Source organism: Nipponia nippon, unplaced genomic scaffold, assembly GCF_047370975.1.
Source record: "Nipponia nippon isolate SJK-2023a ecotype South Korea unplaced genomic scaffold, ASM4737097v1 scaffold_8, whole genome shotgun sequence".
Classification (NCBI taxonomy): Eukaryota; Metazoa; Chordata; class Aves; order Pelecaniformes; family Threskiornithidae; genus Nipponia; species Nipponia nippon.
The window spans coordinates 27,585,993-27,730,171 of NW_028262402.1; the positions used below are offsets into that span (position 1 = coordinate 27,585,993).

A 144,179-nucleotide genomic window follows, 5' to 3' on the forward strand; every position below is an offset into this window, starting at 1 on the left:
TTCCAGTTGCTCCATTTTTTTTTGTGATTAAGATATATGTTTAAATAATAATCTGCATGTCAATATACTTTCCCTCTGTAGCTAAATGTGCTTTCCATGTACGACTTTGACTTTAAAGCTGTGTTGTTAGAACTAAACCACAGTGAAGAAAACAGGGAACAAGCAAATATGGAAAACTTTGCTTTCATCCAAGAGTCCTGATTCATACTTGAATGTCAGTGCAATGGGAGAAACTGAATATACAGTATTACAAAATGCACTGTAGTATTAAATTACCAAAATAAAACACACTTAAATGAGTAACATGCAGTTTTAACCATTCATAGAGAGACACAGTTCAAAGAACAGAATGACCCACAATAGCAGGCATCCTTATGTCTCGTTGCCAAAAATTTAAAATTTTATTTAAAAAAAAATTTACTCTGTAGACTGCAAAAAACCTTCAAGAGCTTTAACTTTGTTATGTTACAATGATAGCTATATTATCACTCTTCACAACCATTCTGTTTTCAAAAAACACTAAAGAGGTCATTGGAAATAAAACTTTTTATCTAGGTGTAAACATGCCTTAGCAATGTAGGTGTGGGAAACTGCAGAAAAAGTGAATAGAAATCAAATTTTGTTTTCACTTCTTATGCTAAGAAAGTAAAATCAAACAGTGACGGTGTAAAAGAAAATTGTACTTCTAAAGTTCTTTCAGCTTTAACCATGATTGTGGGTGTTTGTACAACAGATACGAGGCTATTGGGCGTGATTCCATACAGTGACCTCTGCTCAGGAAAGTGTTTGCTAGTCCTTGAGTCTGGGAACCATTGCAAATGACAGCTGTACAGGGACAACACGCCTGCCTTCAGCTTCAAGGCAACATTATGATACTGTAGTGAATCTACTTCTGCTTTTAATGTCTTTTTACCTTATCTTGTGTCTTTTAGAATACTGCTGTCTCTCTGTTTCTATGGACATAATTGGGTATGATCTTTCAAAATTCGTTCTCATAAAATAAAATGTTCTTCGACTGTGGACAAAATTTCTAGGACAGGCATTCTTTATTCCTTTCTGCTGGAAAAGTCTTCAGCATACTGCGGGCACTACTGGAACAGGCTGTTAATCACAAGCTATAGTCCTGTTTAAACAGTAAAACATAATAAATGCAAGGCAATGGTCTGCCTGTTCCTCCCCGCCCCCCCCCCCCCCCCCCCATTTGCCCTTCATGGTGCTCTACAAGAACAAATAGGACATTATTTTTAGACTTTCATTTCTCCAGAAGGAAGGCAGTGGAGAAGCTGCTGAGCAACCGCACGAGGGAGAGGAATGCAGTAGCTAGTTTTCCCAAACAACAACCAAAATGGCTACATCTGAGCCTCTGCTCAGAAGCAGTACAGCTTTATCCCTCTGATTAAGTAACATTGAGTTTTGAAAACTGGGGGAGGGGAGGACCTAAAGGCATGTTTTCAATTCTCAAGGCCTCATTCTCTGAAGTAAATAAATGTGAAGAAGAAAACTTCACAGCTTTAGGAGCCTCATTACTGTTCTGGATTAACTGCAGCTATAGCAACCCTTCCCAAGTCCTGTGTAAGGAGTCAAGTGAACTTCTTTATTTATATCTAATATATACATATACTCTGGCCCAACCAAATGTTATGGTAGTGACACATGGATGGGTGAAGTTCTACCATCCTTTTGAAACAAGTCATAGTGGTCTTGTAACATGTGAATTTGCAACTAAAGATGGCAACCATTGTCTACCTCCACCCTTACTGCTTATATCCTTCGACTCGCTTCATGCTGGTGGGCCTGTTAGTATGCATGGAGGACAAGCAGACACCACCGTGGTGTTGCTTACACACCTAAACCCAGCTCTGAATACCAAGTCGTATTAATTTGATCCTTACTTTTGCAAAGCAACAGTAATTCCGAGTGCCCAAAAAGAGGAGGGCAGGTGAAGAGTGAGAGGGGAAACCAATGCAAGCAGCCTTTTATCCCAGCACACATAACCAGGGGCTACCTGGTTCATGTTATTGCCCGTACTTGCTTTTGTCAGCGCTGAGGCCACCACGGGGCCTGGGCACGGCTGTGACACCTGAAAAGAAGGAAGAGCAGGCGAGTTCACGTGCATTCCTTCTGGTACCAGCTCACGCAGCACAACAAAGCCTGAGCACGTTGCCTTTAAGATGGGATCTAGGGAAGTTCACCAGAAATAAACGTGCTGCATACCCTCCACCACTATCAAGGACTCTCAAGAAAACTAACCAGCCGTTTTTAACGGTGAGGAACTCTTCCGCGCCCCACTGTATTTCAAGCTGCGTGTGAAACCTCTCGGGTCTCTTCTGGCTAGCGGGTCTTTCCTCACCACCGGCACCAGCCAGAGCTGCCCCAGCCGCCCCCTCCCCGCGGCCCAGCCTGCAGCTGGCGACGTCCCAACGGCTGCCGGGCGGCCGTCGACCGCGCGAACGGCGCGCGGTGTCCTCGCGCCTCAGCGGCACCGGCGGCGGCGGCGGCGGCAGCAGCGGCGGCGGGCGGGGGGGAGGGGCGCGCTGGCGGCGGCCCGTGCGTGCCGCCGCCGGTCACGTGGGCGGCGGGCCCGGGGCCGGCGGTCGCGAGAGGCTGAGGCGGCGCTGGCGGCGCAGGCAGCAGCATGGCGGCGGCGCTGGGCGGCCTGGGCCTCCTGCAAGGCCGCGTCAGGCTGGCAGCCGCAGCCGCCGCGACCTCCTCCCTCGGCCGCCCCGGCCGCCGGGCGCCGTTGCGGGGAGGCGCCGCCGCCGCTGCTGCTCTCCCCTCGGCCGGGAGGAGCTACGGTTCCGAGGCGAAGGAAGAGGAGGAGCTGCGGGTCCGGTACCTGGATGACGAGCACAAAGGTAACGAGGGGAAGGCGGCGGCGGGGCGGCCCTCCCCCCGCTGCCCCGGCTCCGGCAGCGCCCGGGCCGCCGGGCCGGGGCGAGCCCTGTGGGGCGGCTGCCACGGCGGGGCAGGGAGGGGGAGGTCGCGGGACGAGCTGCCCGGCGGCGAGGGGCGGGAGGAGAGCGGCGGCTCCTCCTCCTCGGCACCTCGGCCGGAGGCTTCGTCGCAGGGTGCTGGGAACTGCCGGCATGGCAGCTGCAGAACTGCGTCAGCCTGGTCTCTCTTGGCTTTTCTCTTTCAGAGCGCTGCACTGGATGTACTGTGTGTGCGGGGTGCACCTTTCTGAGTTGGCATCTGTTGGCCACTTTAATGGGAGAAAATGAAGTTTAGCAGCAAACTGCTACAATCGTGCTGCTTCCCACACCTGTTGTGGGCTTGTGTGCAGGGGCAGACAAGGACACAGAAGTTGTATCGACGTTTTCTGTTCTGGAAAATGTGGCGTCAGCACTCTTGCTCATCTCATGCTGCTTTCCTAGTAACCATCTCGCCCTCCTCCTTGCTTTTAGTGCTGTCAACTGCTGCTGACCTTGTTCTACTCAACTATACCAAGAGCCTTGTTTTAACCCACCTGGTTAAACTATGAAAGAAAATCCGTGCTCCAGAGTGATCTGGAGTCAGTGCATCACAACATGGACACTCTGTACTTCCTCTTCTGGTTTGATGCTCACCAGATTTTGGAGGCGCTCTTCCTTTGGAGGTGTTTCACCTCCTTTGGTGTTTCTCACTTCCTTCCCATTTGGGTGCATCAGGGCTAGGAATGGTGGAGAACCAGTAAGTGCAAGCTCCATTCCTCAGGATTTATTTTTAGAGCCATGATGTTATACCTACTTTTACAGAGAGGGCTGTACTGTGAAGCTCTATTCATCTGCAGCACATGAATCTCTTTGTGTGGATAGTATGTCTTGGAATAACCATATGTTGAGACGGACAATTCAGTTTATGTCTTTCAGCATGTTAACTCGGTTGTTTCAGACTTGCTGCAGATTCAGGCAAACGTTTGAGTTGAGCGTGCATATCCATAGATTTGTATGCATATATGGAGGGGTAACTTTAAAACTTCAAATTTTAGTATGAGGCTTAGAAGATGATTCTTTTTCAAAGGAAAACTGAAGTTCTGCTTTCTCCTGAGGGCAGGTTTTTCTGTCACTGTTAAGGGTCAGTAAAGCTTATGATGTAATCTCATCCTGAAATCCACTTCTGTCTTAGTGATTGTTCTGTACCCAACTCTTTCCAGTTCCTTTAAGGCATACTTCTTTGGTCCTGTTATCTCAACCAACTGTGGAACTCGGAATTAGTTTTAAACATCTATTTTGTTTTTTTTTTAAGGTTATTTTAAATTGAGGAAGAGGCAAGACAGGAGCAAAGAAGAGTTTGCAAAATGTTGGAGGAGTGTTTTTGCTTGTTTGGTTTGTGCTTTTCCAACAAGTGGTAGAAAACACTTGAGTACTACTGAAGATGATGATTTTCATTTCTGCTATTACACAGCAAGCAATAGAATTAGGTACTGTGTTCCAGCTGTTGGATCAGCTAGGAATCATTGCTTTCATCATGTTATGAAGGTGTTTCATACTGTGTATCTATCCTAAGTTCATTGCTGAGTGTTTTTGATGCAGATACTGTAAGTTTGATTGTGCAGAAAATTGAAGGAGGTTTTTGAGTAAAAGGTGCAGAGATAGCTAAAGTTTTGCATGTCAGTAGCCCACCTGTTTTTTTTCTGTTGAAAAAATTTTTTTGAAGTTGATTTTTCTTTCCTTCTCAGAACATACATCTTTGTTAAATGTGGCAAAACATGGAGATAGCATTTGGAGTGTTAAATCGACTGTGGCTATCATAAAGAAGGATTCAATCGATGTATTTTTAATTCATGAATTCTCTTCAGGAGAAGGGATTTTCTTTGCCTTTCAGAAGGACATAGAAACAAATACTGTTTGTTAATGAAGGATAAGATCAAGGGTCTGGAAGTAAGCCAGAAGGAGACAAGCTTCATATGCCTCCTTCAGCAGCACAAAAAGCAGACCACATTTCTGCGAAAGAAACATGTCTCTGCTTCCTCCCTGCACTGCTACTGTACACCCTCCCCCTCACCTTGTGTGTCAAGTTCCACTGTCTTTATCTGCTTACACCACGTAATGCCACTGCTGCATTAGGACGCTAACTCCATATAAGCTCCTGTGGTCTTTCTTGCTCTTGTCTAACCCTCTGTTCCTTTTTTGACCAGTTCATGTTCTAGACCTTCCGAAGTGGGACCCTGGTGCTGTTACCTCATCATGTTCTTCCATTACGTACTTGGCTACACATGGGGACAGACCCTGTCCCTCTGGCTACCTTTTACAGCACACACATGCTCATTTATGCAGTGATCATGCTCTTGTCCATGCCTAGTCTTCCCATGCTACTTGGAGAAGGATGTATTGTCCAGGGGCTTTTACAGTTGAGGATGCTGGGGAAGCAAGAAAACTGACAGTAACTGCCTCATGTAGAGGCATATATCTTGTAGCTCTAGACAAATCTTTCCCTGCAGGCAAAGTAGCAAACTGTCGTGCTTCATAACACTTTCACCTGATTTGTATACCACAGTTTTTGGGAAGTTGTTAAACACAAACTGAAATGAGACTATATTTGGAAGGGCTCGTTATTGAAATTTTAATTCAAGACTGTAAGATGTAATTCAAGATTGTAAGATGCCTGTGTATTCTGAACAACATGTTGCAACTTGTGAAGCTTCTAGTATCAGTTTTCTATGAGTATAGGTGAATGTCAGTGCATTAGTATTTTTTTAATTAAATACATATCTTTTACTGTATTTAAGATTCTATTTGATTATCACTAGGGCTGAAATATATTGGCAGCTATTGACATTTGAGAACTTGTAGCCAAGTTGCATTAGTGATCTCGTTACAAATTTTAATGAACTTAGGGCTTTTGCTCTTTAAGTTATAGATGGAATTAGGAGAAATATCTCTGTAGTCTTGACTCAAGTGTTACAATGTCACTTGCTGGAATGTGATAGAAGTATTTGTAAAATTTAGATTTTACACTAGAACGACTCTTTGTGCTTATATTTTCCAGCTGGTTTTAGTTCAGTTAGAGTATATGAGACAGCTTTTTCTCCTCATCAGTTAGAATTTTGACATACATAGAATGGGCAGAACAAATATGGTCTCAGTTGAAGTTGTTTGTTCAGGGGCTGGAAACTGATAGCTACCTGATAAATTGGAAAAGCTTTCCCTTCTTTTGTTTTCTTTAAATAAAGCAGGGTTGAGCAGAGGAGATCTACTAGTTTAAGAAGTGCAGGAAGGATTTTTAAGTGGTGTTTAGAGATAAAAAAGGTGCAGATATAGGATTTTGAAAAGTGTATTTTTTTTTAAATACTGCCCAGTACACATCTGTATGATTTTGCACTTAAATGGCTCTTGATAAGGCACTCAATGGAAACCACCAGAATTGTGCATGATGTACTCACGATAGGTTCTTGTTCTGCTTAAGAAACTATTCTAGAATAATAAACATCTTAGTCAGCTTGTCTGCCTTGGTTTATCTGAGTAGTTAAGTGAGACAAGCTTAAAAATAACTTAGCTCTCTTTGATCCTCCCTCCATTTTCAGTGCATAATTCAGATTATAATTTTTTATTTAGTTATGAAAAAGTACGTTTGGATAGATCATTTGTGTGAGTGTGTATACTTAATACAAATAAATGTATTTCCGTAAGTGCTTTTTATACAGACGTAGTGAATCTTTCTAATTCAGACAAAATTAATGATATGAGTGTAAAGACAGGATTTATTTGTACGTAACTGTTTAAATGTGTTTCTACCAAACATTGAGGATGAATATTTTTTGAAAACTAAAAAGTACAAGATAAAAATCATTATTTAAAGTAAGATTTCCTGTGTGCTGATAAAAACTGTAAACCGTGATCTAATCACTTCACTTAAATTGGTCCACCCCGTTTCGTACAGTATAGAAAGAAATAGAATATTCTCTCTCAGCAGTTTTAAGTAATGATAGCATCATATATTTTTGCTATCACTCTTAAAATAAAAGAACCTTTCAATATGAACTACTTATATGCAAATCCCAAATTTAGCGTACACTATGAAATGGGGATGTTTCTGGGAATTTACAAATATTTTGAAGCTATCTTTTGTATATGTATGTTATCTTTATCTCACTAAAAGATGTTTTTTATTTTTGTTATATATGACTTTCATACAGGTTTCTCTTAAATATTAAGAATTATATCACAGGCATCTTTCTCTTTTGACAAAGGTGACTTATAAGCAGGGAACATATTGTATGACAGGGAACATATTGTATGACAGCATTGGGAGTCATCCTAGTCCCTCGGAGAGCCTAGCTAATAGGATGAAAGTTAGGTTTTAATATGTGGATGTAATTTTTAATAGATGCACATTATTTGCTGAAGAGTGTTCTGAAATGATGTGGAGGTGACTCCCAGGAAAAACTGTGAAATTAATATAGAGTTTAGCATTACGTGAATGCTTATTCCTTCTTAGTATATCTGCCACTTCTTTGACACCATACAGATACTGGAATTTTGTTATTATTTCTATGATATTTGTTGATGAATGTGACGATGACTTTGACATTTTTTTTCTTTCACAAATAGATTTTTCAAACAATATTTTTTTTTTAAAGATTTTGGAAAGCACACCTATATGTGGGTGCTTTAGGAAGAATGAACCATGATTAAATGCTTCAAATGACGATGTAACAGGTATTTTAAAATACATAAAAATAATCAGGTTTTCTGTATGACTAACTATATTTGTCAGGATGGTAACCTGTATGGCAGTATTGTCTGAACATTTTACGCTTCTTTTTGTCTTTTTCTTTTCTTTATAATTGGGTTAGTGGGGCTCTGCAGTATTATATGAAGCCTGGTTATTCCTTTTTGCCCTGGCTAGGGAAATATATCATATCTAAAATTGATACACTCATGTGACCAGGGGTTTAAATCTTGTTGAATATGCAAAACAGGGAAGACTTACTTTAAACAGTTTTTGCCAGAAGATTCTTGGGGTGGGTTGGGGAGGCGAGAAGGATTAAATTCTCCGCAGGAAATCAGAAAGTCTATTTTTCAGTTTCTGTTTTGTGACTTTGAGCAGGTAGTTTCATCTGTCTGTAGTTTGGTCTCTCATTAATACACTGGGAAAACTTCCCAAATCTTACTGCAGTATTAAAAAAACCTAAGAATTTGTTTTAGGGATGCCCAGGTACTATAGTAATGGCGTATTAGAACAAAACTGACTCAAACGAGAATTCAAGGAATGTCTTTTTGTATACATCACTGCAGTATGTGGTTTTCTCTTGTAAACCTTTTATGCTTTTCCTGTTGCAGTGCTTGCTTCATCTTTTTTCCTATTTAAAAAACAGAACAGCTGTGTGGGTGTCATCTGTATTTACCTCTTATTTTTCTGGAGAGGGAGGCAGAAGTGGTAGATTTATGACTTGATATGACACTGCTAAGAAGTATCAACTTGTATGATTTGTCTTCAAGGATCATCCCTTCGTAGGAAAAAATATTAAATATGCTTTAATGTTAATTGGAACTTCCTTCTGAGAAAACCATTATTGGTGATATACCAGTCTTTGGGCTCTGATGGGAAGAAGAAAACTACAAGTGTAATTAAAAACATCACTGCCATTGAAAAAAACATGCTTCTAGAAAGGACTTTATTTCCTAACTGTAGAACAGTTTGGGATGATAGCATCTGTAGTTTGTTGAAACATTGCTTTTGCAGTGTGCCTTAGAGTTTAAAATCAAAGCCAGGTCAATTGTCTTTTTTTTTTACTTTAATGTGTGGTGCTGCTTTTGCCTAATTGAACATGTGGAGTATTTGAATTTGGAGTAGTCCTCCTGAAGAATAAGTTGTGACTGTAGAAAAAAACCTCTACAGTCAGAAGCACTGCTTGAACGTTGTCCCATTTGCTTAACAGAACATAAACAGATTCCTATGTAAGTGCTGAATGAGGACCCTTGCAGGAGGTCCTAGATGAATATCTCCAACCATGGGGAGGAACGGGTGGGAATTTAGGCTTACAAAGCAAGGGAGTGAAGGTCATTTGGGTCAGGCAGGCTCCTCTTCCCCCTTTAGGAGGTATCTGTACATAGCAATGGATTGTTCCTTGGGAGCAAGCAAGAGGCATGTGTGCTCTCCTGCTTGTGTTTAACCATTTTTATTTGAATCTTGAGAGTGGTAGCTGGCGAATGGAGGACTTTGGTTTCAAATTGGTAGCTGCAGAAGGAGCAGGAGCGCTCTTTAATCTCATCTTGTGTGCATGCATGTGCACATAGATGCAGGAGAGAGAAGAGGGAGGGGAGTGGGCTCCAGCACTAATAGGTCAGTCTTTTGGGTAGATGGGTTTCCCTGGAATAAAAGAAGTGATATGTGCTGAGATGACAAGACAAGTGCCCTGTGGATGCTATGAGAGCCAGATTACATATAGATTATATGTGCAAAGCTGAGTGGTGAAGTAGTAAATACCCAGGCGAATACCGAGTGTCTGGAATTTCTTTTTTCATCTTGCAGACTGATGGCAATATTGTGGGCATTTTTGTTTGAGATCGAGAGCTCCCTTTATGTTTTTCATTCCTGGTCCCTGTCATAGATTTTTGTCTTTCTCCCTTTACCCCTGCATTCTCCAAGTAAAAAAGAAAAAGTCCTGATTGATAAGACCTTACCAGACCTGGATCAACTTAATAGGACTGTGTGCTGGTGTTTAGAATTCAGGGAATTCTAGTGTGTTCAGGAAGTAATTGTCTAAAAGATTGCTAAAGGCTTGGTAAACTTAGACATTACCAAGATAAACTTTTCAGAATTTTCCTGTTTGATAATCACGCCTGTTAAGCTGAGGGGTGTGAAATGAGGACAAACAAACGATGTTTCTGCTGCACCATTCAAACCAATGCACATGTAATCAGTCAGTGAGACAACTGGTCTCTAACTGGACTAAGGAAGCTGTGAATGTGTGATTGGAGCTGTGTACCAAGCACTGAGCACAGTTTTTGTGTCTTAGGGGAGAATTTTTATATGATTTCTTTCTTTTAAAAAAAATCAGATTTCCCTTTGATAGCATTCTTTCTGTGTTTGTGACTTTTACCTATTTCAGAGTTGCTAGTCTTAGCAGTGGTAGCACTTCTTGTTTTAAGAAGTCTCTGAAGGCAGGCTGTCTAAATGTGGAAACATATGCTTTACTGTTAAGTATCTTCCCTGATTGCATGTCAGCACTTCACACACAAACAAAAAATTCGTGCATGCAATTGTGTAATTATACATTCAGCCTTTGTAAGCACTATTTCCATGTGAAGGTGTTAGGGCCATATTTTTGTTCTTAAAATAAATGTAATTTCTGTTGAACATTTGAAATGTTTAACATTGGAAAATGTCAGTCAATTTATTTTCTTTCAAAACCTCAGTAGTTAAGTGCTTACACTAACATTTTTGCTGCAGTCCTCAATGCTTTTTCTATAATTTCAAAATAGTAATTTGCATAGATAATATTTTTACTACATTGTAACAATGATACATTTTTTTCTTCCCCTCCAGGAATTGTGGTGCTTGGATTAAACAGATCTCATGCCAAGAATGCACTTAACAAAAATCTTTTAAAAATGGTAAGTGAAAATAATAGTTTTTAGTATAAAGGTGAAGTATTGGAATTAAGTACTTTAAAAAGTGTTTGGTTATTCCCCTTCCTCCTTTTCTCTGTAGATGTCAAAAGCTGTGGATGCTTTGAAATCTGATAAGAAAGTACGAACTGTTATATTCCGGAGTGAAGTCCCAGGGATATTCTGTGCTGGTATGCAAACTTAATTTTCCTGAGAAGCTGGAAATCTGTATCTAATATTGCACAAAGAGCCCAGATTCCAAGGAAACATGTCTTTTGTTTGTATGTATCTCAGTAGCAAAGAAAACATTTTTGTATTTTTTTTCTCAATTGCTAACAAGAACAGAATATTGGTTTTATTCTTTCTGTGTCATAAAGTATTTCAAAATATGTAACAGATTATTCATGGTGGTGGAAAATTATTTAATTGAGCTCACAGAATGTCTTGCATGCAGTTCAGAATGAGGATCAAATAATGCTAGAGGCTATGTACAAAGCTGTATCAAAACCATATTTTAAACACATTAAAATTAACTTTTAGCTAAAGAAACATACTTAGAATTAAAATTCATTATGAACGTGACTGTTGCTGCAGACTGAATGGATTCTCAAATTAAAAAAAAAAAAAACAAAATGCACACACCCCAACACACATATCAAGCAGTACATGTGTCCTGCCAAAGTGCTCAGGAAAACAAAAGCTCTCAACTACCAAACACTGGGAAACAGAATTTGTCAACATGTCAAAATCAATTGAAGCAACCGTGTCTTTTGTGATATCAAGTGAATAGTCTCCTTATTTTCAGATGTCACATCCAGTTCTTACTTTGTTCCAGTTTAATTTAAATCTGTTTGAAACTGAAAACAGAAGTAAGTCAGTTTCTTCTTTCTAATATACGAATAGAACTGTCAGGAAAGAGGAGATCAGTTCCAAAATCTTTCTTTTCTGATCATTTATGCAGTCATTAAGCTTGCTAGCCACACATAACATTATTAATTCAGTTTTAAATGCAAAATAGTTTTTCCAATTTTTACATATATAACATACCTAAGTACTTTTAGTTGAGTTTAAAATTCTTTTTTGTCGCTTTTAATAAGTCTGTTTTCAACCAGTTTGTCACTTAATACTTGTGAAAAAATTGACTTGAAAAAAGGGAGTAATCAATCCAGCATTTACTAATACATGTCAATAGGTTAAATATGCATGTATTAATCAGAATATTTAATTTAAAAGTTGTATCTTGTTTTCAAACAACAAGTTTTAAAGATCAGTAACTAATAATATTCTTCAGGGAAAAAAAAGTTCAAAAGCTGTGGTTTTGAAACTGATGAAGAATGCAGCATCAGAGCAACACATGCAAATGGAGTTTCAAGTTAGATCTTATGTACTTCATATAAAAAGGTGGCCATTAGTTGAGATTTTTTTATTGACTTTTTTTTTTTTTACTAATTTTTTTTTACTACTAATTTTTTTTAATAACATTCATTAATTTTATGGTAGTGTTATATAGGAAGTATGAGAGCAGAAATATGGATTTTGGGGGAGGGGATCTCAGGTATGCTATTAGTATTGTATTTATGAGCTCCAGGTACTACTCCAGTATTCTTTGTTGGCTGATTTTGCAGAGTTGTTTTCATATTAAGATTTAAAGTAGGCATTGTTGCCTGTTTGGCTAAAAAAAAAAGCAACTTAGAGTATGTATACACAGCTGGCTGTAGACAAGATGTGAGGATGTTTATGTGTGGACATTAGGAAGGGAAATTAGCCCTGAAAAGAGGAGTGTGAAAGACGAGGGCTGGATAGCTATATCCAGATCTTAAACCAGGGAGTAGACCACATGTCTGTAATTTTTAAAAATGTGACAGGTAAAAGGAGGGCCCTAAGAAGGGAAGCTCTTGCAGCTGAACCAGTGAAATAAAGGATGTTCCAACAGTGGTAACTGAAATTCAGGGTGAACCAGAAGACTTGAGGCAGAGTTTGTCAATGAAGATAGGTGGAAAGAGCCCAGTGACTGCATGGATTGCTTCTATAGGTGACTTTAAGGGGTGTCTGTAAAGAGAACGAAACTAGGGAGAGCATAGCAGGACATGGAGAACACAGGTAGAGGCTTAAGGAAGTAGGATGAAGGGAGGAACATATTGGATGTAACAAGGCATTTTCTGGAGAGGGCAGGAAATTCAGTAGTAGAACAGGAGAAAGTGTTTTCAAACTTAAATGTTAAAGGACAGTGTGTTGTTTCAAGAACACTTAATTTCCTTAAAAAAATTCAAGGATTATCTTGTGAAATGTTGCCACATTTTCGTATGTGCTATAGTGGAATTCAATTAGGCTAAACTTTGAATTTTGGTTTTATTTTTTGTATTTCCTTAGTTATGTTTCTTGCTTGCATGTATGTGAATGTATGTTTTTAAAAATACATTTTTTATGATGATTTTTTTGACATCTGATGTTTTACAGATTGAGAAACTTTGTCCTAGAATGTAATTCCCTTTTATGTGTGGAATTAAATCCAAGATCCTTAAATCTTGCCATTCCTCAGCTATCAACAAAAATCTGTGAAAGCCACAAGTCAGGTGCCTTGTTTTCTTTCTAAGGGCTAGTCCACAAAACATGACATCCAACTGTTTTTCACAAAATGACAGTGTGAGTGGTTGAAAGATTTAAACTCTGTTGGCGACTGATGTGGATCTGAGTGTGATTCCAAATTATGGAATTTTCACATGGTGGAATGAGGGGCAGGGCGGGGCGGGGGGGGGAAGGAATTGTATGAAGAGATGTGCTAGCAATCGTACCCTTTCATTTCTGCATAAAGATTCGCTTTGAATCTTTTACTACTGTTTTCTTTGTATCTTCCTTCTTACACTGTATACATCCATGGGTGCAGAAAGTTCCTCATGAATGCTCTAGTGCTGATCAAAAGGGCACCTAGCAGTCAAAGAAGAGCTTGGCTGGGGTTAAGGACGCATTATGTCTGTGAGGCCTTCTTGTGCTTCCATCAGAAGTGCTCTGGCTCTGAGTTGCTTCTTGGCCCCTTTCTTTTTCTGTCTAAAACCAAATAAATAAAATATTGGCCTTTCTGGAGTGAACATGTATGACCAGTCCTCAGCTACGTAAGCCTACACTGTGTGCCTGCCCAGTTCTGCAGTCAAGGCAGGTGAGTCTGTGCAGGAGTCTTTTTATTTCCCGGCAGTGTTCTGTCGTCGAGGAAGGCGCAGTCTGTGCGTGGGATAAGGCAGGTGTCCCATGGGTAAAAAGTCTGTGATCAAGTAATTAAGAGCTATGCTTTGTTCACACAAGGGGCTGAATTCATAGACTCATTAGGGTTGGAAAAGACCCTTAAGATCATCGAGTCCAACCATTGAATTACATTTACATAGCCAGTTTGAATAGCTTCATTTTTCATTATTAATGTAATTTTAACGTGTATATTAGTGATATTGCTCAGGTAGTTTTGTGAGCAGATTTTCAGGATTTTCCATCTTCAAAAAATCTCTGCAAGTGTGTGTGCATAGTACTGTTGGGAGATATAGTACCATGAGGAAGGGAGGAAGGACTGTCTGCAAGTTGTTGCAAAACCTTATTTTGGAGTGGCAGTGTATTCTGTGAGACAATCTTACAGCTTCTTCTGATCTTAGCTATGTGAGGTCTGAAAAAAGTTAAAATAAAATCCATTCTCCAAGAGCTATTTTTTTGGTTTTCAGATAGCATTCAATAATGTTTGTGGTCCAAAGAGCTGAACAACCTAATATTGCACCTTAAAGCTTTTGTTATTCAGGTTCCTAAGCCTTTGAATAAGAGGCAAAATCATATTTATAGAACTTCAAATTATTATAGAATTTTGCTTTTGGAAGTGTTGTTTCGGCAAGCTGAAGTGTGCTGCATGATTCCAAGTCTTCTCCTTTCCTTCCCCCCTGCCCCCCGTCTGTGTGTTTCGTGACATGAAATGGCGATTATGTTATATTTTGCAGTGACAAACTATGGATATTTCAGATCAGGTAATAGTCTTTTCTTTTTGAACAGTTTTATTTGTTGATGGTTACAGTAATTAAAGAAACAGACTCCTTTTATATTATTTTCTTTCCCCCTTTCCACCTGCTGTTTCTTGTACTGTAGTTTCCCTTAGGGCTGTCGTGTTCCTCCAGCCCTCTTTTCATGTCCTGTCAAGAAGGCACTTGTAAGTGTTTTAAAAAAAATTATTCCTCGTGTGTTTGTCTCAGGCAGTAACTTACTGGCCCATAGTCCGTTGGTTCAGTTTACAGCTCATACTAATAAATAAAACCCCATGCTACTGTTTTACAGTTCAGAGTAGTTACTGTTTTATTTTTCTTCCTCTTGTGCCTGGCCAACCAGGTTAGTTGCTTAACTCTGACTGTCCCAGTCCAATCAGAGATTGTTTCTTTCTTAAAAGTCCACATGTGAGTTGTCGTCAGTTTCCCTGCATCTATCCACCCTCTGATACACAGAAAAATTCTGCCATCTCACATAGGAGGAGAATGAAATGCTGTGATTCCCTAGAGGAACAGACCACTTCTGGATTTTTTTTTTTTTTTTTTTTTTTGCATGGGAGAGTTAGAAGGAGAGCTTCCAGGGGCAGGAACCTCTAACTTCTTGAGATTTTTTTGGTGACTGTGTTTAGAGTATAATTGTTAAGAACAGGCTCTTCAGTATTGCTTCTCCAAAGTGAACTGCACTAATTGAAATAGAGGTTGTGAGATTGATGAGTTTTGTTTTGTGTATGTGTGCACACAAAGGGAGCTTTGAGGCAATTTTTAGTTTACATATTTGAAAAAATGTTGTTCTTTGGAGACCTTATCTCAGAAGTCTTTGAGACATATCAGAATATGGATAGTTAACTTATTTTTTTTGTTGTAACCAGCTTTCAAGACAGTTTGAAAAATTTGGGTATTGGAGCTCTTTCAAACCGCTTTGACCTAAAAGTCACTGCAGCTTGGCCAATAAAGCCCCCTCTTCGAAAAGCAGAAGTAATCCTTCTGCCAGCAAAAATTCATCATTTGGGTCTGCGGTGTGAGTAAAGCCAACACAAATGCTTTTCGTATTGGCATGACTTGTCTACATCAGAATTTTGTTTCCAGCACAGCTGAACTGGCTGTAAAGTGTGTGGTTCCCGGCTGCCATTTCCAGCTGGTGTAGTTTTTCTGGCAAAAGTTGATGAAGCAGACAAACCCGGTAGAGCGGATCCTTGAAGACTTCTTTGTTTATGAGGTTTTGGTGTAGATTCAATTGCAAAAAGGAGGAAAGGAGTTGCATAATAGCTCTCAAATTCTTGACCTACTCTTATTTTTGTAGAACTAGCAAGAGTGGTAGGGAAGTATTACTGTGGATGTAGTCTCCTTTTTTCCTCTGTCTCTCTTAAGCAGGCAAGGAGAGAGAGTGTATTTTCCTAGAGCATATTTTGGTCCTCCAGATTCCAGCTCCTGCACAGGAACTGAGAAGAGAGTTCATGTATGACTCCATTGTTACCTTCTGAGGATTCAGGTCATACATGAAAATATTTTAGTGTCTTCTGAATATTTTTGTTGCTGTACATACATTTCATTGCCCGAAGTAAATGCCTTCAGAGATAAACTATAGCTAGGTTCTTTCCTCTTTTTTTTATTCCGTACTTTCACTAAGGTTCAGATTCAAACTTATGCCAGCTGCTTGTAGACTACTAGGCTCAATGGCAGTTGCATTTCCCCTAGAGCAACATGGGTTTTGTGAAAACTGGCAGGGTGGTCAGCCGTGTGACAGCTATGTCTTTTGAGTGTGTGTGTAGTAATCTGTTGAGTTTGGACTCTACAGCTTGCATTTGTCCAGCATCGGTTATTTTACTTCTTAGTTTTGTCTCTGAAAGAACTAATAGCTGTCATGATTTTCTGGAGCACATGCTGAACAACTGAGCCAATAAAAAGTGCAGGTAGGATTGTGGTTTGAACCCCTAGTCTATACAGAAAAAAATCCCAATAAGAAAAACTGGTTTAAATGTCTTTTTTTGGAAGTACCTCAGTCGGATAACTCCAAATGCTCCTCTACCTTCTGCCCTGAGGAGGCTTAATGAATTTCAGAAGAAATGGGAGTGACTGTGAGAGCTATCTCACTATCTTTCTCACTCTCCAACTCTGGTTTTAATTGGCAATAAATTAAATTTATCTTTCCTAAGTCGAGTCTCTTTTGCCCATGATGGTAACTAGTGAGCGATCTCCCTGTCCTTATCTTGACCTGTGAGCTTTTCATTTTATTTTCACTCCCATCCTACTGAGGAGGTGAAGTGAGAGAGCGGCTTGGTGGGCACCTGACAGACAGCCAAAGTTAACCCACCACATCAGTTATTATGCATTTTCCAAAATAAGACTGAGGCAAGACCTTTATTCTTGAGGAGTTATGAAATTGAGGATGTACTTGTTATGTAATGTCTCAGAGGAACATGGGTAAAAATTGCACCAAATAAAAGTAGTCAGGAAACTTTCTCTCCAGTTGAGTGAGTAGTGACCAGTACTGTGTAATTAGTACTGTACAGAAGCTAAAGTGGATTCACTTCAACAGAAGAGACTAAATCTGTAGCTGCTTGGTTCTTGCTTCCATCCCTTACTTAAGATGTAAGATTCTTTTCATCAGGCTTGTGCAGGACATCTGTTTTGATGTCTCTCCCTACATTGTGTGCTCTAAACACTTGTCTATGGAATATTGTGTGTCCCTCTCCTCTAGTTTTTAAGCTTTCTAACAACAACTTTATTTTAGTTACTCCTTTAGTGCCAAGAACAATTTATAAAAACATGATATTTCTGTCTAAGAGAGACTCCATTCTTCCACTGATTGAAGACTGTTTGAATTGAAAGTACTTTCGACCACAGTGTACTTTTCTTGTGTATCGAAGTTTTTCATAGGCTCTAGTGGAAGTAGAGACAACTTTATTCATAGCTAATATTGCCACAGCATAAGACTTAAAAAAAAGTTTCTGGTAATTGGTTGTATTCAGCTGGGATGCTAGTTGTGGATATTTCCATGCAATTGTTCTTCCTTTTTTGGTCTTGAATGAGCTGTAGACCGTAGCTCACTGTGATTTGTGAGCATGAAGCTGGTGAATAACAAATTTAAGATCAGGCCATTAGTGAAAGATAAATTATGAAAGCCAGCTAGAGAGCCATCTTTTTAGCAGTATTTTTCCTTAATTGATGTAATTTTGACATTTGCCTTTTAAAGCTGATGAAACAGAACATCTGACCATTCCTTCTCTTGGGTGGCTTGTGACATCTGATTCAAAAATGGAAATGTACAAGGTTCATTTATCCCAATAATATAAGCATTCTTCTTTATCCTTCCCGATTAGAATTGAAGCCATCTTGGACTTGAGATTCATGCTATTTTTAGCTAGATTTACCTAAAAAAAAAAAAAAAAAAGTCTGTCTGAATTGGTCCTCGTCCTCTAGTTATGTGGTGATTCTTGCCAAGCAGGATAAACTTGGCCTTTTTGAGTTCCCTTCTTACATCTAGTTTACCCTAAGTTGAGAGAAAATTTTGGAAAATAGAGGGTTTGAGCCTAACTTCAGACCTATGACTTTTATAACCAAATCACTGAATGTCTTTTCATTAATGAGAATAAATATAACCATATAGCTTGCGAATAAGCAAATTTAACAGGATCCTGAACAGTTGGAGAAGTTGTGCGGTTTTGTGAGATGTTTGAAACTGACGCAATGCTCAAGAACTTTTGGATGGTTACAGAAATGATACAGAAGTCTCCTGAGCAGAAATTTGTAGTGACTTGGTGTGCAAACCTGACACAAGCAGGAGCTGTGGAAAATCATCTTCAAGTGTGTCCCAGAATTTAAATGAAAGTAACATCTTGTCAAGATGGTTATGAAGCAGTGAAAGGCACCTCACTTGAATACCTAGAACAGTGAAATGTGCATGCAGACCTTACTTAAAGTTCTATAATGAATTTTCAAATAGTGAAGTCTGTTCTGGAGTGGATTTTACCAGAATAGACCAAATTAAAATGGAAAAGATGGCAGATGGATGCAAAACATTTTATATTGGGAAAACTCTGTTCTGCAGTGAATATCCTTAGGTAGTTGGACAATTTGTTTTCCCAGTTCCTTTTATAAAGAGACTCTGCTTTCTGGATATAAAATATATCCAAATTTTTATTTCAATATTTAGAGAATAATCAGAAATAGTTTTGCTTTGTATTTGTCATCTTTTTTTAATATGCTTCTCTAAGGTTTGATCCACAGATGTCTTTGGTGATGTAACTGGCTTATTGGAGCTTGTATTCATTGGAAGTGCATCTTCAATAGCTATATTATGCATCTACTGCAACTGCAATGCATTTAATTTTGGTTTTAAAAAAGGGTTCTGTAGTATTTCTATCAGGTTTATACAAACCCACTTTTGCTAGGTTACCTGTGTAGATGACTTCCTGCATTTCATATGCTTGTTACAGTTGGATTTGACTTTTGGAATATAGTCCTTGTGGCACTGCTCAGGATTGCTTAGAAGTTGTGTTGAACTTTGTGTACAGCTGCTCGCTTAAATGCATCACCCCCCACCCCCCTTTTCTATCCTGTATCATTGAAACTTGTAATTAGATGACTATCGGAGTACATGACAGCATGTAAGAAATTTTTATAATTACCTGTGTGTGTAATGCAGAGATGTGCAGATGAACTTGACTATGGTAAAAAAGACTTAACTGGAAACTTGCATAACCATCATGAGACCAGTTCTGGTGTGTGTGTATTGAAGTCTGAGGACTGCAAGATTCAGCGCTGCTGAAGTCTTTGATTTGGTAGGGTAGACTAGTGGAGAGGATGCTGTATCTGAACAGTCTTTTTTTCCGTGGAAGGGACCAGAATCATCTTGGTATGCTTGAGATTCTCCTGTTCAGGAAAATCCTTCGTGTGGCATAATTTGCCATCTTTAAGCAAGCTATAGGCTCTGTAGGTTCCTCCAGGTGTATTAGACCTAGATAACTGTTGATTTAATATCTAAAGCTACAGGAATATCTCTGCAGTCTTCACTGGCTCTTTGAAGTCACAGGGCAGTTCAGGTGGGTATTTTGAAGTATTTGGATTGTTTCAGCTGTGGTTGACCTATGTGCTAACAAATGCTTTGAGTACTAGCGGTCTTACCTTAAAAACTTGTACTGGGCATGGCTGGGGTGGAGTTAATTTTCTTTATAGCAGCCCTTATGGTGCTGTGTTTTAAATTGGTGACCAAAACAGTGTTGGTAAGACACCAGTGTTTTAGCTGTCACTGAACAGTGCTTGCAAAGCATCAAGGCACGCTCTGCTTCTCACTCTGCCAGTGAGTTAGCAGAGGGTGGGCAAGATGCTGGGAGGGGACACAGCTGGCACAGCTGACTTGAATTGAATAAGGGAATACTCCATAGCATATGACGCTGTGCTCAGCAGTAAAACTGGGGAGAAGTTTTTCCGAAGTAGACCTTGCTCGGCACTGGCATCAGTCTGCTGGTGGTGGATGATTGCTTTTGCATCGTTTGTTCTCTCCCCCCCCTCCCCCCCCCCATACTTATTAAAACCCACAAGGTTCCCCCCCCCCCCGCCCCCCCCTTGCTTTTGCCATTCTATTTCTCTTCTCTATCCTGCTGGTGGGGAATGAGCAAGCAACTGGGTCAGGGCTTACCTGCCAGTTGGAGTCAAACCCAGTACAAAACTATAGTTTTTGTATGACAACAGCAATGAAATCTTGAGTCATTAGCTGGGGTAGCTCCAAAAATGTCCTGTATGGTAATGAATATCAACATCACTATAATATTACCATACTCCTTTTTGACTTTACTCGTGGGATGCTTGAAGTTACTTTAAGCCTGTTCCAACAGGTGTTGCAGCCCTGGAGGGGTATTCTTTTTTCCAGTTCTATTTTCAGAGTGCAGTGGTGAACTCTAACTAAGAACTCAGTGCTTAGGGAGGTGCTCTTAGATATTTTTAGTCCAAAAGTATCTTCAGCACTATTCAGGTAGAAGCACAGGTTTTGGAAAAAGATTCTTTCTGTACTTCTAGCCCTTCATGGCTGGCAGTTTGTGCAAACTTTGAGAGATGCCTTATGGGGTGGTTATTCTCACTGCTTTACCTGTGGACAGTTGCCATTTTCTACTGGAGTCTGGAACTGCAGCGCCTCAGAGTATTAGGTATCAGATTACCAGTTTGAGATATATTCTTAAATTACAAAATGTTGTTTGGCTGTCTTTCTTTATAGGCCTGCATCAGTGGTGTACTTTTGCTTTAAGTCTTTCATTTCAGATCTTAGGATGGAGAAAAAGTTCTCTGTATGTAAGAGTGAAGATATTTATTTTTTTCAAATCTCTTAAAAGCCAGGTTGGTATCCTAACCTGCATTAAGACAATTCAATAACTTTTTCTGTCTTTCCAAGCTGCTTGTACATCTCTGTAATAAATACATTTTAGGTTCCCAAGACAGCCTTGCATATTTTGAAATGGAATTTTATTTTTTGCACAGAAAACACAGAGGACTTTATTGGAGAGAATTCTGTCTTTTAGTAATATCAAGTTGTTCATAGTTTGGTGATGATAACAGGTCAGTAGAGGTGCTGAGCAATTTGGTTGACTCTGACATGATACCAGACCCATTTTAACAGGATTATGAAAGAGGGTGGCTATTTTAGTTCATGTAATTCTCACTCTTTTCATCATCTTCAAATCCTGGTTAAAAGAAAGCAATCAAATCTTTATTATGTGTAAATTCCATGTCTGTCATAGACTCTCCTACATCTTCTTAAAAACTGCAGGCTTAGTTTCAGATGTTGGCTAGAGCTTTTGCTACAGTTTCAGGGCATGCATATGGATCAGTTTTTTGTCAGAAGTTACAGTCACTTGTCTAAGCTCCATATAACATGGTTAAAAACTGTATGGTTTTAAAGTGGCTAAAACCAGGTGAAGGCCACCTTAACGGAAAGGTACAGATTATCGATTAGGCCTGTTAATATCAAATTGATAAGAATAACTTTCAGCTAGGCCTCTGCTACCCAGGACACCAGTGGTAAATGCATTTGTGCTTAGATGAGGAGCTTAATTGTTTTCAACTTGTATTACGTACTTGTGAACTTTTGACTTTCCACTGTGGTGTCTTAAGGTCCAGATCTCTTTTGTAAGTATTAAGTCAAATTGAGTAGTCACCTCCATTTGAAATACTCGTGTCATGTGTGTGGGTATTTGACATCTTGATTTGTGAAGAAAGGCTGCTGGTTTTCTTCACAGTTCTCTGAGGTAGGTTGTCACAGTGCACTGTATGAGCTAACTAATCCTTTACTCTGGTGTACTAAGTGCCTATGGCACCTGGTTTCTTTATTGGTGAGGGAACTGAGCCTGCTTTGCCATTTATATTCTTAGCTGAGAAAACCTGTTGGCAAAAATAATCTGATCTCATGTGCCTGGTGGTAATGTGTGCTGGAAATAGAATACATGTGCGCAACACATGGCAAAAATAGTTATTGCATGGTAAAGAATTATTTTCCACTTGCTTTTGAAAAGAGTAAAATGATCATGTAGCAGAGGTTTTTATATTTATCTGAATCTATGGCATTTTCATCTTAAGACAGTTTACAACAGCTAGTTTCATATCTGCTTCCTTCTATAAATGGCATAGAATAACATGCAATGCAATTATGTGTATGTGTGCTAATTGCCACAAATATGAAGAAAAACTTCCAATAATTACAAATTTTTTCTTTCTATTCTCTTGTCTTTGCCTGCCGCTTACACTGGTTTCCTTTAAGGACACCTTTGTTGTAGGTTTACTGCAGTAAAAGGTACTTTTTGCCGCATCTAGATTGAATGTGCAGCTCTTGAAAGCTAGAGGAGAATAAATAACCGAATCCACATAAATGTAGCATAGAGTTGCTTAAATATTCACAGTTATAAGATGTTCGTGCAGTGACCTAAGAAAAAGTGGACACCTGACCATAATGAAAATGGTATGAATCTTGTATGTAGTTTAGTTTTTCTATATGCAGTCAATGGACATTTGTTTTGTACCTTTCAAAATGTTTTCCTTTGTAAAAGTAATATAGGTAATATGAAAATGAAGAAATTTTGAAATTTCTCTGTAGATCATTCTGTCCTTGTAAAATTTTTACTTTTTTTGCTATTTAAGTGCTGATCCCGTATGTATGTTTTAACAAATAGCAATATATGTGTGCTTCCATTTTTACAGATCAGGCAACTCTTTAATTGTCTTTCACCAAAAAAAATTTAAAAGATAAGTAAGAGAAATGCTGTGACTCTTAGTCAGATCCTGCCTGTTTTATACAAAATACAGTCCCCCAAAAGCTACTTAATGATAAAAAGGTGCAGATATGTAGTTGTCTACAATGTCCGTCAGTATTTTCCACCTTAATGTCAGTAGTTTATGTTGATAGTGAAGCAGCAGGGATTTGTAGGTTATAAGAAATATAGGTCTAAAATAGTCTCTTGTTGATATTTTAACATTTCTTTCTGGAGTTCCTGTCACCAGCTGGAACTTACTGACTGCATGTGGATGGACATGGTTTTTAAGTGATTGAGCTCTGGGCTCAAATACCACCAATCTGTATAATTTGTTAAGCCCCTCCAGATGGCAGGTAATATTCCAGTGTTGGATCTCCTTTCCTTTACTTTCTTTCTCTGAAGCAATTTGCTGACAAGTCTATTGGATGGTCTTTTAAAAATAGAAGAGATCAAATATCTTTGAAGTATTTTAAAATAAGAAGTCCTTAGAAAATAGAATTGAGCTTGCAACATTGGTGCTGGAAAGATCTTCAACGGATGGGAAATTTTGCTGTTTGCAAGCATTTTCATTTATTTTTCTGAGCCTGCCTTTGGGGACACTGGGAGTAAGGGGAAGTACTGCTTGTGAGCTGCTTAACTTGGTGCTTATGAGAAGTAGAATTGCAGCTGCTGTTTCCCTGTCTGACTTTTGTGTGAACAAAGCATAATTAAGAGATGTTCCTGCTCATGGCTCAAATGCTTACTAGTCCTTGCTTTTCACACAGTGCTGTGTGGAATGGCAAGACTTTGGCCTTGAGTGCTGGCCCAGTATTAATATGAGCCAGAGATGTTTGTGCAGGAATGCCAGCCATTTTAATGCTTTTTTTTTTTTTTTGGAGTTCAAGATTTAAGCTTTCTGAATAGACTTAAAGTGGCCAAAGCTGAGCTCCATATATTTAACCTTGATGGCTTTTCTTCTCCTATTTGAGTTTTCCCACAGAAGTCCTTGTTCTCAGCTGCTATAGCTTGAAAAGGTTCCCAGTCAAACTCAGTAGTCACCTCATCTAATCTTTTTAAGGCTATTACTTCAAACCTTTCCTCAAGTTTGTTTGTGGTCTGCTGTATGCAGGCAATGATCATCTTGTAATTGGGAGGCACTAAGTTATGATTATTGCTACAGATACTCTTCCCAAGGTGTGTTTGTTTTCATAGAGTACACGTGTTATTTACCTGCTTCTTTAACTGTTCCACTGAAAGTATCACTTTCTGCATAGCTGCACAAAATCCACTGTCATTGAATCTTGACCTGTTAAAAGTTTCCAGCTAATACGCCAATATGACTAATACTGATCATTGGGGGGGGGGGGGGGGGGAAGTGGCTAAAGAGATACTGGGTGATGCCTTTCAAATCAAGGGATGGGATGGAGGGTAATGAAAAAGAAGAAAAAGGCTTTCACCCATGCCTTCATCTACGTTCAGGTGACGCAACAGTTCAAGTTGTGGTTTTTCTCAGGAAGAACTCCTCCTTTCTTTAATAGGATTTATGGCTGAATACTGACTTCAGGACTTCTTTAGAAGAGATTCTGACTTTCTCTTTTTTACCACATAACACACTTCCTCCTTTTCTATTTACGGCTCATAAAACTGGGTGTGCTCTTAGTTAACTATTTTTGTAATTATTACTAATCAAAATAGATAAACCCAGCAGTATCAATTCCTTTTAACATTAAAAAAAATATGTACAGTGGTCACATATATGGTATATGCAAAAGATTTGAGTCAGTCATCTGTAATAGTGCAATGAAGGATGTCTATTTTTTTCTGACAATTTACTAGAAATCAAAGTGGAACGAACAGCAGGTTGCTCAAAATTTTGGGTGTGTTCATATTTATTTTGAGTTGAAAGGCTTAGTACTATTTACTGAGAATGTTCAGTCTGAATGTCACTATTCATTTAAGGTTAAAGAAGAAAGATGAAGAATCTTACCACTAGCAAGTTTTAGGAATGCCTGCTTCTTAGTCAGCAGATAGAAAACTGTGTGTCACTTGTCATTATACTATTAGCAGACTCATGGCAAAGCTATTGCAATTGGTACAGATGAGATGTGGTGCTACATTAATGCTATTTTTTTCAGTAGTAGTGCTGTTAAAATATCCATACATTCTTATTCTATTCGGTAAATTACTTTTAGTTCTTTATTTAAAAACCAAGAACTCTGGTGCTAATCTCTTCAGAGGATTTTCTTATGGGAAGTGTAGAATAAATAAAAATCACAATTAATGATTGAACCATTAGTTTGGAGCTAAATAGTAGGGTAAAAAAATGCAACTTTTATGGTTGTGTAATTTGAACTATGTTATTCTGAATAAGAATTCAGTTATGGTTCATTACCAAGAAAGTAAGTGCACATCATGTTATAGGCATGATGTAGAAGTTCTCTTAGTGAAGGTTGAATTTGAAAATGAAAAGTGGTTTAACGAAGTTGGGTGTTCAGACTACCAGAATGACAGGATTAAAGAAGTACTTCTGTAATGCTTATTGTGGAAATAACATAGAAATAAAAGTGGTGTAGGAAGTAGCTTTGAATTACTTTTTTTTGTTGTTGTTTTCAAAAAAGCTCTGTATTGAATAATAATTGCAACATACATTGCTTTTTATTAAATGCTGATATTTATTATTACCATGATGTGAGGTGTAAACTCATGGTCTTGCCATGTTTTAAGTAGCTGGGCTGTTGTATGAGGGATTATTTGAAGATTGGGACAAACAGATTTGTCATGATTTGGTTGCTTTAGAGGTCTGTATTTGTGGTTCCTAGCCACTTACTAGGTCACCTTCACAGCTGCCACCACTGTCTTCTCCTGGATCTTCTCCACTGGTTCTATACCTATCTGAGAGTCAAGGATGATGCAGTCTCCATGCCTGTCTCCTGCTAGTCCTGATTACTTAGCCTGACAGAGGTCACTAGAAGTGAAGCATAGCACAGAATCAAAGTTGTTGTTGTCTTAACTTACTGTTTGGAAATTGGTAACTGTCCTGGTTTTGTACCTTTCCACCAGTACTGATCTCTTTCATGTGCCATGGAGGAAACTGGAGGAAGCCCTGTTGTGATAGTTACACAGTGTTTTGGCTTCATAAGAGGATGCTAGGAACTAGGAAGCGACCAAGGCATTTGTTGGATGATGGAGGTGTCACAAAGAAAACTGACTGGTGTTTGGGAAAAAATTGGCTTTGTTTTTAAGAGGTGAGATTAGGATCCTTATAGTGATGCTTTTTTTTCCCCTTCTGCAAGTGAAGATGAATTCAGGAAAGGCATGTGAGGTATAACCTGCTTTTTTTGTGGCAGAAAATGTTAACAGGAGGAATATTTTTGGGTGCTTCTAAATTTAGAGCTGGACAGACAGGATGGAAAAAGAGCCAGCTGACTTTAATCTATATCTGGTCTGAGTTTGCATAGGCATTGAAAAGGGATGGTAGAACTTTATATACAAAAGTTAGGGTCATTTATATTCAGGGTTCCTGAATTTGAGGAGGAAACCTGTCTGAATTAGCACCTTGGCCTTTAAGAAAGGCTTGGGATTCAAAAGCTTAAAAGGAAAAAAAAAAAAAAAAGTAAAAAAACCCCCAAAATTTGTACTTTCCGAAATATCCCATTTATGGGAACTGATTTAGCAGTTAGTGCTTTAAATAAGCTGATCTGGGTGTAAATTATTGCAAGTTATGAGATAACCTATAGCAGTGGAACTATGAGACTGCCATCTTACCAGAGGGAATGCTCAGGACTGGCATACTGCCAAAGGCTCAAATATACAGGAATTGCAGACATTTTGTTTGTTCTTCACAGTTTGATGATTCTCGGGAACTTTTCTGTGGCACAGAGGGGATATATGCAAAAAGTGCACATATCCAAGTCATGCTAATTATGACAGCAAATCTTACATGGAAGAATATGAATATCAGTTTTGACTTAAAAATCATATATCCACATTTAGAGAACTTCAGGAATATAAAGTCCTGCATAAAAAATAAATAATTTTATTTAAATTACTTCCTTATGTAGGAAACGTACATAGCATCCTTCATGCCAAATTGTTTTTCCCTTGACTAAAATGCCTGCAGCCAACATCCTTCTCATATTGTTTTGAAATTTAGAGTACACCTTGCTTTTTATCAAAGTTACATGTAAATGTATTTTTCTTTGCACTCAGTTCAGGTGGTGTGTGCAAAAAATTGTGTCTATACCAGTGTGCAACAGGATTCATGGTTGCTGTCAATAAAACAAATGATTACTAGAGAAAGTAGGTGGTTACTGTTAAGTTATGAAAGGTGAATTATGAAGTCTGCTGCTTTAAAAACCTTGTGATAACCATGTCTTGTGAAATAGTTTCTTAGACGAAATGTTATTTAACAGGCAATTATGAAAAATGTATCATAACCTCCTTAATATATTTGTGTAATAGTACCAAAGACTGAGATATAACCCAGTTAGGTAGGCATAGGGCCAAGGTCTGTGTTTTTAGCCAGTGTCTGTTTGTTTATAGCTCTTTGGGGCTTCAGAGCCAGCTTTTAAATGTATTAATTCACTCTTAAGGCTGGGCCCCAAGGTAATGTACTGGTTTTAGTTTTTTGGTTCCTTATACATTACCTATGAAAATTTCTTTCTAATGATCATAAGTGTGTGTACCCTTACTTACATTCATTTCAATTCATTCTAGATCTTTGTAGTGTGCTGACTTTCTAAGAATTTTGTGCATCTGCAATATTGAGTTCTGAATACTTACATATAACTTCTGGAGTTCTCCATTCCTTTTTATATGAGAAGATTTTCAGCACTTGCTTAATATTTTGTGGTATGTTACTGACTTGTTTACTGTTTTGGTTTTTGTTTCCTACCTAATTTGTTTAAATTGCTAGAGTAATTTTTTTTTTTTTGTTTTCCAAATCCCAGTATGAAATGCACTAAAATACAGAGATCCAAGTCATACTTGCCATGTAAAAGTGGTGATCATGTCTGTTTAATTTCAAATTAAAAAATAAATGTCATGGCAGAATTTGAGTATGAGAAGATATGAGAGTTTGGATTGAACTGTGTGGAGACTGAAACTAAATGTCATGGGATTCCTTCCTCATTGAAAAGTTTTGAGGTACTCTACGGCATAGGCTGAGTTAATGTGAATCTTATATTTTTATCTATCTTTAAGGAATAAGAAAACAAAAAAAAGTTATTCAAAGGCATGAACAGAACATTGTTCTCTAAGAGGTTAATCTTTGAGGAAATAATATTTTAATTTAAATTTTACCTGTTACATGCACATGTTTGATTTAAAGTTTAAAATATGAACTCTCAGAGAACAGAAAGGCAGAGAGTAAGTTGTACTGCTTTGTGAGTAAGATCTTTCTTTTAAGTAGTCCTCATAAAAAAAAAAGCTGATCCTCAGAAGCAAATTGCTAGCACTTCTTTGCTTAGTAGGTAATATTTTTTCCGTTTCTCTTTATCCTTAACTTTCAGATCTCTCATACCTCACAGCTAAAAACCATGATGCTTGATGAAATGATATTTAATTTCTTAATGTTCTGAATTAGTATCTGAGTTACAAATATTGATAGAGTCAATTTGAACATAAAATCTTGCAAATATTTAGAAACACACTGGAGTATATTCAGTACATTGTAAGCTTATTTTCTGTGTTCTGTAGCTTTTAAAGATTTAGATTTGAACATTCCTTTTTATTCTTAAAAAAAAATTAAAAAAACTTTCTTCCTGTCTTTCAATCTCTCAAGTATCCATGATATATTTTTGGAGGAGTTGTTTATTCACCTTTCCCTTGGAAAATGGGGCAGACTCCCAAAGTGTAACACAAAAATATTGGTCAAGTACACAGAGATATGCTTAGGATGGAAGAAGCTCAGCTGGAGCTCGAACTAGCAAAAGGTGTCAAGAATAACAAGAAAAACTCCTGTAGGTATGTTAGTACCACGCAGAAGTTCAAGGAAAATGTAGGTCCACTGCTGCATGGGACTGGCAGCTTGGTTATGAATGACACAGAAAATGCAGAACTGCTCCATTTTCTCTTTGCCTTGGTCTTCATGGGAAAGGCCAGCTCCCATGTCTCTGTGCCAAGAAGCGACACCGAAGTGAACCGCAAATCACTGACAGTAGAGGAGGACTGAGTTAAGGTCCATCTGTACCGGCTGGACACATACACATGAACAGGATCTGATGGGATGCAACTGAGTTGGTGCACTGCAGAGCCACCATCTATATTTGAGAGGTTGTTGAAGACCTAAGGGACTGGAAAAAGGCAAATATTACACCCATCTGCAAAAAGGAAGATTTGGGAAACTACAGACCAGTCAGTCTCACTTCAGTCTCCAGGAAAATTGTGGAACAACTGTTTGTGGAAGCTGTTTCCAGGCACATGAAAGACTAGAAAGTGGCTGGGAAAACCCAACTCAGATTTACCAAGGGTAAATTATGCTTTACCAGCCTGATTGCTTTCTGTGGTGAAACCATCCACTCAGTGGATGAGAGAAGAGTTGTGGATGCTGTCTACCTGGACTTTAACAAGGCATTTGACATGCTCTCCCCTAGCATCCCTCTAGGCAAGTTGGTAAGATACAGTCTGGACATATAGGCCTTGCAATGTGGCTCACCTGCCAAGATCAAAAGATGATGTGATGTTAATGGCTTAAAGTCAAACTGTCAGCTGGTCACAAGTGGAGTTCCTTGAGGGTCAATGCTGGGTCTGGTAGTACTATTCAATATCTTCGTAAATGTTCGAATGGTTGAATTGAAACCTCACCGAGTTTACAGATGACTTCAGAGTGGAAGGAGAGGGAGTTATGTGGGAAGGAGGAGCCACCATTCAGAGAGAGCTTGACAGGCTGGAAAGCTGGGCCAACAAGAATTGCATGAGATTTAACAAAGATAGGTATCAAGTCCTGCACCTGGAATGGATTAATCTTAAGGGGCAGAACAGTCTGGGGACTGACTGGCTGGGGCATAGCTCTGCTGCAAAGAACCCAGGGGTTCTGAGGGACAGCAAGCTTAACGTGAGCTAGGAGTGTACCATGGCAGTGAAGAAGGCAAACAAGTGTCCTGGACTGCATCAGGAAGAGAACCATCAGCAGATCAAGGCGTGTGCTTATTCTACTCAGCACTTAGTAGGCCAGCAGAAGGTGATTAGAGGGTTGGAGATTGCTGAGGGGGGAAGAGATAACTGGTCTTCCTGTGCTTGGTAGATACAGAGAAAAGTACTCTATTTGCAAGGATGTATACAGTGACAGAAGAAGAGGCAATGGGCACAAGTTGTTTTAGGAGAATTCCATCCAGACAAAATAAATAAATTCTTCATTGTGAGAAGATTAATTAAGAACTAAACATAGGAATGGTTTTCCCACAGAAGTGGTGGCATCTCCCTTGCTAGCAGTATTAAGACTTGAAAGGACTGTGGGTAACTTAATCTAGGGCTGTGCATTTGACAGAAGGTCAGACCAGGTGATCTCCAGAGATTTCTTCCAGTCTAGAATTTTCTGTTGTTCTGTCAAATAGGTGATAATCTTTTTTGTTGCTTTGTGAAAGATGGTCCAGACTAGTTAATTAATATTTATGAAGCATTCTGTCGGTTCTTAATTGATCAGACTGGACTCATTTTTATTCAAGAATACCATCAGTAGTAGCTCTAATGGGTAGTGATTGATGATCTGAGTACCCTGGGTCTGGCTGGGCTGGGAGGTACAGTGGAATTCTTACTGGAATGCGTGCATATTTTGTCTGCAAAGCATAAAACGTTTTTTCTTTCACACAGGCAAGAGATTTCAGTAGTGGTTGACTTTGTACTGTGATTTGTCAAGCGTATAGCTTTACACATGGAAAAATGGTAGTTGAAAGTGAAATAAAAATCATTAATCTACACGGTGACATTATCATCAAATTTAAATTAAGCTTTTGTGTCTTTTTTAAAGGAATTTTAAGGATATTAACTTGAAGTACGTATCTGTCAGCAAAATAATATTCAGAACTTACTTATTACTGTGGTGTATATATTTAACCAACACTAATTCAATTTAAACAAAGTTTTGCTCACCTTACGCTTAACACTATCTCTAAATAGATGTATTTGTTTCATGAGGTATTGCAATTTCTGTTCAAAATTGGGAGTTAAGTTGTCCTGAATAGATTTCAGGATATGAAAGCTTTATTTCTGAAATTCTTGGAAATTTGGAGAAAAAAATTGTTGGTAAATCTTTGCAAGTTTGAACTTAAGTTGGCTATGGTGGTGTCCTCAAATATGTATGTACAGCTCCCTTTTTAGGCTATTCCAAACCTCATAAAAGTTGATTGGGGTTCTGCTAATGATTTCAGCTAAACTTAGATTTCTTGCAATGGCTTCTCTAGGAGATGCACACATCTGCCTTTGAAGAAAGATTTTACGTGTACCCTAATGGGTGTTTTTTGTTTGTGGGTTTTTTTTTTTTAGTAGTTATAAGTTAATCTATAATGAATATCAAAGTTGGCCATTTGCCTCAGTATTTTAGTTCAGTATCTTGTCTATTTTTCTGTGTGGAGAAGGAGGGGTATTAAATCACAGTCTGCTTAATTACTTTGTGTGGGAATAAGCTGTGGGTACATAGCAGTTCTTAATCTTTTAATTGGTGAGGTAGTACATGTTTTGTACTCTTTGTTGAAAGCATTTTAAGTTTCCTTCATAAATTCCTTAACCTGTTTCATTGGGTTATTAAATGTATTAGACGTGGTGCCTCTGTGCTTTGCAGTTTTCAGTGTTCTTAGTTCTTGCCAACAAGATACAGAGGAATTGGACAGAGTATGCAAAAGGCTATCTTTTGATACTCTCAGATGTCACTTCCTTATTGAAATTTTGGTGTGCTGACAGAATTCAGTTCAAACTCAGAGAGATTTACCAACAATTTTTTTCTCCAAATTTCCAAGAATTTCAGAAATAAAGCTTTTACATCCTGAAATCTATTCAGGACAACTTAATTCTCAATTTTGAACAGAAACTGCAATACCTCATGAAACAAATACATTTATTTAGAGATAGTGTTAAGCGTAAGGTGAGCAAAACTTTGTTTAAATTGAATTAGTGTTGGTTAAATATATACACCACAGTAATAAGTAAGTTCTGAATATTATTTTGCTGACAGATATGTACTTCAAGTTAATATCCTTAAAATTCCTTTATAAAACCCACAAAAGCATAATTCAGATTTGATGATAATGTCACCATATAGATTAATGATTTTTATTTTGCTTTCAACTACCATTTTTCTGAGTTTAGCAAGATGAAAGGGCAAGCTCAAAATAACATTCCTGTGGTAAGAATTTAATACTTCATTATACCTCATTTGACGCCTGTGCATGTGTCACTTCCTTTCGTCTTCTCAGAGAAAAGTCACTTTGGGCACCTTTCGACACTTGGTAGAATAACTTCACTGTTTAATTTTGGTATGCCAGATTTCCAAAAGTCTTATTTTTTAATAAAAATATTTATTGAGTAAAGTTAAAATTTTAGGTATGGTGTATAAAACATAAAATTTTATGCCTTTTAGAGCTTTTGTGGTGTGTTTGGGAAGTATATGTTAAAGTGTAGTATAGAACAGTACTGTACAAGAAAATTTCTAGGCATTTATGGTATTTGGAAAGTGAGGCTTGTACAAAGAAGTTGGAACAGATCTTTCAAACACAACACTTAGCTTTTCAACAGTATATAAATTCTGTTTAGAAAGTGTGTGAAAACATCCAAGTAAGGCAAGAGGCATGGGGTCAGAGTAATCACTGTAAAACTTGGTTTCTTTTGGTGTGTTCTCTAAGTTAAATAGCTGTCCTTGTCATATAGAAGTGTAGGTGGAAAAAATCTGGTGAATAACAGCAATATGCCTATCTTGCTGGACTGCCCTTGGCTTTCTCAAATAAACATTTTCTCTGGCATCATTGTGAAATGCAAGTCAGGCACATGCCGCAAAAACTCTCTAGACTGACCGTGTACAACAGCCAACCATTGAGTAGCCAAATGTTTAAAAACATGCAAAGAGAGTTAATTGAGTACATCAGGGTTTTTATACTTATGGGAAGTAATGTAAAAAATCACTAACCTTTCTGTGTTCTTCTGGTATTGGAGGGGGGAAATAAGAAAGTGATGGATCAAAAGCAAACAGCGATTTTCTTTTGGATTGACAAACCTCAGTAGAAGTGTGGGTAGTATTTAAAACAGCATGCGTCTTCCTCACAGTAGTTTCAAGGGCTGATCTGCAAATACCAGTTTATGTACTTGCTGCTCAGCAGACCTCCAAAAGTCTGCTGTTTGTACTGGTGTTTTGCAAACAGGACTGTTCATTGGAAGCCTGCAGGGAATTTCTCTCCTACCGGTTTGCTTTGCAAATTTGGAAGTAATGATTCTGTGAATTAAGTTGTTTCAAGAAGAGTTTCTCCACAAGTGGAGAGTACCTGTCTTAATCCTAATGTAGCTATAGGAGGAGATGGCTGATCGCACTGTCAACGTAGTCTTTCACTGTTGCACTTTTCTTTTGTCCTGTAGTAACAGCTCGTAATCTGAAAATGGCACTACATAGTCTTTAAAAGGGAATTCAAAAAGTGCTGGGAGCAGAGACATGAGAAATGGGGAGCATGACCCCTAGAATCCCTGTTAATTTTGACTAGCTTTTGCTATGTTTCCGAGTGGATGAGATTCTATCAGTGAGACAAAGCATTGAGACACCAGAAAGCATAATACAGAGAAAACAGTGATTCATGCTTCAGTACAAACCGGATGGATGTGGGGACATAATTACAGTGTACAATCAAATCTGCAGCAGTTAGTTTGCCTCAGCTCACTGGTAGCTCAGGTTTCCCCTTTCTTACATCTTTGGGTAGAAGGGCTTAGAGAGCTCTGCATTCAGTGTGGTGTAGAGTCACGGGCCCACAGTACAGCCTCTGGAGTCTGTTGGGAGTGGATGTGGGGAAGCAGATAGGCCAAACGTGTCCACAGATTTCAGCTGTGTCCCATGGGAAAGTTGCAGAGGTTCGTTCTGTGAGAGTTTTTGTGGTTTGAGAAGCTTGGCTACTTTGTTGCTCTCAGCAGTTGAGCAAATACTATTTTCAGATACTTTAAAGTAGTAAACTTGAGGTGAGAGGAGCCTTTGATTTTGGTAGCTGAGAGAGAAGTCGTCTCTGGTTGAACCTGCACTCTCCTTCATGCTTGTCTTCAGAAACTTAACCTTTCCTACTGCTGACTTGAGAACAGATTGCGAAGAAACATGTGAATAGTTCTCTGCTATATGGGTCAAGGAATTCTTCAAGATTTCTTTGATCAGTGGTTAAATCTTATAACAGGAACAAAAGTATTAAGTTGGTGGCAGTTCCATCTCCTGTGAACCAGAGGATGCCAAGGCGCGTGTTCTGTTGGAGTGCAATGAATGGTTTCTCCCTAGAAGTCTTCTCTCGGAAAAAGCTTCAGTTACTATTATTATGATTTGGAGGACTAAAATAGGAAAGAGTTAGGAAAAGAACTTTTTCCATTTCCTTGACAGTTATGAGGGAGAAATACTTAAAAAGGGAAATGTAAGATTACAGAAGTTGGTTAAGGCACTAAGATCGGCTATTGTGCTAGAAATTTTTTTACAGTACTCAAAAAAATTAATTTCAAATTGGCAGCTACCTTTTAATCTATTCTTACAAGTTTGTGCTGAAAATTTAATAGATTTCTGTAAATATCTTCAATGAAATGTATATTCTAAAAGAAGGAAGAAGTCTGCAGTTTGTATATGTTTTGTTTTAGAAGGGCTGGTTTTTTTTTCGTTTGAGTCCATTTTTTTAATGAGTCTGAATAAATCAAAACCTAAAAATTGCCTTAGTCTTATCTTGACAGTAGATTTTCTTAACAGTAATACTAGAGGTATTTTCTAGGTTCAGTGCCTCTCTTTTGAAGTTTTCTTTATGTATTTTTCAAGGGTATGCCCAGTGAGCCAGATTTCAGTGTGTAGAAGGTTTGAGTCAGATTGCACAGCCATACAGTTCTCTTGTTCATAAAGCACACAGTTTCTTGTTGTTCTTGTATAGGCAATGATTTGGACAAAGTTGTAGAAGCCAAGACATTAACTGATATCACAGAAATGATATTTTTTCATTTGCATACTTGCTGATAAAACTTTTAAAGCAGGTTTTATCATCAAGTTTTATGAAGCTCCTTTTAGCTACAGAACCCTATACATGAATGCATTTGTGAAAGTTGCTTGCAGTTTTGTATGGTTTTAGAGTTCTGTCCGGATTTATGGATGCAAATTTTGTTTGCTTTTCAGGTTCCTGGCAAGATTTCTGTATGCATTGATTGTGAATTAGTAAGGTAGCAATTGCAATTTTGCTGCAATGCAGACTTGACCACAGTAATTCCTGTTTTATACTGCCTGCTCAACTGGCCTGTCATACAGTCTTCCATTGGAGCATCTGCTAGAAGGTTGTTTGGAAGCTGTTGGCAAGATGTCTGATAGTGTAAATTAAATTTGACATTATTTAGCGGGAAGCATGCAAATGCAGTCAGGACTGATGCTTCATTGTTTTTATATTGACGTGTAGAAGGAGAAGAAAAGTCTTAGTGAAATTTGCTGTGGTGGAAGAAGAAGGGGACATGTAGAGCTGCTTTATTCAGAATGTTACCTTAAAACAGAAGCTGGATGTCTATCAGAAAATGTTGGATTGAGATACTGATTTTCACAGACCTACAGTTGTGAATTTCAGCTAATGCTGTCAACAAAAGTATGTCTAGAACTGTATTTGATTAAGATCATCAAGAGGGTCTGGCATGAGTTAAGTCCAGAAAGGTAGAAGGGCGAGCCTATGACCACTTAATTTAAAATTCAGAGTTACAGTCTTAACTTAATCTGAGTTGTCTGCATTTTCCTGAATGGATAGTATTATGATTCTCAGGGCAGAGAAACATAAAACAGTTTTTTGCATTGGTTATACGCCTTGTTTAGCCTTTTCAGACACGTGCCAAGAGACTAACTTAATAGGTTCACTTTTACGAAATGGAAAAAATACACACTAAGTTGCAGTGGGAATGTTGCACTTCGGGGAATAAATATGTATATGCAGATTTTGTCTTTTTCATGTATTATTCCTCTGTAAGAAAGATGGGCTTCATATCCTACTCTGTATTTAGGTATTAGTATTATTACTGTCTCTTTCTCTTTTTGTTCACACATTCATGAGAGAAAATGTTGGTTTTTCATATAAGTGAATTTTTAAAAACACATTTTTGTAAACATCTCTAGTTACAGGGTGCTTTGTAAACAGAATTATTTTCATATATTCATGAAGAAATAGATTAAAAATTTCAAGTTTTAGCATTTTTTGGAAGAACAAAAAATATGGTGTGTAACTTACTCAAAAATACGTTTCAGTAAAGTGAGCTGAAAAATGGTATTAAGTCCACTGTAGATTTTTTTATTTAGATAAATGTAGTCAGTTAATGTAAAAACATGCAACCTAGGTATTTATGATCCACCAATAAAAGAATAACAAGCACAAAATGAAAAACACCTATTTATCAGACTTTGTGACACAGTTGGGAAAATAGAAGTATATTTCAGATGAAATTTTAGTATAAATGCTATTGTTCATAAACTTTTAATATGAGAAGAAAAATGTCACTGGAAAGTATATCCAGTGAAAATCTGGTGGTGGGTAATTTGATTTTTGTTTTTGTTTTTCTTTGATAAATAGTCCATGTTTTCCTTGCAATCTGTGGAAAATGAATGTGAACAATTTGAACTCTCTTTGTCTCGAAGTAGACTTAAATTTTTTTGGAATACAGGAATATTTTACTTCTGAAGACGTATTTGCAGTACTGTTTACAGCTTGCTAACATGTATGTGAAATGTCACTTACAGGTGCTGACCTTAAAGAAAGAGCAAAAATGCACTCAAGTGAAGTTGGTTCTTTTGTCTCAAAAGCAAGAGCAACTATTAATGAAATGGGTATGTAACCTCTCCCTTGAACAATGTTATTTTAACTGTAACCTGAGAAGGGTTAGAGCAGACGAATGACATAAAAGTGCTTGGTTAGTTCTTGACAGGTATTATGATATCGACAACTATTTATATTGATACATAGGAATCATTTTTTTAAAGGCTTTTTTACAGGATTAGAGAAGAATATTGAGATACCACTTCTAATGTTATTGGTCAATTTTCATATCATATGTTTGGACATGTGTACTATATAAGCAGCTTTTATTTTTTGGTCACATGATGTGTTCCCACTATATACATATTTGAGACGTTTTTGAACACATTATGCCAACAGTAGATGTATTTATAGGATGGATCGAACATTTTTGTGAAGGGTCTTTGCAGAGCAATTTAAAATGTGGTTCCCTACATCAGGAACTGGTAGAGAATATGAAAAAGTGGATTTTATAAATGAGATTAGGTTAGATGGGTGCACAAGGCATCATGTTGTGTGATGCATTTAGGAATAGAAGTGAACATTAATTTTGTAGCATGTCAGAGGTTCTCAGTTCTTCTTTTTTTCTTCTGAAGAAATGATCTGGCATTACAGAACGTAATTTTTGTAGAACTAGTGGGACATTGTATTTGCATTTGATTACTGCAATGAATCTGTGTATGGAAAATAATGATATTTTTCCTGCCCAGCTACAACCAGAATGTTGTGCGATGGTTAAAGAGGGGAAACAGTTTTCAAATTATTATTTGCCACTGCAGAATGCTATATAGCCAGGGAACAATATTTCCAATCTTCCACTTTGTTCTTTTCCTATCCAAGTTTAATGCTGTAATCTCATTTAAAATGTGTTCTACTTTCTGCTTTTCAGAAATAGGTCATGTTTTGATAACTGTGTGTGTGTTCAGATGTGTGACCTAGTAAGGAGATGCTTCTTTTTAACAATATTTTCAGAAAGAAGACCATTAAGTTATCTTTGTAGACAGAATACACAAAAGGTTAATTACCTCTTGAACAACTGGATAAACTTAGCCTTTTAGAATTGACATGCTTTGGCTTTCTTTAGTTCCCGTCAATTTCATTACATTTAAAATCCTTACGCTAGTGGTTTTATAAAAAGCTGTAATATCATTTTGGAATACAGCTACAGAAGGGAATTTTCTGGAAATTAAAAGCATACTGCACTTGTTTTTATGGGATTAATTTATAACTTCTTGCTAAATTTGGGTGAAGTATTAAGACTGCAGTAAATATCACTGGGTATAAAAATAAGCACTTAAAAAAAGAGCTGAAAAAATTGTAGCTGTTAGTTGCAGTTCTTAGAGCTTTAAGTTGAGGGGGGAAAAATCAAAACAGCCTCTATTTTTAGCAGTGGTCGCTTTTGCTAAAATTATACCAGAATTGTGGGGGTTTGTTTGTTTTTTTTTTCTTTTGTGTTTTTTTCTTTTTTAATAGTAGGAATTATAAGACTACTTGTCCATTACTATAGTCTGCCTCAAGGCTCTTTTGTTACTGATGTAAGGCTGACTTTACCCTCAAAAAACTAGCAGAGAAAAGCATTAATATATCTCTTGCAACCATACACAAGAAAACAGGCCTGACTAAATGAAATCAAATGTTACTGACTCCCAGGAACGTTGTTTTTTGGCGGTTTGGGGCAGAGCGGGGGAAGCCATCATTGTGGGTCACATCTTCAGCGTATATTTTATGGTACGATTCCCATTAAGTCCGTGTTGTTCTTTATACTGGCTGTGGGGTCTGGGCTGTGATATTGCCATTGTTTATATGTTATCTGTTGGGATTTCAATTACAAAACAAACTGAGCCTGTGTATGGAGTTGAATGTAATAACCACTCTCATCCAGAAAAACACCTTGTTTAACAGAAAGAAAAAGTGAAGCTGCAGAAGGAATTTGATCTCGGCAAATACTTGAAATTATTCAGAGTGACATTTGGCCCCAACCTCTAATAAGTGAGAAACACTATTGGTTAGCAAAGCTCTTCAAAAGAACATAGGTTAAGTACCTAAATCCCACAAATGGGGAAAAAAAACCTGAATACTGACTTTTTTGGTTACTTCTTAAAATCAAAGTTAAAGTGTGGTGAGGCTTGATTTTTATATTGCATTCCGAGGCAAAACACCTTACTCGTGGCCTGATGGAACCTAGATCTGAACGAAGCTAAGGAAGACATTTTTGATAAAACACTAATTTTACTTTTTTTCTGTTGGACATGTTCCATTCTAAGAAAGCTTATAGTGCGTTGTTTAAGATATCTGATTAGTTTTGATGCATAAGTTGTGATATAACTTTAATAAGTAATGATATTTAGTAACTTTGTTTTGACATAATTTTCACAAACGTGATTAGTTTTGACATAGTCCAATTTGAATGAGATCATCTTGAATGAAAGCACCTTGCGGTCAGTTACTTGCCTTTGTTATTTTATTGCATGCTTTTTATTTTATTCAAAGCAGATACAACTCTATATTTACAGATTTTTATTTTTCCCCTCCTTAGCAATTTTCTGTCATTCTGGCTTCTCTCAGTCATCACCAAACTTTTAATTTACCTAAAAGAGTGCTCTTGTTCATCCTTCAGGAGAACAGTCTCTCCTCCAAAAGGTTCCCTGTTTGACTATTGAAGATCGTGCATCCTTGGAAATTCTTAGGTTGTGCCACATTATATGCTACAGTTTGTTTTTGGATGCAAGCTGTCAAAACTTGATCTCAGAGGTCCCAAGAGTGGGATCAGGATTATGTAAGTTTCACTTGATTTCTGGTCTGCTGACTGCCACCCCACGTTCCCATTGTAAAGTGTCAAAAATAGGGAAGAGTGATCATTGAAGAGGTCAATGCAGTGCCTTATTTGACTAATTGAGTTTCTGGGGCTTCTGTGGAGCTTTGGTTAACATTAAAAATCCTGGTTTAGTAATGAACACTCCAGACCTGATTACTACTCTGAGAAGCGACGGCTTATGTAACATTGACCAAATCCATCTGTGTTTGCAGGAGTTAAATTTGGGCAGCAAAGATGGAGTGCCTTAGTTTGGAAATCCAGCGAGAAGAACTGTGGGTTTCTCTCTTAGGAAAGAGCAGATACAGGCTATAACTTGAAAAAGCATTCACTGGGAAGTTGAATGAAATATCACAGGTAGCCATCAAATTTGAAAAAGTACAAATTTATAGCTAGCAGTGCCATGCTTAACAGCCATCCTTAGGCATCATGGTCTCCCTACATTACTGACACTGTGAAAGGGAGATTTTGGCACAATATTTCTCTTCTTGTGTTATGTTGTTGCCTGTTCAGTTAAGTGTAGAGCATAGCTAATGCAGTCCAAGACTGCTAGCATTCTGAATGCATTGCTGAGCTCTTGGTTGTTTTCCAGTAGTAGATTTACTGCTTCTCTTAACATTGAATTAATTTAAGATACCCTTTGACTATGTATTGTCTGTTTCCTAAATAGACAGTACTGTCCTTACAGAGCTGAAATTATGGGCTTTGTCAAATTGCATTGGATTGTTTTTAATTAAAAAACACAATGCTAAACTCTGTACCATTATAGAGGCAATGAATGCAACATTAAACTTCTCTACCAAGATGTTTAATAGCTATTTATATGACAGCATTGCTTCCACAATTGCTAATACACTTTTTTCCCCATAATAACTTTCTAAAAGCTGTTACAAAAAAGATGCAGAAATGGAGGACCTGAGTATTAGGATGCGCTGATTGTCTTTCCTTATAGATCTGAAGATTAGGGACGGAGATGGCTTTACATTGCTGATTCATTGCTTTGATCCCTGGCACTGCTGTACAGCCTTGACAAAAATTAACATAGCCTCAGCTGTAGTTTAGTTTTCCTTTGGGTAGTAATTCCAAATACAGTTCTATGAGGAAAAGAGACTGTGCTCTGGAGATGGCTCTTTAATTTTCCTCCCACAAAAAGTAACTGTACCAAAAGAAGGGTGCTACTTGCTCAAATGGTTTGTTGAGATCAACGTAACCAGTTTGCACATTGACTATTAAAACAGGCCTCCAGTATGACTTGCTGTCCAAGGCTTCTGTTCCGTCTCTAGGGAGCCACATTGTGTATGTTTGATGAGATGGAAAACTGTACCCTTTCCTCGCCCTGTTCAGGTTTGAAATTGCATGTTTCAGTCCCTGAATGAGAAGGAATAGTTTGCTAGCTCTTTTTGCTCTGCCTGTCTCAGTCTCTGGCTCTGTTCCTGGAACCAATTGGTATTCAAAGGGCAGCAACTTCTGGCATGGTACTGAAAGTATCATACTGCTCTCCTATCGAAAAAATCCTAAGGTCATTGCTTGGGCCCAGCATTAGGCTTTGACTTCAGAATAGCATGTTCAAGTCTTATATCGGAACACGGCTTTTGCCTAAGTATGCACTGCTTTGATGATGTCACTGAGCTAGTTTATTAAAAAAAAATTCTTTATGCTTACTGTGAAACATTAGGGAGTGTTCCTGCTGTAGTGTTCAGTGAATGAGCTGACTGAAACTATTACTTAATATGTTAAGATAGTTTAGAAATAAAGATATTCTAGCGCTAGACTGGGGAATGTAGTTATATGGAATACTGCTGAAAATAGATACAGGAGAAAAATTCTAGAAATGTTCAGCTAAAATGGTTACAGTCTGTGGGATTTTCTTTGTATTGTGTCAAACAAGAATGCTACTGGTACTAGAGTATGTGTTATCTTCATACTGTAAATCAAACAATCGGACAATAAAAAAAATGAAAAACTTGTTCCATTGGATTTCTTAACTATTAGAGATTATAGTTGTGCTGTTGTTTGAATTTTATTTTGCGTGCTCTCTGAGAAAGAAAAAAAACTTACATAGAAGTAGAATGTAAAAATGTAACTGAAATAATTTATCCTTGGCATTATCCTTTTGTTTTGTGAATTCAGTGCTTGAATATGTGCTGTGCTATTTGTGTAAGTAAGAAGTTCTTAAATGTACTTACTAAAGATAAGAAATATAAGAAATAATTTTCATTTTTCTTATATCCAAAGTTTTTCTTCATTTGCACAGAAAGTAGATTCTGTCATCTAGCGTTTACTTCATTATTGTTTTACTGAGGGCAGAATAAGACTACAAGAAGAAACATCAGTAAATATGAAGAAACTGAACGATTGTTTATCAAACTGAAGTGTATCACTGAAGATGAACGAAATATCCAAACTAATTTATATAGTACAAGAAGAGAATCATGTGGGAGTTGGCTACAGAAGACTATAGCTAAAGAGTTTGATTAAAGCACCTCTTCATTTATAGTTTCCCATCTTTTGCTCCTATGATCAAGAATATAAACACACTGTCCCTGTTACCGGTCAATAAAAAAGTACCGAATAGAAAATTTTGAAATTAAGAACATAATATTCCTACATTAACTATTTTTTTGTCAATTCAGAAATATTTTTCCTAGGTCATTTATAAGAGTGAGTGAGCACTGGAGGAAACTGGGAAATTAATGGGATCGAGGGGGCTGCCTTAAGAAAACCCTTTAGCTACTGTCATAATAAAGGGAAGATAACTTTACTAATATCTTTTGCTTAATGACCAACTGTAAGCAATGTGCAGTAACCATTTTCATTAAAAAAGCAAAATTTCCTTACAAGTACTGAAAATATTTTTTTTTATGCAGCTCTTTCTTGCTACTGATTGTCTGCCTGAATATTGAAGGTATTAAAGCAAAGACAATAATGTTCAAATAAATATATCAACAGTAGCAGTCCATTAAGCTTCTTATCCAACGCACAGGAACTAGAGGGTAGCTGAAAGCCTTTCACAGTTGTAACTAGCAAATGTATGGAAGAGAATTGCACGTATCCAAATGCACATGTAGACTGTTCAGACTTAAAAGTGTGGTCATGTTTTTGCAGATGGAGATATATTTAAAACATATGTAAATATATAAATTACTTTGGGTGACAACTTTTACATACTTTTTTGCAATTATGACAGGGAAAGCTTCGTAGCGTTTCTTTACTTGCCTTGCACAAAAATGGTTTGACCCATCTTCTTTGACTTCAAGTTCACATGGGAAGATTTCACAGTCTCTCTTAGCCACTTTCGTATGTTGCTACATACGTTGGTTGGTTTTCATAGTGTTACAGAATGGATGAAAGTGCTTGTTGAGGTATTTGGTTTCTGTTAGCTTTTTTCCCCATAGAAAGGCCTTTTTTTTGATGGCGGTGCTTGCAATTGTAAATGCAAGCAAACTGTTGTAGTCACTGGCCTGATAACAGATTTTACAAGGCAAGGTAAATGCCTGAAACACAACTGACATTGCCCTTTCAGTGCAAAGTTCATATGCCATCTTAATGTTATTGTTCTTCAGGAAAAGATCCCAAAAGATGAAATCAAGATATAGTTTTGTCTTGCAATTATTTTTCTGATTTCCTATGACATAAATTAACTTATGTGAAAGTGTGATTTTGTGATTAAAATGTTCCTAATGTAAAGAATATTTCGGTTATCATAATTGCCCAGGAACTGCCTCTTATGTGCCACGCGAGGTGCATAGTTTATGCCTTTCTATTTTTTGAAGGGAAAAAAAATCTTAATTTTATACCCAAGCAACGTCACCAAGGCAGATAAAAAATTTGGGTAGTGAACAGGTAGAAGAGAAGTCTATTCTGAGTTACAAGATATGAATATTTAGGTATAAACTTAATTTTTTAAAAAACAAATTAAAAATCCATCCCCAGCTATTACAGCAAGCTAGGATGTAGTTTTAAATAATCACTAATGCTGATTAAGAATTATTATTTACATCTGTGGCCTTTTGAAAACTCTCCTAACTTACAACCAGAAAACCTGCAGATTTGGGTTAGTAAAGGAAATCTATAAAGTAACAGATCTCGAACCTTTCTTTCAACGTTGTTGGTGTAGGAATCAGCCCATAGACTTGCAGTATTATGTGGTTTTAAGCTATTGTTAGCTGAAATATTCACTGAAGGTAAATAGAATGTAAATAAGTACATTGTTTTATAATAATAAACCCCAAATTTGTAATTCTTTATTTGACATTTTCACTCTATGATGCAACTTCTGTTTCTTCTTTCTTCCTTTCCTAATGGCTGACCCATCAATTATGAAACCTACAAATATGTGTTTAGTTGTGTTTAGACATTTTTGGGGCATGTGACCATTCTTTTTATTAATTTGAAGGCTTCATTGTTGTTACTACTTTTAAATAAATGTACTAAGAAACAGAGAGGGAACTTTCTTATCTGTAAATTAAAATTTGTCCTTGGGAAGGTGCTGGACCAACTAATCCTGGAAACTACTTCTGGGCACATGAAGGACAAGAAAGTCATCAGGTGTAGTCGGCATGGGTTCATAAAAGGGAAATTGTGCTTGACCAGCCTTATAACCTATGATGAAATGACTGGTTTGGTAGATGAGGGAAGAGCAGTGGATATTGTCTACCTTGACTTCAGGAAGGCTTTTGACACTGTCTTGTATAAGATTCTCATAAAGTAACTGATGAGTATAGACTGGATGAGCAGATAGTCAACTGGATTGAAAATTGGCTGAACAGACAGGTCCGGAGGCTGGTCATCAGCAGCATAAAGTCTCCTTGGAGGCCACTAGCCAGCAGCGTGTACCCCAGTGGCCAATACTGGGTTCAGTCCTATTCAACAACATTAATGATCTGGATGATGAGATGGAGTTGTACCCTCAGCAAGTTTGCTGATGGTAAGTGGTGGGGGTGGTTGATGCAGCAGAGGGTTGTGCCGTCATTCAGAGGGACCTCGGCAAGCTGGAGAAATAGGCTGACAGGAACCTCATTAAGTTCAACAAAGGAAAGTGCAAAGTCCGGCACATGGGTGAAACATCCCCATGCACCAGTACACAATGGGAGCTAATGATCTGGAAAGCCACTTTGCAGAAAAGGCCTTGTGGGTCTTGGTACACATCAAGTTGAACATGAAACAGCACTGTGCCCTTGTGGCAAAGAACGCCAATGGTATCCTGGTCTGCATTAGGAGGAATGTTGCCAGTAGATAGAAGGAGGTGATCCTTCCCCTCTCCTCAGCACCGGTGAGGCCGTTGCTGGAGTACTGTGCCCAGTTCTGGGCTCCCCAGTACAGGAGAGAGATGGAGCTACTGGAAAGAGTCCAGCGAAGGGCCATGAAGATGATGAATGGACTGGAGCATCTCTTCTATGAGGAAAGGCTGGGCAAGCTAGGACTGTTCAACCTGGAGAAGAGAAGGCTCAGGAGGTGATCTCATCAATATATATAAATACCTAAAGGGGAAGGTGCTCAGAAGATGAAGCTAGGCTATTTCCAGTGGTGTTCAGTGACAGGACCAGAGGCAATGGGCACAAACTGGAACATGGGAGGTTCCTCCTGAACATCAGGAGACACTTGTTTACTGAGAGGGTGACTGAGCACTGGCACAGATTACCCAAGGAGGTTGTGGAGTCTCCCTCCTTGGAGATCTTCAGAAGCCATCTGGACATGAGCTTGAGCAGCTTGCTCTAGGTGACGCTGCATGAGCAGGGCGGTTGGACAAGGTGACCTCCAGAGGTCTCTTCCAACCTCAAACATTCTGTGATTTGAAGGTTTCTCATGTGCTGCAGGCATATGTAGGCAGATATTTGCCACACTTTCTTAATCTGCTTGAGTTAGATAATGAATTGTGGAACTTTTTATTTATCCCTCAATTTATAGCATACTTTCCTCCAGTAATCCGTGTAGTACTCACAGTATGCAGGATATTTTTAGACAACTCATCCTCCTTGCTTTATGTTTTATGAAATGCAGTATTCAAAAGGAAAAATGAGCTGCTAGAAATGCCCCCTCTTGCTTGTCCCTGTAAGCTGTGCACTAATCAACATTATTTGTCAAAAAATCAGAAATGCACACGTGGAATAAACAGTTTGGACAATATTTCTCCATTCTGTGGGAAGTCAGTTGTGCTGTCATGTAAATTTGAATACTCTTGCTACTTCTGTCTTAGTTGGAGACTCAGAGTTTTTGAGGGAAATAAAGTACTCTCACTACTTTCTTTTCAGTCACTACTAGGAAACAAGAATTCTTCTTAGACCATTGGCTGTCTGTTGATAATTAAAGACAAGTCAGGCTTATGAATCTCGTTCAGTAGGTGCTAGAGGTAGTCACCAGCTTCTGAATTTATATCTGAATAACTGTTCTTTCCGAAGATTGATTGCCAGAGGTCACTGAAGTAAGAAGAGAGATGAACAACAAGTACTTTTTTCACCATTGTCCAGGTACAGGAGGACAACAGAGGAATAGTGAGGGGACTTAGGGTGACTGTCTTTCATTTTAGTGTTTCATATCAAATGCTTGAAAAGGAGCGCTTTAAAGTGGGGCTTCATTTGAATGTTCCTAAATACCAAATTCTGACTGCTATGGTTAGTTGAATTGAAAATACTTGTCCTAATCTGTAAAAGAGTATTTCAAAAATAGAAGTTAATTATATCTAAGGGACCATATATAATTTGTGCATTGTTAGGGATTGAATGGGCTTCCATGGAGTTTTCTGATTCATGGGAATCATGAGCTGCAACTGTTGCTGCGTGTGCAGACCTTTTACTTTAAGAGAAACTGAATTCTAAGACTGCTGGACTTCCAGTTCTTTATGGAAGGCTTGTATGTTCTAGCTATAGGAAGGAATACTACAGATGTTCTTCAGGTTGATTGTTTGAAACTGCTATCAAGCTCTAAGTGTATGGTTCTCATAGAAAGCTCATTGGCATGTAAACAGCCTAGATATCAAAATTTTGTGCCTAGCTTGAGAGTGTTTCTTCTTTTTGTATGAATATGTGATACAGTTGTCAACAGAAAATACTACAGGTATAAATCTACTTAGCAAGCAAGGAAGCCACTCTTCGGAGATCGGACTCTTTGGATTTGATACATTCTAAATCAGTAACTCTTTTTTCTAGGTGTCATGTATTTTAAGTTACTCAATCTGGACAAGTTGATGTAGGTTGACCAGGAACACAAATCACAGAGTGTGGAATTCTGGATAACCGTATTATTCTTCCGCTTCCTATTTCAGGAACTCTCAGTAAGGGACTAGTAATAGTGATAGGTCTTCCTTTGAGCCCTTGGACACTGTCTAAAGAATGTTTTTATTGCCTGTTATGTAAAATCTACTGTATGTAATGTTTTATAAAGGCAAGACTACTTTCATGTATAAATTATTGCCCTTTTATTTTTACTGTATTTATTTATTAATTCTTCATACTTCTTCCTTCCTTATTCCTCAGTATCTGTGGAAGGTGGATTTTTCCTAGTTGATCAGGCCATTTCATTGTCAGTCAACAGTGAGAAGGTGAGATTGTGCAGGAACAGAAAAAGGCTGCTTCATAGTTACTAAGAAAACATTAAGTGTAATTCAGTTTCCTCCCAGATACTGTTTTACATATCTGTAATTTTATAAGAACTTTTAAAATGAATTAGTCAGAGGACTAAATAGTCACATATGATTCAGGTTGATAGAATCCAGGCAACTTCTACTTTCTAGTTGGGGAATGTCAGTGTCCACAATATATGAATCAGCTGTGTGGGCTTTGTGACACACATCTGAGAAACTGTTTCTTGGTCGAATCCTCCAGACCTGGTGCCTGTATTCATATACTAGTCTTTCATTCATCATATAATCATCTCTAAGCAGAAAGGAAATCCCCTGTTAGTCACCAGCAGTGGACATCATGTGGAAAGTCACTTAAAGATGAAATAACAATTACCTGCTTCAAAACAGTTGTGTTTCTTTGAGATTGCTTCCCACGCATTACATGTGTTTTTATGTGCTTAAATGCAAAGTCCTCCTCCTGTGACATTCTGTACTGGTGACAAAATTGTGGGAGAGTTTAGCTTACTCTACTCTTCATGTCTTTCACTAATGGAAAGCAGGAGGCATCCCAAGACTACAGGATGCTGCTGGTCAGCCTAACCTAAAACTACCTGTAACATATATATTTACCAGGAATATATTCCTGAAGTTGAGCTGAAGATCCACAGTTACTACAGAGTAGGAAACAGGCCCATTTCTTTATGTTGCTGTATATCATCTTTTCTAACTTTTGTTTGAGCTTTTTATGGTTTATTGGACTTAACTAGCTGTATCATGTTATTATGTTTAGTTTTTCTTATTGAAGTTTTTTGCGTGCCATTAATTTCTTAGTTCTTCAGTTTACCTGTTGGTCACTCCACCTGTATCATGTCTTGAATGGCCAATAAATATCCTTTTATACAGGTTGTATCACCTTCTGTCCTAACAGATTATTCCTCAAATAACTTAATAAAAAAATTATTTTGAATTGCTTGTTATGTCTGTCTCCTCTTCAGCTGGTCCAAACTGTTTCTGCTCCTATGATCTCAAACATAGAAATGCGTTTTTATCTTATATTTGTCTCTGTTGCTGTCTTAGCATTAGCATATGCTGAAATGGGCCCTTCTTTTTCTTTACTGTACTTAGAACGTTCCTTTTCTGTAATATCATTAAACATTGATGTTATATTAGGACATGAGTATTGGCTTTCTAATTACTTTTGTGGACTTTACTATGCAGCTCATGATTGCACATTGAGAAACCCATATCAGATCTAGAATCTAGCACTAATGATTAGTAGTACAACAATTGCCTGAAATTTATATCTGTTACTTACAGCATGACAAAAATGTGGGATGTTCAGGAATAAAACCACTGGGCTTCTTGTCAAAGCTTTAAATAGTTTTTTTTCTACGACTCACAGCAAATGAGCCTTGCCATGTAGAATCATTGTGGAGGTTGACCTGTCTATTTACATAACCTATTGTTCTTAAAATTTGAGTGCATACAACTCAGTTAAGTCTACAAGGCATGATTTGTCAAACGTCATCTCTGGTTTTGTTATGAGCTGACCAGTTTTGGCAGTTGTATTAAGGTTATGCAGATAAACATGAACAAGTGCCTCTTGTGCTACAAAATATTAATATTCTAAGAAGCCTTACCCTTGGTAGTAAGTTCTAGTGACTTAGAAACTCAGTTTACAATCTAGAGCAATTGCCAGTTTATTTCTGTGTTGCTTTTTCTGATGCTTCACAAGAACATGTTAAAAGGATTAATTTCTTCAATTCTTTTGATAGGTATGCACAGAGCTGTTGTAAATAATTTGTATTTTGCCTTTCATTCATTGTCAACTTCCACATCAGGTGATCCTTTAAAATTAATATCCTTGGGAAGTGATGATTCTAACATATGGTATCAAACTGCTTTTTCTGCCTTTGAATTATGAATTTTAGTATTTCTTGATAGGAATGCTGGCTGTAATTCTTGAAACCAAGCTGTTTTATAATACTGTTTCTGTAAGTTTCATTTCCGTGTGTAATAGTGTACTTGAATTGTACCATAGCTAAATCTGGAAGTTACTTACCATAGAGAAAGTGGTGTGCCTTGCAGTACTGCAGAAGTTGTGTAAATAGTGCTCCAGATAGTTTGCTAGTCTCTGAGAAATGGAACATACCTGCAGGCAGTAACTGCTAGAAACTACAGTTAATAATGGCCATGCCTTTGTGTTCAGGCAAATTATTTTTCATTTACCTATGGCAAAGGCAGGTTCCTTTAAGAGAAATGCTAGCTGTGTCAGCCTTGAACTTGGATTGCAAGACTGTTTGGCAAATTGGTTATGGTGACAGGGTTATGAGTTTCAGTCAGCAACTTGGCCCTGCTGGAAAGGAGAGTTGCCTTCACTTCTTGTCTTCCCATATAACTAAGAAAAAGTAAATAGAGAAAGAGCAGATTCTACTCCTTTTCCTCTGTCTCATATGCCTTGTGTGGTAGAGGGCAAATATAATGGATATCTTGGGCTCTTTTAAGTGACTCCAAGTGCTTGATGTTGCAGACAGTAATCAGTAGTCTCTTTTGACACTGGAATTGATTCAGATAATCACTTTCAGTCATGATCTAAACCAGCAACCAAGGGACTTTGACTTAAAGCGTCCTGTTATAATTTTGAAAAGCATTGGTAAATTTTTGTTGTTTTGTTAAAGGCAATTGGATTTTCATTAGTTGTTAATCATAAAAGGATGTGGATTTGCAGCTAAAAATAGCCTTTCATTTAATTTGATATTTTGTTTTGTTACCGAGTGAGACACTACCTGTTTGTATACAGATTTATTCATGCTGATATACATTAACATTTAATTGATTTTTTTTTTAAAAATGAAGTTATCTGAAGTGTGTCTGTCAGACAGGAAAAAGGTAAGCTAGGTAGCACAACTTCTAAATTTAGAACTAACTAGTTCACTAAAGAAAGGAAGTATTATTTGTAATTAATACATTAAATTAATCATTTTTGGTCACATTACCCTTCTAGATTTTAAAAGGACAGAACATTCTCTCACACCTCATTTTCATTTATATTTTGGCAGCAGGTTTTTTTCTTTTTCAATTTCCAACTAAGACTGAATGAACTGGTCATTGAATTCAAGTAGATGAAACATTAAAGCAAATAAAATATTATTGTAACATCTGGAAAAAAACTGTTGTGGTCAAGAGTTGGTTTAACATTGCAACAGGCTGTACACCCAAGTGTTTAGCTAATGAATTGCTTTTGGCTATCTTTGAAACTTCCGTAGCACAAATGTACTACTAAAATATTGTTTGAGTATAGTTTAAAATTATTGATAGCTTGTGGTAAATGTTATGTGAAATATAATTAAAACTCTAATGTGCAAGTTTATTTCTCAAGTAAAAAATATATTTTTTCATCAAACTTCTTCGAGTTTGTGGTGAAGAGGGAAAAAGAGAACTTAAACTTGTTGGAGGTGAGGAGCAGTACTTTAAGCTGAATGTTTAAATGACTTCCCTGTGTCAGAACACTGATGATAAATTACATACAAACCATGCCATGGTCACACAGGCCTCTGGAGCCCCTCTACTTGTCATGTGTACTGGCAGCATGTGCATCTGTTTATCAGACTGAAAACTTTCCCACATTCCATTAAGCTGTTAGCTTCTGCTTTACAGGAGAAAAGGGGCAATAGTGGTGGCCACACCACATCTGGGAATATTAAGACACAGAGAGCTTACAGCTGGGCTAGCATCACAGATGATTATGATAAGACATCTGTATTTCAACTAGGACTGTTTGTGTATGTGCCTTTTTAAGTCTTCCTGGTTTATTGTTTGCCTAGCTCTGCTATGTATGCTTTTGGAGTTTGCTATTCAGATTTTTGTCAAAAGTGAGCAGAAGCTAGAGAAAAAGGCTTACAAACCTATTCAGCCACAGAGTGATTAGAGGGAGGGTCCATTTTTTTGTCCTTTAGACCCACTTTGTTTTATGAAACTTTCTTCTCATAGTATGACTGTACTTTGAACAAAATGTAAGGAAATGGTGTTTCTGAGATGTTCTTTATGAGGCTAGTATTAATTGGTACTTTCTTTTTCAGCTAATCTGCCTGTACCTACTATTGCTGCAATAGACGGAACTGCATTAGGTGGTGGCCTAGAACTTGCGTTAGCCTGTGATATAAGAGTGGCAGGTAGGTCTGAGTCCTGTTTATAGAGCATAGGATTAATAGTGTTGAAGATGACTTAAGTAATCGTTTTGGCAACAATCTTATAAAACTTATTTTGTATTTGATGTTGTTCATAACCAATGATTTAGCAGAAACCTGTCTAAGTACTTGCTAATGTTTAATTTCAAATAACTTACCACTGATAGCTGGATTGTTTTTGTTACATGTTTCATTTTATTCAGATGACCTTCATTTTATCAGTATTGCCAGAAGGGTTACGTAGTTGTTTTGATATTTTATTTAGTAATTAAAGTATTCTCCTCTTCTGTATTTGAAATGTTATAGATGGAGATCAGTTTTTATCTAAACACGTTGCAGGGAAAAAGCAAAAGTTGTTGGTGAGAGTATTATTACAGAAGCAATTAAGCTGTTATAAAAGAAAAGTGACAACAGCACTTGAAAAGAGGAACCTTGACCTAGCCAGCTGTCAGAACTGTAAAGCCATTTGTTGGAAAGTAAATGGAAACTTGGTCATGAACAGTTGCCAGTAACTTAAGGTATATAAATATGTTTGACCCTTAGAGAATTCATAATAATCAGATACAGAATTCTGCCCCATTTTAAGATGTTAAATAATAACAGTGTTTTTCTTTTAGTATTTTACATTTTGCAAGTAAGTCTCTGTTACTCACTGTAATTGCTTACTTGCTATGTGAAAATTAATAAGGTACAGAACTTGCCTTGATGGGACTAGTTGGATCTTTTACTAAAGGCAGATCAGTTGAATCTATTTACAGATTTTCCTAAACAAATGCTTTTTAAGTGATTTATTGTTCTTTATGAAGGAAATGTAATAAAATAACAATCTTGTAAAGTATTACATATTTTGCCAAGTTTTTTTCCTATAGATTATAGTAAGAACTCATTTACATTCTGCTTTTTAGCCTCTTCTGCTAAAATGGGCCTAGTTGAAACAAAGCTGGCAATCATTCCAGGTGCAGGTATGAATGTTTTGCTTTTGTTACCATGGATAACTGAATATCACGTGCACTTGATATTTGATTTTTGGATTGTTGTTTATGAATTTCTGCTTATTTTTATATTTCTATTAAGGATCATGGCATGTTTTAAAGCTTATTGCTCATATTACTTACCAAAAATTAATAAAAAAATGTATTTCTCATTTTTAGGGAGTGGCACTTTTATATTATGTTTTTAATCAAAATCTTCATTAACTGAGTCAGTATTGAGCAATTCTGTAAATGACACTTGATGTCTTGATCTGAAGGCTGAATAATTTTGCTAAGGACCAGACTAGGAAAAAAGATAATTAAGAAAAGAGTTAACTATCAGTGTACAAAATTGGTAATTTAAATAATGATCCACTTCTACATAACGCCTGGTACTTTAGGATTCAAATTCTGTTTTCATGCTGCTTGTAAATTGGTTGTAAAGAGTTTAAAAACTGAAAGTCTAGCTGTGAATAGATCTTTTGTCTTAACAAAATTTTTTGAAGTTTTTGGGGCCAAAAATCTCTTTTCTATTTGGAAGGCCAGTTGACTGACTTTTCCTGGATTCAAAGTGAATGAAAGTTATATAATGAATAAAGTTTGAGGAGGTCTTTGTGTTGTGAACCCTTTTGTTCCTTTTGAACTACCATAATGGCATCACTGATATGACCTTTGTGTAAGAAACTATCCCATCCTATCACTAATCTAATCAATTATCGTACAGTTTCAAATGCTCTATTATTATGGTTATTGTTGAGTTGTGATTTCAGTCAATACTTTCTCCCTGTCTCTTTTTCTCTGTGGTCAGAGCTATATTTTACGTAAGGAAAACTGAGTTATGATGCCTGGTCTCTTTTTAGCGGTGGACAAAGATAACAATGTAGATGATTTTAAGGTTATATTTCCTTCTGGTAGTATTGTCATAAAATAATGTGCCTTGACAGTAAGTCCTAGTGAAGAAAAAGACAGAAAATAATATTGTTTATCTTTGTTGGCAATTTTTTCCCCTTTGTCCTCCCACTCCACCCTCTCCTAAGGAATTCTCCAGGGCAGTATTGGAGACATACTCTCCAGTTCAAGAAATTCAGGTCAAGTTCTCTATATATTCTTAGTATTCAACTTAGTTAGGTTGTCTCATGTTTCCTTGTCTTCAATTAATTATAGATGTTTCAATCTTCTAACGCTTTCACCTTAAAATGCTGGGTGACTGACTCATAATGAGTTTCATTCAGAATGTTTAATTGCTATTCAAAGACTGAGGTTTGAAAAATCCCTTTTTTTTTTTTTTTTCCCCTCATCCTAAAATAATGATTTGGGCATATGTCTTCAGCTCCTTAAAAACATGACAGATTTCACCATGCTACAATGCCTTTTAAAATGTTTTGGGGTATGTTCAGTGATGAATTTTTTCCCTATTCCTATCAGCCTTTCTGAGGACTATTTTTGCTGAGTGTATTCAAGTTTATCACAACTTTTTTCTGATTAGCCTGTACTTGCACCAATCCTGTTGAGCCATGACAGACAATGTTTCAGCCCTTTTTGGCTTCTGTAATCCAAATAGTAACTGATCGTGCGTTGTATCATCAGAAAGTGAAGAATGAGTGAAGGAATTTTGCATATGTCATTTAGGCAGAGAAGCCAGGTATGCCCACTTGAACCGTAGACTTCATGGGTTAATGGAGTATTTTCTTGTAGAGCTTAATTCAAGCTGCTCTGAGCCCAAGGAGGACTGGGCAGTGGAGCTGAAAAGAGAGCTGTAGCCATTAAGAGGCCTCAATAGGTTTCTGCTGCCAGCTAGTACATCGGAAACACACTGACAAAATGCATTGCTTCTTCGAAGAGGTCCCTACAGCATGGCAAGCTACTACCATTTTTATTCTGCTCCATCAGTGGCCACGAGTATGTGATAGATGTAAAGATTTTAACTTGGGTGACAATTAACATGAGTGCTTGAGGCTGTATGAAAAACTTCTTTATTTTCTGTTTGCTTTTTTTAAAACCCCAGGAAGTTACACTTAAAAAGCTATGTTAGAAGAATGTTACCAGAATTTAATAGTATTAAAATATAGATTCAGGGCAGATCAGCTATGACATTTCGACCTTGTTGTACGTTATGTTTTATTCCATTCTATTTTGAAATGCGGTCATCAAAAGACCCAGTCACCTGCTGTCTAGTGGCCAATGAGTTTTAACATAAATTTCCCAGGTGCGAGAAATTTTGCTTTTGAATATGCACAGAAGTACTGCAGGCTTCTAAAGGCTAAGGTTGAGCATCAGTTAGCTGAATCCTGGTTAATATACCAAAATGAATTGTTCCATTTAAGTCTGCTGAGGTTCTCAAGCAGGTAGGCATTTGTAGAGCATGCCATATCTGTGGTAGCGGGTTGAGTCTCCTCAGAAAATTCATCCATGGCAGACAGCAGAGCAAGACCCAGTGGGGTGACAGCAGTGCCTCCTTTTATACAACAGCTTTGTGCACAGACCAGCTGCTCAGGTTGTGAGGGAGAAGGATTGATTCTTCTGCCTTTGGAAATTTAAATCCAGCTCTCTCCACTATGAAAAAAGCCTTTGCTGCCAGACTATGAGCTAGGGAAAGTAGAAAATCTTTCCATTTTTCCTTTTGAGTACATCCCACTGTCTAGTAAGGAAGTAAAGATTCAGAGAACTAGAGGCAGTGTGTAACAGAGAGAAAATGGCTTGGTAACTTGGTGCTGGGGAAGTTACCTGAGAATGAATATTGATGATTTTTGTTTTCTAAAGGAAGTCTGCCAATCACTACTCATTGCACAAGTGGTCTTATGCCATCACAACAGGCATATATATCAGACTATTTGTCTGTTCATCCCCTCTCTTCCTCACTTTTCTTCCCTATGAACTTGGGGTCTGTTGGCCAGTTGTGGTCTAGTTTGACTACAGGGCAGTGGTTGCAAAAAAAGACAGTCCCTAGAATTTTATTAGAAGTAAGTGTCCAGATGAAGGGAAAATTTTATTGTCCTCAGATGAAAAGTTTCAGCACAAACTAACCTATTCTTGGGCATGAATGAACGGGCGCAGGAGGGAGGCGTTGTGGATGTCCTAGCTGTGGAAAATGTTTCGTTCAGAATACTCCTCTCACTGGACAGCACTAAGTTCGTATGAGACAGAATTTTGTGGGAAACCAGACTTTATTAGCTCTGCAGTTTAAGGAGATGCTTGTTATCAGCCAGAGTGGCTTTTCTCAAAGCCGTTCATTGCTAAAAGGAGTTGATTTTTTTGGATCTCTTCTTCAAAAAGCTGTTTAAACAATTTGTTTTCTGTGTAACACTATAGTCTGTACAGAACTCAGTATAATGTAGGAAGAGTCTTTTTTTACACAAAAATCATGTTCCTTCTCTTTGTTGTTATTTCCCAAACTGAAGTAAAAAGAAAGCAAATCTCTTTCATTAATTTAATGTAGTTTCTGTTGTCTTTCTACTTGCAAAGGAAGTGTTTCACAGTGACAAGTTTCTCCTTAGCTGAAAATTGTCTTTTGGAGCATTTGTATCTAAAGTCCTTTGTTTTTCTGCTTTGGAACTTTTTAAAGTTATCTCCAGCCATGATTTATTTCTGTTGTTTATCTCTAGACTTTCACAATGGATGTCATACTGGGCCTTAAACTGATAGATGATGCCTTGTTGGCAGATCTGCTTTTATTTGTTAGTATCTTATTTGTATACCACTCAGTAATAGATCTGTTATGAGAAGATAAAAATGCTTGTAAACAACGTGCATAAACTTTCTTACTCTGTTAATAGAATGAGATATGATTGGTTGGACAAGGGAAAATATTCTGTGATAATAAGTAGGAAAGACAGGTGTATATATAAAAAATAATTTGTGTTTTCTTTATGCAGTTTTTTTCCATGAAAGTTTCATGTGTAAAACTGAGGTACTGGTGTACATCAACAATCATGTTTCCACAAAAAAGACAAAATAAAATAATGGAACTTCATTGAAATTAATACACTTGTGTCAGCAGATAATTTGATCCAGCTAGATTAAAAGTATAGATACTGGCCTGCGTACTTACAGCTGTCACTCCTTTTTTTGGTTTTATTTATGAAGACATTTTAATTAGCAAGGCTTTGTTCAACTCATCAAAATGAATTTTGCCTTTGTTCTTCCCTGCTCCTCCCAAAAACCCCACTACTTCATTACTGAGCTGTCTTCGGCTGTTTCATGGTAGAATAAAAACCCAGCACATAATCCCTGGGATCATGCTTTCCTTGACAGCATTCAGTTTAAAAGCATATTTTACCAAGAAGGCTTAAAAAAAAACCCCAAGACCCCAAAACACTCCCCGAAATCCCCCTCTGTTAAATCTTTAAAAAAGTCTTTCTAAATAAGTTATATCTTCTTTCTGCATCTTGAAGTTACTTGGAACTCTTTTTTCCAAAGGTGAAACAGAAGCTTTGTTACATAGCAGGCTGGACTGTTTTTTGTCTTTAAAATATATAGCAAGGGAGAGATTTAATGGCAGCATTTCTGTGTTCTCCTCTTTCTACTTTGGTAACAGTATTGTTTTCACTTTTTCTAAACTTTAAAATGTGTTTGGGGAAGTTATGGTACTTGTAGATTCTATGATTATAAAAGACGACGGGAACACACTGAAAAATTAGTTTTCTTTGCATAGGAAGTAAACAAGTGTAAGAATGAAAACTGGATTTAGGTGACCATTCTGTATTTTCATTATCTCTTAAAGTATTTGCTGTTTGCTTTTAAAAACAACATGAAGGTCTCTGTTACAGGATTTATTTTAAAGCTGAAAAAAATACTCTATTTTAGATGAGAAGGATGTCAAGGGAATTGCCAGATGTGAAAAACTCATACAGAATGTGATCTTGCTAACAGCAGTAGTTGTACAATTCAGCCAAGTTTAAAGATTAAATAAAATGTCAGACATTTCAGGTTGAAATCTGGCACACCTTACAATATATTGTTAGCATATTCTTTAGATTTCTGTACTTTAGTTTGAACGGTAATAGGAGTAATTGCATTTGACAAATACTGAAAAAATTGAAGTGTCAACATTTGTTGTAGTGTCTGAGGTAGGACTCCTGCACATTTAGTGTCATTTTTCTGCACATAGGTGCTACTTGATAGTGCATCATTGCAGAGATATTTAGAAAAGAAAATGTGCTTATTTTGGGTAGCTTTATACATCTTGCCTGAGTAATCCTGTATCTCTCCATCCTGTCATTATTCCTGCCCTCACTAGCCTACTCTTGTCGTCTCCTTTACTTTTTCCATAAAGTCTCCCTAGTTCTTACAGACACAATTTTTTCTCATTACATAAGGACACCAATTGAGTCCTCTTACGTTTTTAAAGTTCAACTCTTTAGTCCTGTGACAACTGACTGACTGATTGGGAAAAAAACCCAAAGTGGAATAGTTAGCTTTGAATTTGTTTGTTTTGGGTTTTTGTTTTGTTTTTTTTTTTCTTTTTTCAGTTAGTCCTTAAACTCTCTTGTGACTTCTCTTACTTCTCCATTTTCTTTATCCCAGTCTTGTGTCAGATTTTTAATATTGTAAAGTTCCCAAATTAAATAATGATAGAAGACAGTTTTAAATAAGCTCCTGAATCAACATCTTCAGCATTTCATTGATATTGTTCTTAAAAATTTATTTACTGTGGAGCGACCAAGAAGATACGCTTTCTTCTTCTTCCTCCCTTACAATTAAGAAAAACTTTTAATTTTTTTTTTTTTTTTTACTGAGGTCTAACAGTGACTGCTGAGCATTTACAATCCTGTGCTGATTTGAAACAGACAAAACCCTAGACGAATTTCTCTAAGAACATTTATCTAGTTTTTCTTCAGTCATCTGAAGTCTAGATAGCTTTATTTGCATTTTAATATTTTGTAATGTTTATTTTATGCATCGTGTTAAATAAATGGCCTGAAGTAAAAAATTGCTAATAGTGTAGAAAACAGATGTTTGAACATCCACTCTTTTCTCAAAGTAATTAAACAGAATATATAGAATGTTACTAGAGGGAGGTAAATTGGTTCTGCTTCTGTAAGTTAGGGAGAATTGTGGTTCGTACATTTTCCTTTTCTTAAACAAATCTAAGCTGATTTTCATCAAATGACTCATTTTTTCCCTGGCTTTATGATCAGTTGTAATGGTGATGATGTTGAGGCAAAACTTCAAAATGTCATGCAATACTAATGCTGCAAAAGCTCCATACAAAAACCTAATGTTTTGCAAATTTTATTTACAGTCTCTCTATATAAACAGAATACTTTGCAAGTAGTGGCAACATACAGCAGAAGGTGATAGGAGAACTCCATGTCATCAGAACTATACCCTATATCTACATGAAGCATAGAGTACTTCTATTTGCAGAGTGATCCATAGAGCAATCTGTGCTTTTCCCTTTGCATGCTAGCCAGAGAACACTTTCCAGAACCATATTAAAAACACAACTAGTACTTTGTACCAAAAAAGGAGGTATCCAAGGCTATCATCAGTGTCCCAGTGACTGCAATTGTGTAAAATGTTTTTTGACATGTCAAGTTCAGTGTAGGAAATTGGCCACTTCTGACATTCTAGTTGTTTCTGCTAGCAGAGATTGCAGAACATTTCTTCCTGACCTAAATTTGGAGATGTCTTGTTTACAAAGCAGAATTAACAATCAGACGTTTGAGAAATTTCAGTATCATAAGGAGCAGCACTGCATCCCCAACACACTGTGTCTAGTTGAAGTTAGTCCTTTGATGCTGCAGAGGAAGGAGGAAATAAAACAAGGACAAAAGAAAGCCCCAGAAGCCAAGTTGAACATAAGAGGAAGTGTAAGAGGAGAGAAAGGGAATTTTCTTGGTCTTGGAAAGCAAAGCATGGAAGGTGTGAGATTAGTATAATATCCTTGTGGACAAATCAAACCTTAGCAACAAACAATGATTGAATGTTCTTTAGACCTTCGTCATGTCTTGGAGGTATAAAAACATTGTTCTTTGTATTAAGATTGAATTTTGGAGTACTGTTTTTATTCAAATTCATTCTTACAACCTGAGCAATGTTACCAATTGTTTTCCTCATTCTCATAGGTGTGTAAGTACATTTGCTTTCATCAGTTTGAAAATTGTTTTGTGAGATTGACAGATTGCTCATTTTTGAATGACAGCCAGAAAAATGAAAAAAATGTAACAAACGGTTTGGTTTCTTCCATCCTCCTTAAATCATGTGGATTTAAGTCTTGTTCAGGTACTGTTTCAGTGAGCATGCGTTGTACTACCACATTTGTATCTTTTCCAGACCATTTCTGTGCCATTGGTAACTAAAGAGTGAAGCTTTGAAAAGGAAGCAAACCAGAACTTTGCTTTTGAAATTCGTTTTTGTCACCATATATAGAATAGTATGACACTGAATAGAACTATGGTTTAGGCAGACTGTAACACTATGAATGGAATTCACAGTAGGTTTCATAGCATAGGTGCAAAGGAGGATATATTCACTTGGAGTACTCAAGTGAAAAGGACAGGGAGAGAATAAAGTAAGTGAAGAAAAGAATGATCTAAAATGCTGCCAGGTAAAGAACCCTTCATTTTTCCAAAGCCAATTTAAAATTATCCGTATAAACAGTTGCAACTAATCAGGTAAATGAGCTATGTATTCACTCATAAGGATCCATCAGAATTCATGAATGCCTTTGATGAAATTATTTTCCCCTTGCACAACGTTTGGAATTAATTTTAAAAGTTATACGAAGTCTAATATACTTTGTACAAGACCACCCTTTTTTAATTTGTAAAAGATCACCCTTTTCATCCCCAAACGTATCCTGAACCCAGCACCTGGTGTCTATCTCAAGCTCTCTTGTCCACTCAAAATCATGATAAAAACTTCCGATTGCACACTTTGGTGTAGTTTTTGTATTATTTTCTTTCAACTTGTCATTTTTAAGCTTATGCAAAAACAAGAGGAAGATTAAGTAATAATAACCAATGTTTCTGCGGAAAGGTGGGGCATGAGGAAAATAAAAATGTGCTGCATATGGAAAATACAGTTGCATAAAATTTTCTCTTAAAAATTGGCTTACTGAAGGTTTTTTTTGGAAATTAAAAAAATTGCATTTGGAAATAAGTATTAGACAAATCAAACTCAGCATCTGCTGACTTGTCTTACCTCTCCTGGTGGACTAGGAGCTAAAACAAATATCCTGAGCTTCAAAGTTCTGGGCTCAGCTTCTTCCATAGTCAGCATCTCTGAATTTTAAGGTTCTCCACCTTCTTGTCTGATTACCTTTCCACATTCCTCTGTTGAGGAGACTTATTGCTACTTCAGCTCATCGTCAGAGATTAAGTATTGTCTCAATAGTGTCTTTTCTTCCTGTGGCTTCACTTACACTCTTTATTTGGCAAACTAATAAAACTTTCTCTCTACTCTTTCTATCTCTATGGTAACACAAGTGGTAAGGAGAACTAACTCCTTAGGGAGTGTTAGGAAAGGCAGAGAAAATAGGCAGGTGAAAGTAAGGGTCTAGTGTAGAAAATTATTAACCTTAAAGAATCAGTGATAAATGAAGATGAAAATGCATGAGCCAGTCAATCTGGGTTGGGAATTTATTTTCTAATTTCTTGAGGTGGCCAGGGAAAAATCAAATTTTATCTTTTAGTGACAGAATCAAACAGAAATCTATCATTACCAGCTATCAGTATGTGTGTACGAAAAACATACCAGGACAGTGGAAGACAGCAAAATAAAAGAAGTGAAGAAGATTATTCATACCATGTAGGCAATTTTGGAAGTCTTAATCGCTGTGCATCACTCCTGTCTCTATGCATTGACAACTCAGGAAACATAAACTGCTTATTTTAGTTCTTGGTTTGTCCCTGAATAAGATGTGTAAAAAAAGTGATGAAAATATTCCTTGTAGTATTAAGAAGCTTATTAATCTGCATAGTGATAGACATAATTTAATACAAGATGATGAAGATGAGACATTGGATGCTAACGTATGTAGCTGATAATATTACATATCACTTGGTAGTTTTCAGTAGTCTTTTAGAAGTGATAACCAAATGTGTTTTTCAGTTGCAGAAGCTGAGATAAAAAGTATGTGTAAAAGACCTGCATGATTCTCACAGGTGAGAAAAGGAACATTCATACATAGGAATCAAACAGCTCATAAGCCGCTCTTTAAGTGGTTTTAAGTGACTCTGCTTCTGTGGCGTATCCCCCCTCCCTGCCCTTGCCCTTGATTTTTTTTAAGTCTACATTTTGACAGAACCTGGCTATGATACTGCCACAATCTGTATGTATATTTGGGATGGAGTCTGCAAGAAAAGTTAGATCTGTACAAAGAGATTGTGTAAAGAAGCAGAGACAGAAGGTGCAAGAGAGAAAGAGAAGAAAAGACATGCATGCTGATCAGGAGGTTACTGACAGAGAAGCAAGACAGGTTGGAGGTATAAACCTGAGGAGTTCAGAAGTTTTTAATAAATGAGAAGAAAGAAATAAGATGCTAAAACTTCCCTATTGATTCTCTTAAAGAAATGGTTTATTAAGAAGAAAATAATCAGTATAGGCTTTAGAAACATGTCCATGTATCTAGTGTTTTTGTTCTGTTTGGTTTTTTTCCCAGATACTCCCACGGCATTTTTGAAATTTAAATGATGGGTATGTCCTTCCAAAGCTTAGTTACAAGTCTTTATGTCATTATTTGGTCAAAATTTCCACTGACATCAGTGTTTGCCACAGTAAAGACTACAAAAACTATTATCATCCTTTAGGATTTGTTTCAGTAGTAGCAAATCCAGAGGGAATCTGGAGGAAAAAAGAAAACACAAAATGCTGAGGATATTAAATGAGCAGTATGTTTCTGTCTTTTAAATTCTAGACCTTTTGTGCAAATCATTGTGCAAGTGACCCTTGCTGCCCATAGCACACAGAGAAGAGTTGCAGTTTAGTCATTGGCATGTGTTAGTAAGGACTTGTGTAAGCAGGGATTGCTGGGTGAAATTAATGCATTGCATTACTTATGTCACGTTCAATTTTGGCTTATAAGAATGGTGTGGGATTTTTAGCAGTGCAAGCATAGTTTTCTTGTAGTATTTCAGTTTACCTTCTGCACTTCGCTTGGCTAGTGAATGGAAAGCAATTTACAGGAAGCAACAGGCTTTGGAAAGATGAAAAGAAGACGACAAAATATCTTCTGCTGTTATTCTTATTAAGATTCCCCTCTTCACTATGTCTCCATCTCAATATAGATGTTACTGGGGGTGAAGAATTAGGAGTGGGACTCTGGAGTACCAGCTGGAGTGTATAAATGGGGGCTAGTATAGACGCAACAATGCTTGGTAAGTTCCTAAAAATTATGTCGACAGCTGTTAAGCTCATCCATACTCAGTGTGTTTTTTGAAGAGAAGCCAAGGAATTTTTAATCAAGGAAGATTACTGAGCAGATTACTGTGTGCTGAATATTTAAAAATAGACTTACTTTTATTAGTAAAAACTCTTTGTTTAAGCCTGAAGTGTTACATTTTTCACTGAAAATGCAAAAGCTGCTTTGATTTAAAACAGTATTAAATTATTATGAATGAGATGGAAAGAGATAATGAGATGGAAAGAAGATAATATTTATTCCATTTAATCGGAATGTTCTATAGGAATGTCAGTGTGAGTAATGTAAGTGCATTTTAACTTTAAACTTTAATGGATGTCAGACTGTGGCATTTTGGGGGGAGAGAGGATTTTCAGTGACCTGTTAGACTGGAAAATGTCTGATTTAAAGAAAATTCTCTATGGAATGTTTTTGTGTGAAGTTATTTCAGTAATCTGCTCTCATAGGACCAATTGCTAGTCTTTTCCCACCCTAATGAAACTAGGTCACTAGTTTTTGGCACTCATCCAAGTTGTGAGATTTATTTGGTGTTCAAGCATACCGTCTAGAAATAGTGATGCAATGTCAGCAAGGCCACTTTTCATTTCATGAACATAATTTCCAATGCCCTGGAATTAATTTATTCACTGACCTGTTAATAACTGCAATCTGTCACTGGCTTACAGAGGCAGAGGAAGTGTCTGGAAATAGTCACGGTCACCCTACCAGGTGATTAGTTACAGGATCTGTTCAATGTAACATTTTTTGGTTTTGATCATGTAGAAGAGTCTGACTGTTAGTGAAAACAAACCAGCAACTTAATCAAAAGGAAAATACTTGTAATTAGTAAATATTGGAGAGAGATAAATGATTTGAAGTGGTTATTTTGCACCACATTATACTGTCATATATCTGAGAAATATTCTGGTTACCTTTGAAAAAATACAGGAATTCAGCATGTGTAGATGATATATAAGTGTTTGAAAAAGCACATTATGGTATTACTGTTGTTAAATAAAAGGAAAATTAGTGATTTGAAGTTACTGGTGTTCCAGGCTTATTCTCCACCCCCCACCCTCCCACCCCCAATGTTTTTGTTAAAATCAGGATTGTCTTTTGCCACAGGCACGGCAGGCAGTCGCTCGGGGCAGTAGATTGCTCTGGATAGCAAAATAGCTGTTAGCCTTTTTCTACTTTGCATGTGCCAGAGCCCTGCGGAGTCAAGCTCATGCTGCCATTGAGGGAGAAGGGTTCAGGGGTCAGAAAACAGTTCTTGCTACGCAGTGTCACAGCTGGCTGTTCCTGGCAATGCTGCTGTTATTTTCAATGTTTCTGTTTCTGCTGTAGAGAGGCAGCAAACCTAGCTCTAAAGGGATCCCTCCCCTGTTCTGCATCCTAGCTCTGAGCCTTTTACCTTACTTTAGATCTGAATGTGTCTTCTTTTCCTCATTTACCATTCCCCATGGTACAAGCTGCACAGCATCCTCGCCCTTAATCCACTGTCTAGAAAAATTAAATTTTGCCTATAGCAGTGCACTGGCTCTCGTTAAAGTATCAGGTGCCATCACTACATGTAGTAAACCCTACTCTTGAGTATATAAGGGAAAAGGCTTTTCTAGACTTGTACAAAACTAATCTTTGGGCTTAAGAATAAAGCTTAATAATGAGAAAGGTTTTTTGTGGTTTTGGGTTTTTTTTGGGATCTAATTTAATACAGTTCAGGAGCTTCTGAGTTAGGATGCTTCATGTGATATTAAAGATATTAAAATTTCTGACGGAACTTCCAGCAGAGCTCAGTGCTGATCTACTATCGCTGCCATCGCAATCATGGAAAGAATTGCTACTTTTTTTGGTCTCAGGTTTCATGATCAGCAGTGTTTTTCTTGAAGTTTTAGTTTCAGAAGGCAACCTGTGGCCTGGACTTCCATGGTTGAGCAATGGTAGTTGAAAACATGTCCCTTCTTCGTAATGGTTCGGAAAGTCAGTGTAAGTGAATGGCTACATTTATTTCTAATCTGATTTTCTGGGAGTCTTGCTTAAATGTTTTCCAGTATTTGAGGGTGGAAAAACACTAGAAATCTTTTTAGCGGTAACTTGCAGGTTGAAACTGAATACTTTTGAAAATTCCAGCTTTATACAGTGTATCTGAACTCTTCAGAGGGGCCAAACACTATTTTGGGGTGAAGTTGGGATGTGCATAGAAGTGTCATCCTACACCTCTTTAGTGCTAGAAGAGAATTTATGAAATTCATTTTTAAGGCTTGTTGGTTTCTTGATTTAAAATGTAATAGGCAAATGCATTCTTTGAATCAAAAAAAGACAAAATAGGACAGAAAATAGCACCTTTCTCATTGACTCTTGCTAAAACCAGTATTTTCTAATGGAGACTTGCATAAAAGGCTGTAGCTTCTTTATACTCCTCTGTTTAGTGATATTCACCTTTGATCAGGCTGCTAGCTATATGATTCTCCTGTATGGAACAAGAAAAGGTCTGGCTGCTTTGTATAATATCCAGTCTTTCAGTGTATAGAATGCTAGCAGATTTTGATGACTTGGCCCATTGCATCTTTTGATGTCGTCTTTGTTTTCAAATTCTTTCAAGTGACACAGTAAATTAAGCCGTTCTCTGTTCACTACATCTGCTGACTGTCCCCCAAAGTCTTTGTAATAAAAAAGAGAATAAAAACAAAGTAAATTCCTGGTGAGTCATTTTCTAATATGTAATAAAACAGAAAACTGGGGATGAACACTATAGAACAACATTCTGATCTAGTAAATTACATAGAAGCGGAACATACTTACTTGGTTTTTCATGCCAGGCAAACCAAATGAAAATGATTTGGATACATCTTGCAGTGTTGCAGACACATGAATGTTTTTCTTTAAAACATGCTATTGAAGTCTTTTTAGTTGTATTCATTTCTAAATTACTTATAAGGAAATCCCATTAATATTTTATGATGTTCTTATGCTATTCTATTATTAGTACACAGTGTGATCATGATTCAGACAGTTGGTTTTTGGGGGTTTTTTTTGGTCCCATTTTTATGTTTCAGCATGAAATAAATGTTTGGTGGCTTTCTAAACTCATAGCTGTTTTGGGACATTGAAACTAACATGTTTGGAAGATCCCTCAGCCTGAATCACTAGTTCACTTATATTGTAGGAAGCATAAAATATGGCAGTTTAACAATCTAGACATTCATGTGAATGTTGTTCTTGAAAATTTCAGTGTTCTAGAGGTTCACTGTTTTTTGGCATCACTGTGGCACTTTTTTTTTCATTTTGCTGAGCTTAACATCTGCTTTATTGACTGTTTGAAATGAATTTCTGACACTTTTGCCAAAGGTTTGCACTTACCAAGAACATAACCTAAGTGCAGTTTTCCTCCTCTGTCTTTAAGTTACTTTTTTCCCCTGTTTTTACTGGGGAAAATTCTTTGGAAAATATCTCTCTTGGCTGTCTGTTTTCTTGTAAAGGGTCAGCAGGTGATACTCCTCCCAGCAGAGCTGGAATAAAAGTAGGTCTTATAGAAAGTAGGTGAATGATAACCAATTAAAAATCTTGAAAGTGTTCATAGCTTTGAACATTTTATGTATGGAATTTTCACTCAACACTGTAGGACTTTATAAGTCTCACCTCCAAAATCATCAAGCCATTGTCAGGTGCCTAAATCTCAAATACAGCTAAAATTTCAGTGAATTCACATGTCTGCTAAACAGTAGAAAAAATTAAAACATCTGTCAAGCCACTTTTTCTAGCATATATGAATGAATGAGGCACTAAGTGGATATTAGCTGAGTCAGACGAAAAATTTTTGTGGTAAATTCATCTTACAGTACAGCCTTCCTAACCACTTTTCTTGTAGTGGAAGCCTCAGTGTAGCAATAAATGTGGGAAAAGTTGTTGTCCTATTAGGAAAGATTAGTGACGGGTAGCTACTTTAATTAGAAAGCTGATATTTTCTGTACATTTTCTACCACCCTCTTTCTGGAAGAGCCTCAGAGTGCTGCCACGCCTGGATTCAAACATAGGCAAGCTTAAACTCCAGTTTCTCTCTGTGTACGCTGTGAAATGGTAGGACAATTCTGAATTCAGATGTCCAGGCACTAGGTATTCATTGTCAAAACAGAGGCACACAGTAGCACAGGGACACAAGTGTTTCTGAGTTGTCATATCTTGAAGCGGGAGCCAACCTTTCTCTTCAGACAGTTCCTAGAAGGCTGTTCTTGCAAGCAGAAGGCAGCATGTGGGATTCAGTTCCCTAAACATGGTATCCTGTGCCCTGGGGTGTCTGGCGGGGGCTCTGGTTACTTTTGTGTTCTCACTCTCAGTGCAGGAGTCGTAGATACACTGTGAGGTCAAAATGCTTTTGATACCTAGGTGTAGTAGGTTGAATCCCATGCATAATGTCAGTGTTATGTGGCTTCAAGCACAGAAGGTTTTAAGGGCAATTTTTTGTAAAGTACGGAACATAAGAGCATAGTGCAAGTTGCTGTTTTTACATTCTTTCAGATGGATCTACCTGCTTTTGTTTTTTTGTTTGGTTGTTTTTTTTTTGTTTTGAACCAGAACCTTTTTTTTTTTTACTTAGAAGGGAGAGGCAATTTACAATTATATGCATGTCATTTGTGTTGGTAACAAACTCATGCAGATGTAACAACTGTGAATAAATATAGCAAGTGATTATGTGGCCATTTGTGTAGGCAGTACCAACACTTCACGGACTGTCCTAACAACATGAAACACTGTAATGTGACTGAAATGTACAGAAGTACGACATGGCTCTATACATAGCCATCATAAATATGGCAAAGAAAATCTGAGAGGAAAAAAAGTGCACTTCAGAAATAAAATTTAGTAAGTGTAAGTTGCATGGGCTTAGCCAGTAATTTCCATTGAATTCTTATGTATTAAAGCTCACATATAAAATTAGAGCAACTCTTTTATAAGTCATAAAATCAGAATAAATGTTCATATTTTTATTCTTATTTTTTGAGTATAAACTTTGCTTTCCAGTTCAGTCTTCATTTTAGACAACATTTAAAAAAAAAAAAAAAGGTCAAGAAAGTTGATACAGAATTGACTGCTGTGAGTATGGAAGAGTAATGTGATAATTTGAAGACCAAATGCTCTTCGCTGTAAAAATTCTGCCTGAAAAGTAGGTGGTAGCTATTGATCTTTTATTGAAATTCCTGAAGTTTGACACTAGATTAATGTACTAATTGCCATGAGTTTGACAATATGAGCAAGGCAATATATAGCTTGTACGTTAAATTTCTTTCAACTGAAGGAATTAATAGACAGTTTTAACGCAGATATATTGGGCTACCTGTTCCTATGGGACTGGACCCATAGTAGTGAAAGATTTCTTGCTGCTTCTCCAAGATTTGCTATTAGAGGCAGAAATAGAGTGACTGAATTTTGATACTTTAGTTGTTCATAAGGATGTTATGCCTAGCCAGCTTTATAACTACTGCAGGTGATCAAAAGTCTTTATGCTGCATATTTAGAAGTGCCACCTATCTTTCTGGATATCATCTCTTCAACAGAATAGTAGGTCACCCAGAGCATAGCACTGTGACCGTAAAAAACTTTACTTTATTCAGTGTTGAAGTGGAAAATAAAGAGGAAGAAAGTAACACTGGGAATACAAAAATAACAGCACATGCAGCATAGGAAGCAACTATTGTTGTCATTGCTCATTGTTCATATGGGAAAAAAATAAGCCTCTGTGAAATAGGAAGCACTTACCATAGCCTTGGAAGTGTCAAAGGTCCAAATAGTGGAAAAGGCTAATATGTTTTCTGTTCTGAGCTCATCACACTTCTCCATTTTAAAATGAGTCAAAACCCAGATAAATTCTTTCCACGTTCTGTAAAAGATGTGTCCTAAATTAGAGTATGGAGTGTAACATATTGTAACTACAGATTTTCTGATTCTCTTGAATACCCTGCAATACATATGTAGTGTCTCTAGGCAAGACTGTTTTCTTTTGTTCCTGGTGAGATGACTATACTCTTTACTTTGGCCTTTACTGTAAGTTTATCTTTACAATCCTTTCTTATTGGAAACCTAAATTTAGTTTGGTATGCTTCAACGTCTGCAAAGGCAACATTCTATATGCCTCTCTACTGCTAGAGAAGAGTTGATTATAGATAAGGGAACCAATGATAGTCACAAAAAGTCTCTATCGTTTCCTTTTAAATAAAAACACCCCAACACCACCCGACCCCCCCAGTTGAAGAGACAATTCTCTTTCTGATGGGCAGCATAAAATAATTGTTAGACTTTTATCTGTTTCAGGTTTGTCAGGCGACATACATGTTAGGAGGTTTGTTGTAGATGTCCATTCGCTCATCCTGTCATCCAGGAGCCAGCTACTGCATAAGAAAAATCTGGTCTTCAGAATTCCTTGATCTGGACATGGTCCTGGACAACCTTTTCTAGGTGACCCTTCTTGAGCAGGAATGTTGGACAGGATGATCTCCAGAGGTCCCTTCCAACTTCAGTCATTCAGTGATTCTGTGATTTTGGCAGTTGGATGAAGTGTCAGAAGACAGTGAAAACCATGTTCTTATTTTTTTACTTCTCAGAATCAGGGTAAAGTGACCTTGCATGTTGTAAGCACAAGTACTATCACAACGTAAAGAAACATGTTAAATGTGTATGTGAGTCTAAATCTGGTTTGTTTTTTTTTTTTCCTTCCTCCCTGCCCCCTGCGTAGAAAAAGGAAGTAGTACTTTCAGGGTAGACCAACAAAATGACAGCTGGTGAAGTATGATGGGTCAATGGAAAAATCGTTGACTTCCCTGAAAACACTGTTCGTAGAACAAAATATTATTGCAGTCTCATGCTATTTTTCTAATTTGTTATCTTTTTCATTCTCTGGTTTCCTGATGTTGTAGGACTTCAGATTGTCACCTCTGACAAAACGTCTACTTCACAAGTTTCATGGCATTTATGAGTTGTAGTTTAGTCTTTTAAAGAAAAGTGGTTTAGTAATTTAAACAAGGGTGTTTTATGATTTGTACCTTCTTTCTTCTTACTTTGTGTGGTGTGAATAGTAAACTCACTTTCATATTCTTTTGTTGATGGTAATAGGCTTGGTTCAGAACTTTAGTTGTAGTCCTGCTTAACCAAGCATAAGGTATGTAAGATAAGTGTGCAGTTACTGGGTTGGTGCCAAAGGGAGTTTGCCTTAGGCTGTCACATCAGGAAGCCAGCTTGACTAACAGAAAGGAAAGTGGAATTATCCTTACAAGTAAGTGTAGAATAATAGTGAAATGATAGTACTGCTATGGTTAAGGTTGAGATGAATTTGCCGGTTCAGGTGCAGTTTTTTTCCATGCTCTAAAAGCAAAATGTGTTCTGAGATTGTCTTAAAAGTGGCTGTTTCTTACTGAAGATGAGACTATTGTGAACAGTCACATTTAGGGAGCAAGAGATTCACAAGGTACAGTGATTCTTGGCCCAGTGGGTGGCAGGACAGAAGATATAAAAGGAACAGGGAGATGCCCTAGTACCACGTCCAGTTCTGATTTGGGGATGTGTGAGGATATACATTTAAGGATCATATTGTTCCAGTAGTTAATTTCAAAGTTTATCACCAAACTGGAGAGGCTTGGGTAATGCCAAGAAGCATTCTGAGATTGGTGGTGTATTTCTAGAGTCATAGCTTTTGTATGTGACTGAGGAAATGTTTATCTGAGCTGAACATTAGTATTCTGTTAGCACGTCTGATGTCAATGACCAGGTTGCATTGGAGTGTTTGTTCTAGGTTTTGTTCCTAAATAAGACCAAACACTGAGTAGGAATCTGGCTTTCAGCAGTCTTACGCATATGGCTAGTGCCTCTACAGATGCAAAGAATATATGGAATCATCTTGACTAAAAGGTTATCTTTTGGAAATAATACTGAGGGAATTGCTTTTTTGGAGATTGAGGGAAAAAGTTGGAGGCTTTTTTGGTTTTATTTGTTTATTCTTGTAGAGGGTGTAGTTCACCTGTTGCAGAGTTTTCATCATTCTCTGAAGCAGCCATTGACAGAGGTGAGGTTCTGCATTTGCTGAAAAATTATAACTGAAGTCCATTCGGAATGCCTAAATAAACAGATATGAAAAAAACCTAATGCAAGTGTCAAATTTTCTTTGTTTAAAGGAGTTATGTTCTCTTATTTATATGCACATAATCTAATTCTGTCAGGGACAGTGTTACATAAACACATCGATAAGCACTTAGCTTAGGGGAAGTGCATTTGCGAAATCATAGATCATAATTTCTCTGTTTGGTTATGTGGGTTTTTCTCATGGAGAGAAACGAATGCTTATTATTATAATAAGCATTTCTAGTATTCCTATAGCATCTTTATCAGATTACAGGTTTCCAAAAGAGTAAAGCTAGATAATATTTTTCAGGGAATCTTTAGTGCACAGCTCAATAGTAGATTAGATAATAGAATCATCAAGTACAGACCAAGTTAAGAGTTTGGTTGGCCGACTACATGACCAAACATGACTTTTGACGTCTATTGAAAGAGACGTCTGGCAGTTTCCTCTGCTGTGTACATGCTCTTTACTGTCCCTTTCATCTGCAAAATAGTGATGCCCACTAAAATTGAAGCAATTTCTGGGGAAAAGTTGAGATTATGTTGATTTTACTTCCTGGTACTTCCTTGATATTTAGAGATTTACGTAGGTGAACATAGTATCTTTCAAGGATTTCAGCTGTGAGAAGTCAGCTTTAGCAAAGTATGGTGACATAGTTATTTTTTTAAATAATTATAGGTTGTGAAAAGTGAATTGTACTGTTGAAGAATTTGGAAGTTTGTTTTGCATAAAAGGTGTTACTGATTTATTTTCAGTCTTCAGATATCTGTGAATTATAATATGAGTAGGGATATTTTTGCCTATTTTTGCAAATATAAAATAACTCCAGACTAATCTGCACTACTGCCAAAGTGGGATATTGGGACATAAACTATCTGCAGTGTAGCTCATTGATTTTTGAGTGTCTGATTAAAGTAAATTACATCAATCACTGGGGTGGCAATGTAGAAATATGGAAGTGGTGTAATAGTAGTAATAATTTCCATAATGAAAAAGTCAGCTTTAAGAATGTGTGTAGGAGGAAAATGTTTTCCAAGAACTAACTAGATTTGAATATCATTTCATCTAAATAGAACACACCTCCCTATGACTGGTATTTTCATTTTTAGTAATCATTGACATTCTTTGTCAGAAGTTGTTTGTGATTCTGTCTTTTGAACATTGGCCTGCTAAGTTTTATTTCTGTATACAAAAAGTTAAAAATAATATGCCTTATTCTGCTTTTCCTTATGTCCTATGATAAGTCAAATATTTTCAGCACTTGTTTGTCAGTTATTTTCATGGTTAGTCTGGGAATTATCTCTACCTCGTCTTTCACTGTGATTTACTAAGCTCTTTTAATGGTGAAAAGGGCTGGTTTGCACATTTCTTCGTATCCCAATCAAGTATGTGGCTGATTTAATATGATAACTAAGTCAAAAAGCAAAACGTTAAAATTTACTACTTTTAAACACAAATCAGAATTAAGCAAGGTACTCACTTCTACAAAGTAACTTTCTTAAGGGGTTAGGAAATTTTTTTTTAAATGACTGATTTATTGTATTAAAGACAGAGTAATTTGAAAAAGATACAAACCTCTCTACTTAAGTAAGTCGTTCTTTTACAATGTGTGGTTAAGGAAAATCCAGATTGATTCAATAATGCATCACACTGTGTATCTTTTGTGAGGAAATCAGATGTTGAATATGAAACTAGGTGGAATCTGGCTTCATACAGTCGGTAAACTTAATGTAGTGTTGTTGCAAAGGCTATTTCATAATGCTCTGCCATTGTACCTGTAGTCTAACAGTATAGAAGCAGAAAGTATCCAACGAAATAGTACATCAGTTTGAAAATCTTACGCTTTGGGGAAAATGCAGAAGCTTGTTAGAAGCCCTCTGCTTATTTAATTATTCTAGCTCAAATTTGTGTTTACAATATTAAAAAGTAGATGACAGAAGTATAGTTTTAGTGTTGTACTTTCAGTCTTCTTAGAAAGCAAACATCTTAAGCTTCATTATAAGTTGTCAGTGGAACTTTGCAGATAAGATAATTGAGGATAAATATCCCTAATATAAGTCCATAGTGTTTGTCTCTGCTTGGTATCACTGAAATTTTGATTGCTTAAACTTGCACTGTGATGGTAGGCAAATATGAATGATTCCAAATAATTAGAGTGGAATTTCACACAACTAAGGACTCTACCGTAATTTTCCTGGAACTGAGATTTTAATGAACTATGTAACCTAGGTTAAATTCGTACAAGCTGATACCATAGTTGTTGTTGAGTTTATTTTCATGAATCCAACCAAATTTAGACTTATGAGGTAACTAAGTAAAGAAAACACGTAATATTATGGTGAATCTAAATAATTTTAATGGTTTGATACTTACGTCTACTCTAACTTCAGCTGTTCCGTAACTTAGGGTCATGCCCTAAAATGCATGTCTCTTTCTACAGACTGTTGCTTACTGTACTTGCTCTTTTGAATTACTTTAAGTAGAGATGATGAACAGTAGTTCAGTGAATGCTTAGTGAAAGCACAGGAGAGATAGAATTACTTGAAGTGTATAAAGGTGGTTTGTGCCAAAAAAATGTAATATATTGTGATTTAGTTAGAGATAATATTCACTTTGAAAGACAGATAACTGGAGTATGTTGCAAAATCTTAAATATTTTTCTTTGGTATGTAAAAGTTTAATTTATAATGCCTCTCGATAAAATTAGATCTTGCTACTGACTTGGACTTGGTGTTCTGCAACAGCTCATCTAATATTCTAAGTGTGATAAAAAGATGGGGTTGAAGGGATTGGTACTATACCCAAAACATTTTTATTAACTGTAAATGTAAAAATTCACACTTTACGATAACTTTTATTTTCAGCATGTGCAGAGCGTTGCATGCATGCATACGCTCATGTTTTTAGGTGAATGGTAATTCCCTAGGTGCTTTAAGACTGATTTGGTTTTTCTATTCTATTTTTTAACTTGTATTTTTTTGGATCAATTTAACATAATTCCAACTTGATTTTTTTTTAATTTTAGAAACAGTTTGTGAAACTTTTGAAAAATCTAGAAGATGATGACACTAAAATTCTTATTAAGTGTTTTGGAAAACAGTAAGTTACATGAGGTATCTGGTTGCTAAGAAAGAAAGTAGAATTTAGTGAACAAGTACCTGTAGCCACTAGAACCAGCTTCCTTTTGACAATGAAGAAGCTGAAATAATGATTTTTTTCCAATTCTTGACAATTAAACATTCTAAAAGATTAGTGAAGTGTCTGTTTTGACTAGTGCTGAGTGATATTTGTATTTCTTGAAATGTTTACCTGTTCAAATTTCAAAAGAAAAATAGATGCAAAAATGTTACTGGTGTTTGTTAAACATCCTTCTTTGTCTTTTTTCCTTTTCCTTTTTTTAGGACTACCAGCTGTAAAAAAAGTATTTGCTGTCATTGCATGCAGGATGTTAGTAGTGGTATTTCCCATTGGTATGGCATGCAGGTTGTTAGTTTTCATTTGAGCTGTAATAAATGTTCGTGCTGCTAATCACTGCTCTAAGCCAGTGATGGTACTATTTCACATTAACTTCAGGATTGAGAAGTTTTATTCAATGTTTGAGGATATGAGGGAGAAACAGCTGACTGGTCTCAACCGTTATCAACTGTTATCTCAACAATTATCTCAGCTGAGCACCACACTTAGCTCACAACAGTTATCACATTGAAAAGGTAAAATATGAACTCTTGAAGAGCATCAGTGAAGAAGCTCAAAGGGATTTACAGTCATCTCAGAAAAAACAGAAAGTGTTTTCTCACATTGCAGAAGATCTAACAGGTGAAAACTCGTTCCTTGAAATGGAGGAGCTGAAAAATTATTGTAAAGCTTCTGAAAAATGAGACGTTGTCAGTGTCATGGTCATCAGTGGAACATAGCCAATGTGATTGTGTAACTTGAATAGCTCTTACTTCAAGCCCAGTTTCTTTTTATCTTCAAATTCAAAAAAAGGCAGAGGTCTTTTAGTGACTGTGACAGAATGAGAAATGAAAACACAAACTGTAGTTGGTAAGAGAAACTTGTCATATGATGGTGAGATGGTCTTCAGCATTGTATGTGCTAAAGCAATATGAAGGTGTGATTAATTACCATGCTGGGCTATCCTTCCTGGTACATTTAATTTTGTGTATATAGGCTTATTAACCCAGGAGTAAAGAGCTGTAGGAGAGATCATGAAAAAAAACCACCATGGCCATGGATTGTGTTGGGTTGTTTGCAGTTGTCAAGCATTAGAAAATTGGGAAGGATTAACTGTTATTGTAATATAAATAATTAAGAATGAGTATAAATCAGAGAGAAAATATATATGAAAATATTTTAAATGTTACAATTAGTTTTGCATTCGCTTATACGCAACATTTCTCAACTGTAGCATGAGTTTTGTCTGCAGAAAAGTCCAGACTATATATTATCAGAAGCCATGTGCACACAAATGTGAAGAGACGAATGTGAAAGGAACTGTTCTGAGTTTGTCTCATTGCAGGATCCAGCCATTCCGGCAGTCTTCCGTCCACTGTGGGGATTACACAAAGCAATGAGCCAATTTTCAGGTTCTAATGGGATGATGTCTTAATTTTGAACATCTGACACTTCTTAGGATGACTAGAAGCTTTTTATGAAAGCTGGAGTAGGGTAGAAATAGCCAAATTGGTGTTGTTTTGCACCATGAAATGGGAAATGTAAACAGAAATACAGAAGTAAAATGCACTGTGGCTGGAAAACAGCTGAATTAATAAACTGAAATGACAATGTATCGTATCAATTTAATTTATCAAAATAGCACATCTTTTAGGAAACTACTTCAGCATTTAAGTGTACACATAAGGTGGTCATTTCAGGACTTCCGTTTAGATTTCTACTAAATATCGTTTGTGTTAGAGCACTTCTTCTTTGACCCTAACATTCCTCTGTATGTCAAGCCTTCTGGCCAGTTAAGGATTTGTGTCATACTTTAATCCTTCTTTTATGGAGGACCTCATGTGGAATAGTTTCTTAGACGTTTAGAAAATGTCTATTATATGAATCACATTGTCTCTGTGGAATAAAAGCTGGTTGAACTGTGGTCTGCATCAGCCTCTTGTTTTACAGTCATATGAATCAGTGTTTGGGTGTTATATTATTCGTATCATGAAGCTAGTGCAGTAGAATTAGGCTGTTATGTTCCGTGTTGGAAAAAAATTACGTATTTGTACCTGGACAATTGGTCTGCAATGATGTAATGGAAGGCAGTTTTTTAATCTGCCATTACTTTAAAGTTCATTAACTCACTCCAATTTTGAATGTGATTTTAAAAAAAAAAAACAAACCAAACACCTCAGACCCAGTTTATTTGTATGTCCTGCTTTATCGCTGTGATATTTAAAGAAGTGATTTAAAGGAAGTTTCCAATTGTTTTTACATTGAAAAAAAAAAAGACAGGCTTTCTTCTGATAACTGCAAAGCTAACACACGAAGAATAGAACTAAGAATTGAGAGGATTTGCTAGAATCTGTAATAATAAAAAGGTCCTTTTAAAAATATTTGGTATCATTCATTTGTACTGTTGTAGCACACAAATACTCTGGTTATGGAGGAGAAGCCTGTTTAAGGCAAGGTGCAAATAGGAGCAAAGTGATTGTTCCTGATGGAAAATACTTACAGTATAAGTGTAAGTATAAATATAGAAAAGATGCAATATATGGTTTCAAAATATAAGGAAACCATGAGACCACATTATTTGATGTGATAGGTAAAGCTTTTAGTATACTCATGATGTAGTCTCTTCAGTTTTCCTTCGGTATCAGAGTAAAGAAAAATTTAAGGCTGGATTTGAAGAGTATAGTGAATGTCTCCAGAAGACTGCTTTCCAGCAGGAGGTCTATCAGGGAAGAAGTCACAAAGGTGCTTGTTTCACAACGTGAGAAGTGAATGGTGGAGGCTGGCATTACTGCTATAGTTCAAAGACCAGATTCTGTCTTCCAGTACTGAATGAGACTTCATGGATAGGATGAAATGGAAAACCTAAAACACTACACTGATGTTTTTACTCAACAGAAGCAGAGTTGAGTCAAGAAAAGATGCAGAGAGAGGGATGGCAAGATCAGAAACACAGAGTTGAGACACTGTCTTTGATGTTTAGGGAATGAAGTTTTTGCTAAAGTTTCATCCTTATATTCTGATCAACAAAGGTGTGAAGGCTAATCGTATACGTCATAATCTAAACCTATTGTATCTTTCAGCAGGATTAACAAAGACTGCTATTGGCATTCCCAACATATTCTGGGTGGATAAAAAATAACATTTCTTCAATACTCTCACACTTTGCTTGTGATCTTTATGACAGACATTTTTTGATTTGAAGAATAGTTGATTGATGCTGCAAATGCAGCTGAGTGGGGATACGCTATGGAAATTAATAAGGTTTTCAACTGGCAAAGGAATTGTAGGAAGCCCGTAGAGGAAATAAGAGTACACTTGATTGAGTAAATGCAGCGTGAATTGTGGATCTCTCATGTATACTTTCCATTGATTGAGATGATTGTACAAACCATTTCAAGGCCTCCTTGTTTTTCTTGCTGATCCCTTAATGATTCCTTTAAGCCACAGGTGGAGGTGTTGTTAGAACTCTCTTATTCCTGACATAGTCTTAGGTTCACACTTTCATAGGCTGGTCTTGTTTTCTCTATATTAAAACAATAAGAAAATTTTACACCAAACAGAATAAAAAATGCATTGTTATTGAATCTGAAATAGGCTAAACTTTTGTGAGTTTGTTAATTCTTTCATCTCCCGATGTTCACACAGTCTAAAAATCCTCAACAGTTGATTGCACCACAGACAAGTTTAAGAATTGTTTGAAGTCAATAAGCTCAAATTTAAACTTTCAAGTACAAGGGTGAATAGAAGCTATAGTTTTCCACATATGATTCTCCAGCTTACAGGTGGAGCTTATTTGAGCAAGTGAGGCTTTAGAACCAAAGAGCTTGTATTTCCTACCCCAAAGGTCTGTCTAGCCCCGTGTCTTGTCTCCCACAGGCCAAATGTATATAAATGATACCTCACTTTATTACTTTCTCAGTCTCAGTGTTTTTTTGATTAGGGATTTTCTGAGCTGAATGAAGTTTATATATTTTTAATAACTCTCCGTAGATTTTCCTTCCATGAATTTGTCTGATCTTTCCTCCCCTTAAGCCCCTGCTTTGTTACAAGCTTTGTTCGGTACTTGCAGCACTGAGCTGATTTTGCACAGAGGGATCTGTAGATTTTAATGCAACAGTGACCTGATAGTTAAGTAAGTGATGTTCACATGATCTAAGTACCATTTTTTTAAAAATGACCATTACATCATTAGCAGTGTCTGCAACTGTGGATTCTCTGAACAGTAAGGGAAGTGGAAGTGCTGACAAAACTCATGTATTGTCTTGATTTTCTGCTCCCTCGGTCCTTGCTCCTCAGCTCACTCACACTAGCTAATTTGAGTCTCTGTGTTACCTGACAAAGAACAGTTGCTTTGCTGCTTGCAAGTTCCAGTGGCCTAGCCATGATGCACTTTTTCCTGATGTGGTTGGTTAAACAATTTAAATAGTTACTTGGAAGGGTGTCAGCATATTACAAGCAGCTGTGCTGAGAGAAGAGATCACTGCTTACTGTCCTACCCTCAGCTGCCTGTCTTGCCCTCCTGCCAGAAGTCATCACTCATTTAGGTCTGCTTACAGAACAGCTTGTGCAAACGCTTCTTTATTTTGGTCAAAATAAAAGGGCTAGCAAAGAGCTACAATTTAAGCCATCCAGGCTGATTATGACTAAAGCAGGCTCAGGGAATCTGATTCTGAGTCCAGGGAGCAGTTGCAGAAGCAACCTCACTGGTGGTTAAAGAGAAGCAATAACCTCTTTTACTGGAACAGCGGGACCTGTCTGATTGACTAAGGCTAATATCATACGAGATGAACTTCCCTTGTGTGTTCTAGAATGATAGAATAACTTAGGTTGGACAGGTGCTTTAGAGGCCATATGCTCCAGTCCCCTGTTGAAGTTAGGCCAGGTTGCTCAGGGCCTTGTCTTGCCAAGTTCTGTATGTCTTCAAGGTTAGTTATTCCTCAGCCTCTCTGACCACCCTCCTTGTGAAGATTGTTTCCTTCTATTTTATTAGAATGTCACTTGCTGCAACTTGTGCCTTTTGCTTCCGAGTCTTTTGCTGTGCATCTCTGGGATGAATCATAGAATCATTTAGGTTGGAAAAGACCTTTAGGGTCATCAAGTCCAACTGTTAGCCTAGCACTGCTAAGTCCACCACTAAACTATGTCGCTAAACACCGCATCTACCCATCTTTTAAATACCTCCAGGGATGGAGACTCAACCACTTCCCTGGGCAGCCTGTTCCAGTGCCTGACTATCCGTTCAGTGAAGAAATGTTTCCTAATATCCAACCTAAGCCTCCCCTGGCGCAACTTGAGACCATTTCCTCTAGTCCTATGACTTGTTACCTGGGAGAAGAGACTGACCTACAGAGTTGGTCTTTGTCTTTTCTGTAACTACCCTTTAACTAATTGAGGATAATAACAAGGACACTGTAGTAGACTGTCAAAAACTTCCTAAATTTGTGGTAAATTACAGTCTTTGCTCTCCCCTCATCTGTTGAGTCAACCGTCTCACCATCAGGTTGGTCAGACACTGCCTCTTGTGTGCACACAAATGACTTCCAGGAAGATTTGCACTGTAGTCTTCCCATAGACTTTGGTGAGGCTGGATGGCGTGTAGTTCCTTGGATCCTCTTTCTTGAAGAAGGGTCTGACATCTGCCTTTTTCTAGTCTTCACATCAGGTACTTTACTTGATTGCTGTGACCTTCCAAAGAAGAGACCTGTATCACAGTGACATTAACTAGCTTCCTTAGCACCCTTGGATGCATCCAGTCTTGTCCCTTGAGACTTGCCAATGTCCAGTTTGCTCATCTGGTCCCTGACCCAGTCATCCTCTACTGTGGGCAGTAGTTCAGGCCCGCAGACACTACCATGAGGCTCAGGAACCCTGGTCGGCCTGCGAGCAGACCTTGACAATAAAGAGCAAGGCAGAGAAGGCATTGAATAATATTTCAGCCTTTCTGTGTCCTTTGTCATACCTTTCCATGTCATTTGTTGCTTGGTCTCATGCCTTATTCACCATGGACCCACACACTTACCTTTGTCGACTTTTGGTGCTAATATGCTTATGGAAGCTCTTCTTGTTCCTCTCCAGCTCCAGCTCCTACTTCCATTTGTGCTCATGTGGGTGATATTTCTGTACTCCTCTTCAGTAGCCTGTTCCCACTTCTACCTTACATACACTTTCTAACATTCTGGTTTTTTTCTCGTTTTCCTTTGAGATGTTGTATTTATTGCCTTCATATTTGCAGAGAGAATTTATCATGAGGCTTTCTGCATGCCCAGTTTTTTTCCTCAACGACTGCTGCTGGAATTTCATCTGCTTCAGAAGTACTTGGCTTTAAGCAAGTAGTTCAATAACCTGAAGTCTCTGCTCATGTGTAATTGAATATGTTCCATAATTGCAGCTCCTGCTATCTCAAGCGGGAATGCGGTACTAGAAATATGTTTTACCTGTTATGTTGTAAAATACTAGAGCTAGAGTGCAGTCCAGAACCGTATAATATTTATCAGCTTGTATAGAAGAGTGTACAGTAGAATGAGATTAACCTTTTTCTGGTTTTAGAGTGATTATTTCTATGATTCTGTGATTCTATGATTTCTGTTTAGTCTGTTCATAAAATGCACAAAGGCAGTTGTTAAGACAGTCTTATTGTTCAAACAGTATGAGTGACATTCAAGTGTTTCAAGTGTGTATTTAAGCAGTTTTCTTTTTTTTTTTTTTAAAATAGGCAGCTCTGAATACCTGGCTTGTAGCTAACTTAAAAAAAAAAATCAGTCAATTATTCTGTGATGAGTAAACTTATTTTTAACAGCAATTCAGAGAATTATAAAGGTGGCAGTTAATATCCTTGTTATAGTGGCTTTATTAGCAAATGTGTATTTAATTTTATTTCAGTGAAAGAAATTTATAAAATGTTGCACTGTTCATGAAGAGTTATTTTACGGCAATAAAATGCAGAAAGCTTAATTACAGCAGTCTGTAGATGTAATGGGTATGTGTTTAACACAGTTCAGGCCTCGCTAACCAGTTTAATGGGCTGATCAGAATTCTCTCCTAATGTTATTGTGTTTGCAGCACTTATCATGTACAATAATTCTGTATTTTTCATTTTGTATGGTGTATGAAAAAGTACAGAGCTTTTTTTTGCCAGTATTTTAAATGAGGGAACTCCAGTGGTTTTTAAATGAGGAGTTTAACTGCATCCAAAGCCATTTAATCATACCCTTCCTAAAAAGAACTCTTTTCCTAATAGTGTCTTATGAGATGATGACTTGTCTGAAAAGACAAATTATTCTCTTGGTATAAAGCAGTTTAGAAGGCACAGATATTAGCTTTCAAACGATTTTATATAATAGTGTACAGACATATAGGATGTTCAGTGACAGTTTCAGGCTTTATGTGATGAAGTAAAATGAGTTTTAAACTCTGTTGACTTCATGTTGAATAAAGTGAAATTTTAGCTTTGATCTTCAGGGATGGAACTTAAGACACGTATGATGACTCAGTTGTGGTTCAGAGTATGACGGTTTTAGTAACTTGGATGGTGCTACATCTTGAGAAGTCTGTAGGAATAAATGAAACAACTTTTGTGTTGTAGCTGCAGTTCAGGTAGTTCATGTTTTAATTACTGTCCTTACCATTATAATCAGCCCAAACTGACAGATATTATGTTTTTTTATTAAAAGCAACTGCATTACGTTTTAAAAGATATGTTCTTTCTGTAATCTAGTTAAAGCATATGTGCGTTAGACTAATTATTGAAATCCCTTCCCGATGATCTTTAGCTGGTAAAGGAACAAAACATAGTCATGGTGTGATTATTATAACAAATTGCATTTGATATGTAACCAGAAAAAAAGAACAACCTCAGTATGCTGTTGTCATTCTGCGGCTTCTGGTTGAACCTAAAATGTAATTATTCATACATCAGCCAAAAGCCTCTTCCAGTAGATTTTTTTTGAAGTACTGCAACAATCTCTTTTTGGCAAGTTAGCTTTAGAGATGAAATAACAAAGAGACTGGTGGCCAAAATTTTACTATTCAGTTCCCCTGTCAGTGACTTCTGAATTAGGAGATAAATGAATGATAAGATACTGACATCTGCCTCTATGAAATTCCAATTGGTGTTTCAGCATTGGCTGTCCTGACGCTTGTGAAAACCTATCAATTTTTTATTCAGTTTCATCTGTCAGTTATAAGAATAATTTTAGAAGTTACATTCAGAGATATAAAATATACTGCAGCAAGGATTGTAATGACCAGGAGAAAAGTCGTGGACAGGTAGAGGAAGCAAATAATATACAGCTATCTGAAACATCCTCCCAGTTTTTTATTTTCTGTAGAAACTACTTTTACATGTGTAGTAGATGAATATATGCGGTATGTCTATTATAAATCTTAGAGGTATGTGCACTATCTCTGATGAAATTGATACTGTTGGTATTTAAAAGAAGTCATTGCTGAATATAATATAAATTACTGCAAGTTCTTAAATGAATTTAACATATTTTAATTAAAATTACCTAATTCAATATACTGTGAGATAGTATTATCAAAAGTAGAAAGTGCTGTGTGACCAGCTAGTAGGAAAACTGATTTCTTAAGTAGCACAAGTCAAAAGAGTATTTCTTCAGTGAAAGAATTTCAAAGTGGGATGATTGTGGGGAGAATCATGATGTTTCAGAGTTAAAATTAGGATTTCAGAAGTTATCTGTGGGAATAGAAAAACTGCAGCAAGTTTATCAGAGACTGAAAACCAGTACTGGATCAGATGCATCAAGCTTTTAGACTCAGCACAACTCGAGTCCTGAATCCTCAAGGCTTATGACCCACACATTGGCACAGACAAGCTCTCAGTTGTGTGGCTTAAGCACCCTGACCTACGCTGTGCCTCTAAGGGACTCCCTCCTGTGCAACCAGTGCCGAGCTCTGAGATGAGCAATAACGTACAAGGCTGCCGAGAGTAAAAGTAATGAATTCCTAAGCAGAATTAGATTGAAATGTAGCATACCATCAAAGATGCTGGTCCAGAGATAGGTTTTTTCCTTTCTTTTTTTCCTTTTTTCCTTTCTTTTTTCCTTTTTTTTCCTCTTTTTTTTTTTTTCCTGATGAGAATGAATACCCACCATTATTTGTTCAGGTGTCCTAGCTGCTTGACTAAGACTTTTCTTTCTAAAGTCTACATCCTTCTTAAATTCATAGTAGAGCCTGCAAGATTTCTTCGCTCTGCAGCAGGGAGTTTGGATGAATTTGGTACCTCAGCCATGACAAGCCTAAAAATCATATGCCAAAGCTTTGCAGAGGAGTGGATTTTGGAGGCCTTAGTTCAGCCCTGTCATCAATATATGACTTGATAGGAGACTAGGAAGGCTCCAGGGTGCTAAATGAATTGTCACTGGGGGCTTTTGTCGTCCTCGGGTGTACGAAACTAGACTTAGAAGATGCAAGATAAACTTCATATCCAAACCCAAGAGAGAATTGTGAAAAGTGTTCCAGAGACTCTGTGTTTCAAAATGCATATATTTCAAAACAGAGGAATTTTCAAAATGTTCTCTAATGAAGTGTCAACAGAAGCTAAACGTTTGAAGAGAAAGTGTTTGACATGCAGGAGGGTATTGGAGCGTTTAAAAGCATGCAGATGGATGACATTTTATCATCAAACTGTGTTACTGCAGCTCGTACTGAATAGGAAAACACACTTTGTATAACTTGTTCTGGAAGATATTTAGTATCTCCTGTTAACGTGTATCACTATGCCCAAAGTTATCTTGAGCTTGCCCTTTTAAGTTTCTGTTTCCATTCATTTTGATAATAAAATAACTGGAAAGCCCCCAGTGCTGACAAATTCTATGACACATACAGAATTTAAGCATGAAAGGTCATCATAACCAGTAGATACATGTTTTTAACATAAATGTATGGCAGGATTGTACTAGTGGCTTGATATATTTAAGTATGACGTTAGCATATGTTATTTTTGTCTTGAATCAGAGTGCAAAGTTTTGGAGCGTATCATTACATCTCAGCTTCAGAAATGAAAGTGAAACGCTTAGATGGACACAAATCTATATACGTTAAAGTGCGAACCTTTCTACATTAAGGTTTTTGAGGAAACTCTCTAAGGGGCTACCTGTTCTGCTCAGGAGAAGGGATTGCCTGTTACAGTCAGGATTTGTTGACATATTTTCAGTTTTTCAGTTGGAATTTCTTTGTTTTCCATTTGAGGACTTTTATGTTATTTGTGATCTATAACATCCACATTTTGAAGCAGACTGTCACTATTCTTTGAATAAGACCCATGATGCTGTCAAGGAGAGGATATTATAAAAAGTTGGTCTTTAGTGTTTTAATGTAAAGCTTCAATTTGGGCACATTACTAAGGCAAGTAATTGATTTGAATATAGGGTACCAACTGATTTTCTTGAGATACAGATCTATACAACTCTTACGTCTCATGTCATACACTGATGTACTTCGCAGCTTCAAGGGATAATAGCCCTTAACAAGTACAAACCTAATGTTACATTTCTCTGTGTAATGTTCACTAATTTGCTTTAAACGCAAGCTACTGTTTGTGTATGAATAACAACAAAAATGATAACTTCCTCTTGGCACAAAGAACTTCAGAAAGCTCTGTACAAACCTAATCGTTAATGCTATGTTAAGGTTACTTAAATATGTGTATATGCATAATGTGTGTATATATTATATATTTGATGCAGCTATGGTTTTCTAAGTTTGGAAATACAACCTCATATAGTTAGAAAACAGAGCAGACTTTTATAATGTTTAGATTGCGCTGGTGTTTCAAAATACATTTTGAAAAGTACACTGCAACTGAAATAATCTTCTGTTTAACTTCTAATGAATTAAAGAAATAGTTATTCACTTTGTTTTAACTTTCTCTCTCTGAAAGTATCAGAATGATATAATTAAATGATTATATTTGAGTTGAGGTGTTTCACAGAGTAGGACATGACACTGTCTCTGGTTGCAGTCCTGTGTGATGAAGAGAGAATGATGTGGTTCAGTTTCTCGTCTATGAAAACGAAGGTAGATTATTGCAAGAAGCAATACTGTGGGTAACAGTATGATAGAGGACCACTGTATAAGGAAGGAAAAACACAAAGAGCAGTTTGAGTGGACTTTGCCTCTCTCTGGATGCTTTAAGATATTCAGAGGAGGACATGAGATTGCTTGGGAAACTTTGTGCTTGCTTGCATTCAAGTACAAATTAATGTCATTCAGAGCCTTCTGTGTCACTTTCTGTCCTCCAGAATTTTCCCATCCTGCAGTTTCTTTCCCTAAAGGAGAAGAGGCCTCAGTTAGTTTTTCCCCCCAAAATCTTAAAAGTGATCAAGCATGTTATGGATTGATTACTTGTCAGATTTCATTTTTGAGAAATAAGCTTGAATATATTTTATTCCGGTGTCTATTGAGAAAATTAGCTATATTAATAAAAAAATTTGCAGTAGATTTAGAAATTAGTTTTAATGTTTTACATCAAAATGTAGTAGAAGTAAGTATTTACAGCTTATTTCCTATACCCTTGAAAACAACAGGTTGTGATGAAAATGATGACAAAATGTCTTCCAGATAATGAGGCTGATAACGTCACTGTAGAGGCTTTTAATCAGTGTAAGCCCATCTACTGGGAATCAGTGCCATTCTTTTAAATATTTAATATAGCTTCCATTATGAACTGAGCATTTGTAGGTTAGGGTTTGTGTCTAAGCACTTATTTTTTTTAACTGAAAATAAATATGAAATAATCTTATTATAAATCTGTGATCAATACAAATAAAATGTAGCAGTTTAATTTCCAGAAGAAAGCAGAAATGTGATAGATAGAGTGTTTTAAGAATTTGGGTAGTAAGCCTAAAAAAAAGTCTTCAGGCAGGACCTGTTCAAAATTATATTCTGCCACATCATAACATGCAGCAAATAAGAAGCTAAAAAAAAAAACCCACAGAAAAAAAAAAGAAATAATAATAATAAAAAAGCAATAACCAGCAAACCAGAATAAAATGCTGAGAAGGATTGCTAAGTTTCAGCAGAGCACTCTTGAGTTAATAAGGTCTCAGTTCATTTCATCTAGATTTCATTGTTGTGGTTTCATTGAAATAAAGTCTGTTTTTTGCTATCTGTCTTGAGATGCAAGATACAAGAGATGAGGGCATTGTTTTACTGGTTATTGTTTAAAAAAGTAATGTGGTTACTATCTATTTAGGAATAAAAACATTTGGGAGCTATTCTGAGTTAGAAGGAAAACTATATGATCATATTTCACACACTATTTAATGTAAACATTGTATTTCTTTTATGCAGTTTGGGGTTTATGTTCTAACATTTCAAATAGGTTTTAGTTAAGCAAAAATAAACTCCAGCAGAAAATGTGGTTTTCAGGGTAAACTTGCATTGCAGTTCATACAGTGCAGTAATCAATGATGCAAGTGTGGAGATCTTCACTTGTAAACATCCTCTTTTGATGGTGTTTATGTCAGATTTCTTTTGTGTTTTGTGCCTCTGTGGCCTTACAGGTTAGCATATGTAAGCTGATTTGAGGAAAAAAAAATAGAGTCCAGGTGAGACAGTGGCCTATTCAGAATACCTCTTTGACTAACGGATATAGTGAAATTCAGCTGGAGTGAGCTTCACTTCACCACAAACGATGGTATGAGTGTTTTGGCATTGCTTGACACTCTGGAATGGCTTTCATTGTAGTACAGATAGGGTTAACAGGTATGTTCTGTAGATAATGTTGGGTATTACAGGATGTAGAACCTGACCTTACACAGAAGCGTATGGAGCATGGCTTTTCCTGTGTTTTCCTGACATCTGAATGGTTTTCAGAGGCTTGAAAATTCAGGTTGTTCCGCTTCTAGAAAAGTGGCTCCTGAGGACATGTGGCTAAATTGTACATGAATATTCAGTCCAGCACCAGCTGTGCTGGATTCACTGGACATGACCACATTAACTTTACTGTCAAAGTGCACTGATTCTGAGGCACTGGTTTTGCTGTACATGTGCAAAACTGTGCATGTATGATTCATCTGACCAGGATTGTCATAGATTTCAGCATTTGAAATCTGCCAGAGCTACATGTATCTGAGGCTTCATTTAATCATAGAATCATAGAATGCTTTGGGATGGAAGGGACCTTTAAAGGTCATCTAGTCCAGCCCCCCTGCAATTGACAGGGACATCTTCAACTAGATCAGGTTGCTCAGAGCCCCATCCAGCCTGGCCTTGAATGTTTCCAAGGATGGGGCATCTACCACCTCTCTGGGCAATCCATTCCAGTGTTTCACCACCCTCACCGTGAAAAATTTTTTTCTTGTGTTTAGTCTAAATCCACCCTCTTTTAGTTTAAAACCATTATCCCTTGTCCTGTTGCAGCTGGCCTTGCTAAAAAGACTATCCCCTTCTTTTTTGTAGGCCCCCTTTAAGTACTGAAAGGCTGCAATAAGGTCTCCCCACAGCCTTCTCTTCTCCAGGATGAACAACACCAGTTCTTTCAGCCTTTCCTCATAGTAGAGGTGTTCCATCCCTCTGATGATTTTTGTGTCGCTCCTCTGACCTGCTCCAACACGTCCATGTCCTTCCTGTGCTGACAACTCCAGAGCTGGACACAGTACTCCAGGTGGGGTCTCACCAGAGCAGAGCAGAGGGGCAGAATCACATCCCTCGACCTGCTGGCCACACTTCTTTTGATGCAGCCCCAGATACGGTTGGCTTTCTGGGCTGTGAGAGCACATTGCCAGCTCATGTCCAGTTTTTCATCTATCATTACCCCTAAGTCCTTCTCCTCAGGGCTGTTTTCAACCCCTTCTTCCCTCAGCCTGTATTGATACCAGGGATTGCCCTCATCCAGGTGCAGGACCTTGCACTTTGCCTTGTTGAACCTCATGAGGTTCACATGGGCCTACTTGTCCAGGTCCCTCTGGATGGCATCCCATCCCTCAGGCGTGTCAACTCTACCACTCAGCTTGGTGTTGTGTACCAACTTGCTGAGGGTGCACTCGATCCCACTATGTCATTGATGAAGATAATAAACAGTACTGGTCCCAATATGGACCTCTGAGGGACACTACTTGTCACCAATCTCCATCTGGACATTGAGCTGTTGACTGGTACCCTCTGGATGCAATGATCCAGCCAATTCCCTATCCACCAAACAGTCCATCCATCAACGTTCTTGCCTGGTGCAGGAGGTGCGTCTCCTCTGTGACCGCCCCCTCCCAGGTGCCCTTGCATAATAAGTACGAGCCTCTGCAAGTGGAACCAAACAATGACAAGGAGGATGGTTCATCTAGCTTGGAGGTGTCACTGACGTTAAGTTGGCCTACACCCTGCATCAAAACCGCTTCCATAAAGAAAAAAAGACAGGTCATTGTCATAGGAGACTCTCTTCTGAGGGGAACAGAAGGCTGAATATGCAGACCAGACCCACTTCTTAGGGAAGTCTGCTGCCTGCCTGGGACCCAGGTTAAAGATGTGAAGAGAAAGCTTCCTACCCTGGTACAGCCCTCAGATTACTACCCATTATCGTTTTTTCAGGTAGGCAGTGAGGAAGTTGCAACTAGAAGTCCAAAGGCAATCAAGAGAGGCTTCAGGGCCTTGGGACAACTGGTTAAGGGATCAGGAGCACAAGTAGTGTTCTTCGCTATCCTCCCAGTTGCAGGGAATGATGAAGGAAAAAGCAGGAAGAGCCAGCAGATCAATACCTGGCTCCAAGCCTGCTGTCACCAGCAGGATTTTGCGCTTTTTGATCATGAGTAGGTCTACACAACACCAGGCCTGCTGGTGACAGATGGGGTACACCTGTCTTAAAGGGGGAAAAGGATCCTAGCACAGGAGTCAGTAGGGCTCATTGAAAGAATCATAGAATCGTTGAGGTTGGAAAAGACCCTTAAGATCATCAATTCCAACTGTTAATCTAGCACTACCAAGTCCACCACTAAACCATGTCCTTAAGCACCATGTCTACCCGTCTTTTAAATACCTCCAGGGATGGAGACGCAACCCCTTCCCTGGGCAGCCTGTTCCAATGCCTGACTACCCTTTCGGTGAAGAATTTTTTCCTAATATCCAATCTAAACCTCTCCCGGCGCAGCTTGAAGCAGTTTCCTTTAAAAGAGCTTTAAACTAGATTTGAAAGGGGAAAGGGATAAAGCAAAGCTCACTAGAGAGAAGCCTGGGGGCAGCACACTAGTGTTTGAGGGACAGTGTGCTAGCGAGGTCCTTCGGTCTGCTGTTTCAGTGGAGGTAGGGGATGGAGATCCATGCGGCAGCATGGAAGCGCCTGAAAATGGTCACATAGGAATTAGGGCTTCTCCCCCCAAAAAAGGCGGTGGGATCAACAGCACAGCTGAAGTGTATCTATGCCAGTGCACACAGCATGGGCAACCGACAGGAGGAGCTGGAAGCCATTGTGCAGCAGGAAAACTATGACATAGTTGCCAGCACAGAAACATGGTGGGATGACTCGCACAACTGGAGTGCTGCAATGGATGGCTATAAACTCTTCAGAAGGGGTAGACAAGGAAAGAGAGGCAATGGGGTAGCCCTGTATGTTAGGGAACGTTCTGATTATCTGGAGCTTAACGATGGTAATGATAGGGTTGAGTGTTCATGGGTAGGAATCAGGGGAAAGGCCAACAAGGCAAATGTTGTGGTGGGAGTGTTGTAGACCACCCAACCAAGATGAAGAAGCATAGGAAATATTCTATAAGCAGCTGGCAGAAGTCTCACAATTGCTAACCCTTGTTCTTGTGGGGGACTTCAATTTACCAGATGTCTGCTGGAAATACAGTACGGCAGAGAGAAAACAGTCTGGGAGGTTCCTGGAGTGTGTGGAAGATAACTTCCTGACGCAGCTGGTGAGGGAGCCAACTAGGGAAGGTGCCCCACTGGACCTGTTGTTTGTGAACAGAGAAGGACTTGTGGGTGATGTGATGGTTGGAGGCCGTCTCGGGCATAGCAATCATGAAATGACAGAGTTTTTGATTCTTGGAGAAGTAAGGAGGGGGTCAGCAGAACTGCCACCTTGGACTTCTGGAGAGCAGACTTTGGCCTGTTTAGGAGCCTGGTTGACAGAGTCCCTTGGGAGGCAGTCCTGAAGGGCAAGGGAGTCCAGGAAGCGCAGGAGCAGGCCGTCCCCATGTGCCGAAAGATGAGCCAGCAGGGGAGAAGACCACCCTGGCTGAACAGAGAACTTCCGCTGGAACTCAGGAAAAAAAGGAGAGCTTACGACCTTTGGAAGAAGGGGCAGGTGACTCAGGAGGACTACAAGGATGTCATGAGGTTATGCAGGGAGAAAATTAGGAGAGCCAGAGCCTAAATGGGACTTAATCTGTCTACTGCTGTAAAAGACAATAAAAAATGTTTCTAAAAATACATTAGCAACAAAAGGAGGGCTAAGGAGAATCTCCATCCTTTACTGGATGCGGGGGGAAACATAGTGACAAAGGATGAGGAAGAGGCTGAGGTACTTAATGCCTTCTTTGCCTCAGTCTTAAATAGTCAGACCAGTTGTCCTCCAGGTACCCAGCCCCCTGAGCTGGAAGACAGGGACGGGGAGCAGAATGAAGCCCGTATAATCCAAGGGGAAATGGTCAGCAACCTGCTACACCGCTTAGACACACACAGGTCTATGGGGCCAGATGGGATCCACACAAGGGTACTGAGGGAGCTGGCGGAAATGCTCACCAAGCCACTCTCCATCATCTGTCAGCAGTCCTGGCTAACGGGGGAGGTCCCAGTTGACTGGAGGTTAGCAAATGTGACACCCATCTACAAGAAGGGCCAGAAGGAGGACCCGGGGAACTACAGGCCTATCAGCCTGACCTCGGTGCTGGGGAATGTTGTGGAGCAGATCATCCTGAGTGCCATCACGCAGCACGTACAGGACGACCAGGGGATCAGGCCCAGTCAGCATGGGTTTATGAAAGGCAGGTCCTGCTTGGCTAACCTGATCTCCTTCTATGACAAGGTGACCCGCTTAGTGGATGAGGGAAAGGCTGTGCATGTTGTCTACCTGGACTTTAGTAAAGCCTTTGACAAGGTTTCCCACAGCATTCTTCTGGAGAAACTGGCTGCTCCTGGCTTGGACAAGTGTACTCTTTGTACACTCTGAACGAGGGAATCGAGTGCCCCATCTCTAAGTTTGCAGATGAAACGAAGTTGGATGGGAGTGTTGATCTGCTGGAGGGTTGGAAGGCTCTACAGAGGGATCTGGACAGGCTGGATTGATGGACCGAGGCCAATTGTATGAGATTCAACAAGGCTCTAAGTGCCAGGTCCTGTACTTGGGTCACAACAACCCCATGCAACGCTACAGACTGGGAGAAGAGTGGCTGGAGAGCTGCCTGGCGGAAAAGGACCTGGGGGTGTTGGTCGACAGCTGGCTGAATATGAGCCAGCAGTGTGCCCAGGTGGCCAAGAAGGCCAATAGCATCCTGGCTTATATCAGGAATAGTGTGGCCAGCAGGACCAGGGAGGTGATAGTGCCCCTGTACTCAGCACTGGTGAGGCCGCACCTCGAATACGGTGTTCAGTATTAGGCCCCTCACTACAAGAAGGACATGGAGGTGCTGGAGTGTGTCCAAAGAAGGGCAACAAAGCTGGTGAAGGGTCTAGAGCACAAGTCCTGTGAGGAGCGGCTGAGGGAGCTGGGGTTGTTTAGCCTGGAGAAGAGACGGCTGAGGGGAGACCTTATCACTCTCTACAACTGCCTGAAAGGAGGTTGTAGCGAGGTGGGGGTCATTCTCTTTTCCCAAGTAACAAGTGATAGGATGAGAGGAAACGGCCTCAAGTTGTGCCAGGGGAGGTTTAGATCGGATGTTACCTTCACCTGACTGCCATGACTTTTCAAATATCATGGAGAGTGGCTTGGCAACTACATCAGTCAATTCCTTCAGGACTCTGGGATGCATGTCGTCAAGTCCCGTAGAGGTATGTATGTTCAGGTTCCTCAGGTGGTCATGAACCTGATCTTCTCTTACAGTGGGAGGGACTTTGCTCCCCCCAGTCCCTGTCTTGAGGTCCATCCACTCGAGAGGTATGGGAAGACAGGTTGCCAGTGAAGACTGAGGCAAAAAAGTTGTTGAGTCTTCCACATGCTGTTTATAGATTTTTCTGGAGCTTTCTAATGACATTTGTTTGTTTCTGTTCAGGCCTGAGCAGTATTTTCCTTGTATTGAGAGCCTGAAGTCAGGCTCCAAGGGCAGAAATTTTATGCCTTTTCCCGTGCTCTCGGCAGCCCTGCTGCAGTGCCCACCGTATCACAGCATATGGGTGGCTGTGGAGCACCCCAGCACCTTGCGGAGATTCACAGCTCATACAGAGTGTGAGGAAGGAGGACACAACTCAGGACTTGTTTAGCAGGAAACAGCGACTTCAGAAGGAAGCAGAACTGGAGAAGAAATGGGGATTTGGGAGGAGTTGAATTAGTTTTTTAGGTGGAAAAAATTGGTAGGTGATCCTGGAACTGAAAGGACAAGGTGTTAAGGAACCAGTAGCTAAGGAGGAACTGAGAAAAGCCTGGTCAAGAGCCATAACTCTGGGGAGGGGACTGGGGCTGACCAGTTAACGACCAAATGGGAAAAAGGGCAGGGCACAGTATGAGTGTCCAAACAGACAGATGGTACATGAAAAAATGATGTTTGGATAGGGACATATCAGAAATGACTGCACCCACTAAAACACAGTCCCTTACAGAGCTGGGAATGGAGCCAGTGTTTTTCAAAGGCTTATCTATGGTGGAAGAGGGAGGTAATTTTAAAATTTATTTGTTTAAAATATTACTTAAGCTATGTTACTTCCTGTTTGGACACAAATTGTTCTAAGTTAAAATGGACTTAGCTTGATTTATTTTAATTCATTTTCATATTGAACTTTCTTACTTCAATATGAATCAGTCTGATATTTCAGAATGCTCACGTACAGGCATCGTGCAAATTGCATTACTCCTCTGTCATCAGCAGTCCCAACTGCAGCATGCGCTGCACTCTACATGGTATCTGATGTAGAAATTCTAGTAGTAGGAAAATTCTACTGTTATCTTTTAGCAGTAGAGAAATCCAGTACCTTGCAGCTGAAGGTAATATACCTTATATGGTTCCTCAAAAAGTATACCTCATATGGTTCCTTATATGAATCCTCAAAAAAAAGGAGCAGGGGCAACACCTAGGAGATTACACAGAGATATGTAAAATATATTTTGGAAGAACGTGATTGAACAGTGAAGCACTCAAAAATTAGCTACTATTTATGCAATCTTGCACAAAACTGCACAATACAGCTTGCAAAGTTTTAAGCCAGCTCTTTGTCTCTGTGCATTATTCTGTATATTCTTTCATTTCATGGGCTTGTATACTGGTGCAGTTCATAATGAGATTTTTTAAAGACTGAAGCTGGCCCAAATATATTGTGTGGATTGTAAATGACATGTTCCACAGACATTGCTACCAATGTCAAGCCAAATTTAACTCTGTATTCCAAAGCAGGGATGTTAGAGGCCCTTTTTTTTTAAAATACGAGCAAAACACATTTTTCCACAAGTTTCATTCTTAGGTACAGCTGAACTGTTTTGGCTGAATTAAAAAAATACCACATGAACAGCCTAGCAATATGAACTGCTTGCTGGTCAATACTTATAAAGGGAAGAGCAATTAAAAAACTTGAGCAATTATACTCAATTAAAAATAACACTTTATATTGGGAAATTTTATGTGATATTAATAAAGGTGATACTACCAACACTACCTGTAAATAGAAATATAAATGCATCATATTGCTAAGATTCTTTAAACTAAGGATTAATTTTTATATGGATTTTAACTTTTTTAGCGTTTAAGAAAAAGTAGGCCTGTGATAATCTGCTTACCCTACTATATCATACAAAGGAAATTAATATGGATGTGAAATGATAACTGATTACACAATAGTGTAAAGTACAAGATCATTAGATGATATAACAGAAGATGAAAAATACAATGCAGAGAATTCACGGAATTCCATATTTGTTTTTGAATCCCTAATTTACATTAAAAAGATTACATTGTACTTGAAGTAGCTAAATTAGATGAACAATCCATTTTATCTTCTTGACCAGAGGTGTGTGAGTGGTCAGGATAACCTGATATGGATGTGAGGAAGCATGACAACAGGGAAGATTATTAAGTATAATCCCAACAATAATAGTAGGTACTATGGTAATGTGAACAAGATATTATCATTTTCTGAAATTGAGGAGATGGGTGAAATACAGTTAGAACTCCCTTTGGTATTCTCTTCACACAGAAGCTTAGAAATTTTTTATTAAATATTAATAACAACATAAAAGACCTTTGGTCTTATTTTCATTTTAATTAGGCAGGATATATATGCCATTCACTTTGAAGCCAAATGCTACTCCTTTGTATTAACTTGCAGGGGGTACTAGAAAATTGAACCAAGTAGCGTTTAGCTATTTCTCCTCCTGCCATGAAATAATTAACATCTACTCTTTTGCAGACTCTCTTAGTGTTACCTGATCCCCATATACAGGTTTCATATTGACTTCTACAGTTTGAGCAGTATGATGTGAAATGCTGCCTCAGCCCATTTCTTATAAATCACCAGAACTCAGGAAAGTTATTAACCTTCAACTTAAACTGCTGAACCTACAAGGAAAGCTTAATCTCATAATGAAATCAGATTGGGGAGACAAAATGGACAATAATTTCAGGAGGGAAACAAACTTGTATATAATATACTGAACCCATTTTGTTTTGTGGTGAACGATAAAGGCAACTGGAAAACCTAAGAACGTAATGGCAGCTGGTATGGCTAAAATAAAATAAGAAGTTTTCTGACACATAAAGCCGAGGCAGGAATTAGTAAGAAGCAAATGAAGAAAACTTAGAAGAAATAAATTGTGTGAAGCCTGTGGGTTTCCAGACTCTTGGCCAGCTGTTCACCCAACCTGCCTACCTCTTACATAGGTTTCCCACCCCACATCTAAAGCCTAAGAATCATCTTAAATGGGGCCTTGGAGCTTCTGATCTAGCAGCCAGGGATCCTGGGGCCTCTGTTGGGAGAACCTTGAAGAGCTGCCAGGCTCCTTGGCCAGCTTTTTCCTCTAGCTAATGGCCTTGGGCATCTATTTTGGCCAGAGCTTGGTATACTTTAGCCAACTGGCCAGGTAGCCTAGTGCTTCTTAAGTATTAGACCTAACATATTTTGCTTGGTCAGTCTACCACAGAGCTATAAGCTTGCCAATCCCGCAGTCTGTGGGACTGGACACTCCTCATGGCTAAGCGTCCTCAGACTGAAGAGTCTGGTGGACTTAAATGTTATGCACGTTAACTGGCAGGAAACAGAGCTGGTTTCAGAGGAAACCCACCTGTGTTCCACTCAATGAAAACAAGTGTGTTTACACTGAATACTTCAGTTAATGATGAATTCACGTTTTCCAATGATTATCACAAAAGCTGTAATAATTTTGACTGTCATTATAATGACCCATGACTGAAATTGTCTCCTTTGTACGTATGCATTATGAAACGTGATAAATTGTATCATCACATTTTTTCATTGATACCCTCCTCCGTAGAATAGATGGTCCTTCTTTAATCAGCTAGTACTCAACATTTTGTATATTTTGTTTCCCCATTGCGTAAAATGAACATCATTCCCTATTTCCTGTATGTTTTTCAGCCTTGTCCTGGGGACATGATTACTCATTTTTCTGTATAAAAATACATGAAGGTGATAATACCTCATCTTGCAGGAGTGTTAGGGAAATAAATTTCAGTAGTATCCATGAGTCACCTATGCTGTGGTGACGTTAAAAAGTTTATTTTTTCCAAAACTCCTGTGAAGTGAAGGAGTATAAATAGTTTTGTTTTATCAGCAAGGTAAAAATCCAGCAAACAATAGCTTCCTTCATTTCCTGATTGTCCTTCATTTTTAGAGAAAACGTTAAGTGGTTAGCAAAAACATTAATCTCTACCTTTCCCTTTTTTCCTTTTTCAGGCAAAATCACATTAGTCTGGTTGCGATACACTGAGATACTTTTCCTGTGTAGTTTGTAAATTTTAACAGGTGTAATCAGGTTTGTAAAGTTAGAAACTTCCATATCTGCTGTAACACATCATCTTAGGTTCCACCCCTCTGCTATTAGAAAAGCCAATTGAGCCTGTTACATAGTGGTTACCAGACTTGGACTAGTAATGACCACAGAAGTTGCAAAACAGTTTCTGATGTATCTCACTTCCCTTGTTCTCAGATATGCATGTAATGTGTTAGAGCTAACTGAAAATATTAAACCTATTTCATACTGCTAGAGCAGGTGGTTTGAATTTGAAAATGTTAACATTCCATCAAAAGAAATCCCTGTCTTTGCACGTGGGAAGTTGTAAGGGTATTAGCTGTTACTAAGGAGGAGGAAACAGGTAGAAGGAATGCTTTTATTAGCGCTTACAAGTTTTTGCCTTTTTTGTGTCAATAAATAAATTAAAACAGCAACCCTCCCAACTACTCAGTTATGAATATTACAAGTGGATACTTTCTGTGTTTAAGAAGTATTATTACTCAAGAGTTTTGAGGCATAGAAGGCCAAAAATATTAGACTTAGCTTTTGTTTCTGCTACATAATTAAATTTAATTACTCAAGGGTTTTGAGGCACAGAAGATAAAAAGTATTAGTCTTTTGTTTCTACCAAAAAGAATAAGCAAAACCAATAGATGATGCGAAAAAGATAATAAAACTTATTTCTTCTAGAGGTTCAGTAACTGAATTTAGGATACTCATGTACAATACAGTCATGGATCATTTATACTGTAATGTATAAAAGGCAAACTGTAATATTTGAATTATATTGTATGGTTGCCATCATGGCACTATAGAACACTGATGGGTTTCTTGGAAAACACAACTAACCCAACTCCTGAACTCTCAATAAGGATAGTGTAAAGGATGAGTGAAACATCTGACACTCCTCTGAAGTTGAAGCACAGCTTTCTAATTTACTATGGCCCCATTTTCAGCTAGCTGCCACAGGGTTGAAGACCTTGAAGGAAGTAGGATCTATGTATCAGGCCAAGGTAATGCAGAAAACTAAATCCATTCTACTTATGGTCAACATTAAATTTGAAGCAAATGAAAAATATATCCTTCATATGGGTATGAATAGTGTAACTCAGTTTTTAATTGAATATTTACCTATTTTGAGGTCCATCATTACTGAGCAATAGTACAGCGTCTAATTATTTCCATTTCATATTCATTTATGACTATTATGTAAGAAAGGAAAACAGCTTCCAAACTCAATGAATTCATTCTATGTCTGGTATTTTTCTTCCATTTCCAGAAACTTCAACCAATGAAATGGCAATTGTGTAGTCTGCCTTAAAAGAACAGCTGCACAAGTTAGTTCACCACAAAACAAGTTGGACAAAATGATTTATGAAGTACTGTTTCCTTAATTATTTCACAAAACCTCTTTGGCTCTGGAGACTTACTTGAGCCAACTATGACAAATCTCTGAATTTCAGAAATAGTAGATTCCTGTCCTTCCTTCTTTACCTCCATTTTTCATCATGTATTTTCAGTTTATAACCAAGAATGACTTTTTTTCCCCTGATTCTCAGCCACAACTGAAAACAAGCTTATAGGAAATATTGCCCCCAAAGCTATTAATCCTTTGTAGCTTTATACTAACAACTCTGTATTAATGGTCTTAGATTTTAATACGAATTTGAGATCTGAGAAACCAGTGTTAATCAGATGACTGAGTTAATCTGAGTTTTCTCTTGACAGCTAATTCTTACTGTAGAAGTTTTGTGAAATTGTAAAGAAGATAGGAACACAGGGTGCAATGTACTTGACATAGTACATAGAGTACATATAGACATGAGTGTTTTAAATAAAAAAAACACAGAATTCGGTCTCTCAGAGGCCTACCCTGATGCATTTTTTTAACATTCTTTTGCATCTGGGCATCAAGAAATATGAATGACTACGCTGAAATTTAAATTATCCGAACTAAGAGAGGATGAAGGAAGTTAGTTTAATTTTGACCTTTTAGCTCAATATGCCGGTATCATTAATACCTGCCAGAAGGAATGGCTATTTGTTAGTTCATTAGGAACGGAGTGAGATTCTCCTTTTAGCTTGGGACTATGAAGTGCTTATAATAAGCTTCTTGGCTTTCTTGATTACGCAGAATGATAAAACATATTTATTGGCGTGGCAGAATTTGGGTGGTCCCAAGAATTTTTTCTAGGTGTTTCTAGAAAAGAACAAAGCTAAAGAAAGCCCTCATTTGCCCCATTTCTGGGAAATGTGGTGATGATCTTGCCACAAAAAGAAGAAATTCAGGAGCTTTGCACAGGGTTCCTGGAAACTCTGCTTCCAATTACAGTCATCTGTTCCAGCTCCCTGCAACTGCAGGCTTACTCCCTGCACTTGATTTCCCAGTGTTTTTTCCTTAAAAGAGTTCTTTCTCCCCATACTTGGTCTTCCTTTATGTGTGCCTTGAGCGTCAGCTATATGTAGTTTATACTTGCAGAAAATGTTTCTTTATTCTTTGGGGAGGAAGTAGTTGTCCCTTTCCCATCCAGCATGTTTGCATGAAACCACCATTGTTCTCATATTTAGGGAGCTAAAATGATCTAATACGGAATATTGTGGGGAATCATGGCTGTGTTCAGTCTAATAAGCAGGGGGAAGTTGTCTGGGGGCTTTGAACCTACCAGCTTGAGCTCACAACTGTGCACCTAGCCCTCCGTCCCGTTATGAACCTGTAAGGAGAGGATGTACGTATTACGAGGGCTGGGGGATGATCAGTGCAAAACAATTACAATTGCTGCTGCTGAACGATAGTCCACATGTAGAGTGCGAGTAGCATATAAGATCACCAGCACATTAATGGTCTCATTTTTATTGATGGTACTTTATTTTTATCAGTTCAAAAAACTAGCAGTTTCTTTGCCACAAATTCTCACTGGTATGAAATAGTACATGGGTTGAGTATAAGCAGCAGACTGAAGAGGAGGGATAAATTATTTTCTTTAATATGACATTTTTAGGCATAGGTAGGACTATTAAAAAAGTCGAAGGTTCAGTTCAGTGGCTGAACTAAATTATCAATCAAAGTCAAGCGGTAAAACCCAAATGTTTTGTTTCAGATTAAATACAATATTTTGTTTCACCAGAAAAGATGTTTTGGGCTTTTATAAAACTCCAAGGAAATAGAGATACATGAACAAGCAACCAGATGAGAGAGTCTGAGATAGCAATGATGTAGACTGTCTCAAATCATATTTAGGTTTTATAACATAAAAAGCATAAGGGCCATGCTAGCACATTGCAAGCTTATCCTGCTTTTGGTGTTCCATTGGATATCTCCACAGAACACCTGCAGCTTGCTGTGTGGCCTTATATTATATGTGCATGGTGAGATACCTCTGTTTGGTTAGGGTTAACAACAGAGGTGCGATAAAGGCTTTCAATTTCTGAGCTGTTTCAGTGGTCCACTTGCAAGAACAATAAATGTTACAACCAAGGTGGGCTGGGGAAGAGGGCTGCCAGTTCTTAGGGTGAAACACATCTCTTAAAAATGAGAGAGAGATGAGAATTCTGTTAAAAAATACCATTTTTTCTGAGAAAGAGAAGAAGAGACTGAGGCCAAGAAGGTGATGTGGGTTTATGCTTGCTCACCAAATTCCTAGCCTTGCAGGCAAATGGAATCTACAAGGGGTTTCCTTCAGCATGTCTACTCTTTTTCTAAAGATTCCATGATTCTCTTTCTTTGGATTTCAAGAGTAAAGTGTCCTTTATTAAAGAAATTCTTTTTTTTTGTTGTTTCTTACTCATATGCCATGTATTCTCTGAAGGACTTATGCAGAAATAGAACTTTTGAAGTCTCCAGGCTCCAGTAAAATATTCCTAAACTGTTGTGGATTTGGGAGAGCTCTAGCACTGACTCTTTAATCAAGCAGGTGAACTGCTGCCAGAGAAGGGTCAAAGGATTTGCATGTAGGTGTACCTTGAGAGATCCAGAACTAGGAGCAGCAACCAGGCTGTATCTGCACCTAGAAGCACAAAGGGTTCAGCAGCTAGGACTGCTCACATCAGAATGGTCCTGCCTGCAGGGCAGGATGAGGCCAGCTAGTGAGAAGTGTGTGGTGCTCCCTATCTCGTTGATCCTTAGCATTTGTTATCAAGTATTCTTAATGATTTATTTTAATTAAAAGATATTTATAATTTTTTAAATAAGTGCAGTGTTTCTGTCTACTGTCCTAGCTCTTGCTGCTGATATAGATTCATTTCTTCATTACCTCCTGCATATATAGCCCCAAATATCTCTCTTCCTGGAATTTGGATATAGGATGTAAGGAAAACAAAATTAATATCTAATTTCTTTGATCCTTAAAACTGTGAAGGTCCATGAAAGCCAACTCATCTGTGCATGACTAGGTGACAGAAGAATCTAATTAGCACTAGGTTTTCCATCTATAGGGAAAGACTTGCCATTGCATACAGCCGTTTTGTATTGCATGCTATAAACAGTGACTTCTCTTCTGTATTGCTGTGTCACAGCAGTAGGTGAGAGGAATATAAAAGGTGTTTTCTTAATGTAATTCCTTTCCTTAGTGTTGTAACAGTCTGACAGCTACAGCCTGGGAATAATCACTTATTTTATCTCTTTCTTTGTTCATTTCCTGTCAGCTATAGGCTTCGGGTTTTTTTTGAGGAATTACAAATTGACTAGAAGGTGATGGAAGAGCTATAGTTTTCTGTTAAGGAAAAACATCTGAGTAATCCCAAACAATAAAATGTTAAAATGCCAGTTTGCACTTATTGGAGTAGGTCCACTGTTGCACAGGAACTGCCCTAGTAGAAAATCTATCCCATATACATTTAAAGTTGTTATATATCTTTACCCAAAATTATATGCATGTTAAAGTGAAAATTTTTAATGAATTTGGACTGTAATGTCTTTAAAAACTCTGATTCTCAAAATGTTAACAATGTGAATTAAACGAAATAGTACTTATTAGTGAGGGAAGAAGAGTCGTTTTAAATGTACCGTCTGTTGTCTGGCCTTTTAATAGTAGTGTAACTCAAAACAATGTGCCGGTCCTACCCACCCTCTCTCAGTTGATCCTGAACAGCAATATATGGAAACTGGGGTCAGTCAAAAGTAGTAAAGAGATGTGATTTCCTGATAAGGACATGAAAAAATAAGCAATTTGGATCTTTTTCCTGTTCCTTTTGTTTATGTTGAATTTGTAACCTTTCAGTCTTTGAATACCTGGTCTTTTGTATAGTCTGGAGGGTATCTGCTGCTCAGTATAGCTGAGTGGTGACTGAATCGTATTTGTGTAGTGAATAAAGAAGTTTTCTGTGGAGCCTGTAAAGGATGATCCTGGCTTTGGAAAAGGAGCTTCTCTCCCAGCCTATGTCATAGGCTTCTAACCTGGTATGTTCAGATCACTTAAACTGCAGTTTCTGAGGTCTCAGTCCACTGATCTTAGTATTTTGATAGCCAGTCCGGAGGTACTGAGCATGAAAACCTGAAGCTGAAGTCACTAAGGCTGCTTTTGTCTCTGAAAAAAAGCGTGTCTTTCATTGTTTCAGGCTAAGCATGCAAATATCCATGTGATCAAAAGTAGGACATGGAGAATATCCTGTAAATTAGGCTGAATGTATGTTTATATTTACATTTGTGATGAATTTATTTTAATTGTTAATTTCTAATATAAGTTTTAATTATTCTTGAAGATAGGTAGTATACTTACAGGGAATAGCAAATAGTTTAACATTCAGAATACTAGTTAACATGCACAAATAAAAATAACATTGCAATTATTCACGTGACTTACAGAACTTTTAATAACATCAGTGATTATTTCTTCACATATGAACTATTACTGTAAAATAACAAATAGAAGGATCAGTCTGGGAGGTAAAAAGAACAGAATAGCATTGTGGCACTCATAGATAGCGCTACAAAATCTAACAAATCAAGCTGAAAAAGTTAGGAGTGTTTCTGAGTATCAGATTTGGTATCTCAAAATTAAGTTGTGATTTACTGAAGAGTTTGCTTTTTTGCATTGCAGATTGTTAGATTAATGCATGCCAGCTTTGAACGATTTGTACGGTAAAATCTTACAAACATTATGTTATAGCCTAGCTACTAGGCTAGGTGCAGTGTAGCTGTAGTGTATGGCTGCCTCATCCGGGAGGACATTCTACTCAAGGTGAAAAATATGCTTCATATGTATGAGTTCATTTTAGATATATTTAACAGTAGAGAGGGCTCTCTGCTTTCTTGGGATTTAACAGCTGAACCAGGCGGGGTTGTGTCCTCCTACAATCTCATTGGCTTTGCTGTTTTCCCTGGGCTCCCATTCTGTTAGCCACCAATTCTCCTTTCTTCAGTGCTACTCAAGTCAGAGAATTTCAGGGATGAATAATTTCAGAGGTAAATTCTTAAAAACCCATTACTTTGGAACAGTTGAAAGCAGAATAATTTGATAGTAGTCACGATGGGAGAAAGAATAGGGTTAGGAATAGGAATTGGTCTGAGGGGTTAGCAAAGTGATGGATTTCTTTTCTGTATGGAAGAATCAAATGGTAGATTTCCAAAAGGAGAACACTGAAGTGAGGAAAGCATTCAAGTCACTTCCTCATAAGCACTGAAGTCTTCACAGTTAATAGTCTGGGTTTTGCTTTGCTTGTTGTTTGTTTATTTCAATTCTATCCGTTAAAAACTAGAGTAATTGTCCCAATTTGGGATTGTGATCTCATTCCAAATATAAATAAAAATAGGATACTACTGTGGTAATTGATTTTTCTGTATTACACTTTCCCTGAGTAATGATGATAGTTTTTCTCATGTCTCTTTTTTTTTTGTCCTGATTTTCACATGAATTGAATTTTAGCTGTCATAGTCAATCCAAAACTGTAAGAATATGGACTATAAGATTATTTATTTAGAATACAAGTTAAATAAAAGCTTTTACCTAATATTACTCATAAAGCCCACATGATTTGTAAAGTATGATCATACAGAGCAGCACTGGTCTAAACCTCCTACCTGTTGTTACAGCTGAGTAATGACTTCATAAATGTGTGGGTGTAAATTTGAAACTGGAAAATGCCTTCTCTTGGGCAATTAATTTCTATCTGCAGCAAGATGAGTTACGTTTTAGGGTGTATGTACGTTTGAATTTCGTTTAAGTTCACTTTCCGTCATTGCATTCCCAAATGACAATAAGACCAAGTTCCTATCTGGAGTAATAGGAAGGCACGTGGCCTTACTGAATATCTGTGTGTGCTCATGCTTGTTGCATTTGTTTACATTTAAGTAAAAGCTAATAAGTGGATTAACAGCCTTAGGCATTTCTCTTTTCTTCCTCAAATAATTTCAGTTTAAAAAAAAAATAAGGCAGATTGTCAGTGCGTGCATTGCTAATACCATGAGTCCTGGGAGTCCACAGGTGGTAGTGCAGACCTGTGCTTGTCAAGCGGTGTTTAGTCTGACAGTGGAGTCCGTGCAGTTGGTTGCAGCATGCCTGTGAAGGAAATGTGGAGTAAGCTCCTTACACCAGATGCAGAATCCCTTTTGAAGTGGAGCCCATTTTGTAAAAATCAGGTTCCAGATGCATTTTTTGGTTCCATTCATTTCACGTATGCAGTTGTCTGCTGGGAAACCATTTTCTATCTTTCTCAATCTACAAGAGGATTACTTATTTTGAAAATAAATTAGTTTTTCTAAATTACCTGACGATTTCATCTTTCTGTACAAAAGCTGTGATTATTTAACTGCTACTGAATTCTGAAAGTGTATTTACACTTCCTCTCATGCATCATAAGTGTTCGTACATCTTCAAGCCAAGTACTACATTCTTCTGATTCAGGCTGCCATCTTCAAGCCACCCACACGTGGCGGTTTGGTATATTCTAGTTTTTCAGATAGGTTTTTAAATAAACCAATCCACAGACGCAGATGAATAAAACAGATTGTGAAAATTAAGGACTGATTTGCAAATTAAGTTGGCAGTTTTGGAGCTGGGTTTTGCCACTGCCACGCTGGCGTAGGTAGCAGGGCGTAGCGTAGGTAGCTGCCTCTTTGACCTCGGGTAGGGTTGTGTCTGACGTTCCTGCAGGGCTTTCTTCGGCTTGACTGGCAAGCCAGACTTCCATGAGCCCTTTTGGCAGCCTACTATGAAATCTCACTCAAACAACTTCTCAGTCATCACAGACCCCTGGGCAACCTCTGAGTCAGCCTCAGGCCACTGTCTCAGGCTTTGCTTAGGTCTCCAGTCTTCTTCCAAACAACGACTTATATGGCCACACATGAGAGCGGCCTCGCCTACCGCCTGCTCTTCATCAGCTCAGTGCTTTTTTCCCCTTGCAGAGATAATGTTTTGTTTCTTTTCTTCTCCATCCTGTTTTCACCCTGTCACTTGTATCTTTGTTGATGTCTTTCCCTGTCTAAGCTGTTTTCAGTTGTTAGTCAGTTTTCCAGTTTGTGCCGGTGAAGGGGTCTTCATGTTTTCTTCTGTGAAAGGATTTGGGATGTCTGAGCCCATAAAGATTTATACCTGGATTTAAGTTAGCTAAAACATGTACAACTCCGCAGGATCAAGGCTTAATCTGAAAAATAATCTGTTGGAAACTTGGTGTTAAATACTGTCTAGGTAGAATGTTTAGGCTTTTAGAGTGTTTAATATTTTGAAAATTGCTTAACTTAGCAATGGATGGCAGGAACTTTAAAAGTGGAAAATGTGTTTGTTACACAGACTTTTAAAATATGACTTACATGACTGAAAAGGATTACATTAAAATAATAATTTTATCCATGTTCATTTATTTATAGCCCATATTGTTAAGGATTCGGTGCTATGAACAGCAGGTTTATGCGTTCTGTATTTCTATGAGTTTCAATGAAAAGGAGAAAAATCTACTCCTTACAGCTTTCTGCAAAAGAATCACAAGGATACATTTGAGCCATTTCTTGACTGACTTGAATAATTAGAAAGTTTGTGGCTGACAGACTTTGGTTTCACCATTGTTTATTAATAAAACATTAGAAATGCACAGTAGTCTTTAAAAAAAGAAATCTAGAAACTTGTCAGTTAAATGAATCTAACATGAATCAAACAAAGCTTGTGATAGAAAGGATAGGATAGAAAGACTCATTTTTACTTGACTTAATAAACAGGATTATTACTGAATTGAAGTTTGGATTTTTTGTCAGAACAGGATTTTTTTCAATATGTTTTGACAGAGCCTTCAGCTATGAGAAACTACTGACTGTAGATATTCTCTGCCAGAATGATGAATCTATTTCCAGTAAGCTAGTTGCTTCATCTTGTTGGATATACTCTTGGGAATTTATCACGTAATTCCCTTAATCCAAACCAGTTGTGTACATATTTTGTAATTGATGAATTACTGACAGTAAATAAATATTCATACAAAATCAACTATTCGTTAAAGAAAAAAAAATAACATTAAACAATTTTCATACCAGAACTTGTCTTGTATTTACTGTGTCTTTTCACATGAACTGGAGTGTCATCTGAAACTGCTGTTTACAATTATTACAACATTGAATATATACCATCTCAGATAAGAACACATTTACATTGCAACTGTATGTCAAATACTTTTATCAACACAGTGAGTAATACCAGATCACTAGTCCTTGAAATAACATGTCATTAAATTTGTGAAGATGAAACAACTATTCTTCCATCAAACTTTGCTCTACATTTAGATGAAATGCCTTGGTTAAGTAATGTCTTTGAAGACTGGGTGTTACTTCCTTTAGCTCTGATTGTAGTTGGCAGGCATTATATGTTCTTTGTGTATTACCAAAACAGAACATCTATCTGCAGCGTACTCTCTGTCTTTTCTTCATAAATGGATGTAACTTTGGTGTGTTGGACGTATTTTGGTGTGTTGTTTGCATTTGATTAATTGGGTCTTACTGCTTTTGTGTGTGCATATATCTTATTCCTACTACTGAATATATATGATTGATGCACTGAACTGTTGGCTTCTGTTCTGTGAATATTAATCAACGAATATGCTCTTCTGCTTAATGGCTTTGCAGTGTAGGAGGCAGCCAAACAACATAGACTATAGTCTGCTTTTTTTGCTCTTTAATCATTATTGTGTAAGACACTGGCAAGAACACTTTTTTTCATCTATAAACACTATTTCATGCTTAAACATATCCATTGTTTGGTCAAAGTTATGAAATATCGTTGCTCAATTAAATTTTGTTTTCAACATTTCCTGGTAAAAGCAGTAATAGAAGAGATAGATAAAACAGTAAAGGAAGGGGAGATAATTAAGTAGAAAAAAATACTACGCATAGCAAGCAAGGAAGAAGCAGAAGATGTGGAGTCAGTAAATTCAGCCTCATATGGTTTCAGGTCTTATGATTTGGACAAATAGTTTTCTTTAATCAAAAGGCAAACCTGATGCTTTTCTAGATTCCATTACTGTGGTGAAAGGGATAATTTATGACTGAACTATTCTTAAAGAGAATCAGGGTAGACATCTGCTATGTTCTGTTATACACTTAAAATGTGTATAAGGATAGATGTTGATTAGGGTGTGGCAGCTTTTTTGGGTGAGAAATTGAAAGACATTTTCAGTATTTAGAACAAAAAAGCCAGTAAATGTTTCTTTGTGGTGATGGTTGTACAGCTCAGTATCAGAAGCAGCAAGCTTCTTGAAAACACAGCTCACATTTTTATGGCATGTAGTTCTGATATGAAGGTTGATAGCTACAGCCTTAGTCATTCTCTGCGAGTCTCACCAGTGAGACAGCCAAGACTAATAGCAAGGCCTAGGCTTCAGGGTTTGTAGTATTTTACAAAGGATTTTGTTTTAGCCCTCCTTTCATAAAAATGCCCTAGAGTAGGGCCTTTCTCTAAATTATACTGTTAGCAAAATCCTCCCCCTAGCACTATCACTGGCTTAGCTGTACAACTAGCAGAATTAGCAGAATTTATTGAACAGGAGTTCCTCTTGCTGTTGCCTGTTGGCCTTGACCATTAGGACAGCCTTGCTAAAATCCTTTCAGAGTGGCAGGACAATGGAGAATATCACATTGTTTGTATTTACTAATGTTGTTGTTACACAAATTTTATTTTAACTATTATGAGTGTAAGCATTTTTTTATTTCCTCCAGTTTCAGGTTTTTTTTTTAATGTCAATTTTTGTTATAGATCATAATTTTGTAATATTCTAGAAATGCATAATGCAGAAGTTCCCCAAACCTTCTGCATTTTTGTATGATGTAATGTGTTCAAAGGCTTTCATGGAAAGGAATACAGTAGTACTGAAGCTCGTGATTCATAAAAAGCAATAGTTGAAAGCTGAATCATTGAATGACAAAAACTTTTTGTTTCCAGTCAGTTTATTTGTGTCAGAGATGTAGTTAAAGTATTCTCAGGAAACATCAGTAAGAGAACTGAACAGCTTCAATAAAATACTGGCTTAGTCCACCATTACGTAGTGGAAATTAATCTATTTTATATTAGTTGAACATTTATCCAATGTTGTGCCACCTCCCTTTTAACACCTCCTATAAGTATTCCTCTTGCATATATACATGTATTTACATCTGGATATATTAGCACGCTCTTGCAGAAATAGCTATTTGGAAAGACATTTTAACTTACAGACTGTCTATATAAATTGAATATTTGTTTCAGATCCATGTAAAAATGGTAAACCTTGTATATTTTCAAAATCCTTTCTCCTGGATAAAGGCCATTTCCACTGTTTCATACAAACATCTGCTTCTGTGATTTGAGTATACTTCTTCAGTTTTGATAATGATTATTCCCACATTCTCATTGTTTGTCAATTCTGGAAAGTTAATTGTTAGTCCAACTAAGCAATCTTCATGTCTGGTTAATGTAGTAACTGCTTATTGACCTTCTGAAAATGCTGACCTGCCAAAGAAATTTTTAACGTAGTAAGAAAAGCTAACTAAAGTTAGGTGCCTTTCTCTGCTGATCGACACCTGCTATTGTCCTTCCCTAGTTTTTGTAATCCAGCTTTAAGATTTCAACAACAATATGGAAGTAAGAAGAGACAAACCCATGGCCTTTTAAAGACATTGTCTAGTGGTTTTAGTTTAGTTTACATATAAATTTTTATTGTCCCTAACATATGCAAATTTTCACATAGACTACAGTCTTGTTAGAGTAGATATTCTTTTTCAGTATAGTTCTTCAACAGTGTTCATATTGTGGTGATTAATATCATAAAAATATACAGATAGTTAAAAAGAAGCAGAGTTTTTGAATATGGTAATTACTGGCAAGTAGTTTTCCTTCAGCTTTTGGCTGATATGAATAAGGTGACTTCTCTGAAATTGAACAGAATCTCTATTAATATTACCTCTTTTCAGTTATTTACATGTCTTTCTAAGAAACAGAGCAATTGATTTAATTTTAGATGTAGTTTCAAAACTGAAGAAGGCATTTAGGGATGCCTTTTTATGGTAGTTTAATTTCTGTATGTCCATATAATTGTTTAGGGAATTAAAAAAGAAAATATTTGAACTGAACAAGGCATCTACATTTGTGGTATAAATGGATGGGAAACTAATACTTGCATTTTCTCTTTTTCAAAACTTTAGGGGGGACACAGAGATTGCCTCGCACAATTGGAGTGTCTTTGGCAAAAGAACTAATCTTCTCTGCACGTATTGTAGATGGTGAGGAAGCAAAATCCATAGGATTGATTAGCCATGTGGTAGAACAGAATGAAGCAGGGGATGCTGCGTACAGAAGAGCATTAGCTCTGGCAAGAGAATTTTTACCTCAGGTAAAACAAATAATTTTGATTTTAGTTTTTAGTTTTTACCAAACATTAAGACTGAAAAAGAACCAGCTGTGTTAAGAAAAACTCTCGTGACATTATGTATTAAAAAGCCATTGTAGTTATGTGGAGAGCAATCAGAAGTTTTCTCTCTTGTGTATTGAGTGGTGTTATTTGGTAATTATTTCATAGTGAAAGAAAAACACTTCGTCAGTCTTCATACTGTCATGATATGGTCTGTGTTTGTATTGCATATTTTGGCTTTCAAGTTGTAAACAAAAAAATAGTGTAAGGGGCTTCTTTTTTGGAGAGCAATTATCTCGATAGGTTATTCTGTTGGTGTTGAACACTTCAGAAGAGAGGCAAAAAGGTCCATATGAAAGTGGATGTATGTCAATGTAACTCCTATTTTGAAAACATACAGCTAAATGTAATTTCAGTATTAAAGCAAAACCCATTTACTAGTGGAAAGTTTGCTTTCTCTCCTTTGTGTATAAGCTTGATGAAAGAATCATACTCTTATCATTCATTCTAAGTGACATCCAATCTCTGTCTTTCATAAAAGAATTGAAACGGGATTTGCTGAATTCCTGTGCTTTAGAACTTGAAAATATTAGTAAGAAGTTTAAGTATGACTTTTACAGGAGTCTGTGTTAGCTGATTGCTACCTGTTCTTCTGTCGCCATAGACTGCAAGCTGTTTGTTCAGAGTAGGAATGAGTTTGGAGCTTTTGATAAACCTGCTTTTCAAGTGATGAGTCCCAGGTAGCAAATCCATAGGAAGCAGAAGAAGAAAATAATTAGTAAACCACTTTATTGGATCACAAGTGTAACAGCTAAAATTTTTCATTGAAAACTGAAAGTGTTACAGATTAAATATGGCATTTAACATTGGTTATTTGTGTCTTGAACACCCTCCTAGAAAGACAAACGTAAAAAATAAAAGTATTAACATACAGTGATTCTGGAAGGTTGATCTGTAGTTACAGCTTAGCACTGGAGCCAGCCCAAAAGCATTTGGCTTTTCCCAAAGCAGCAGGCCACTGCTTTAAAGCAATGTCTGAATATTCAGAAGCTGATGCTGATGGATAGGCACAGGACTGAGACAATTCCCAAAGATGTCTCGCTGTTCTGCGGCACACTGGAGGAGGAGGGTGGAAATCCCTCTGCTCGTGGGGGACCTCAGTCACTCATGGAAGAGTGTCATCACTTGACCAGACTTGAAGCTGCATCAGTTCATTGTATTTCATTATCACATCTTTTCATGTGTCTCCGTTGTGTGGTAATGGGAACATAACATTGACCTTGCGAAGGCCTATAATGATGTCTCTTAAGGTGGCCATTCTGAGCCTTGTTTTGAAGGGAATTGAGCAAGCTTGACAAAAGTGGACATGCTCAGCACCTTTGAAACATAAACCAGACAGACTCCTTTAATTAGATTATTTTGAAAACAGTATACTTTCACTTTTTCTCAACATTGAAACTATCAGTTTGGAAGCAAATGTCTACTATAATGATGTAATTTAGGGTATTTGACCTATTTATTGTAAATTTAATAGAAATCCAAAGTCCTGAAGGTCCCAATATAAGAACATTGATGTGCAGACTCTTCACTGCATAATCTTGTAGATTTTAATGATGTGTAAATAAGCTTTTTCTTTCATTTTAGGGACCAGTAGCAATGAGAGTTGCAAAACTGGCCATCAATCAGGGAATGGAGGTAAGGATCTGCACTTTCCGTAAGAGTATGCACAAGTCAGGCTGGCAACAGGTCTATTGTGGTGATTTTTTTTCCAAGACTGTTTTTAGTTTCTCAGGCTATAGTCTTTCAAAATCTATTTGGTAAAAACAGAGACAAAATGCAATTTTTTTATGTCTCAGACTCCTGAGACTAGAGTTGATGCTGATTTCCATAACGAAGCTTAGTAACCTCATGTCTTTCCAGGAGTAATGCACTCTGCTAATTATTAATACTAGAAAGTAAGCATAAACTACTATGAACAAGTTGTATTTCAAATGCTGGGCAAAAAAACCCTCAAAGTCTTACTCTGTCAAGCCTGTCAGTGCTCTCAGTGTTTAGTAACTAATACAAGTAAAGGCCAAAAGGCACGTTATTTATTTTTAATAGTTTAATAGAGGTTAGTGTTAAAATTATATCTGGAGTCTGATTTCATATTTGATTCTGATTGCCTCTCCTTCTTGAACACTACTGACCTAGCTCTAAAGTTCGTTAAAATCCAGCCCTGAACACATCTGGACATGTGTTTTACTTTAGGCTTGTGAATCATCTTGCTGAGCTCAGCAGGACTATTCATATTTAAAGTTAAGCACATGCATAAGCTCTGCACCAGGACACCTTATAGCTCAACCTGGGACAAGGGAAAGGGGATCACACCACATGCAACATCTGAATCCAAGAATACAAATTTAAGAATGGTCCTTTTTTTCTTAAAGTCTCAAAAGCAACCAGTGATATAATTGAGTACAGCAAAGCGTACCACCAGTCAGTTTTGGCCTCAGAAACAAACTCAAACTCAAATGCTGTTGTGCAGAGAGTATGTTTGTTATGTTTCCACAGCAAGTAATGATGGAATTCAAGATTTATTTCAGTGGTACCCAGGGTTCAAAATGCTACAAGCTAAATTATCTAGCTACCAGGTATAGTGGACTGAAAGGTCAAAATCATGATGTTTATAGAATTAGGGACAATAGGGTTAGAAGGACGCTGAATGATCATCTAGTTCAATCTGGAGGCCCTGAGACAAGATCTACTGTATCAAACCAATCAAGCCAAATGTTTATTCAAGCTGTTGTTACAAACCTTCCATGGCAGAGATTTCATGTCTTCTTTTGGTAATCTGTCCTATAGTTTGTACCCCCTTGACAGATTGCTTGTGGTGCATAGTCACAGTCCTTTCATTGGCCATGTGGAGGGCTGGTAAGTTCTGTAGCAGCTGATGCTTAAGACAGGCGTAGAAGTAGTGAGGGGAAAATTCAACCTTTTCAGCTGTTCAGACCAGCTCACAAAGAAAAAAATGTTATTAAAACTAGGTAATGATGCAGGATAGACATTGGCCTCTTGTTTTTATTTTAAATCCCTTTAAACTTGAATTTATGTTTATTGTGTGGCATAGCATCATGTTCTTATATTTCATTTTGAAGCTAACTTGTTTCAGAATAATTTTTAAATGATCATGCAGTACATTAAATCTTTTCCCCTGTAGTAAATGAAATGATTACAAATGTGCTAGTAGCTAATGGTTTTTAGTCCAGATGATTTGTAGTGAAGAACATACATTGTTTTGACAGTGTATTACATACCAATTGTATTGCCAAATAAGGAAACTGTTACAGAAATACTAACCACTCTCACGACATGGCAGTGTAGCATTTCTATTAAAGCAGTGTAAAAGAACTTTGTGGAAGTATTTTAGTATATGGCATATAGAAACGCAGTATTTAAGTTAGCTGTCAGGAAACAATATATAATAAGAATACAAAAATATGCTTTTAAAAAAACATTGTATTCTTTTCCTCAGGTCGACTTAGTAACAGGTTTAGCAATTGAAGAAGCTTGTTACGCTCAGGTATGTAACTATGATTACACGAAAAAAAACCAGAAAACAGGCTTTGTTGGTGCCTGTTACGAAACATGCAGAAATTCAACTAGAAATTGCTCTACAATTTCTTCTACAAATATTTTGGCATTGTGTTTAGACCTTCCTTCTACTTACGCTTTTTTTGTAAGGAATTTAAGGAAGGAGGCGTAGTTTAGGACATAAACATCTCCCTTCCAAGTCTGTTAGGGTGAAGGCAGTGAAGCACTACCAGCCATATACCTAGCCAGTCATACACTGCCATGCACCTAGTCCAAGAACTGCCTTGCATTTGCTTTGTTTTGGTTTGACATGAAATAACATGAAGGGCACTTCACTAACATGTGCCACTAATGGCATATGTGCTAACCAACAGAAAATCGAGACAAACCTCTTTGCCAGCAAAACATGGGAATGATGTATTTGAGTTCGTATGTTCTTGGACTTTGAGACAAGTTTTTGATCATGGTAATAGAAGCATCAGCATTAGATGGTTATTTGAAACAGATGATGATCTGATTAATAACCTACCCGACTCCCTCCACCCCCCCAGAAAACCCACCAAAAACTCAATGACAAACCCTAAAGAGTTTCTCACAGTCATCTGTTTGGAGAAGAGATACTCCTCCTTCTCCCAAGTCATTTCTCAGCCTTATATTGTGCCTTCGAAGTGTATGGTACTTTCCTGTATCTGACTAGACATTTTAGTTTTTATTTTCCTGTTGTATTATATGTTACATGTTGGATGCATTGAAGAACTACGATTTGTATGCAAATATTTTTCTTGGTATTGTTTTTGTGTCAACAATGAATTGTTATTCTGCTCATTGCAGACTATTCCAACAAAAGATAGAATTGAAGGCCTTCTTGCATTTAAGGAGAAGAGACCTCCTCGTTACAAGGGAGAATAAAAGAAGCTGATGCCTTTAAAATACAGTGGGATAAAAGTACTACTATAAGGACCATGAAGGTGCACTTTGCATCCGCACCTGGAATATCACAACCACCAAAGTAAAAGCAAATCATACTGATGTTAGATTTTGAATGTGTCCGTACTTGTACGGGGCCTAGATAGAAATGTGTGTCAACTCATGCTCATTACAGTTTCTGAAGGTTGATCTGTGTATTGGCAAGGTCACAGGTTCATGCAGCATTTTTAAAATTTCATATGTATGAAACGCACCATTCCACAATTGGAAAAGCTCTGTAAATTCTTTATATAGACCGAACCTATATGTGATGTTAAGTATAAATCTGCTGTATCATTTTATTGAAACAAAAGCAACTACTGAACACCAAAAATAAGAAATTGTACAAAATATGCATTAAAATGATTCTGTATATCAGTAAGAATTATATTTGAGTATTCTACCTGAATATGTCCATTATTAATAAAGCTAAGGGAAATGAAAAGGATTATTGTTTGGAAAATATTAAGCTTTATTTATCTGACTTACACTATTCTAAGTAAAAGAAATTAACTTTAGCACATAATGGTATCCATTTGATGAAGTCATTGCCATTATATTCATATAATTGTATTAAATGAAGACATTTTTGAGGCCAGCCTTTAATTGTGCATTCATGTATGTTAAGCCAGGCTTTGTCTTGCATTCTTCCAACATATCATCTGATCAGCACTGTCTGCTGTGGAGGAACTTTATTTCAGTTGCCCCAGTTATTTTAAATTTTTGATGATGGTATTAAAGCTTGTCGTGCAGGGATGCGACTAGTGGGCTGTTAAAGAAACTAGAATTCTCTTAATCTCCAGAATATTCCTTTTTCAGGTCCTAATAATGTATATTTATATACAATGGGGATGATACTGAAATGTTCTTTATTCTGTGGCAGCCTCAGGGTTCTTTTCATACATTGAAAGAGAAATCCAGTAGGTTACAAGGTGAGAAAACTGTTGATTCATACTGTATATTTTCTGTGGATGTGGCATATACAGCAAATGCCTGGAAATAACCTCTTCGAAAGTATTTTTGTTAACTTGACTGGAAAATAAACATGGCTTAGCAGTCAGAGGCTGTCTTTTTATATGAAAACAAATTTCTTCGTGTTTGGTTACCATTGACTCACAAAACTTGTGCATGCTCTGCTGTTTCTGCAACATTAACTATGGTCACTGTCCATATCTATGATGATAAAGCAGCTGATCAACATGAAATGACAAGAACTCATTTAAATTCATATTTAGACATATCATTACATGTAAGTTGTTTATAACTGGTAGAGCACACACTTTGTTGACTGGTAAACTTGCTGAGTCGATCATTTCATGCATGATAATTTGCAAATAAAGTACCAGTGTTTGTTTTGATAGTCATATAAAGCCTAGAGGGTCATTTTCTCGTGTTTTTGAAATGCTAACATGTCATTTTCATTTTTACTGAGTAGGAAATAATTATGTTAATAGGAGAAAAAATATTAAATCTATGCTGACGGGTTTCTGTTTAATAACTTTGATATACAGTGGTTATTGAGCTGCCTCTGTTTTTCTAACAAGCGCTGATTAAGTAGCTGCTGTGAATGTCTATTTAAAAAAAAATCTAATAACTTTAAATACTGTGGCATAAGACTGTGTAGATTCATGCCTTTAACTAGTAGTTTTGATCTCAGAAAATAATTTTGCTGTCACAGTGGTATCTCCATTCCTTTTCTCAAGAGAAGACACTGTCATATCATAGCAATTTGAATCCCTTCTTTGAAGTCAACAGTTTGAATATTATTACAAAGTGAGTACCAGTAGGACAACTTTTAAAGGTACTTTCTAGTGATGTTGAAATAGTTGTAAAGGAACAATATTTTAGCAAAAGATGTGTTAACCGCTTACTGTCTCTGTTATTAAGTGACGTGTTATGATGGCTGCAGTGCTTGTGATCAATAGCAATATTAGAATTCTGCTTCCACAAGAGGGTGATTTGTAACAGAAATGCTCTTATAAAGACTGTCTTTTCCTTACGAAAGTTATGATCTCATTCAGCTGCTTAGGCTCAGCTCTTTCAGTTCCTGGTAAAACCGTGCTTTTCTCCACGATGCCTGATGGGTGAGTGAGCCCTGGTCCTCACTGGTTTCCTGAAAGGTTGTCTCATGGTCTCTAGGCATAAGCAGCTTTTTTTCCTGCTCCGATTGAGCTCAAGTGGATGGTGAGTTCTTCTGCACTTCTCCACTGAGTTGGATGTTGAAAAGTTATAATACAGGTAAGTCCGTTACCTTCAGCTGATTACCTCTCAATGGTGTAAGTGAAAGTTCAACTTAGTCTCAGTTTCATGCAGAAATTAATGTGTGACTTTATATAACACATATCATTTTAGCCTTTAATCTATGAAAGCATTTGTGTTTTCAGTGTTATTGAAGTAACTCACATTCTTACTACTTTTACTAAATTTCTGGATAAAGTTTTCAGAATTGTCTGAATGGCTTAAGTCAGCTTAAGTCAGGGTGTATCATTTGCAGCTGTGTCATATTTTCCTCAGTCATTGCTCTTTGATGCGTTTAACCATAATCAGATTTGTTGAACAGAACAAAAAACAACGGGTCTCTCGAACACAGGAGAGGTCAGAATATCATGCTACTTGGAATCTGGCTTTGGGAGACTTAGGGAGTAGAGTAAGGGATTTTGTACTATTGTCTCTTCACATACCAAAACCAACTCATAGATGCAACGTGAAAAGAGTGATTGAAACGTCTTAATTTATCACCAACTTAGTGTTTGTTTCATTGCTTTTCCATGCAAGCAAATCCGTGAAAAGGTGTCTATTGAGATTAGAGAGAGGATTTATTTACAATTTTAAAAAATTGTAGTTGAAAACCATTGGTATTTTGTGTGGTGTACGTTGAACAAGATGTGCTTTCATATCTCATTTGTGGGATTTTAGCCTTGTTCTTGCACCTAATGACACTGCTGAAAATCCATAGAGGGCTTCATTGTCTAGTGAGGCTGATACAGTCGGTGTACTCAAGGTGTGATAATGATTGTGATGATGCAGTTATTTTAAGATGTTCTTTTTCTGCACACTTTTAGAGAGACAACTATCTCCAAAAATGAGAAAAAGGAGAATAATTGCAAACAGATAAACCAAAAGGAGAGATGTGTTCAGCTAAAGGTAATGGAATTCCTCTTGTGTATTTTGAGAGATTACAAAGACTAGTTTTTCTGTTTGTGCCATTTTGTTCCGTTGGCTTTTGTTTTATCTGAGTCTGGAGTTCAGACACCAGGGTGCAGGGAACATTTTTAAGAAATTGTGCGGGTTGTTTTCACTTTAAGAACATTGATATTTTCTAAGCAAAGTTAGGAAAGTTTTAAAAATTTTCCTAAAAGGGTTTTGAAAGATGTAATCAGAAATTACCATGTTATCACCAAAGATTAGGTAACATATCTTTTTTATTATAGATTTAAATCATGTTCAGTTTCAGCCTTGGAACAGAGTTGAATAGAAGTTTCCTTAGTTACGCAGAATGTGCTGTGTTTATACAATGTATTCAATATGCATTATAATATATATGTGTGTATACCGACATGTCATATGCATGCATATTTATGTGTATGTGCATGTGCATATGTGTACATATAAATAAAATTCTTCAGAATGTCAGGTGAGACCAAACCCCCTTAGGATGTGATAGTGCTATTCTGCTCCAGGAAGTTTTGAATTTGTTTGTGCAAGAGCACTACCAGCAAAAACCTTGAACCCCACACAGCATGTACCATGACTGCTACAAGTGGCCATACTTAGAGTGTGGAAGTTCTGTAACACAGAAATTCTGCCGCAGAAGCAGCAGTCAAGTAGCGAGGGGACACACATATGTCACCATATATCTGGTTGTGCACATCTAGTAGTTCAAGGCTAGAATGAACTAGCAGAAGTCAAAGTGAGTTCTAAGTTTCAACAAAGGTGTGGCATCCAGATAGCACATTCCTCCCAGTCCTATAGTATCGTTTGCTTCTGCAGTTTGGACAGGTCTACAGCAATCATGAGCAGCTCATTAATCAACAACTGTCGTAGATTATAAGATCAGTCTCCACCCCCCTTAAATAAGTCTAGACTTAGATTTCATCTTCAAATTTTATCTAGTAGATAATTCTTCCAAGGACACTCATTCACATGGGAAGAAATATGAAGTATGTTAAAAGAATTTATTACACAGGGTGTGAACGTTCTGTGTCAAAGCTAAGTCCTATTGCAATAATTGAGTTCAAAATAGTACATTAACCCTCTAAGGCATAGTCTGTACATGTATGTTTATAAACTCTTCAAAGTTCTGGCTAGTGATTGCTACTCTTTGATTATAATTTCTGAAGCATATGCTAATAAAGCTTTTGTAACATTAAAGAGATGAGAATATGTTGCAGTTTTCTTGTTGCATAATATAACCACTTCCAGAAGAACATGAAAAGTTTGTTATTTTTTTAAGGAACTTATACATCAAATTGTTGCTTCTTTATTCTAGCAACTGCTAATTGATTTAACATTTTCTCTTAAGCATAAGGGACTTTATGATATCATCTTTGGCTCAATTCTTTCTAGCATGTTAAAAAATCTGATGCCAATTGTACAAATTCTTAAAAAATGTGTCTCTCCCATGCAGCTTAGAAAGACAAAGTTTAAAATTTTAATTGTAAGGATAGAGTTGTGAAGGTTGTGTTTTCATTACATATAACTGTTAATAATATGTCTGTATGCTTGTGTGCAAAGAGTTTGACTCTGCATCTTTTGTGTAGCAAGTCTGTACTGCTGGGACTGTTGTCTTCAAAGCTGGTCTGTAGCTGAACTATTTTTGTAAATATATGTAAGTATCCCCAGCTAGTGACCACTCAGGGTTCAATCTGTGGTTCCTGTTGTCCTGTAGTTGTCATCGGTTGGCCAACCTCCTCTTCCAAGTAGTGGTGAAAGGAGGAGAGAGCCAGGGAGCACACTTCTAAGAAGTCGTGGGTCTAGGAAGGATGGATAGGAGAGATGGTTTGTAGGGTGTGTTCAGGCTGCGTGCTTAAGTCACAGTCCACTTCAGCACAGTCATTTCTAATATCTTCATGAGCAGCTCCACAAAGTGGATTTATCTATATTGGTTGGTTACAGCACCTGAGTTCTATACCCTAATGACTAGTAGAGATCATAACATCCAAACATGATTCCTAGACTATCCGTATAGCACATGAAAGGAGCTAGAAGCCACAAAAATGGCATAATGAGAAGGGTTCTGCCTAAATTACCAGTTCGTAGATGAACACATGGACATGGGGTTTTTTCCACTTTGTGAGGAACAAAATTCCTTTCTTCATTTTGGAATCTTACCCTTTTTTCCAAATCTTAGCTGAAATCAGTCCTTTTCTGAAAAAGTGAAGAGAATGTGCTGCAGCCCCTCGATCTGTCTAATTGCTCAGTAGTTGAAGGACTCATGAAACACCAGAGCAACTCGGTTTTTGCTCTCTCCTGTTACTCAATTGACCTGAACCAAACGGTCCTGCAGGACTGACCTGATCACTGGCTGCTCTCAGTCACTCTGGATGAAACATTGCTACTTTAATTACTTATTCTAGAAGTTAATTTATTGAGCTGTAGAGATAATGACCATTCACCTATTAGTTTAGAGAGGGAAGGCCTGTCTTGCAGTCCCTCATGCAGCAAGTATCACACTGTTTTTTTAATAGATGCTGTAGCAAGGATGAGAGTCCTGCTCGCTTTCCTCTTGTACCCAGCATCTCCTTTGTACTGTGCGGAGTCCTGTCTGCCAAGTGTGAAGATGCCTACTGAGTCAGATTCCTTAGGTGTGGAAGGTTTAATTCATAAATCCTGAAAGGCCTTAGATACAGCACTGTCCAATTGCTATTGCCTAATATCATCAGGACTGTGACTTCCTGAAGCAAAATCTCAGCAGGAGTTTTGAGATTCTAAATTTTGGACTTGGGCACCTAAGTCCTTGCATAGATGTAGTCTTAGTTGCGTGCGTTCGTGATTGCATTTCTAGGCTGCTTTACTCTTTACAATTATTAGTTAAGCTTGAAAATACTTCCTTAAAGTAAGTGAGAGATATCAGAAATCACTTTAGCCACTGGTGACATATCGTAGATCCTGTGACGGAACTCAGTTGCTATTAACAGGTGGTAATACTCGTGGAGCCTGGCTACCCCTTCTGTACCAGCTCCCCAAAGTAGGCAGGCTATCATCAGTGAGGTAGAAGGAAACCTGGCAAGGAGGTGGTGTAGGAGCAGCAGTGGCATAGCTATGCTACCAGCATGGTTGGCTGTGCTAAAGCAGTTGTATGAAGCTGGTTATTCCAGCTCTGCAGCCTGATTCTGCCAACAGAGAAGCACGAAGTAGCTGTATACAGGATGAACTTTTGATCATGCTCTGTGTGTATGTATATGCATGATATATAAAACGTATGTCCATATGTCCACTCTGCTTCCAGCACATAGTTTGAAGCTTGTTCATAGAAGCTTTTAAAGCATTGTTTCCATTGTTAAAATAGCTCATTAAAACCACAACTCCACAGGTATGTGTGTTTAGAGTTACAAAAACATTTTGTCCTATACATGTTTTTATATTTTGTATAATTACAGCATATTTATCTGAAGTATTTCGCAAGTATACTTTTGTGTAATACTGGTAGGAGATTAAGTAATAGCTGCTCACTAGCACTATTGCACAAGAACATCAAATGTTATTGTGATGTTCTGAGATTTGAGGTACCAGGCATGCTTTTGGCTGCTTTGTTCCTGTGACCTTTATGCTCTTCTGGATAATACAGCAGTCCTGTAACGATGCACATGTTTTCCTTTACACAAATGCCAGTAACCACTTGAGCAGGGCACTTGATTCCAGTTTTGATGGGCGGTGCCTATAATGGACAACAGTAGTGTATCCAAGCCAAGTTGGCCATCTTTGTGCTTTACAGTGCCAAAAACTTCAAAGCTTCTTCCTTTTAGAACTCTAAAGCAATACAAGTTCGTGTTTCTTCATATCATCAAACTTAATTATTGGCAATAAGCAACTGCTGGCAGGAGCAGTGCATCACATGGCTCCGTTTCTGCTTTAGAAAAGGTCAGCATATGGCATAAACACTTCGCTGTATTATGCAGCCTTGTACTCTGATCACATAACACATGCTTCAGAAAGCATTATGCAATGTTATACTCACTGATTAATGACTGCTTGCACAAGAAGTTTTTCATTACCCTGAATGCTAGCATCCTGGGAATGATTAACTTTGTGACATAACTCTCATCACATAAATATGGAAGATTCAAATATAGCCTCAAAATAACGTGTTTCAGAAATAACTGAACACTTTCCTGCTTAGTACTGTGTACAGTACATGATTAACAACTGCTTTAAACCTTCAGAGTTGAATAGAAAAGCCTATTTGTGAGAATTGAAAACAAGATTTATTTTTAGGGTTTAAAGTTTTACCCAAGATGAATTTTTGCACACAGCAGCATCTCATTCGCAATGTTTTTCCTCTGCTTGTGTAAGTTTGAATTTCCTGAGAAAAGTTTGTGCCAACTATTTTCAGTGTTCAGCCAGTGAGTTAAACAGAACAAGTCAAATCTAGCCCTTATTTAGACCAGCAACTGTATGTGTGTAAAATGACTCAGTCCAGTGCGTTCAGTATTATAGTGCATACAGTTGTGTGCTTAAATCAGCGTGGTTATAGCAGAGTAAATTCCCAGTAATTGCCAATTTTTTTTGTAGGCAGAGTGAGAAAGCAAAATGTGGTCCGAATGAAGCACCTTGCAAACTTACAATCTGAACATTGCTACACATTCACATTTAACATTTTAGTATTCTATTGATTGATCCTTCTATGTTCAAATTTTGCAGATTCTTATGTTAAAAAGCATGATGACAGTGCATCACAGATGTTATCATCTTAAGGATGTACAAAAGAGGAAAAGCCTATAAAAAGAAATGTTCCTCACCATATTCCTCCACATATGAAGATTCATCCTTGGTTTTGAAGTCATGTCAGTTGCTACCACTTATCTATGTTTCAACAGCTTTGTTAAGAGGAAAGTTGGTTTGCCTGTTTGGAAGCTCGAGATCAGTTTTCACAAGGAAATAACTATATTAAACTTCCGCTTACTAATTTGCCTTTAAATGTCAGCCTAAAAAAAATGACATCTGCTTTTTATGAGTCTCTCTTCTGTAAGTAATCCTGCTCATGAACAAACAGTCACATTAAATAAAGCTGCTTAAAGTCCTTAAAATAGGGGAGGTGGTTTAGGATGTCACCATGCTAATGCATCTGTGCCATTTCTTCAGAAATAATCTTCATTGAGAACAACTAGAGAAGGTAAACATTGACCTTCAATATTTTCTCTTTAATTTTTGCCTTTTCCTGCGTTCCAACTCCTACAAGCAGTAGCAAAGGCTAAAGGAAATGGCCTCTGACTAAGCATTAGCTACCAGCGCGCCCTCATTATGGCTGAGGGCTCTTATTCTCACTTAGCCTACGTGCAGAGCCAGCTAGTCTTTCAGCTGTGATGACGAAATGCCATGCATTTCTTCCTGGAATAGTACGCAGATAAGAGGCCACTTGTTATGCTGAGGTTTCATATGAACTCCACTAAGGGTTTCAAAACACTCTGTCACAATTATATCAGGTTTCTTTAGCAACCAATTCATTTCAGACACTTTTAAGATAAAAAGGGAAGAGATGTTAGTTTATTTTCCCTCGTGGTTTCACTGTTTTAAACCTTTACAGTATATGACTGGATAGTTTATACATGACCTGAATTTATTAATTTTAAATAAAACTAGCAGATCAAAATGGATCTATTCCTCTCTTGAAATTCACATTATTTGTAGTACGCTATGTGTACCTACAACTTGAAAGAAGAAATAAAAAATCTCATGGCTGTAATGTGCTGCTAGAAAGGTCCTGCTGTGCAAACTCAGTTGCTGAGTGCCTTGAACTCATTCTGGGTCCAGCAAAAGCTGACAGTTTTCAGAACGTTACAGCACAAAAGGTTAATCCTTTATCCTGGGGTTGCATTCAGGTGCTAGGACATGTGTGCACAGTACGAGCTCAGTTGACCTAAGTATTGCTTGGCAGTGGCCGGAGGACCTGTTTGTGTGATCATTTTGCAGAGTTGGGGCCTGTTTAGGTGATTTCATGCATTAACAAAAGCAACTCTAGCAGGATCAAACAAATCACAGAAGTGTCCAGACTGTAAAAGAAAGAGGAATCTATGAAGTGTTTGTTTCAAACGAAACAATATCCTTAGTAACAGCAATAACCATATGTTATTGTGAAAAAAGGAATATATTGCCTGGAATAACCAATGGATCACATGCAGGTTACATAGCTCTCTTTGCTCACCCTTAGACACTAATTACGCATTTAGAATCTGTGGTATGCCCCATTTCCGTTCATTCATTAAGGATGACATTAAGGCAGTTGCAACTTGCCTGTCCATTGGATCTGCATGCCAACTTTAGACAGATATAGTCAGTAGGATGGAGAGTCTTATGATGATAAATCTGAGTAAATCACAGCCTAGATAAGTATTTAATATGAAAAAAAAAAAACCACAACCCAAAGTGCCATCTCTCCTTGATCACTTCCCCTGCAGTTCTCTACATTTACTAGTATCTCATTAACTGGGAATTAAAAGCTAAATTCAATTTCCTTTTAAGACAACAAAATTTTCTTCTTCTGTTTACATAATGGAATTTGGATCAGGTCTTAAGTCTGTAACGTTATTCCTTTAATGCCTTCCAAATAAATGTGTAATTCCCAGTGAGATCACTAGGAATCTTGGCTATTCATAGTCTGTTCTTTCTTTTTTTCTGCAACTGTTCTTCCTGAAGAGGGTCCCCTTTGAAAAGGTCCAGAGAACACTAGAGTTGTCAAACCCACCATTTCCCTTAATTACTTTTTTTTCCTTTTTTGGGTTAGTTATTGACTACTGACTCAGAAAAAGATAACAAATTTCCCTCATGAATAAATTATTTCTTAGTTGTTTACTAGCAGTAGATGATTCGTGCACATTACTATGAAGAAGTCCTGTCCTTGCCAGAACAGGATAAACCAACAAGCCTATGTTTCTCCATGTTTTTTCTGCTCTCTTTTTGTCAAAATGTGAAAGTCAGCCTAAATACTATTGCTGCAATTGTCACTAGCAGGTCTTTTAAATGTTAGACAATTGATTTTCAAAAAAATTCTGATACACCAAGTATGAATATGAATTATGGGCATCTCCTTTTTTGAACTGCTGCTGTTGTGAGCTTTGATTTTAATTAAATACCATGATGACAAATTTGTTAGAAATGGTACTTGATAAATACTACTACTTCCAAAGCTGCTTCGTTTTGTAAAATTGGTTGTTTATAAGTCATCTTATGTGTTTTTTGAAGCATCTTGCTGTGTTTTATCTTATTTTCGATCTTTACAAAATTTGATCTTAATGTCTGAAAAAGACATTGTTTTTTCATGGAGTGTCATGGGGGGAAAAAAAGCCCCACAGTGCCTTTCTTGAAAATTATACTAAAAAGATAACTGCTGTTATGTGGTTCAAAGTCTTAAAATGTTTCAAACTGAAATGACTACAATTCAAAATTTGACATCTTTACTGAAATCACAGACCCAGTGAACACAGTCCCACCAGCGCTCACACTAGTGAAACATCTTTGGCCTTTGCCACCTTCTACCCATCTTTCCATGCAATCCCTGCTCATACTGCCCACAACATCCCTGGCTGAGGAGAGGGGGTGTGTGCCATCTAACCATGGGTACGTGCTGTTTGTGGCTGGAGCCCTCGAAAAGAAAGTGTGATGACCAAGCTACACAAGTTTTTCTCTAGGAGGGAGGTGGGAAGGGGGTGCTAGCTTCAGCCTTTGTCTTCCATCAAGCCACTTCCAGAAAACTAATGAATCATCCTCTGCTACCTCTTTCAAGCACAATTTACGTTGTGTAAGGGTTCAAAAGATGCAAGGGTGAGGACTGACTGGTAGTAATAATATCACTTTGTTTCCCAAGGCTGTTGATGCATGGGTAGAGCATAGGGGATATCTGCAGGGCTGGGTTTTATCTTGTTGCGCAGGCAGTCGTTCTAGCTGTCAGAGGCATAAACTCCGCTGAGGACTGAGAAACTGTGGTGACAGGCTTCAGCCAACGAGCAAGCGTCCAGGTCCTGGGCCGTCTTGAACTGACATAGTGATTCATTGTTATCAGTATCCAAACTAGCTGGACGTGAACCAATTCAGATTTCTTTAAATGCATTTGCAAATCCTAATTGCAGAATAGCTGTAATGGGCATTTTAAAAAAATAAATCATTCCCCACAAATCTGAATTCTTTTCCATCTTAACTAAATCCAAGTTAAATTAAGAAAAGGGGAGAGTCTGCATTGTGCTCTAAATGTCGGCAGCTTTAGGCTATTCTAAGTCATAAAAGCAATACCAATAGATCTTGCCAGTCAGTCATTCTCAACTGAAATATAAACAGTTTACACTGGTGAATTAATAACTGATAAATAGGTATATTGAACTCTTACAGGAGTGTTATGACCCTGCAGTATCGTTTTATGACATAAACAGCACTTACAAGAAATACATAATTGTGACTTTCAGTCTTGCTGTGGAGAATGTAAGAGTTGGGGGTGGGCTTTTTATGCCTATTATCTATTCTTCAGAGAATTATTTCATTGCTAGAAGCAGATGGTGATTTTTAAACCCACTGCTATTTTGGTGTACTTAAAAAAAAGAGTCCTAAAAATAGACCAAAGTTACCATATCCAGCAAAAATATGTTGTCAGCTCTTTACTCTGCTGGGCTGAAAACAAATCTGTCAGCAATTTCTTTGGGTTAAAGTATCTGAACGCTTGTGGGGGGGGGGGGGGGGTTGTTGGGTTTTTTTAAAGAAAGCATTTTAAGTGGTTTTGTAACAGAGTCCATTTAAAGCTTTAAGTATCAACAAATTACCATCTGTTGTTTTAAAGACACTTTATCAAATTGATGAGACCTGCACTCCGGTTAATGTTGTGGATCAACTGCATGAATTAGACTTTAAAGTCTGAATGAGTATGAAATCAACATCTTCAGCTCTGCTGGAACAGACATTAAAAACCAGCCCATTTTCTGTAATTATGAAAGCGAAAATGAGAGTGAGAGTTATTCATGCAGAAAAAAAAAAGCACTGGTAGTGCATCTTAGTCAAATAGGTTCTTATGTTTGCTTTAAAATAATTTCTTGGATTAAAAATGGGGTTTGACAGAGTTGCTGAATGAGAAAGAAAAAAGTCTTTTGGACTGCCTGTGCACCTATAGGTGACTGACGTAACAACAGACTGACAGTACAGTATTTTCAGAAGTATTTTCAGTATTAGATCATTTTGGCGTAATTTTTGGCATAAGGACTAAATGTAAGGGTTCAGGTAAAATAAGGTGGTATTTGTTATCTCTATAGCACGTGGACATATCCTAGAATGATGGATGCAGAAAGCTGAACCAAAACCAGATCTCTAAGGTAGGGATTTCATTTTAATGATCTCAGTGCAAAATATCTTGTCTGGCAGCATTTGTGTATCTGAGGTACAGCTCCTGAGGGTCAAATCCTGTGAAGTATTAAGAATCCTCATTGTTTGTTGGAGATTGGCAAGATCAATAATTCCCCACATCAAGACTTTATTTTGCTAATTAAGGGGAGTGAATATTCAGTTCTTACCTGGAGGTGACCAGATGATAGATTTAAGTGTGCTAAATCATGCCTGCTGGCAGCATCAACCCCTTTCCATTGACTCTAGAGGTAGCTTAGGCTCTGCAGTTTGGTCTTTCAATTCACATGTAAGTTACATGCTTACAGCTAGCAGCATGGCACTTCTTATCAGAGTTCAGTATACGCTCCAGAGTAGACCTTCCTTCAAACCTCCTGAACTTCACTTGCAATGCTCAGTTTGAAAAACTGTCTCTCTATAAATACATTGTCAGTAACGTTGGCAGCCGTTGTGCTGCGAGGTAGAATCACTTAGGCTTGAAACCACATTGACTGAAGTACGCCTGGAGACAAGCTCTAGAGCATGCAAGCTGTCATGTAAAGGAAAGGTGGGAGAAGAAACTTGGATCTTCTGTCGTAGTGTACTGAGGAGTACGCTTACCTCCTGTGCGCCAAAGAACTGAACTCTATGCCTAGACCTGCAGCTTCAGCTGTCAGATCCACTTCATGATGACCACCACTGAGCATACAGTGTAGTGTGAGATCCTTCCTACATGAGCCTGATGTTGCTTGCTACAAGGACAGGTAGATTTTACGCGCACGATACGGGTAAAGTGTGCCACGGTCGTGGAAGCGCTGTGGATTACAGACCATTTCAAGGAATGGTCATGTGTGGTATACCTATAGGTACTTTGCTGTCAGTTTGTCATTCCATGTTTCAGATGTATAACCGTGCTCTGATCAGTGCCAGCCACATCTGTGTGTTTGTTCATGCAGTGGAACCACACTGTGCCCTGTCCCGGGTCTGGCCCTGTACAGCACCCCAGGACTGGGTGGGACAGACTGTGAGTTGGAGGGAAGAAAAGGAAACCACATGGAAACAGCCTAATTTCTGAAACAATTTAAAGTTTTTGGAGTGGTGAACTAATAAAATCTTGTTTCAAGAAAACCCTTCTCCTCCTCTGCCTTCTAGCCTTGCACAGGCTTGACTTTTTTTGACCCCAATTCCCATTATCCCAATATTATCTTCTGAGTAAGACTGATCCTGAACCTTCTTGTTGTCTTCCTTATCCCCCAAACATTGGTCTTTTTGTTGTCTTTTCCCTGCAATAACAGATTACTTCCCTTCTCACACCAGCTTTTATGAAAAGCCTACCTTTCCTACATGGTTTTGCTCTCCCACAATCCTGAGATGAAAGAATCTGTGGGACGATGGAAAGTGTGAAAAAATGCCTGCTCCTGCCAGGACAGGCATGTGATGTACTGTGGTGCTTGTGCTGAGGCAGCCAGCAGTCTGATGTTTAACTCCACTGATGGTTAACTTCTCTAGGCACAACCACATGGTCCATGGTGATTTTGAGATAAACTTTTGGTTATGCAAAGTCAGCCACTGTCTTTGTTGGAATTAAAGAAAGAGGAAGATGAAGTGAGAAACTGTTTTTCATGTGAATGTTATGTCATTCACATCACCTTAACCCAATGATGACCTTGAAGGAGAAGAAGGAAGAAAGTCACTAAACAAATAAATTCTTATGTTCTTGGCAGTAGGACTTGCTTTGCAAACACAAACATTTGGCAAGTTTCTGCATTTTCCTCATCAAAACTAAATTGAAAGCTGAGGAAAAGAATCAAAATCAAAGTTGAGGATATTGAGTTGCCCTGACCCAAACACACACTAGCTGAAGTTAACAGGGTTTACATGTCTTAGCAAAAGAGAAGGCAGGAGATCAGATCTACCTCCCTAAAAAGAGGCACAAATTTTCTTTTTTAAGGTTTACAAAGGGATCTTCTTTTCAAGAGAACAGGAAATGAGCAGAAATTAAACTACACCGACCTTATTGTACCTAGTATTTTTTTGTAAAAAGATGTAGGCAGAGGATGGGTATGTCATTTTGTTTGTGTATTTATGTGCATGTGTATATACATGCATAGGGACATGTAAGTGCTTTTCAACAACTCCAGGTCTCCAGCATGTGTCAGTATCTCCAGGTGCATGTAAGCCGTCTGAACCCTTCAGCCTTAATTGCATAACACAGCCGTATTACAAAATATTACCACACCAAGATCGTTTACATTATTTCATAACAAAAAGAAATACTATTACAGAACATTTTTACCCTTAAGGGAAAATTACTAATTATTTAAAACATTGTCTGTGTGTGTGTTTGTATATGGTGTATAGGGGTATATGAGCCTCATTACGGAAAAATGTAGGGGTGGATTAAAGCAGGATCCGTGGGATACAGCCCCAAGGTCAAAGGAGTTTCAACAGACAAGAATGTCAGAAGCTAAGCAGAAAATACCAGCGCAGTTGATTATAATGAGCTTATTGGGGTGATGTGGACCACTTAACTTGAGGGGAAAGCGGCTCTTTTGAAGGGGAAGCAGCTGTGTGAAAGACTGTCATAGGCCTGGTCAGAGAACAGGTCACGTCCAGAAGATGGCTTTGGTAGAGAGCAGATGTTTGAGTCTCCAAGTGGAATCCAGACACTGGCGTTAAACTTCTGCATTCTCTAAACAGCAAGTGGATTGCTGACTTCTGAGACAAATTAATTCAGTTATTTCTCCCCTCTGTTTGAATCCACATTTGTTTCTTGCTGTGAGGCAATAGTACAACTGCTGAGCTACTGCTTACGCCCTTCTGTGTTAGACATTTTTTTCAGTGTGTAAAGTTTAGTTTAGTTTTGTTTTGTTTTTCATGACTGGTAAGAAGAGACCTGGGTTCTCATTCCTGCTCATACGATTGCTTCCATACTTCATCTGGTGACCAAAATGGAGGTCTCCGCGCCCTCACTCAGGTGGATGCTCCAGTTCCCTGCCCATGGACGCTTACTCTTCTCTACATGCATTCATGCATACCCCATGCACACGTCAGTAATTTGCTGGTCAGTAGTGCAATTCCAGTGGTTTTGAAGATGCACCCCTCTAGGCTGAGGCACCCAAGATGCTTTCCTGTGAAATGAAGAGTTACATCCCTTCAGAAAAAGAGGTGGTGTCTTCTGATTGTCCCACATCCAGGGTAAAACCTGTATCAGCTCCAGCTATACTGAAAAAGAAAGCGGTGGCTGTTATTTTTTGTATCAGCCTGACCCAATGAGTGGACTAGATATACACTGACATACATGTGTTAGACTTCAAGGGTAGATTGGAGAAACACAAGACTGAGGCCTGGGCCTGAACAAGGTGTCCAACCAGCTAGAACAAGAAAGTTTTATGTTATTCTGGAGTGCAACATTCAACGCAATCGTATAAGAGTTCAGGTGCCTTCATGGACAGACAAGGGCTGAGCGTTTTTTTGTTCTGAGGATTGTAATGTGGGTGCACAGTTCTTTTTTTTGTCTCTCAGAGTCAGAATTTGCTTGAGCTTAGGATTTGCAAAATACTGCTTTTGATACCTGCTTAGGCCTAATTCTTTTATAGAATAGGGCTTATTTCTCAGTATCCTAATGGGTGGTGAAATATGAGATACAAAAGGCTGTCTGCAAAGTGCATGGAACTCCGCTAGAAGACAATGATGATGTCTGGTGTAACAGTGGGAGATGTAGCACATTGTGGCAATGGGCCCTCAAGACTTTTATGTTAAAACATGTATCTGGTGTGAAATATAATTTTTTGAAGTGCCTTTTAGGGCTTTTTATTCATCTCTCCAGAATTCTAGATTAATACAGTGAAACAAAACAAAACAAAAAAAATCATCCCTACAAGCGGTACCTGGGACCACAGCAAGCGGTACCTGGGACCACAGCACCTTCTCTGCCTCTTGTGGAGAACCACCACGAGGGATTGTTTTCAGAGGGCTCAGCAGATGAGAATTTAGGACAGTGGAATGGGAGTGTTAGCTTGGTGGAGTGGAAACTTTGGTATTAGTCGGAGGAATTCCCCTCACAGGACAGGAAACCCCTTCTTGGGCAGGTGTAGTAAGGGGGCTTGGGAGCAAATGTGTGCTCTGCTGCCATCTTTCTCCTCCAGCTGAACTATGTCTGTTGAGAAAGGGGTCTTTGTGGTACGTAGATGTGGCCTAGAGCTTAACAAGTGACACTAGCAATCAGGATACACAAGATGCTTCTGAGCTTGCTGTTGTGTTGCATATGCAAAGACGGCTAATACTTCACCCCAGAGGGATGACAGGACTTAATTCCTGTATGTCATCTTGAGGCTTTCTAATGCAAAGAAAAGCAGTAAATACTGCTTTTGCAGGGCAGTGCTGGGAAATAGTTTGTACTTGTGCTCGTTCACCTGTTTCCACATCATACAGGCTTCTTGTGAAATACATCAGAAGATATGTTATTATAGAAGTGCACAACTGAAATTTCTCCATGATTTTGACAGACTTAAACTGTGTGGCAGCTAACACCATCCAATATTTCCCACACCATCCAAATATTTCCCATGTCTCTGATCCATCTCCTGCAACTGTTGCTAGCTTGTGGGTCCCCACGCTCCCTTCTTCTTCCTGCAGTCCCTTCCAGGCGCCTCCGTATCTCAGCTACCTGTAAGACAATATATGACTGACCACTCAGAAGACAGGGACTTCCAGCTGTCTGACCGTGTAGGACATACTTTCATTTGGCAGTGGTGGATCAGAATGCTAACTTGGTATATCATGCCTGATCTGTTTGTTTTTCAGACCTGGTGTACCACGTCTTTCTTCTCCTAAATACAAGCATAACTCTGCAGGTAGGAAAGAAGGCAGAGCTCCAAGATTGGTTAGGTTACTCATAGCTACTGATAGAGAAGCTTTTATAGAGAAGTTGCATGCAATTGCAGCTGGCAATCAGCTGGACTTAATTTGTGAGTGACTGAAGGGAGTTAGAGAGGCAGCAGCTGAGAGAGGTCTTGCTTATACAGCACACATGATGTGCCAGCACATCCCCCATTCATTACCATTTCTCTGAGTAGGCTTCTCTTACAGTATTCTTTGAACTGACTTGTAGGGGAGCACGTGTCAATTATTTCAGTAGTCAGATAGACGACACCTTCTGCTACCAACTATTTATATTATCAGAGTTTTCATCCTTGAAAATGAGAATGAAAGAGGTGTATATACTAAAAATTGTCACATAATTGCATATACCAGCTATCTGCAGAAGCAATGCACAGAAGCCTACATCTATTTAATAAGTATGTAAAGTAGAAAATTGCACAGGCTGTTGCCGTTCTTGTATTCTCCAAGTCATTTTATGTTGGAATTATAATGAACTCACAGCTAAAGTTGAATCCAAAGATTACGAAATGGGTCAAAGTATTCCTGTGCCAGTTTGTAGCTGTATGCTACTAGATTTCTATTACTGGTTTAGGCTAGCACAGCAAAAAGTAGACCCATCTGTGCTCATGTTGTGTGCTAAAATTAACAAATGCTTGTTCTTGGGAGTCCAAGCAAAGCAAACACTGTTTCATGGAAAAGTTTTATTAGACTACAGATCGGGTCTCTGTTGTCATTGCTCCTCCAGTCAGCACACAACTTCTCCCCACCAGAAGCAGCTCTGGGTGGCATAGCATTGCTTGAGCTCTTAGCAATATTCTGAAGAAGAGTATCCTGTTCAGAGCGCTTGGGCCTCATTTATATCTCTTCCCCGTTAGATAAAGGGTCTGTTTAAACAGTAAATATTGTGTGGGACACAGTGTTTGGTAGTTTTAGCAGGTATTGGTGGCTTTAATGTCTGGAATGGCGTAGTTAACATTAATAATGCAGTATACCTTAAATTTAGCACTAATATTTTCGAAGTAAACTTAGAAGAACTGGCACAAGTACTCTCCAGGTGAGCAATAACTGTGTGCATATATGAAGTGATGATTCCAAAAAGGAATGATGTGTAATTCTGTGAAATACACAGGAACGTACTACATATATTTATGTATCTTTAATATGTCTCTATTAAATATAGACACTAATATATTCATTAATATGTAATTAATATAGTCACATATATACCAGTATGCTCATTGTACCCCTCACACATGAAGCATATTTTAAACAATCTTTATGGAAAGAAACCAGCCTCTGTATCTGGCTTTTCGTCTGTCTCCTCAGGACCAGTGAGTGAATTTGGACATCACGTGTGACTTGTCTAGTGTAATCACTGAGCCTAGCATCTTCCACCAACACCAAGGCTGGCAGCAGAGCAGTCATTCCAGCTTTCCTGAGCAGCTCTGCCAGTGTGGCACAGCCCTGCCTTTGAGGCTGAAAGAATGGTTTAATTCCCATCATTATCCTCTCAGGCTTGTCTGCTGGGGAAGGGTGCCCAGCAGTGATGCTTTTTCGTCAGTAACTGATTTACCTAATCTGGCTGGATTAGAGCAGCAGTGTGTTTCATATGGTCAGCACACGGGTTCGTGGTCAGAAACCTTGTGTGTGTGAGTTGCCAGGATGCAGCTATCCGGCTTCGCTCAGACTGGCATTTCACAGGGCTAGGGCATCTGGCTTCTGGCTTCGGCCAACCAGTCAACATTTAGCACTTGTAACTACAATGTCAGTCTATAAATTACAGCCTCAGCAAAACCCCAGTGCATAACCTGGCAGCTGGACTGTCATTTTCAGAGAAAGCACGCTTTTGTCCACTGTAAATAACGCACAATTTTGGAGTCGTTGTCAGTTTCCTTTTTCAGTCATTGTTGCTTCTTTGCACTCATGTAGTTTCGCAGTGAATAAAGCAATACTCTTGTTCCTTATCCTGCTGCTGGGAAGGAAGGAAGATCAAGAAGTTGTGGAGAATAGGTGAAGAACACAGAGAAAAAATCCCTACCTTTGCCTTGAATCAGTGGCGTAACTAATCCAGCTTGAATTCGTAGATTTTTGCCTGTCCCTTAAAATAGAAGCTGGCTCTGGTGTTGGTACTTTCTGAAAGTAGAGTCTGTACTTCCTAAAAATAAAGTTAATTTATCAGTGTGGTATTATGGAGTACCAGCATGTAATCTTCTCCATCTCCAGTGGAATTCAAAGCTCCTTGTCGTTAGTCAGGATGAGGCCATGAAACCCAAGTAGATATTTTTGGCAGCTTTCAGTAAAATGAATTCTTGTAAAACTGAATTTTGCCCTGTCTGACAGGGCGTTTTGTCTTTGTCATGTTGTTTGGAGGACAGAATGCAGGAAATAAACCGGTCCGTTTGTTTGGGGCTCTATTGAATGACAGAAGTCGAATGGAAATCCAAATATACTGAAATAGTATTAATTGTACATGCACAATATACTGGCTTGTATTAGTCATTCAGAATGATTCCTCGTCTGAAAAGGCTGACAAGGAAAAGTTCGCATTATGCGAAGACTCATACATCATTTGACTTTATGGGACTTGACTAACTGTGGAAAAAAGTTAACTACCCACATAAAACTTGGTAGGACTGGGACTTTCTTCTGATTTATTTTTTTCTTCAGCATAAAAAAGCATCTTCAGATCTTGAAGTTAATTTATATGACTTCTAACAGGACAGAGTTGATAGAGTTAAGATTAAAGGATAGGTCCTAGATTTGTGTCACATGGTTTCTTAAGATTAAAGGATAGGTCCTAGATTTGTGTCACATGGTTTCTTAAGATTAAAGGATAGGTCCTAGATTTGTGTCACATGGTTTCTTTCAGCTCCTCCTGTGTCTTTCTCAACCATCGTTGTTATTCATACCAGTCAAACTGAATTTATCTGTGATTATGCACTTAAATTTCATTAATGCACAGATATGTTTTGTTTGTTTTAGCTGACAAGGTAACATCATTTCGCAACCCGGTCTGTGTGGCACAGTGCAGCACAAATGACCGATGCAGAGCTCTCTGTTGTGGTGCTAGATGTTTCTGGTACTTGCAGCAACTTGCTTCTAAATCATATTAAAGCAGTCAGCAGTACGAACTGTACTTCATCGTGTTTCCCAGAATGGAAGATTTTGCAGCGTTTTTGTTACTGAAATTTCTCTTTCATCAGTGTTTTACCAGTAGATCTTGAGCAAAGATGTTGTCTCGGTGTTGCTGGTGTCTAGCGTGTTGTACTTTCCCCCAGCTCAACCCTGTCTCCTGCACTGACCTGAAGTGTCCTGAAGTGGAGAGGAGAGCCATGCAGCAGCTGACTGTGTGTGATACCTGGAGGTCTTTGCTGAAACGAAACCTAGGCTAGTTTTCAGTTTTGAAGGACTTTTCACCCTAATACCAGAAGCATCTTAGGAAAAGGAGAGACTGTTGCTTGGAGTCCATGAATGTAGCTCGTGGCATCATTAGTGTTAACTGAGATTAACTTGAAGGCAGTGGGACTGCCGATTCTGCCTGGGGCTGTCTGCCAGAGCAGAACTGGTTCCTGAATGCTGTCCATCTCTGTGTCTGAGGCAGGACTGCAGACAGATTGTTCAGTTACCAGTGTGCTCTAAACCTATACTTCAAAGCTGATGTACTGGCAATAGTTTAAAACCGAAGTCTGGTTATCCATGAGCTCTCTGAAAATGAGTGCTGCTTTGATTTCTCTTGTGACAGAGAGCAAGAATTTGTCTTTTATCATCTGTAGCACCAACTCTGTAGCTCAAAAATCAATATTTTATTCAAATAGAAAATGTTAATTTACCACAACACAGAAAATGGTATTTTTCTAAAGGTATCTTACAGAACCATTGAGCTGTGGCTTGTGGCCTTAAAGTCTAGGCTTTTATTTCCTCTAAATATACTCTATTCTGTTTTCGGTGTGTCTGTCATGTTGAATAAGTAACAGGCAGCGGGCACAGGGCCAGAACTCATGTCCCATGTATCATGTAAAACAAAACAGGCAGCCCTTTGAATTGTGAGGCTAGAGTGCCATCAGGGGCTTCTTCTGCAGTAACAAAGCTGGAATGAAGGTGCCAGAATCCCGAGACAGAGTTGCAGCCTCTAACTCAAAATATGCTCAGAGTTTTCTTCTTATATATATTCCGTACTATTATAGTGCCTGTTTGGTGTTGTCTGTAAAACAGCGTCACCTTTCAAATTTGTTGTTGCCGTGCCTCAGGTTCCTTCCCAGCCATCCCCCAGCCTCCCTCCTCTGTTCCCCTCTTTGCTGTCCTTTACCAGTGCAGCTTTCTTTGCTCTTCTGCTCCACCCCATCATGGCCAGGGTCCTTCTGGCTGCCCTGGCATTACCATTCGGCTCGGCATCAGAGATGTAGGCATGGGCAGTGATACAGGTCTGCCGCCTTCGCTCTCACCGAGCAGTGCTTCAGCCTGTGAGCAGTCCCCCGGCCTTGACATTCAGGCTCTCGTAGGATCCAGTTGCTAATCAATCGCATGCCGCTTGTGTGCTGTGTGCCTGTGTGCTGTGAATGAGAGAGATATAACAGGATCCTGTGAGAGTAGGTTAGCTGACTCATATAATTTTCTGGCCTGATATTATCTCATCAGCAGTAGATTTGAATAATACACCAAAGTAATGCTGCTACTGCAATTAAAAGAAGGATTATTTGCAAATGCTCTCTTAAATTATCATGGATCACACTTCTGAGAATACATTAGAAGGTTCATTTCGTATTACACCTTCCTTAATTCAGGGCTTAATTTATCTAAATTTTGTGGCCTATCTGTTCAAAGACATGGTTTGGCAGCTCTCAAGATTGGTGTGCCAAACTGTTGATGTCTTTTCCAAATCCAAAGTCAAACAGATATTGCTGATGGGCAATCGGTGATGCCTTGCACCTGGGACAGATAATGGTTCTTGACCCCCTGAACGGTGACGTATGGAGTTCCCCATCTGCTTGTGTCCCATCTCTAGCATGCATGTTGTCAGCTGCTGGCCTTGGCAGATAAGAAAACACCCTTGCCCTTCAGGAAGAAAGATGGATTTTGTCCATGTCTAAAGAAACCAACTCCTGTGATGTCATCTGCCAACAATTAATATGTCATGAATCTAATTGTTTAGAGGGAATTCTGTAAGATTTTTTAAAAAGATTAAATTCTTTTCGGGTTGCATTATTATAGTTACCTACCTGTTGAATTGAAGAAGTACAGTTGATTATTTTCTTTCTAGCCTGCCCTTGCTAAGCACCTAGAGGGTAGTATTTCAGTGAGGATTAACTAAATTCCCTTCAAAATATAGCTGTTGATCTCTCTGTTTTCAGGGTTATTTTGTCTGAACTGAATTCCACTTCTCTGATGTTTTCTGTTTTGATTCTTAAATACTGTGATAAATGTTAGGGTCTATTAAGTTTCAACTTTCTATTTTTATCCGTTGGTAAACACTACACCAGATGTGGGCGTGAAGGACCCTGAGAAGCTGAGGGAGTTCTGCTTTTATTCAACAATTTTAACTTTCATAACTGAGAATTTCAGCTCATTTTTTAGGGTTGTGTATGTGCTGTTTTGGTTTTTTTAAGAACTGAGAAAAACAAGCTTACGCAACTTAGTTTGCATAAGTGCAGTGAGTCATTCACATTTCTTTTTTGCGTGTGTCTCTGTGTGTGTGTTTTATCTTTATATAACCTTTCTTTGAAAAAGTACTACTGTGAATGCTAAGAATATGTTTTCCCTGTAAAACAAAAAAGAAATGTGCCTATTAGGCAGATAGCCACTTCTCGGTGATGTGTCCTCATAGATGCCATTCTCCAGGAAGGCATTTTGGTGATTTTCTTAAGGCTCTGGTTCTTCAGTGGCAAAGTTTATGCCAGTATATGAAGGTGTAAGGGGAAGGCCAGGTAGCTCTATCCTTTCCCCTTCATGGGCAGAGCTGTGGGTAACTCCACATGATAATGTTGATTATATATGTATGTATTTATAGAGGGGTTTCAAATGTGTGTAGTCCTTTCAGCATACTGTAGCTGCTGCTTTATCACGTTGCTTCCTACCATCTAGGGAAGAGTGGAGCTTTTAGAGCATAGTACCTCTGTGCATTGTTGGAAGAAATTTGGGGCTTAAATCCTTCACATAGCTATCAGACACAGGTGGCAAGCGTCCTCCGTTAGGCACATTTACAAAGACGTCCTCTGGAAGGCCTCATCTTTTTTGACACTACTCCATAACTCTGTGTGATCAAATGTACCATGAATGTCTGGCTGCTTGCAGTTTATTGTTTTGAATGCAATTACAGGTATTAAGTGTCAGTACAGTTTAAGTGCCAGAATGGCTGTTTTGTTTTACGTTTATATGTTTCAGATGTGTTTTCCTTGACATCTGATGGATGGTGCTATGTAACTGTGGCAGGGAACTCACTGTTGGTTTTCCCAGAAAGGGGGAGTGTGGTTCATGGCACAGAGATGTACGACAGGTCTTCTTCTTGCCCTTGTGGCTGTTCTGAGGCTTGCCACTTCATTTCTCTCCAGCTCTCTGCTGTATTATCATGTTTTCTGATCTGATGTACATCCTTTCTGGCCATGCTACAAATCCCTCCCAGCATGGAAAGTTCCCCACAGCAGTTTCACATTGATTACTTCCGTGCACACTCAGAAATCCCTCCACTCTGCTCTACAGCCCTGTGTTTTACCAAATCAGATTCATGGCCTCTTCCTTTCCATAGCCCAGTTTTTATTTCCATTAAAGTACATCACAGTTTTCATTTGATTTCAGTGGCATCCTATGTTTTATGCAAGTAGCATTGTCCATCCTCTTCCTTGTTCATTCTTGTGGCAGCATTTTGATGACTGCAGTAATGACTAAAATAGAGATACTATGTTTTCTGTCCAATGCAGAGCAGATGTTTGCAGTTTCAAGATACAGCAGTGTTCATCTACAGCCTAATTAGCAGATTAGCAGTATCTAGGGTCTGCAGAAGTGTCATGAAACATTCAGGTACTGTTTTTAATTGTCTATGGTAGTGTACTCAAATGGACATTAGACATGAGAATAAGACTTTAATTCATCATTAAGAAACTGGATTCAGATAAGGAATCATAGTACCTGTCTAGCTTCAAATATATGAGCAATTTTCATGTATGTACTTGCATGTGTAAAATGAGGCATACACTTAGATTCCTTGCTGGATTGATGTTCAGAAGAGCAGCTCTACTGGTTTGGGCTCTAAATGCACCTAACATACCCACAGACAAAAACACTGTGTAGGAGCCACATAGATACAGCTGTTTCCTCCAGCAAGTGTTGACAATAAGGCACCTCATTCACTCAGCAGATAATATTTGGCATGACATCTGGAGATAAGAAAGATCTCTGAACTTGTGGAACTCTGTATGAATAAGAAAAATTTCCTACTCACACACATAAAAACTGCAATTGAGAGTAACTCTTCGTGTTTAATCCCCTTAAAGAGGTGTTTTCCTGTTGCACACAGTTGTGAACAATATCTGCATGGGCATAGTAGTTATTCTCACCACTGTTTGATTGTGTCAAATGGCACCTTGTATGAGCGGGCAAGTAACTAAGTTGCCTACACCTTTGTATTAATCATGACCTCAAATGTGGGCTGTGAGAAATGGGAGCCTCTTAACAATAAAATCACACAGCAAATTTTTTAACATTCATTCTTGTTCTTCAAATACAATGACTTAAATTTGCTGATCCTTGCGATAGCCCTTGAAGCCCTCTGTTTCTAATCAGTCCTCTGTCCCTAATGGGCATTATCCTTGTGCCCATTTTTATGCCCTTGCTGCAGAAGTCTATTATAGATATTGTCCATAGAAGTCAATAATACAAGCCAGCCACCTCAATGTACCACATACTGTAAGTGTATCGGGAATTTTAAAAGTCTCATTAGAAGGTGAATGTCCACTTGCATAAAAGGATGGCCCTGTAATGGTACAGTTGTGTGCACTCCAGACGCAAAGATAAGGGTCTAGAGAAATGGGATGGACTGAGCACATAAAAGATCATATGGTTTATTCAGGGAAATACAACCTCTATTCTTAAAAGTCATTGAAGCTTGAGTTGAAATGCAAGTTTCTCTTCCTGCTATTGCCATTTTGCAGATTTTTTCACATAATTCAGTGCAGAATCAAAGGGTTTTATTACTTAAAGAAAGAAAGAAGTAACTAACAGGCAGGGCATTAAAGGAAAGAACAAAAGCTTCACAAGGCTCAAATTAATCTTTCTGGTTTTCTGTTGCATCCTCATCTGACTGCTTGAGCACTACTCACTAGAGCTGGTTTCTAGCAATTGGGTTTTAGAAATTTCACAGGAGTTCAGCACAAAGCAAGTTAACTTTCTATAACCATGATAAAGTAGGAATAATTACACTTTAAGTGACCCTTATGAGATGTTTCCAGCTGCCTGGAGTAGAAATCTGGGTCATTGCTCCACTGAGCAATAATGTAAGACATCAGGACGCTGCTGTATTCCAGATAAAGTAAATTGCCCTCTTCCTACTGAAGTCAAAGGAGTGATCCTGCTCATGGCCACAAGTTTGTTCTGAGGTTGTCTGAACTCTGTTAGTGATATGTTTTCTGTGCATAAACTAGAAGGCTTGTTAAGCTTTACATTTTAATATGTTCTTTACTTACTGACTTGCCTTTGCCTCCTGTTCATTTTAATGGAATTTGTTAAAGGTTGCCTTCTATATGGCAGGAAAACTGACTCAATCTATTTTGGATATCAATGAGCTGAAATTTATATGAAACACAGTATGTCCTTCATCTTAACCAAAGAGCCTCAGCAAGTCACAGCTACTATGACTACAAGCGTATGGCCATGTTAGCTCAGTAGCAGAATAGGTAACATGGGTATTGTCTCATTTCTAAAGTTTACTTATAAAGCTTCTTCTGAAAATTCCAGAGTGCCATGGAGAATTTCCTATCAGAAGGCATCAAGGAGAAGAGCATTGTTTTACCCCAGGCATATTCTTTGGGTGGTTTTTTGGCACTAATTTAGCCTGGGATGTAGAAGCCACCCCATGCCAAGCTCCTGCAAGTGTATCAGATTACATTAACAACATATCAGGAAGCAAGTATTCAACATTACCAGCCTTGGTCAGGATCACAGGAACAGGCTTGAAATAATGCATATGAAAAATCCTTTTTAGACGTACAGGGGAGGGGAAAAATAAGCTTCAGCAACCTATTATTGGAGACTTTTTCATGAACCATTTTTTGTTTGTGAGCCAAATACTGCAGTAATTAAGCTGCAAAATTAAGGGAATGTGCTTTGCTTTTAGTGGAAATTAACATTGGTTTTCTCCAGGCATTCAATCACTTAACTCAGTTGTCTTTTTATATTATTCAAATGTGATACACATTAGTCAAACATAAGTGGTTGAAGAATCATGTTGCAGAATGCCTCTTGAGAGAGAAGTATGTTATAAACATTTCTACTAATGGAATATTTATGTTAATGTAAATTAACTCCATAAGGGTGGCAAATCCTTTGAAAGGTGAACGCGAAGTTCCTGCTGCACAGTGGATGCTTTTATTATTTTGTTACTTGTACAGCACAGAGTGGTGTACAGACTTCTGCTGTAGCCAGCAAGGACTTTGCAAATGCAGTTTTGAGACCCTCAAGAATCAAAGCCTGTCACACACTGAAAATACAATGCAGGTTTGTGTGATACTGAAGACAGGAAGGACATTTTGCAGAAATAATTGTAAGAACTGAGATCTGAGAAAAAATGCAAAATGATCTGAATCTGTGGGAGAGTAGAACAAGACAAAACACTATACCTAGCAGGTAGCAGATTCAATTAGATAGATAGGGATAGTGATCATTTTGGAGTGGGTGATCAGTTGCCAAGAATATTAGGGATGGGGACCTAAAAATGGCAAGAAAGACTGCAGCTATTGTCGTCTCTGTTTCCCGTAATCCAAGCTATGGGCATTTGCTTAGAGGCATGAGATCTGACAAATGTTGGAGTGATGCAGGGGCTGGTAGCATACCTTGCCTGGAAAGCATTTTCATAGTTATAGCTGAATTCAAGACCCAAGCGCTTTCCAGAGAGCAGTCTAATGCAGGCTTCCCCACTGGAAGCAACTGCTTTGTAATCCCCTGCAGATATACATACATGCATATATATATTGTACATATATTGTACACACCTGAATCCTGCTGTGAGGAAGAAGTTGGGCACAACAACTTCAGGGGTGGCAAAATGGAGGAGATGGCTGCCCCATCCTTTGGAAGACAGCGCAGCAGCCAACAGAGCTATGTCTGTTGTAATAGTCTCCATCTCTCTCTCTATGCTCTTGTGCATAAGGGGAAACAACCCCTGGAGATCAGGGAAGGGCAAAGTCCAGTGAAGCTGTGCCCAGGGTTTCTAAGCAGGTGGGGATTTACCCAGCTGCCTATTTTGAAGTCCCCTACCAAATGTAAGAACAACCTGCTAAAAAACCTTCGTGTCTTCGGGGGGTTTGTTTGCTTGTTTGTTTTTGCAGCATGTAAATTTGTTATCAAAATGATTTATATTGCACAAAGTGCTCTTTCAACTGTGTTTTATTAATTCAGCAACAGCAATGATAAGATCTTGTTCTTTCCAAAGAATTTGGTATGCCACATCTCCCAAATGGGATCACATTACAAAGACAGTTCAGCTCCCAGTTAGGCTCTTCAGTGAAGTGGTTAGATTTTTGACAGAACTCAGCATCCAGTGGGTCTGGTGTTCATTTTCAGGAATGGGAGCTGGTGAGCACTTCTGAAAATGTAACCTTTTGTACTTAAATATTTGTATGTCTTCTCCCAACCCCATTTTCCGTGAAGTTATGTGATATTTTTTCATTGTTATTTTCAGAGTTTGTTTCCTTGCTTAATAAAACAAAACTAAATAGTTCTGCAAGAGTTCCACTGCATTTCTGTGCACTGGGATTTTCATATTTTTGTGATTGTTTTTTCATATATTTGTGATTTTCATGATATTTAAAACCCAAGTGTTCATAAATATGTGCACAAATGAAACCGCAGATACCATGATGAGTTACACAGTAGTGATAACTCCAAGTACAAATACTAAATTTAATATGTAAGTTGTTATTTCTATAGCCAATTAACATGAATGTCTGATGAATCACAGTAAATCCACAAACACATGCTGAACTGGGATTTTTGCACATGAAATCCATTTGCCTTAACGCCTTGTTCCTTGGATAAATATGACAGTTTTATGTGGCCTATATCTTTCCAAGAACTACAGATGACTTTCTTCCAATGGAAATCAGTATGGTGGCCTAACCCACCTTAAATATGCTTGTCTTCCAGATTATTCTTTAATATGATTTTATCTCTTGAAAGATCCTCCCATTTTCCAGTGTTGTGGAAGTTGTTAGGTTCTAATCCTTAATGGATACCTCTGAATACTTAAAACAATGTACATCATATAGCCAGACTGGCATGCTGATGATGCCAGATGAGTCCAAGACACCTCTAAATCATTGTCACCAGTGTCACATGCAAACTTTTTTCCTTTCTAGGAACACCTTACTTATCAAATTTTCTCTGTTGTTGTCTTTCCCCACAACTCTATCTTCAGCTGGACAGCTCTGCTTCCAGTCTTTGCGGTGCACACCCTGCCTTTGGCATTGACCCTGTGCATCTCTCCCAACTTCTCCCTACATGTTGATGCCATTTGTGAGTTTCTCATTCCAGTGCTTCCCAAAGACCTGCTTTCTCTACTGTGCCAAAAAGGCACTCACCTCTGCATTAAATGTCCTCAGCAAGAAAAGCCAGCTTCAGTCATGATTTCTTTTGTTCCATTCTCCCTCCTCTCATCAGCTGCCTGACTTTTATCACATAACCTTTGTCCTCCCTCTGTTTGTCAAGTCAACTTCTGTAGTTTGGATGTGTTCCTGGACAAGCAGCAACTATTTTGCTTGCCACTGTGGGATGTCTGGCACGTACTGGAGTGTTAGTTCAGTGTATTAAGAAGTTTATTTTGATATAGGTAGTGATTAATAGTCTCAACAATTCATGAACTGTTACTGGTCTATGTCAAATATCTTAGTGGCTTGTATTTCATTCTTACAAATCACTGCCTAGGCAATAAGCATAGCTAACCTGCAAGTCAAAGTGAAGGCAAGCAACAAGCGGTGACTTCTGCTTTTCACTAAATTATTTTTAAGTGTTACCTCATCTTCCCATGCCACCCCCACACCCTTCATCTGTTCACATACTCGTTGCCTTCTTGGTCTGACTCTGAGCTCAGTGGGTCAGGGAGTCTTTATGCTGATGCCTGTTGCTACACCGCTTAGCACAGTGGTCCATATCTTGCCTCCTCCCAGAGTTCCTGAATGCGATGTTAACGCTTTGCTATTTAGGAGATAAGAACAGCAAAGGTGGCGTAAGATGGAGAAGCATGGAGGCATTACACTGATCTTTGTTCCCCAGAAGTGGTCTCTGGTGCGATGGATGGAAAGAGGTGGGTGGGATGTGGGTGGGATGGGAGTCTTCAGTTCCCCCCACCTCAGCTGAGCTCTGCCTGTTTTGCGGCCATTAGAAGGGTTTCGTTCCTCAGGACAGGCTGTCTGTCCCCTTTCACAAACACTCAGATCAGTTTCAGCACATGGAAAAAGAAAAGGTCTGGTTGCATGGAGCTGGGGGAGAGGCAGCATTGCATAGCTTCAGCAGAAAGCTAACCTTTCCTTCCACTGTTCTTCTGCTCTTCCCCCTCCTCCCACTGAGCCCTGCAGAGAGAGATTAGCGATCAAACTGTAAATCCCCCAAGTACAGAAAGTAGTAAACCTCCCATCCCCTCCCCAAGAGGACATGTATGCTGACAACAGCCTCATTCAATCTGACACCTGTTTCACTTTAAAACAGGCCCCTATAAATAGAGCGACTGTAACCCTAGGTGGCATTGCAAAATATTATGGAAAATGCGGCTTACAACCCTGTGAAGAAGGGGGAGTAGAGAGAGTGGGGGTGGGCAAAAAGACACTATCTACCATAAAAACCTGGCAGCTTCACGCAAGGGCTGTTGCTTTTAATTTAAATGCTCATTTCTTATTCTATTTTCAGATCCTCTCTGGGATTTTAGGAATGTTGAGACGTGCTGGTTATAAAGCCCTAAGTACAAAATGGTCACGGATGGCTGGAATGAGGCATGTTCTAATGGAAACAAATCACTTGTCAGTAAGCAGCCTTCAAACTTTTGAACAAAAGCTCAAAAGGGTCAGGGAAAAGACATGTTTGTTGACTTAAAATGGCTGGATGCAGGTCATCAGAAAGGCATGGGCTTCAATATTGTTGAGGTAACTCTCCAGTTCTATGTAAAATTGGGGTTTTAAATGAGGTTAAGTGCTTTGATGGCAACCACAAATGGAATGAGCAACTTACATTAAATATAAAGCTTACACATGTATAAACTGAAGTGTGCATACTACCAAAATGTAAAGCGTGTACACCACTGCAACACAGCTGCAGAGTGGA

General features: G+C 38.0%; 1 protein-coding gene across 3 annotated transcripts; it reads left to right on the top strand.

The window, feature by feature from the left end:
• Positions 1–2,587: 2,587 nt before the first annotated feature.
• Positions 2,588–114,327, top strand: AUH (AU RNA binding methylglutaconyl-CoA hydratase). Of its 3 annotated transcripts, XM_087742470.1 has the most exons (11): positions 2,744–2,855; positions 3,140–3,669; positions 10,471–10,538; positions 10,636–10,723; positions 36,662–36,748; positions 51,166–51,258; positions 52,179–52,235; positions 108,523–108,710; positions 110,373–110,423; positions 112,243–112,290; positions 113,133–114,327. In XM_087742470.1, exons 3-11 carry the CDS (start codon positions 10,536–10,538, stop codon positions 113,208–113,210), a joined length of 693 nt encoding a protein of 230 aa, XP_087598596.1. In that variant the 5' UTR covers positions 2,744–2,855; positions 3,140–3,669; positions 10,471–10,535; the 3' UTR covers positions 113,211–114,327. The 3 variants fall into 3 exon arrangements, with proteins under 3 accessions (XP_087598594.1, XP_087598595.1, XP_087598596.1); XM_087742468.1 differs by lacking the exon at positions 3,140–3,669 and having other exon boundaries at positions 2,588–2,855; XM_087742469.1 differs by lacking the exon at positions 3,140–3,669 and having other exon boundaries at positions 2,588–2,855; positions 108,598–108,710.
• The last annotated feature ends 29,852 nt before the right edge of the window (positions 114,328–144,179 follow it).

Coding starts and splice junctions, on each gene's coding strand:
- AUH (XM_087742468.1), top strand. CDS start 2,636: ATGGCGGCGGCGCTGGGCGGCCTGGGCCTCCTGCAAGGCCGCGTCAGG. Junction 52,236..108,522: donor GGCAATCATTCCAGGTGCAG/GTATGAATGTTT, acceptor TCAAAACTTTAG/GGGGGACACAGAGATTGCCT. Junction 112,291..113,132: donor AAGAAGCTTGTTACGCTCAG/GTATGTAACTAT, acceptor TGCTCATTGCAG/ACTATTCCAACAAAAGATAG.